The sequence below is a fragment of the Eptesicus fuscus genome, chromosome 3, assembly GCF_027574615.1.
Source record: "Eptesicus fuscus isolate TK198812 chromosome 3, DD_ASM_mEF_20220401, whole genome shotgun sequence".
In the NCBI taxonomy this organism is placed as follows: domain Eukaryota; kingdom Metazoa; phylum Chordata; class Mammalia; order Chiroptera; family Vespertilionidae; genus Eptesicus; species Eptesicus fuscus.
In genome coordinates this window covers 105,995,318-106,105,249 of record NC_072475.1, presented here as the reverse complement: position 1 = coordinate 106,105,249, position 109,932 = coordinate 105,995,318, and the positions used below count along the sequence as shown (strand labels likewise).

Genomic DNA, 109,932 nt, shown 5'->3' with positions numbered 1-109,932 from the left:
CTAAAATAAAAACTGTTCTTGGCTGAAACTTTTTCTCCCACACTGATTTTCAGAGAGAGTGGAAGACAAGTGGGGGGTGAGGGTGGGGGAGAGAGAGAGAGAGAGAGAGAGAGAGAGAGAGAGAGAGACTGACTCCTGAGCATGCTCCCCAACCAGGGCTGGAGAATTGAACGTGCAAGCCAGGTACATGCTCTTGACAAACCTGCAACCCTTCAGTGTACAGGCCTACGCTCTAACCACTGAAACAAGCTAGCCAGGGCACAACCGAAGCTTTTACAGACTACTAGAGGCCCAGTGCACCCTGCACCGGGAGGGTCCCTCAGCCTGGCCTGCGCCCTCTCACAATCCGGGGCCCCTTGGGGGATGTCAGACTGCCAGTTTTGGCACCATCTGGCCTGCGGGGATTGGGCCGAAACCGGCAGTCCAACATCCCCCGAGGGATGTAGTAGTGCACAACGCGGCAGATGGCGGGGAGGAGCCCGAGCCCAGGCTGGGTGCTGCGCTGCTCCCACTCATCCTGGCCCCACTGTGCCTGCTGCCACTGCCGCCTGGTAGGCTTGCTGAGCAGCACTCCAGCTGTGGGAGCACACTGACCACCAGGGAGCAGCTCCTGTGTTGAATGTCTGCCCCCTCGTGGTCAGTGTGTGTCATAGTGACTGGCCAGTTGTCCAGTGGCTTACTAGTAAGCTTTTATATATATGGACTAGGGGCCCAGTGCATGAATTCATGCACCTTGAAAGGAACTGTGGGCCACAAGGCTGCAGTGGGCACAGGGGTGGGTCTCGGTCCATCTTCCACACCCCCACTCCGGCCCCTCCACCACGGCCCCCTGTCCCCTGTCTGCTGGCAGCCCCGCTCCCAATGCTGCCACTCCCACGCGCTGATGGCACCAGTCCCGCTTGCACCCGCTGATGGCATGGAGCAATTGGGGCTGGTGCCAGCAGCGGGTGCGAGCAGCGGCTGCAGCACCAGTTGCTGCTCAGGAGCAGGGGGAGGTAGAGAAACCCTCAGGGGCAATTGGGGTCGGCGCAAGGCACCAGCAGTGGGTGTGAGTGGCAATTCCAGTGCCTGCAGTTGGTGTGAGTGCCTGCTGGTGGGACCACGGCACGTGGGAGCAAAGAATTTTCAGTAACCACCAGAGGCTTGCCCCGATGACAGCAACCAGTGCCCTGCCTTAGTCTGGAGCCTCTGCTCACCTGCTTCACCATACTGCCACGGCCGATGCCTGCCATGTTCCGCACGTGCCCCCTGGTGGTCAGTGCACGTCATAGCGACTGGTTGTTCGGTTGTTCTGCTGTTCCGTCTATTTGCATCTTAGCCTTTTATTATATAGGATTAGTTTGCACAGAGCTTTTGTATATGTTACCTTATTTCTCTTATTTAATACTAGAGGCCCAGTGCATGAATTCATGCACAGGTGGGGTCCCTCGGCTTGGCCTGCTATCAGGCCTGATCGGGGCCATTTGGGCCTGCTGGCCAGGGGGAGGGACCATGGGAGGTGGGCTGGCCACGGGAGGTTGGCTATGGTAGGGCACTGCATTGAACCTCTGTCCCCTGGTGGTCAGTGAATGTCATAGCGACCGGTCGACCTGTCGTTCAGTTGACCGGTCGTAATGGTCTCTTAGGCTTTTATATATATAGATAGATGTTCAATAGCCCTTAACTTGTTCTTACAGATGAAGAATCAAAGCTCCCAAATTACATATTAAGCTAGTGACAGCGGGAAGGAGAGGATCAGATGTCTTGACCACTTGTTCCAAAGCCCATCATTCTACACAGGAGGATGAATGCTAAAGGTTTGTAACAAGTTGTGTGAGTGATTATAAATTAGGATAAAGAAGATTTATCTTGTAGAGCTCAGAGCAATTTATTTTTATGTGTTGAATATGGTGTGAAAATTCAGTTCCTTTCCCAGCTGTCCCTCTCACCTGCTGTGGTTCAAATATAAGAGTATACAATTGCTCATTGGTAGGAATATGACTCTCCAAATCTCACCCTCTTTGTGTTTTGTTGGGAGAAATGTAGAGAGAGAGAGAGAGAGGGAGTTCTTATTTATCTTATAGCATCTAGGGATGGAGATAACTCTTTCCATAGTATGAATCTCCTGGGCAAAAATGAAAATTAAAAGTTTCTTTCTTTTTTAAAAAAAATTAAAATTAATTAAAAGGCATTATTTTTAAAAGTAAAAATATAAATTGAAAATTGGGAGAAGATATTGCAACATAAATAACTGATACTGGATTAGCAAGCAGAATATATAGGAACTGCAAATCAACTTAGAAGAGAAAAACAACCCAAAAGCAAAATGGGCAAAGACATGAATAGATACTAACAAAAGATGAAGTTGTTGCAGAAGACCAAAGAAAACCAAGTGCAGCCTTAAAGAAGAGGAGGGACACTGTTTAATACACTGGTGGACTCAGGGAACAGCCTTCCAAATCTGAGTGAAGGAACATGCATGGGGCTTTCCTTTATATCTCCCTGTGGTCTTTGTCCCGCAAACATGGATTATGCTTCCGGTCCTTTTCGTGGGCCTTGCAAGAAGGCCCCCAGGTGTTGGGGATCTCCAGGCCATATCTGATGGTCTGGCCTGGCGCCAGCATTAATAACCCTCCCTCCGGGGCAGTGCACTGTTCACAGTAACAGGTTCTGCAAGACCAGTATCTGGGAAGGAGGTAGTGACTGAATTATAGGTTATCAAGAATGTACACTGAGCTTGCTGACATGGATTCAGATTACTATCCCCTAAATATCAGGGTTACATTGGAATTAGCCCCTTTTAGCCTTCTCAAAGTAAAATATCAATAAACAAAAAATCTTCTCAACCTAATAAATTGGTCAGAAAAGCAAACTACAATTTACAAGATACAATTTTTGTGGGCCAATTTGTCAACTATATAAAATTCCAACAAAATCAAGTACTTAGAAAAGATAGGATTGATAGGATTTCTTATATTCTACTCACATTGCAAACAATTTTATTCTCTTTTAGAAAATAATTTTGCATTGTCTAGTAACATTAAAAATTGTGCATGATCTCCTTCAGCAATGTCAACCTTAAATATACATGTGCTTTAAAAAAAATGCTTTATTATTTAAAGCATTATCTTATGTCTCCTTTTTCCCCCATTGACCTCTTCCCGGCCACTCCCACCCCCCAGCACATGCCATCACCCACCTAGTGTCTGTGTCCATTGGTTATGCTTATATGTATGCATACAAGTCCTTTGGTTGCTCTCTTACACCCCACCACCCCTGCCTTCCCTCTGAGGTTTGACGGTCTCTTTGATGCTTCTCTGTCTCTGGATTTATTTTTGTTCATCACTTTATGCTGTTGATTATATTCCACAAATGAGTGAGATCATGTGAGACTTGTCTTTCTCTGACTGGCTGATTTTGCTTAGCATAATGCTCTCCATGTCCATCCATGCTGTTGCGAATGGTAAGAGTTCTTCCTTTTTTACAGCAGCGTAGTATTCCATTGTGTAGATGTACCACAGTTTTCTAATCCACTCATCTGCTGATGGGCACTTAGGCTGTTTCCAAATCTTCACTATTGTAAATTGTGCTGCTGTGAACATTTGGATGCATATGTTCCTTCTGATTGGTGTTTCTGATTCTTGGGGATATATTCCTAGAAGTGGGATTACTTGGTCAAATGGGAGTTCTATTTTTAATTTCTTGAGGAAACTCCATGTTGTTTTCCACAGTGGCTGCACCAGTCTGTAGTCCTGCCAGCAGTGTACGAGGGTTCCCTTTTCTCCTTTTCTCCACATCCTTGCCAGCACTTGTTGTTTGTTGATTTGTTCATGATAGCCATTCTGACAGGTGTGAGATGGTAACTTATTGTCGTTTTAATTTGCATCTCTTGGATGATTAGTGTCTGAGCATTTTTTCATTTGTCCCTTGTCCTTCTATATCCTCTTTCCCTATAAATTTTGGAGATTAAACCCTTATCAGATGTCACATTGGCAAATATGTTCTCCCAAGCAGTGGGTTTTCTTATTGTTTTGTTGATGGTTTCTTTTGCTGTGCAGAAGCTTTTTATTTTGATGTAGTCCCATTTGTTTATTTTCTCCTTCGTTTCCATTGACCTAGGAGATGTGTTAGTAAACATATTTCTACGAGCTATCTATATATATGAAAAGCCAGCGACAAGAACGCCGTAACGACCATAATGACTGGTTGCTATGACGCCCACTGTGGCCAACAAACTAGACCGATCAGGGGGTGGGGCCGGCCGGCCAACCTCCCGCAGCCCCTCCTCCTGGCTGGCCCCACCTCCAATCAGCCCCCACCACCCCGATCAGCCTGCGGCCCCTCTCCCCAGCCAGCTCTGCCCCTGATTGCCCCTCACCCCACACCAATCATGGGTGGGGCTGGCAGGCCAACCTCCCACAGCCCCTCCCCCAGCCACTGACCCCAAATCAGCCCTACCACCCAGTCAGGGACGGGGCCCACTGGCCAATCGCCCGTGGCCCCTCACCCCAGCTGGCCCAGCCCTGATCGAGCCCCGATTGGGCGGGCCGGCCAGCCAACCTCCTGCCAACTCCTCCTCCTGACAGACCTGGCCCCAATCTGCCCCGATTGGGGCTGGGCCAGCCAGACCCCACCCATGCACGAATTTGTGTACTGGGCCTCTAGTATCTGATATTTTGCTGCCTATGTATTCTTCTAAGATTTTTATGGTTTCCTGTCTTATGATTAAGTCTTTTATCCAGTTTAAGTTTATTTTTGTGAATGAAGTAAGTTGGTGATCAAGTTCCTTTTTTTTGCTTGTATCTGTCCAATTTTCCCAACACCATTTATTGAAGAGACTGTCTTGACTTCATTGTATATTCTTGCCTCCTTTGTTAAATATTAATTGAGCATAATGGTTTGGGTCGATTTCTGGGTTCTCTGTTCTGTTCCATTGGTCTATGTGTCTGTTCTTGTGCCAGTACCATGCTGTTTTGAGAACAGTGGCTTTGTAATATAATTTTATGTCTGGTATTGTGATCCCTCCAACTTTATTCTTTTTTTCTCAGGATTGCTGCAGCTATTTGGGGACTTTTAAAAAAATATATGTATATTTTTTATTATTTCAGAGAGGAAGGGAGAGGGAGACAGAAATATTAATGATCAGAGAGAATCATTGATCCGCTGCTTCCTGCACACCCCCTACTGGGGACCAAGCCCGCAACCTAGGCCTGTGCCCTTGACTGGAATCCAACTCAGAATCCTTCAGTCCACAGGCTGATGCTCTATCCACTGAGCCAAGCTGGTTAGGACTTAGGTTTTTTTTTTTTTATTCCATATACATTTTTGGAGAGTTTGTTCCAGGGTTATGAAATATGCCATTGGTATTTTAGTGGGGATTGCGTTGAATCTATAGATTGCTTTTGGTAGTATGGACATTTTAATGATGTTGATTCTACCAATCCATGAACATGGTATATTCTTCCACTTGTTTATATCTTCTTCTATCTCTTTTTTCAACGTCCCATAGTTTTCAGAGTACAGGTCTTTTGTCTCCTTAGTTAAGTTTATTCATAGGTACCTTAATTTTGTTATTGCAATGGTAAATGGTATTTTTTTTTTTAGTTTCTCTTTCTGTGAGTTCATTATCCTATATAATAAAAGGCTAATATGCAAATCGACCAAATAGTGGAACAACCGGTTGCTATGATGTGCACTGACCCCCAGGGGGCAGATGCTCAATTCAGAAGCTGCCCCCTGGCAGGCAGACATCCCCTGAGGGGTCCCAGATTGTGCAAGGGTGCAGGCCAGCTGAGGGACCCCTCTGCCCCCCAGTGCATGAATGTCGTGCACCGGGCCTTTAGTTAGTGTATAAAAATGCCATAGATTTCTGGTTGTTAATTTTGTATCCTGGTATTTTGCTAAATTCATTTATTAAATCAAGTAGTTTTTTGATGGAGTATTCAGGGTTTTCTATGCACAATATCATGTCAGCTGAAAATAATTATGGTTTTACTTCTTCTTTTCCAATTAGGATGCCTTTTATGTCTTCTTCTTCTCTGATCACTATGGCTAGCACTTCCAGTACTATGTCGAACATGAGTGGTAAAAGTGGACATCCCTGTCTTTTCCTGGTCTTAGGGGAAATGGTTTAAGGTTTTGCCCATTGAGTATGATGTTGACTGTAGGTTTGTCATATAAGGTTTTTATTATGTTGAGGTATGATCCCTCTATTCCTACGCTGCTGAGAGTTTTTATCAAGAAAGGGTGTTGAATTTTGTTGAATGCTTTTTCTGCATCAATTGAAATGACCATGTGATTTTTGTCTTTCAGTTTGTTTATGTGATGTATAATGTTTATTGATTTGTGGGTATCGTACCAGCCTTGCATTCCTGGAATAAATCTCACTTGGTTATGGTGTATGATCTTTCTAATGTAATGCTAGATCCGACTTGCTAGAATTTTGTTGAGGATTTTTAGCATCTATGTTCATCAGGGATATTGGCCTGTATTTCTCTTTCTTTTTAGTGTCTTTATGTGATTTTGGGATTAGGGTAATGCTGGCCTCATAAACAGAGCTTGAAAGTATTTCTTCCTCTTGAATATTTTGAGGAGGTTAGGTTTTAGTTCTTCTTTGAATGTTTGGTAAAACTTCCCTGTGAAGCTGTTTGGACCAGGGCCTTTGTTTGCTGGAAGTTTTTTTTTTTTTTTAATTACTGCTTCAATTTCATCCATAGTTATCAGGCTATTTAGATTTTTTTTATTCTTCTTGATTGAGTTTTGGAAGATTGTATTTTTCTAGGAATATGTTCATTTCATCTACGTTGTCTAGTTTGTTGAAATAGAGTTGTTCATAGTTTTCTTTGTGTTGTTTTTTTTTTTTACAATCCTTTGTATTTCTGTGGGGTCAGTTGTTACTTCACCTCTTTCATTTCTGATTTTGTTTATTTGGGTCCTTGGTAAGCCTGGCTAAAGGTTTATCAATCTTGTTTATCCATTCAAAGAAACAGCTCTTGGTTCTATTGATTTTTTTTTATTGTTTTGATTTTTTTTTAAATCTCTATGTCATTTATTTCCGCTCTGATCTTTATTATTTCTTTCCTTCTACTTACCCTGGGCTTTTCTTGTTGCTCTCTTTCTAATTCTTTAAGTTGTAGGGTTCGATAATTTATTTCCAGTTTTTCTTGTTTTTTGAGGTAGGCCTGTAGTCTTATGAATTTCCCTCTCAGAACTGCTTTCACTGTGTCCCATAGATATTGGATGTTGTGTTTTCATTGTCATTTGTTTCCAGGATTTTTAAAATTTCTTCTTTGATCTCTTTGGTAACCCAGTCATTGTTTAATAGCATGCTATTTAGCCTCCATGTGTTTGATTTTTTTAAATTGTCTTTTTCTGTTTTTTTATTGTAGTTGATTTCTAATTTTATGCCATTGTGATCTGAGAAGATACTTGATATGATTTTAATCTTCTTAAATTTGAAGAGACTTTGCCTGTGTCCTAATATGTGGTCTATCTGTAAAAATGTCCCATGAGCACTTGAGAAGAATGTAATGTTCTGAAGATCAGTTCCATCTGATCTAGTGAGTCGTTTAGGCTTGTTTCTTTGTTGATTTTTTTGTCTATAAGATTTATCTAGTGATGTCAGTGGGGTATTAAAATCCCCTACTATGATTGTATTGCTGTCAATCTCACTCTTGATATCTCCCAGAAGTTTGTTTGTTTTTTTTTAATGTATTTGGGTGTTCCTGTATTGGGTGCATATATGTTTACGAGAGTTATATCCTCTTGTTGTATCGATCTGTTTAGTATTATAAAGTGGCCTTCCTTATCTCTTATTATGGCCTTCACTTTGAGGTCTATTTTGTCACATATGATTTTTGCAACCCCAGCTTTTTTTTTCCATTTCCATTTGCCTGAAAAATATTTTTCCAACCCTTCATTTTCAGTCTGTGTGAGTCCTTTGTTATGAGGTGGGTCTCTTGTAGACAGCATATATATGGATCATGTTTTCTTATCCATTCAGCCATCCTATGTCTTTTTATTGGATCATTTTATCCATTTATATTTAAGTTTATTATTGATAGGTACTTATTTATTGCCATTTTAATTCTATATGCCTAGGTTTCTCTCTCTGTGTTTCTTCTTGTCATTTCAGCAGGCCCTTTAGCATTTCTTGCAGTGCTAGTTTGGTGGTGATGAACTCCTTTAGTCTTTTTTTGTTTCTGGGAAGCTCTTTATTTGACCATCTATTTTGAATGATAGCCTTGCTTGATATAGTAATCTTGGTTTCAGATCCTTGTTTTCCATTACCTTGAGTACTTCATGCCATTCCCTTCTGGCCTGTAGAGTTTCTGTTTATAAATCAGCTGATAGCCTTTTGGGAGCTCCTTTGTAGGTATTTTCTTTTCTCTTGCTGTCTTTAAGATTCTCTCTTTGTCTTTAATTTTTGGCATTTTAATTATGATTAAATGTGTGGGTCTGAGTGTGGGTCTGTTTGGGTTCTTCTTGCGTGGGACTCTCTGTGCCTCCTGAACTTGTATGACTTTTTCCTTTACCAGGCTAGGGAAGTTTTCTGCCATTATTTCTTCAAACATGTTCTCTATTCCTTTCCCTCTTTCTTTCCCTTCTGGCACACATATTATGTGAATATTGTTATATTTCATGTTGTCCCACAGCTCCTTTAAGCTGTCCTCCTGTTTTTTTAATTGTTTTTTTTGTTTGTTTGTTTGTTTCTCTGATGGAGTGATTTTTTTACCCTGTCTTTTAATTCACTGATCCAATCCCTAACTTCCCCTAATGTAGTGTGTGTTCCTTCCAATGTGTTCTTTATTAGTGCTATGTCATTCTTTATTTCTGACTGTTCTTTTTTCACAATTACTATATCTTTTCTAATGCTGTAGAGCATTTTTTCCATCATTATTCTGAACTCGATATCAGATAAGTTTCTTATCTCCATTTCATTTATCTCTTCTTCTGGAGAATTCCCTTGTTCTTTCATTTGGGGGTTGTTTGTTTGTTTTTTTTTTTTCTCTCCCAATTTTGGCTTCCTGTTTGGGTTTGTGTCTATGTATTAGGTAGATCTGCTAGGTCTCCCAATCTCTAGTGCAGGACAATGTCAGATGTTGTTTCTGAATTGCCCTGAGTACCCTGCTTGGGGATTTCAGCAATCCACAGCTTGTGGCTCCCTCTGCTGAGGCTGGATGCCTTTGAAAAGAATCTAGATGTGCAACAGGGTCTGCTTTTCCTAATACCAAGCCCAGAAGGAAGTCATGCAAAGCCTCAAAGACCCCAGAGATCTTCCTCTGCCTTCAGTCTGATTGTTATCAGTCTTGATTTGCCTTAGTCTATGGACCATAAGGTGGGGAGAGAGTTCTTTCACCAGGGTGTGGCGACTGCCTTTCCCCCAGGCCAAAACCACCTGGATAGTAAAGATCAGTAGGAGAAAGATGTCCTCTGCAGCATGAGGAATGATTCAGCACAGGATACCAGGGTGGATGCCTTCAGAGCCCGCAATCCTAGACTCTCATCACACAGGTCCATTCTGTCTTACCTCTGGTAGAGCCCAAGGTGAATGCCTGCACTAAAAATTTTGTGTGTTGGCCCTTTAAGATGGTGTGTGCATTTCCATTTGTTTTTGGCTGGCAGATAGCAACCCTGGTGTTTTTCATAGCCAGGTGTTATGTGAACACCTTTCTCAGTTCTGTTACTCTGGGCTGGGGATCCCAGCTTGGGGTTTAGAGCCCAGAGCTCTCATGGGAACCCCCCACAGCTGAGATGTCCCTCTGGACCTTCAGCTGCTGTCTGTGGGAGCCTGGCTATCCTTTTCTTGTCTTCCACAGTTTCTACCAGTCTCTATGTGGTCTCCACTTTCCATCCTTGGTTATCAGGGTTCTCTTCACCTAACCTTCAGTGGATTTTTCAGGATGGTTTTTCTGTATTGTATTTATATTTCTAGTTTGGTCCTGGGAGAGTGTCAGTGTAGCTTCCACTTACTCTGTCGCCATTTTTTTTTTTTTAGGGGTCAGAACAGATGTTTATTGTCAGAGAAAACAGATGCCAACAGGCCCAGGACAGAAGACATGGTGACGAGTGTGGGGGGCAGTGGAAGTAACCAGGAACCAGTGCGGCACCGTCTGTTGGGAGACTAGGTGGACACTAGGCCATAGGAGACACAGAGAGTAGAGAACATCCTCTGAGGATGTGAAGGAATCACAAAGTAAAAGTCAACAACTCTCACTAGTTAGAGTTAAATTTCTGGACAATAAATTAACAGTGGGAAGCACCAGATTGGTGTCTGCACCACCACAGGCCCAAGGCCACCAGCCATGTGTGAGAGAATTTACGGCCATGGCCACCTTGAGCCCAGGATACATGGTCATGGATGCTCTACCCAGGGGATGGAAGGAGAGGCCAATGCACTGAGTGCCCAATCTCGCTAGGAAACAGACACCAAGAAGTACAGACACAGAGAACAGAGAACCAGAATGCCCTGTGGGTAAGGCTACAGTGACCCGGGGCACACGTGGAGCAGTGTGTGTAACCCACGTGGGCATTCCCAGTGCCAAGACCCAGGCATTCACTGGAGCTGAGGCACCCTGGGTGCTTGCCCGGAGGGATGGTGACTTCAGGCCTCAGAATCTGTCGCCATTTTTAATCCTTTTAAGTAAGCTATCTTCCTAACCTATCTTAATTTGGGGACTAAAGTAAATAAAGAATAAATACTCAGTATTTTTTTAGTTGATTCTGTCAGAGAACATTGTTTCATATTAATTGCCCTCCATATTATCTCCTCATACTTTCCCCCCCTCTATCTTATCCACCTTCCTTTTCCCTTTATTTCCCCATATTCCTTTCTCCTTCTTAAGCATTTCAGCTCCAGAATTTTTGCACCAGGTATTTGCTTGTCTGTGTTTCAGTGATATATAAAATATTATCATCCCTGCAAGGACTCACAGTTCAGTTCAGCAGACTGTCAAGGGCCTGAGATTTTTTTTAAAAAATTTAGTTCACTTTTTAAATTGGATTACAAAATGCATATAAAAGGGTACAGATAAAAAACACTTCTTGTTGAATTTTCTCAAATTGAACACATTTATTAACTCTGATGAAAAAAAAAATTAAATGTTATTAGTACCTCAGAAACTCTCCTGTGCCTTCTTTCCATCACTAGCTCCTCTTATGGTCTCTACATTGAATTTTCATGTACCGGTATACACATGCTGCCTTACAATATCTCTTTAGCATCACCCTAGTATTTTCTTTTGTATTAACCTTATATGTGCCCCAACCTCATAATATTTAACTAGGAACTTAAAGGTATTTTTAAATTTTATTTTTTAAAATATGTTTTTATTGATTTTTAGAGAGAGAGGAAGAGGGATAGATAGAAACATTGATGAGAAACATCGATTGGCTGCCTCCTGCTGCCCCCTACTGGGGGGTCAAGCCCAAAACCCAGGCATGTACCGTGACGGAATTGAACTGGTGACCTCTTGGTTCATGAGTTGATGCTCAACCACTGAGCCACACCAGCCAGGCAAAGGTATTCTTTAAAAAATAATTTTTAATTAATTGATTAGAGAGGAAGAGAGAAACATTGATTTGTTGTTCCACTTAGTTATGCATTCATTGGTTGATTCTTTTTTCCATTTTTTTATTAAGGTATTATATGTGTACATATCTTCCCATTGCCCCACCCACCCACTCCCATACATGCCCTCACCATTCAGTGTCTTGCGTCCATTGGTTATGCTTATATGCATGCATACAAGTCCTTTGGTTGATCTCTTATCTCCCCCACCTCTCCCTAATCTTCCCGCTGTAATTTGACAGTCTGTTTGATGCTTTACTGCCTTTGTATCTATCTTTTCATTCATCAGTTTATAATATTCTTTATTATCCATAAATGAGTGAGATCATGTGGTATTTTTCTTTCATTGACTGGCTTATTTCACTTAGCATAATGCTCTCCAGTTCTATCCAGGTTGCTGCAAATGGTAAGAACTTCTTCTTTTTTATGGCAGCATAGTATTCCATTGTGTAGATGTACCATAGTTTTCTGATCCAGTCATCTGCTGATGGGCACCTAGGCTGTTTCCAAATCTTAGCTATTATAAATTGTGCTGCTATGAACATAGGGGTGCATATATCCTTTCTGATTGGTATTTCTGTTTTCTTGGGATATATTCCTAGGGGTGGGATTACTGGATCAAATGGGAGTTCCATTTTTATTTTTTTGAGGAAACTCCATACTGTTCTCCACAGTGGCTGCACCAGTGTGCATTCCCACCAGTAGAGCACGAGGGTTCCTTTTTCTCCGCATCCTCACCAGCACTTGTTGTTTGTTGATTTGTTTATGATAGCCATTCTGACAGGTGTGAGATGGTACCGCATTGTTGTTTTGATTTGCATCTCTCGGATAATTAGTGACTTTGAGCATGTTTTCATATGTCTCTTGGCCTTCCTTCTGTCTTCTTTTGAAAATATTCTATTTAGATCTGTTACCCATTTTTTTATTGGATCATTTATCTTCCTTTTATTAAGTTGTATAAGTTCCCTGTAGATGTTAGAGATTAAATCTTTATCAGTGGTAACATTTGCAAATATGCTCTCCCATAGAGTGGGCTTTCTTGTTGTTTTGTTGATGGTTTCTTTTGCTGTGCAAAAGCTTTTTATTTGGATGTAGTCCCATTTGTTTATTTTCTCTTTAGTTTCCATTGCCCTAGGAGTGGTATCAGTGAAGCATTTGCTTTGGCATATGTCTGAGATTTCTCTGCCTGTGGATTGTTCTAGTATTTTTATGGTTTCCCATCTTATGTTTAAGTCCTTTATCCATTTTGAGTTTATTTTTGTGTATGGTGTAAGTTGGTGGTCTAGTTTCATTTTTTTTGCATGTACCTGTCCAATTTTCCCAACACCATTTATTGAAGAGACTGTCTTGACTCCATTGTATGCTCTTGCCTCCTTTGTCAAATATTAATTGAGCATAGTGGTTTGGGTCAATTTCTGGGTTCTCTATTCTATTCCATTGGTCTATATGCCTGTTCTTATGCCAGTACCAGGCTGTTTTGAGAACAGTGGCTTTGTAATACAGCTTGAAATCTGGTAGTGAGATCCCTCCTACTTTATTCTTCTTTCTCAGGATTGCTGAGGCTATTCGGGATCTTTTTTTATTCCAGATGAATTTTTGGAGAATTCTTTCTAGGTCTGTGAAATATGCCGTTGGTATTTTAATGGGGAGTGCATTGAATCTATAGATTGCTTTGGGTAGTATGGACATTTTAATGATGTTGATTCTACCAATCCATGAACACAGTATGCTCTCCATCTATTTATGTCTTCCTTTATCTCTTTTTTCAATGTCTTGTAGTTTTCTGAGTAGAGGTCTTTTACCTCCTTGGTTAAGTTTCTTCCTAGGTATCTTAATTTTTTTTGGTGCGATGGTAAATGGGATTGCTTTCTTAGTCTCTCTTTCTGTAAGTTCACTGTTGGTGTATAGAAATGCCATAAATTTCTTGGCATTAATTTTGTATTCTGCTACATTGCCAAATTCATTTATTAAGTCTAATAATTTTTTTATGGAGTCTTTAGGGTTTTCTATGTACAGTATCATGTCATCTGCGAATAAGGACAGTTTTACTTCTTCTTTTCCAATTTGGATGCCTTTTATTTCTTCTTCTTGTCTAATCGCAATGGCTAGTACTTTTAGTACTATGTTGAACAGGAATGGTTAAAGTGGGCATCCCTGTCTTATTCCTGTTCTTAGGGGAAATGGTTTTAGATTTTGCCCATTGAGTATGATGTTGGCTGTCGGTTTGTCATATATGGCTTTTATTATGTTGAGGTATGATTCTTTTATTCCCACCTTGCTGAGAGTTTTTATCAAAAATGGGTGTTGGAATTTGTCAAATGCTTTTTCTGCATCAATTGATATGACTATGTGGTTTTTAACTCTCAATTTGTTTATGTGATGTATCACGTTTATTGATTTGCGGATATTGTACCATCCTTGCATTCCTGGGATAAATACTACTTGGTTATGGTGTATGATCTTTCTGATGTATTGCTGGATCCAATTTGCTAGAATTTTGTTGAGGATTTTGGCATCTATGTTCATGAGGAATATTGGCCTGTAATTCTCTTTCATTGTATTGTCTTTATCTGGTTTTGGTATTAGGGTGATGCTGTCTTCATAGAAGGAGCTTGGAAGTGTTCCTTCCTCTTGAATTTTTTGGAGTAGTCTGAGGAGGATAGGTTTTAGTTCTTCCTTGAATGTTTGATAAAACTCCCCTGTGTAGCCGTCTGACCCTGGGCTTTTATTTGCTGGAAGCTTTTTAATGACTGCTTCAATTTCTTCCATAGTTATTGGCCTATTGAGGTTTTTGGATTCTTCCTGATTGAGTTTTGGAAGGTTGTATTTTTCTAGGAATATGTCCATTTAATCCAGTTTGTCTGGTTTGTTGGAGTAGAGTTGTTCATAATATTTTTTAACAATCCTTTGTATTTCTGTGGGGTCTGTTGTTATTTCTCCTCTTTTATTTCTGATTTTGTTGATTTGGGTTCTCTCTCTTAGCTTCTTGGTGAGCCTGGCTAGAGGTTCATCAATCTTGATTATCCTTTCAAAGAACGAGCTCTTGGTTTTGTTGATCTTTTGTATTGTTTCTTTGGTCTCTATGTCGTTTATCTCCGCTCTGATCTTTATTATTTCCTTCCTTCTGCTTACACTGGGCTTTTCTTGTTGCTCTCATTCTAACTCTTTGAGTTGTAGGGTTAGATAATTTATTACCATTGTTACTTGTTTTTTTGCAGTAGGCTTGTAGAGCTATGAACTTCCCTCTCAAGACTGCTTTCACTGTGTCCTATAGATTTTGGATTGTTGTGTTGTTATTGTCATTTGTTGCCATGAGGTTTTTTATTTCTTCTTTGATCTCTCTGGTAACCCAGTTATTGTTTAATAGCATGCTATTTAGTCTCCAAGTGTTTGATTTTTTTAGATTGTTTTTATTGTAGTTGATTTCCAGTTTTATGCCATTGTGATCTGAGAAGGTGCTTGATATGATTTCTGTCTTCTTGAATTTGAATAGACTTTGCCTGTGTCCTAAAATGTGGTTTATCCTTGAAAATGTTCCATGTGCACTGGAGAAGAATGTATATTCTGTAGCTTTGGGGTGGAATGTTCTAAAGATGTCAATTAAGTCCATCTGATCTAGTGTGTCATTTAGGATTGCTGTTTCTTTGCTGATTTTTTGTTTAGTTGATTTATCCAGTGGTGTCAGTGGGGTATTAAAGTCCCCTACTATGACTGCATTGTTATCAATCTCTCCCTTGATATCTTCCAGAAGTTGTTTTATGTATTTGGGTGCTCCTGTATTGGGTGCATATATGTTTACCAGAGTTATATCTTCTTGTTGAATTGCTCCCTTTAGTATTATGATGGGGCCTTCCTTATCTCTTGTTATGGCCTTTTCTTTGAGGTCTATTTTTATCAGATATAAGTATCGCAATCCCAGCTTTTTTCTCATTTCCATTGGCCTGAAAAATGTTTTTCCATCCCTTCACTCTCAGTTTGTGTGAATCCTTTGTTCTGAGCTGGGTCTCTTGCAGTCAGCAAATATATGGGTCATGTTTTCTTATCCATTCAGCCACCCTATGTCTTTTGATTGGTGCATTTAATCCATTTATGTTTAATGTTATTATTGACAAGTACATGTTTGTTGTCATATTTTTCCTTAACGTTTGTGTTTCTTCTTGCCTTTCTCTTTCTTCTTTTTACAGCAGTCCCTTTAGCATTTCTTGTATTGCTGGCTTGGTAGTGATAAACTCTCTTAGCCCTTTTTTGTCTGTGAAGCTCCTGATTCCACCTTCAATTTTGAATGATAGCCTTGCTGGGTATAGTATTCTTGGGTTCAGTCCCTTGCTTTGCATCACTTTGTAAATTTCATTCCATTCCCTTCTGGCCTGGTGTGTTTCTGTCGAGAAATCCGTTGGTATTCTAATAGGAGAACCTTTGTAGGTAACTTTGTCTCTCTCTGGCAGCCTTTAAGATTCTTACTTTGTCGTTGGTGTTTGCCAATTTAATTATGATATGTCTTGGTGTCGGTCTTTTAGGGTTCATCTTGTTTGGGACTCTATGTGCTTCTTGGACTTGCATGGTTTTTTTTTCTATTCCTTGCTTCTCTTCCTCCTCTTCCTCTCCTTCTGGTACCCCTATTATGCGAATATTGTTTTGTGTTGTCCCAAAGCTCCCTTTGGCTCTCCTCTTGCTTTTTAAGTCTTCTTTCCAGTTGCTGCTGTGTTTGTGTGGTTTTCCCTACCTTGTCTTCTAATTCACTGATGTGGTCCTCAGCCACTTCTAGTCTACTGTTTAAGCCTTCCATTGTGTTCTTTATTGCAGCTATGTTGTTCTTCATCTCCTCTTGGTTCTTTTTCATGTTGGCGACATTCTCATTCAGCTCCTCATAATTCTCATTGAGTTGCGTGTGTTTGTCATCCAGCCTTTTAAACATCCTTATAACCATTACTCTGAATTGTTTCTCTGTTAAGCTGCTAGCCTCAATTTCATTTAACTCCCTTTCTGGTGATTTCTCTTTTTCTTTCCTTTGGGGGTTGCTTTTTTGTCTTCCCATGTCTTCCTGTAATGTTTTAATTGTAGATCCAATTGCTTTGCTACCCGGGTTCTTTTGGGGATGGTGCTACTGGTGTAATCTCTCAGTTCTCCTGGGCTTGGTAATCTAGTGTAGCTCCCTACTTGAGCTATTTGGGTTCTCTTGATGTAGGCCTGCGAGCTTGAGAGGCACAACTGCGGTGTCTAGAAGTCAGCAGCTGTGGAGGGGAGTGTCCCAATTTTTGCTGTATGCAACCTTAGTTGAAATCACACATGTCGGCCCTGGGTCGGGGAGAGGCCAAGCGTCCCTGGGTCCGGGTGAGACCATGCGTCCCTGGATCCGGGTGAGGCCTCGTGCACCTAGGCCCGGGTGAGCCCAAGTGGCCCTGGGTCTGGGAGAGGCCAAGCATCCCTGGGTCTGGGTGAGACCATGCGTCCCTGGATCCGGATGAGGCCTCGTGCACCTAGGCCCGGGTGAGCCCAAGTGGCCCTGGGTCTGGGAGAGGCCAAGCGTCCCTGGGTCCGGGAGAGACCATGTGTCCCTGGATCCAGGTGAGGCCTTGTGCAACTAAGCCCGGGTGAGCCCAAGTGGCCCTGGGTCTGGGAGAGGCCAAGCGTCCCTGGGTATGGGTGAAGCCAGATCCCGGGTCCGGGTGAGGCCGTGCGCCCCTGGATCCATCCGGGTGAGGCTGGGTCCCAGGCCCGGGTGAAACCACGTGCCCCTTGGGTATGGGTGAGGCCACGTGCCCCTTAGTCTGGGTGACGCCGTGCCCCTGGGTTCGGCCGAGACCAAACCAGAGGGAGTCGGACCTCCGTTACCACCATTTGTCCACCATCCAGAGCTGAGGGGTCAGTGCTGACATGTACACATAAGGAACTACTGGACATCGAAATTGGGTCTCAAAAGAACTGTTGGTCCAGGGGGAAGCTCGCTACAGATTGATTCATTTGCCTGTCAGCATAAATATTATTGCTCGTCTCACATTCAGTTCTTATTAGTATATATCTAGTGACATATGATCTCGTTCATCTAGAGGAAATGATGAACAACATAGACTGAGGAACAAGAACAGAACCAGAAGCAAGGAGGCATCGATCGGACTATCGGGCCTCAGAGAGAGGATAGAAGAGGGTAGGGGGAGGGTGGGGGGAGGGGGAGAGTTCAACCAAAGGACCTGTATGCATGCATATAAGCCTATCCAACGGTTAAGTTCAACAGGGGATTGGGGCATGCATGGGGAGAGGGGTGGGATGGGAATGGGGGGATGAGGACAAATATGTGACACCTTAATCAATAAAGAAATTAAAAAAAAAAAAAAAAAAAAAAAAAAAAAGAAATCACACATGTCCAGTGGGGACTCACAGTGGCACCCAGGAACCGTCTGTTGGGGTGATGGGGTTCTAGGGTTCACCACAGTCATGCACTCTGGAAAGGCATGACTGTGGTGTCCAGAGTTCTGTAGTTGTGGGGTGGGCAGACTCAGCTTTTGCTGCTGCACCTGTGGTGGATAGGCGCTCACTCCCAGTGGCGGCTCACAGGGGCACCCACAGTATGTTTGCCTGTGAGGCACACTGAAGCACTCTGAAGGGCCCTGGCAGTGTAGCCGCATAATTGAGGCGCCTGTGGGCAGGTCTCCAGGATGAGTGAATTCAGAATTTCTACTGCCGGCGGGGAGGGTGCCACTGTTTGTCCAAGATCACACCCAGGGAGAGCTCACAGTGGCTCCCACTAGCACCCTGTGGGTAGATGGGCTCAGGGTGCCTGCCTGTTGGAAATTAGCATCTGTGGAGGTGTGTTTGCCGGTGCAGAGCTCTTACGCACTCTGAGGGGTCCTGGCACTGAGGTTGAGCAGCTGGGGTGAATGTGGGCAGTTATTCAGGAAGAGGGAGTTCAGAATTTCTACTGCGGGGCAGCGTGTCCTTGTCTGTACAGAATCACACCCAACAGGGGCTCAAAGCAGCTCCCCAGAGGACCCTGTGGATATATGGGCTCAGGGTGCCTTCCCTTGTCTGTGGTGGTGAGTTTGCCTGCGCAGAGCTCTGACACACTCTGAGGGGTCCTGGCACTGAAGTTGCACAGCTGGGGTGTCCGTGGGCGGTTATTCAGGAAGAGGGAGTTCAGAATTTCTTCTGCAGGGCCGTGCACCCTTGTCTGTACAAAATCACACCTGCACGGGGGTTCCCAGTGGCTCCCAGGTGCTGCCTACAGAGTGGTGTACCCTGGCTGCCTGAGCTGCGCGAATGTTTTGTCCAGAGTTCTGCCGCTGGGGAGAGGGAGGTTGCACTTACTGCTGCCGAGCAGTCCACCTGTGGAGGTGGAGGTCCCAGGGTCTGCGGGTCTGTGGGTGGGGCAGCAGGATTTTGGCTGGAGTGGCTGCTGGGTCGCAGGGCAGTTCCAAGGCCTGTCTGGTTGGTGGTGTTGAAGATTTCCTAAAAAAGTCCGTTCTCCCCTTCAAGATGGCGTGGGCTCTGTGCTGGAGTCCTGCAGTCTGGGGAGTGCCCACAGCGGTGGTAGTCTCTCCTTGTCCAAGAGAGCCTGTCTGCCAGCCCCTGCTGCTCCTGCAAGATTTAACTGTCCCTCACTCACTCACACACACACACCACACACATCCACACACTCTCCTTTCATCCCCTCACTCACTCACTTCCTCTCCCTCACCTCCGTCCTGCCAGCCGCCATCTTCTGCAGTGGGTTGATTCTTGTATATGCCCTAACTGGGGATCGAACCCACCTTGGTGTATCAGGATGATGCTCTAAACAACTGAACTACCCAGCCAGGGCCCAAAGGTATTTTTTTAAAGTGAGCTTTAACTTTTAGGTGCTTCAGACTGTTATAAGAGAATCTATTTTTAAAATCTTCCTAGTGTATAAAAGAAAACACAAAATATTAAGAAAAAATTAACAAAAGCTTTGTAAGACCTTGGCACCAAAATTTAAAAAAAAAAACATTGATGAGAGAAATTAAGAAAGACTTAAATGGGGACATATAGCATAAATAGAGAAATATATCATGGGTTGTTGTAAGATTCATTATTATTAAGATGTCAGTTATGCCTAATCAAGATCCCAGCAGCCTTTTTTTTTTAAATAGAGAATGACAAGACTATTTAAAAATTTATATGGAAATGCAAAGAACTGAGAAAAGCTAAAACAACTCAAAAGAGAACAAAGTTGGAGTATTTATACTATGTGATTTCAAGATCCACTCTAAAACTACAATAATTAAGACAGTGTGGTATTAGTATAAGGATCTATAAATAGATCTATGGAACAAAATAGAGAACCCAGAAATTTATCCATACATATATTACTAATTGATTTTTGACAAAAGTGCCAAGGTAATTCAATGGAGGAAAGGAAAGTCTGTTCAACAACTAGTTTTAGAACAATTTGAAAAACTGTTAAATGGGAAAAAATGAGTACTGGTCCTCATTTCACATCACATCACACACACACACACACACACACACACACACACACACAAATAATTTGAGATAAATTATAGACCTAACATAAAAACTAAAATTATGAAACTTCTAGAAGAAAACATATGAAGATATCTTCATGATTTTGAAGTAGGCAGAAAGTTTTCAGCAAGCATGAATCATAAAATGAAAAGGTGATAAATTCTATTTCATCAAAATTAAAAACTTTTATTCATCAGACACTATTAATAAAATAAAAAACTGAGCCACAGATTGGTAAAAAAGTTAGCAACACATATATCTGATGAATTTGTATCATGAACATATAAAAATCTTCAATTAACAAATGGTTCAAAGATGAAAAATCCAATACTTCAAGTTTTTAAAAAGTGTCCATTTACACTTCAGAAAAGAAGATATACAAACGGCCAATAAGCACATGAAAAAGCACTCAATATCATTAGACATCAGGGAAATGCACATTAAAATCACAATGAACCCTGCCTGATGTTTTTCAGTGGTTAGAGTGTGGGCCATGCACCTTTTGGTTCATATGCCTGGGTTGCAGGTTCCATTCCATCCAATCAGGGTGGGGCGCAACCAATCGATGTTATTTATCTCTTTCTCTCCCTCTCTCTCCTTCCCCCTCCTTCCTTCCATCCCTCCATCCCTTCAACTCTCTCTAAAAAAATCAATGGAAAAATATCCTTGGGTGAAGATTAACAAAAAAACAATAGTTGTCATTTCTTTTTTTTCCCCAGTGGAGGATTTATTGGCGTAGATGTAACCATATAAAAAATGTTATAAAAAACACAGTCACGATGTGCCCTCCCCCCAACCTCCCACCCTGGACTCAGGCCCCTAAAACCCCCTTCTGAGGAAGGGCAAGGAAGGGGAGACCTGAAACCCCCCAAGAATGCCGCAGCCTCTGGGCCTGTGCAGGGCTGGCCCTGCTGGGGTGGGAGAAAGAGGGTATTGTCTCAGCACATTCTGTAGTCAGTGGAGCAGAACAGCTCCACACAGCTGGCTCTTGAAGTCTGGGTCAATAGTGAAGTTCAGGTAGCGATTATTCTTAGCATTGGGCCGCATGCTAGTGGTGCCAAAGATCTCCTCGCCTGTCTTCACCATTAGGAGAAGTGTAGAACACTGTCTGCTTCCAGTGCATATATGGTGTCTCAGGGCTGGGGGAGAAGCCGGTCCTCTTGTGGCAGTGGGTGAACTCGATGTTGATGTAGGCCACCAGGGCATGCACGTAGTTGTGCTGCTTCACTTGTAGGCCGCAGGGAGGAGTGAAGGTGAAGTCTTCCACCTTTGCAGTGTAGATGTCCATCTCCGTTATGAGGAAGGTGTTGATGACTAGCTGCTTGGGGTCCACCACATCCACCAAGGACTCCTTGAAGGCCAGGTATTTCATGCAAGACATGTCAAAGCCATACACGTTCTCCCACCAGTGGATCTTGTAGTCTTTATACTGCCAGTCCTCCAGGGCTGTCATGTTCAGCGTGGCTGGGCCTGAGAAAATGAGGCCATTGGGTGCCACCACATCTTGAGCATAGAGCACAGTGTTGAGCATTGACTGACAGAAGAGACAGTAGCCCATCCACTCATTGATTATGTCAATCTTCTCCACTGGAAGCTCCACCTTCTCTACCTTTCCCTTGATGATGGTCACCACACAGTCTAACCTGTTGGCTTTGATGATCTTCACTGCATCATCAGAGATACATACTGGAACACTCAGTTTCCATGACCTTGCGGGCCTAGCCTTGGCAGCAAACATACAGAGAATCCCGTGCCTGACCCCTGTGCAGCACCATCTTGGCCTTGAAGAGGAGCTGGTTGTGAAACATGGAGGTGCACATCTCCTCTTTTAGCATCTCCTCATGGCTGCCAAAGTGAGCGCAGGAGTCAAAGTAGTAATCTTTGGAGGTCATGTCCAGATCATTGGGCTTCTCACTGTTTTCTGCTTGGCCACAGGGAACTCCAGCTGCCTTGGCTGTTGCCATCTTCCAGAGATGTCATTTCAAACCCATTAGAATAATTAAAAGTAAAAAACACTGATGACACCAAATTTTGGCAAGTATGTGAAGCAACCAGAACAGTTGTACATTGTTAGTGGGAGTGTAAAATCATAAAACCACTGTGGAGAACTGTTAGACAGTTTCTTTTAATGTTAAATTTATATTTACTCTATCATCCAACAATTCCACTCCAGGTATTTGACCAAAAGCAATGAAAACATGTATCCAGAAAAAGGTATTTTACAACAATGTTCATAGCAGCTTTATTGGCAATGTCCCCTAACCTGAAGCAACCCAAATGTCCATGTAGTTGAATAGATAAATCATAATGCATCTATCCATACAATGGCATACTACTCAGCAATAAAAATAAAATGAATGCCATAATGAGACATGCAACAATGTAAATGAATCTTAAAATAATAAATTGAGAAAAACCTGGGCACACAAATGAGAACCTATATGATTCATTTGACTAGGAAAGTTTAGCTATGAAGATAGAAATAAGAATAGTAGTTGCCTATTGGGGATTGGGATAGGTTTGGAAAGAAGCTTAAAGAAACTTTGGGGTAATGGGATTATTCTACCTCTTGATTGGAATACTGGTTACATAGATGTGTATATTTGTCAAAGTCATTGAGTCTTACATGTAAGATCTGTGTGACTCACTGGATGTAAACTTTACCTCAGTTAAGACAATTAATAGAAAGCAATATTTTAGTAGATGTTCAAAAGATGTCTGAGACCAGTACTAGACTTAGATTGTATTTTTAACTCTCCTTGGAACTGTCCTTATGTAGAATTTCTTAAATTTTATTTTTCACTATATACTGCATTCATATGGTTTAAAAAACAAAAACATTCAAACAAATCCTGGGGGTGGAGGGAGAAATAGTAAAAATTCTTATTTCTGTCCTTGTTTCTAATCCTCCCAGTTTCCTCCCTGGAGGCAACTACTATTCTCAGTTTCTTACGAATTCTTCCTCAGACTCTTTATGCAAAAACAAATGCCCTAAGTTTGTTAAGTCCAAGAAAATATGGTGCTTAACATGAAATATCTTATTGATCGATATGTAGCATTAGAACTGTGATTAGAAATTATAGCATTAGAATTGTTATTAGACATTTTAACATTAGAACTGGAGGTCCTATTTGACCAATTCTTCACCCAAACTAGGGTTATCATGACTTTTCAACGTGCAGTTTCCAGAGGATTTTCCCATGCTGTCAGTCCTCCTTGGGTAGTCAAGTTAGAAATGCTCTTTTTGGCTAAAACTTTTGCTATTTCTAACTGCTGAAGCCATCGTTTCTCTTTAAAAGCACTGTAAGAAAACAAGATTGATTTATTTATTTCACTGATGAAGTCCAAGCTTTTATTTTATTTTTAATTTTTATTGAATTTATTGGGGTGATATTGGTTAATAAAATTATATAGATTTCAGGTATACAATTCTATAATACATCATCTGTATATTGTATTATGTGTTCACCACCCCAGGTCAAGTCTCCTTCCATCACCACTTATCCCCTCCACCCCTACCCTCTTTTACGTCCCTGACCCCTTTTTCCCTCTGGTAATCACCATACCATTACACACCTGTGTCTGTGAGTTTGTTTGTTTTTCCTTTGCTTAATCTCTTCACCTTTTTCACCCAGCCTGGCTTGGGGTCAGGATCCCATGCTTATCAGGGGAATCTTTGCAGCTAAGATATCCCTCTGAAATCTTAGCCACCGCCGCCCATGGGAACAGGGCCAGCCCTTTTCATGCCCTGCCCTCCTGCCAGTCTTGATGTGGCTTCTTCTGTAATTCTTTCGTTATAAGACTTTTCTCCAGCTAGTCTTCAGTTGGTTTTTCAGGTTGATTTCTCTACATTTTAGTTGTAATTCCAGTTTGGTCCCGTGGGGAGGTTAGTAATATCCACCCACTCCAGCACCATCTTGGATCTCCAAGACATAATTTATAAGGAGGTCCAATCTTGTCTCATTTATAGCAAAAATTATGGAAATCTTTAGGTCGATTTTTGTAGCTGTGGCTAGTTTATCTTTCCACATGAGTTAAGATGTAAAACAGGAAAGAGGAATCTTTATATTTTTTTATTATTTTTTTAAATTTAATAAATCTTTATTGTTCTGATTATTACAATTGTTTCTCCTTTTCCCCCCCATAGCTCCCCTCCACCTGGTTCCCACCCCACCCTCTGCCCTTACCTCCCCCGCACTGTCCTCATCCATAGGTGTATGATTTTTGTCCAGTCTCTTCCCGTACCCCCCAAACACCTTTCCCCCTGAGAATTATCAATCCACTCCCATTCTATGCCCCTGATTCTATTATGTTCACTAGTTTATTCTGTTCCTCAGATTTTTAATTCACTTGATTTTTAGATTCACTTGTTGATAGATATGTATTTGTTGTTCATAATTTTTATCTTTACTTTTTTCTTCTTCTTCCTCTTCTTAAAGAATACCTTTCAGCATTTCATATAATACTGTTTTGGTGGTGATGAACTCCTTTAGCTTTTTCTTATCTGTGAAACTCTTTATCTGACCTTCAATTCTGAATGCTAACTTTGCTGGGTAGAGTAATCTTGGTTGTAGGTTCTTGCTATTCATCACTTTGAATATTTCTTGCCACTTTCGTCTGGCCTGCATAGTTTCTGTTGAGAAATCAGCTGACAATCATATGGGTGCTCCCTTGTAGGTAATTAACTGTTTTTCTCTTGCTGCTTTTAATATTCTCTCTTTGTCTTTTGCCCTTGACATTTTAATTATGATGTGTCTTGGTGTGGTCTTCTTTGGATTCCTTTTGTTTGGGGTTCTGTGCACTTCCTGGACTTGTAAGTCTATTTCTTTCACCAGGTGGGGGAAGTTTTCTGTCATTATTTATTCAAATAGGTTATCAATATCTTGCTCTCTCTCTTCTTCTGGCACCCCCATAATTCTGATGTTGGTACACTTGAAGTTGTCCCAGAGGCTTCTTACACTATCTTCAAATTTTTGGATTCTTTTTTCTTTTTGCATTCCTGGTTGAGTGTTTTTTTGCTTCTTTGTATTTCAAATCTTTGACTTGATTCTTGCGTTCCTCTAGTCTGCTGTTGGGTCTCTGTATAATATTTTTTATTTCAGTCAGTGTATGTTTAATTTCTAGTTGGTCCTTTTTCATATCCTCAAGGGTCTCATTAAATTTATCAGCCTTTTCTAAAAAATTCTTGGAAAACCTTATAACCATGGTTTTGAACTCTATATCCAGTCGTGTGTTTTCCTCCATTTCTTTCGTTTGTGATCTGTTTCTTTGTCTCTGCATTTTCACTGCTTCCCTGAGTTGGTAGAGTGGCTTTGTGTGCTAGGTGTCCTATATGGGCCAGTGGGTTGGCCTCCCAGTTACCTGAGGAGGACACTCTTGGTGCACCCCTTTGTGGACTGTGTGTACAGCCTTGTTGTAGTTAAGTCTTGATTGTTGTTGGTGTCACTGGGAGGAATTGACCTCCAAGCCAATTGGTTGTGAGGACCCGCTGTGTCTATAATGGAAGAACTGCTGCTCTGGAGACACACTTATGGGACAGGACTTGCTTCAGTGGGGCTTTGGTGCTCACTGAGTCTGCCTCTTGAATGTGTCACTTATGGATGTGAGTAGTTGAAATCTGGTGTCATTTCACACTGACAACTAGATACACTAGTTTCTGGATCTCCAATAGGGTGCAGGTCAGCTACTGTCTGAGGCCACCCAGCAGGAGCTACAGTGAGAACTACAGTTTTCTCCTCTTTGCTTGGGGTTTGGAGGTTTTGGAGCTGTCTGATCAGAGCTGCAGTTTGTTAGGTTAAGCTGCGATAGGGCAGGCCATTTATATGCAAAAGCCGCTGCATGGAGCTTGGGTGGGTTTGCAGATTGTGTGGGGCGGGGTCTCAGGGAGTCACTAGGCTAGGGCATGGCAAACAGTGATGGCTGCCAGTCAGCCGTCTCTGCATCTCTGCGTTTCCAAGTCCCTGCGTCCCGTGCCCCAGCACAGTAAACAATGATTGCTGGACGCACCTCTGCAAGAAAGTCACCCTCACTTTCCGACCCGATGGCAGACAGTCCAGCTTCTCCCCATAGGAGTTTGGGCCCTCAGCGTCTCCCCAGAAACTGGAGTTCAGAGTAATCGGGAGCTTGTCTCCCTTCGGGTTGAAAAAAGCAGGGCACCCAGTCGCCTGCTGCCAGCCCGATTCACGCCGATTCGCGCGCCTCCGTACCTCAGCTTTTCAGCGCTTGTGCACATCTCAATGCTCTTTTCTTTTTCCTTCTAGTTGTAGAACTTTCACTCAGCAAGCTTTCCTGTGGTTCTGGGTGATAGATGTTTTGTCTTTTAGTAGTAGTTTTGAAATTGTTGTGCGAGGCAGCAGTTTAGGTGTATACCTATGCCGCCATCTTGGTTTTCTCTTGGAAAGAGGAATCTTTCTAAAACCAGTTCGTTCTGAAGCCACGGGAATGGTATTTCTCAAGTCAATACGTACCATAAACTTAGAACCCACAACTAGAAACAGAAAGCCACTCAATGTCATATAGAAAGCCACTCAAAAAGTTGAAACTTTTTCTATCTGTTCCTCCTAGGCATTCCTATACATAAAATATTCCCTAACCTATTCTCCCTTCTGCTTCTTCTCACCCACCACAAGCACACAGTTTGCACTGGTAAGGTAGTAAATATTCTGATAGACTTTAACTGAAATGCAATGAAAGTTAATATTTTATGATAGCTATGAGGATACCAGTTACTGTGTCATCTTTTCTTATAAATTTGAAAGTGATTGCTCCTACTTTGTAGGATGCAAATAATATTTACTACAGAAGGGTTTTATATTCCCTTGAACATTGGGGTCCTCCAAGATTCTATCTTTTGTCTTTCGCTCTTTCTTCCTGCACCTTCATCATGGGAGGCCTCATTTACTAATTGCCCATACCCATGACTTCTAAATCCTGGGCTTTCTTAAAAGTACATATCTCCAATTAGTAAAAAACTAGAGGCCTGGTGCGCAAAATTCATTCATGGGGGGCGGTTCCCCTCAGCCCAGTCTGCACCCTCTCCAATCCAGGACCCCTCAGGGGATGTCTGACTGCTGGTTCAGTTGGACATCCCTCTCACAATCTGAGACTGCTGGCTCCTAACTGCTCACCTGCCTGTCTGCCTGATTGCCCCTAACTGCCCTCCCCTGCCAGCCTAATCACCCCTTACTGCTTCTGCCTGCTGGCCTGGTCACCCCCAACTGCCCCCTCACTGGCCTAGTTGCCCCCAATTGCCCCCCACACTGGCTTGGTCGCCCTTTACTGCCTCCCCTGCCAGCCTAGTTGCCCCCAACTACCCTCCTCTGCTGTCCTGGTCACCCTCAACTGCCCCCCCACACACTGACTTGGTCACCTAGTTGCCCCCCAACTACCCTCCTCTGCTGTCCTGGTCATCCTCAACTGCCCCCCCACTGGGTTGCCCCCAACTCCCCACCACCACCAGCCTGGTTGCCATTTACTGCCTCCCCTGCCAGCCTGGTTGCCCCCAACTTCCCCCCTCTGCTGGCCTGGTCACCCCCAACTGCCCCCTCCCCCCCCCCCGCCAACCTGGTCACCCTTTACTGCCACCCCTGCCGGCCTGGTTACCCCCAGCTGCCCCCCTCCCAGCCTGGTCACCCCCAACTGCCCCCCTCCCTGCCTGGTCACCCCACGCAGCCTGCTGTTCAGTCATTTGGTTGTCCCTCACTAACCCCCCTGCTGGCCTCATCACCCCACACAGCCTGCTGTTTGGTTGTTACTGTTACTGTGATGGCATCCCAGACAATTTGCATATCCCTCTATTATTAGTATACATAGCATTTGGTAATTGGACACCCACAAATGCTTCCAATTTATATGTCTTATATCTTCTTCCTAAATCTGTTCCCCTTCAGTATTCTTGTTGACACAGTGATTTTGCTACCCCCACCATCTCCAAAGCTATGAATAAAACTCAGTTCCTCCTTAGCTGTCCATTCCTACACCCAGTTAGTAACAAATTTTGTAGCTTATTCATTAGAAATATGCCACATTTTGCCTTTCTTCTCTTTACTAACTACTTCTGTTTTAGTCCAGATCTTTGTTGCCTCTTGCTTCTCTTATTGCAAAGTCTCCTAACTTTAGTCCTTTCATACCCGCAATATTACTTCTTTCTAGCAAGTCTTCCACATATCTTCACCAGATTTATCTTAAAAAATAAACAAAAACTGATTATCTGACTTGCCTGATAAAAAATATCTTCTGTGAGCTCCTACTTACTTCCTACCCCATGGAAAAGAAATAAGAAGCAAACTCTCCACTTGGACACACAAGATGCTTCTCAATATAGGTATAATCTATCTTGCCAGTTTCATCTCATGCATTTTCCTCCCTATCCTTTAAAATGCCTTGTGTAAATACACTTACTTTCTTGAAAAATATATATTTTTTGCTTCTTTACAGAGCAGTCAATACCTTTGACCATGTTTCCACCTCTACTTGGCTCCTTTTCCATACCACCACCACTTTTATCTGGCAAAGTCCTGTAAATTTAAAGGGCTTTCACTCAATCTATCAGGAACAACCTTGCATGAAAGTAACTTATTATTTCAAACATTTGAATTAGATCCAAGTTTGCCTGATTCATCATATCTATCTATCTATCTATCTATCTATCTATCTATCTATCTATATTTCAGAGAGGAAGGGAGAGGGAGAGACGTGTAGAAACATCAATGATGAGAGAGAATTATTGATTAGCTTCCTCTTGCACACCCCCTACTGGGGATTGAGCCCACAACCCAGGTATGTGCCCTTGACTAGAATTAAACCCAGGACCTTCAGTCCGCAGGCTGATGCTCTATCACTGAGTCAAATCGGCTAGGGCCTGCTTTATCTTTAATATTCTGTATCAACTACTTGCTTTACCACAATGGTGATGACTTCTTGGGCCCTCTAAATGGGATTAACCCATAAATGCTGCCCATAAAATCAAGTCCTTAGCCTTAAGGAAATCACCTTTAGCCATTCCCCATATACCACCTGACTTGATTTGAAGTCCTTTCACCTTTTTCATGTATGCCTTAGTTCTTCCTAGGCTCAGTGCTTACCTTGGCATTTGAACTCTAGCTTTTCTGTATTCATTCAAAAATGATTCATTGAACACATTACATGCCAAGCAGTATTCCATGTACTAAAGAAACAAAAAGTGAACAAAACACACATGCCCTCATGGAATGTACATTCTAGTGAGGAGGCAAATACACAAAATAAAGGGCTGGTATAATATCAGACTATGAGAGATCCAAGATGATGGCAGAGTAGGTGGATGTTACACTCAACTCCTCCCAAGATCAAACTGGAATTACAACTAAAATATAGAGCAATCAACCTGAGTAAACAACAGAAGAGCTGAACAGAAGTCTTATAACCAAGGATTTACAAAAGAAGACACATTGCAACTGGTAACAAGGATAGAAATGCAAAAAGGACTGGCTCCGCTTTTTACCAGTGGAGGCTGAGCTTCTGAAGAAATATTTCAGCTGTGGAGGTTTCTCCTGAGAAGTGTAGGGTCTCAACCCCAAGCCGAGCTCCCCAGCCCAGAGCACTAAAGCCAGGAAGTCACCCACAACATCTGGTGGTGAAAATCAGCAGGAATTCTGTCCACCAGGGTGAGACAGGAGTCTGTTAGAGACACAGGCAACCCGTTAAAGGGCCAACACACAAAATCTCATTCATAGTCACTGACCCTGAGATCTGGAGGAGGGGGAGGGAGCAGAGTGGACTAGAGTGCAACTGGGGTTTGTGGCTTTGGAGAGAGAGCTGAAGGAACAGCTGCTAAGATACCTGTGCTGAGTCAGTCTCCCATACCACACACACCATCTTTCTTGGGTGGAGCACATCCCTCCATATGGCATCAGCCTGGGGGAATGCAATGGCCCCACACTCTGAACTCCATATAGCCCTACCCTGCAGAGCTTGCACCCTGTTGAGAACTCAGCTGTCTGGACCAGGGTGTAGAGGTCTGAGAAGACTCAAGGGTTGTCAGTGACTGAGTTGTGTGGCTCTGGATTGGGGTCATTACACCCACTTTCCAGTGAGCTTGACTGATGTCTCCCCTCATGGGAGATCTGCTAGCTCTAATCTCCAGGCTCTTGAAAGCTTCATTCCACTGACTCCTGGTGGCTCTGCCGTACTGAGATCTGGTCAGAATCCAGGACAGACTGGGTTATGTGGCTCTAGGACAAGGGCCATTTTTCCCTCACATGCCTATGTGGTGCAGAGTCCTCCCTTCACAGGGCCAAATCTTGATCTGTTTGGGCCTGATAAACTCTGCTGGTCTCATCCTGATGACTCCTTGAGACCCTTGCCCACCATACAGGTGTACAAGCAGTTAGTTACCCCGGACATTTGCTGAGTGGCCTCAGACCTAGTACTGGCACATATTGAACCTGTATCAATCTGCTGAACGTCACTCACCCCTACCTGGTGACTCACTAAGAACCTACCTCATGCAGCTTGTTCAGTGAATGAGCCTAACAGGCAACCAGCAGGCAGAGGCAGGCAAGGTGGATCTCAGAGTGCCTTGGGACTTTTGCTGATCTGCCCTCAGGCCCAGTACTGGTAAAAGTCAGCCTTGGTGTGTAGCTTGGTCCTTCCCATGCACACACAGGCTCAATAGAGACAGCCACAAACTATAGGTAGCTTTGTAGAACCAAAAAGTAGCCCAGGGCCAGTCACAGACAGTGTCTTATATTGGCCAGCACCAGAGTCTTCCCCAAGAAGCCCTAGACACAACACACATAATGGCCAGATCCAGACAATATCAGAGTAGAATCCAATTACCTTTACTAGTGGCATATCCAAAGGGAGACAGGAAGTAGACAATACTGAGGTGAATTCTGCTTCATGTGGTCAACATCTGTACAACAGCTTGTGCACTGAGATTGGAGTTGATTCTCACAGTCAGCCAGCCTGAAGGTCAACCTCATGCATGAATGAGCCAATAGCAATCAAAACTCAAATACAACAGGAGGGTTCACATAACCCACAGAAGGGACATGCTGGAGTATTTAGTTCAGGTGATCAAGGAGATTGCACGACTGGTTCCCATAGGACAACTACTACATAAGGCCACCCTACCAAGACTGGGAGTCATAGCAGATCTACCTAATACATGGAAACAAACAAAAAGAGGCAGCCAAAATGGGGAGACAAAGAAATATGTTCCAAATGAAAGAACAGAAGAAATCTTAAAAAAATAAAAAGCTAAATGAAATGGAGACAAGCAATTTATCAGATATAAAGTAAAAAAAAAAAATGATTATAAGGATACCAAAAAAACTTAGTGAAGCCCGGCCAGTGTGGCTCAATGGTTGACTGTCAACCTATGAACCAGGAGGTCACGGTTCAATTTCTGGTTGGGGCACATGCCTGGGTTGTGGGCTCAGTCCCTGGTGCAGGAGGCAGCTGATTAGTGATTCTCTCTCATCATCAATGTTTCTATTTCACCCTCTCCTTCCCTCTCTGAAATCAATAAAAATATACATTAAAAAAAAAAACCTTAGTGAGAATTACAACAGCATGAAAAAGGACACAGACACCATAAAAAAAGAACCAGTCAAAAATGGATAATACAATATCTGAAGTGAAGAATAAACTAGAAGGAATACAGTATGTTGGATGAGCAGAGGATTGAATAAGCAATTTGGAAGACAAGGTAGCAGGGAATACTCAATCAGAGCAGCAAAAAAAATTCTTAAAATGAGGATAGCTTAAGAGACATTTGGGAAAACATGAAGCATAACAGCATCTGCTTCATAGGGGTACCAGAAGGAAAAGAGAGACAGCAAGGGATCAAGAACCTATTTTTAGGGAGAGGAGGAAGATGGAAGTGTAGGTAAACACAGTTCTCACCTCTGCTCACAACCATATCAAAATTACAAAGCTTTGGTTCTACAAAGCTATCTACAGTTTGTGGCTGCCTCTACTGGGCCTGGGTGTGCATGGGAAGGACCAAGCTACACAACAAACTATGGGACAATCATCATTCAGAAAAGCCAGAATGGAAGTCCTACAACTAGAGAATTAAAGAAGAAACTATATTGAGATTGGTAGGAGGGGCAGAGGCACAGAATGGGCTGGTCCAATACCCATATGTGGCGTTTTATTAATCCAGAGGGATATCTTGGCTGTGAGGCCTACGTTAGGAGCAAGGGGTCTCAGCCCCACACCAGACCTCTCAGCCAGGGTTCCAGTGCCAGAGAGAGAAGTCCCCATAACTTCTAGCTGTAAAATCCAGTGGGGATGGTGCCTGAGTGAGTGGCACAGGGGCTGCTGGAGTCCTCTTAAAGGGCCATTGCATAGACTTACTCAGACTCATGCTCTCTGAACTCCAGCGCTAAGGCAGTAGCTTGAAAAGATCCAGGTAAGTATGGGAAGAGCTAAATTGTCAGGCATCAGGGTAAGAACTGGCAGGCAGCTTTCTCCCAAACAAGAGTGCTGGCAAAGGTCATTGTTCCTATGTTGAGACTTCCCCTGCCAAAGAATATTCTGACAGGTGCCATATATGAGTTTCCATCAACCTGGATCACACTGTTCAATCTGCCCTGGTGATTCCCTGAGATGCCACCCAATTTGCAGCCCCACCCAAACTGTTTGAGGTGGTCTTTCCATATAAACAGCCTGTCCTGGCTCAGGCTTCAGACTTTTCTAAAATTCCTCAAACAAGCAACAGCTGCCTCAGCATGCCCATACCTCTCAATAAGAAGCCCCAGGCCCAACACTAGCAGCACCTTGCCAAGGTTCACAGCTTGGCCTTTCCTGGGCACCTCCATGCCCAAAACAAGTAGCAGACATCTGCAGATCACTCTGTAGTTTGTGCCAGGTGGCCCCAGAACACAGGCAGTAGCTGACTTTCTACCTCCTGGGAGGCTCCAGAACCAGTACACCTGGTGGTCAGTTTTAGCCATACAAGATTATAACCTTACTACATCTATGAGTGACACACTTATGGGGCAGACTCAGTGAACACCACCAAGGCCCCACTTAAGCACGTCCTGCTCCATAGGGGCATCTCCTGCACAGCAGCTCTTCCACTCTAGTTGCAGCTAGTCCGTGAAACCAATCATTAGCCTGAGGTCAATCCAGTGATGCCAACAGCAAGCGAGGCTCAACTACAACAGGACAGTGCACACAGCCCACACAAGGGCACACTTAGAGTGCCCAGGTCAGGTGACTGGCAAGGCTGAGCCACTGAGCCCTACATGACACCTAATACACAAGGCCACTCTACCAATTCTAGAAAACATAGAAGCTCTAACTAATACATAAAAACAAACACAGGGAAACAGCCAAAATGCAGAGACAATTAAACATGTCACAAATGAAAGAACAGAAGAAATCTGCAGATAAAGAACTAAATGAAATAGAAGCAAGCAAACTATGAGATACAGAGTTCAAAACAATGGTTATAAGGATTCTCAATAAATTTAATGAGATCTTCAAGGAACTTAGAGAGAACATCAATGACATAAAAAAAGACCAGTCAGAAGTGAAGCATACACTAACTGAAATGAAAAATAATTTATAGCCCTAGCTGGTTTGGCTCAGTGAATAGAGCGATGGCCTGAAAACTGAAGGGTCCTGGGTTCAATTCCAGTCAAGGGCACATTCTCAGGTTGCAGTCTCAATCCCCAGTAGGGGGTATGCAGGAGGCAGCCAATCAATGATTCTCTCTCATCATTGATGTTGATGAGAAATCTCTCCCTCTCCCTTCCTCTCTAAAATCAATAAAAATATATTTAAAAAAACAATAACTTATAGGAATTCAATAGTAGAATAGAGGACACTGAAAATCAAATCAGTGATTTGAAATATGAGGGAGCAAAAAACACCCAATCAGAAGAGCAAAAAGATCAAAGAATCCCAAAATATGAAGAGACTATAAGGAGTCTCTGGGACATCTTTAAGTATACCAACATTCACATCATAGGAGTGCCAGAAGGAGAATAGAGGGAGCAAAAAAAATTGAAAACCTATTTGAAGAAATAATGACAGAAAACTTTCCCTACCTGGTGAAAGAAATAGACTTATGAGTGCAGGAAGAGCAGAGAGTATGAAACAACAGGAACCCAAAGAGGCCCACACCAAGACATAACATAATTAAAATGCCAAAGGTTAAAGACAAATAGAGAATCTGAAAAGCAAGAGAAAAACAGTTAATTACCTACAAGGGAGCACCCATACAATGGTCAGCTGATTTCTCAACAGAAACCTTGCAGGCCAGAAGGGAGTGGCAAGAAATATTTAAAGTGATGAAAAGCAAGGAACTATAACCAAGATTACTCATCAAAGCTATTATTGATAATTGAAGGTTAGATAAAGAGCTTCACAGATAAGAAAAAGCTAAAGGAGTTCATCAAGACCAAACCAGTATTACATGAAATACTAAAGGGTCTTCTTTAAGAAAAATAAGAAGTAAAAGAAAAAAGATAAAATATGAACAGTAAGTCCAGCTAGCATGGCTCAGTCATTGAGTGTCGACCTATGAACCAGGAGGTCACAGTTTGATTCTGGGTCAGGACTATCATTCAAAATTGAAGGGGAAATAAGGGGCTTCACACACACAAAAAGGCTAAGGCAGTTTATCACTACCAATCCAGCAATGCAAGAAATGCTAAAGGGACTGGTGTAAAAAGAAGAAACAAAAAGGTAAGAAAGAACAGAGGCACAAAAAATAAAAATGACTACCAACAAGTACCTTTCAATAATAACTTTAAACATAAATGGACTAAATGCTCCAATCAAAAGACATCGAGTGGCTGAATGGGTAAAAAAAACATGACCCATATATATGCTGTCTACAAGAGTCCCACCTCACAACAAGGGACTCACACAGACTGAAAGTGAGGGGATGGAAAAGTATCTTTCAGGCAAATGGAAAGAAAAAAAAAAAAAAGCTGGGGTAGCAATACTTATATCTGACAAAATAGACCTCAAATTGAAGGCCATAACAAGAGATAAGGAAGGCCCCCATCATAATACTAAAGAGATCAATACAACAAGAGGATATAACTCTTATAAACATATATGCACCCAATGCAGGAGCACCCAAATACATAAAAAAAAACTCCTGGAAGATATCAAGGGAGAGATCGACAACAATGCAATCATAGTAGGGGACTTTAATACACCACTGACATCACTGGATAAATCCTCTAGATAAAATATCAGCAAAGAAACAGCAATCTTAAATGACTCACTAGATCAGATGGACTTAATTGACATCTTCAGAACCTTTCACCCCAAAGCCACGGAATATATGTTCTTTTCAAGTGCACATGGGACATTTTCAAAAATAGACCACATATTAGGTCACAATCAAAGTTTCCCCAAATTCAAGAAGATTGAAATCATATCAAGCATTTTCTCAGACCACAATGGCATACTATTAGAAATAAACTACAAAAAAAATCCAAATAATTCAAACATTGGAAGCTGAATAGCATGCTATTAAACAATGACTGGGTTACTAAAGAGATCAAAGAAGAAATTAAAAACATCCTGGAAACTAATGACAATAAAAACACAACAATCCAAAATCTATAGGACACAATGAAAGCAGTCCTGAGAGGGAACTTTATATCTCTACAGGCCTACCTCAAAAAACAAGAAAAAATGGTAATAAATCATCTAACTCTACAACTCAAAGAATTAGAAAGATAGCAACAAGAAAAGCCCAGAGTGAGCAGAAGGAAAGAGATAATAAAGATCACAGGAAAAATGAATGACATCGACAAAAAAAAAAAAAAAATTGCAAAAGATCCATGAAACCAAGAGCTGGTTCTTTGAAAGGATAAACAAGATTGATGAACCTCTACCCAGGCTCACCAAGAAGCAAAGAGAGAGGACCCAAGTAAACAAAATCAGAAATGAAAGAGGAGAAATAACAACAGACTCCACAGAAATATAAAGGATTGTTTAAAATAATACGATGGACAACTCTATTCTAACAAACTAGACAACCTGGAGAAAATGAACATATTCCTAGAAAAATACAACCTTCCAAAACTCAGTCAGGAAGATTCTAAAAATCTCAATAGGCCGATAACTATGGAAGAAATTGAAGCAGTCATCAAAAATCTACCAGCAAACAAAAGCCCGGGGCCAGGCGGCTTCACAGGGGAGTTTTACCAAACATTCAAGGAAGAACTAAAACCTATCCTCCTCAGACTACTCCAAAAAATTCAAGAGGAAGGAACACTTCCAAGCTCCTTCTATGAAGCCAGAATCACCCTAATACCAAAACCAGATAAAGACAATACAATGAAAGAGAATTACAGGCCAATATTCCTCATGAACATAGATGCCAAAATCCTCAACAAAATTCTAGCAAATCAGATCCAGCAGTACATCAGAAAGATCATACACCATGACCAAGTGGGATTTATTCCGGGGATGGAAGGATGATACAATATCTGCAAATCAATAAACGTGATACATCACATAAACAAACTGAGAGATAAAAACCATATAATCATAGCCATTGATGCAGAAAAATCATTTGACAAAATCCAACACCCATTTTTGATAAAAACTCTCAGCAAGTTGGGAATAGAAGGATCATACCTCAACATAATAAAAGCCATATATGACAAACCCACAGCTAACATCATACTCAATGGGCAAAAACTAAAACCATTTCCCCTAAGAACAGGATCAACACTCCTGTTCGACATAGTACTGGAAGTACTAGCCATAGCGATCAGACAAGAAGAAGAAATAAAAAGCATCTAAATTGGAAAAGAAGAAGTAAAACTGTCATTATTTGCAGATGACATGATACTGTACATAGAAAATCCTAAAGACTCCATAAAAAATTATTAGACTTAATAAATGAATTTGGCAATGTAGCAGGATACAAAATTAATGCCAAAAAATATATGGAATTTTTATACACCAATAATGAACTTACAGAAAGAGAGACTAAAAAAGCAATCCCATTTACCATCGCACCAAAAAAATTAAGATACGTAGGAATAAACTTAACTAAGGAGGTAAAAGACCTCTGCTCAGAAAACTACAGTATACTGAAAAAAGTGATAGAGGAAGACATAAACAGATGGAAGAACATACTGTGTTCATGGATTGGTAGAATCAACATCATCAAAATGTCAAGACTACCCAAAGCAATCTGTAGTTTCAATGCACTCCCCATTAAAATAGCAATGGCATATTTCACAGACCTAGAAGGAACTTTCCAAAAATTCATCTGGACTAAAAAAAGACACCGAATATCTGCAGCAATTCTGAGAAAGAAGAACAAAGTGGGTGGGATCTCACTACCAGATATCAAGCTTTATTACAAAGCCACAGTTCTCAAAACTGCCTGGCACTGGCACAAGAACAGACATATAGATCAATGGAATAGAATAGAGAACCCAGAAATCGACCAAACTACTATGCTCAATTAACCCTTTGCACTCGCTTGCTTTTTTTAGATTCCTTTATTCTAATGCTAACCGTGTCGAGTCACACTCGACATCCGAGTGCAAAAGGTTAATATTCCACAAAAAAAGGCAAGAACATACAAAGGAGTCAAGACAGTCTCTTTAAGAGATGCAAATCAAAACAACAATGAGATACCATCTCACACCTGTCAGAATGGCTATCATCAACAAATCAACAAATGACAAGTGCTGGCGAGGATGCGGAGAAAAAGGAACCCTTGTGCACTGCTGGTGGGAATTGCAGACTGGTGCAGCCACTGTGGAGAACAGTATGGAGTTTCCTCAAAAAACTAAAAATGGAACTCCCATTTGACCCAGTGATCCCACTTCTAGGAATATATCCCAAGAAACTAGAAACACCAATCAGAAAGGATATATGTACCTCTATGTTCATAGCAGCACAATTTACAATAGCTAAGATTTGGAAACAGCCTAGGTGCCCATCAGCAGATGAGTGGATTAGAAAACTGTGGTACATCTACACAATGGAATACTATGTTGACGTAAAAAAGAAGGAGTTCCTACCATTTGCAAAAGCATGGATGGACCTGGAGAGCATTAGGCTAAGTGAAATAAGCCAGTCAGAGAAAGATAAATATCACATGATCTCACTCATTTATGGGATATAATGAATAACATAAACTGATGAACAAAAACAGATCCTGAGACACAGAAACATCAATCTGACTGTCAAATCTTAGAGAGAAGGTAGGGGAGGGTGGGGTAAGGGGTAGAGGTCAACCAAAGGACTTGTATGCATGCATATAAGCCTAACCAATGGACACAGACAACAGGGGGGTGAGGGCATGAGTGGGGGGGATGGGGGGTAATAGGGGGATAAGGACACATATGTAATACCTTAATCAATAAAGAAATTTAATAAAAACATAAGTAGACCAACAAGTGGATAAGTGGATCTCTCTCTCTCTCTCTCTCTCTCTCTCTCTCTCTCTTCTCTCTCTCTATCTCTATCTCTCTATTTCTCTCCCTCTCTCTATAAATAATAAAATAAAATGGAATTGAAGGTGAAATAAAGAGCTTCCCAGGCAAGAAAAAGCTAAAGGAATTTGTTAGCAACAAACCAGCATTATCACAAATGTTAACAGGTCTTCTTAAAGAGAAGAAGGAAAAACAAAACAGAGGAACATAGTTAAAAGAATAAAATGGCAATAAACATACTTATCAATAATCACTTTAAATGTAAATGGCTTAAATGTTCCAATCAAAAGACATAAGATAGCAAAATGAATAAGAAAACAAGACCCATATATATGTTCTCTAAAAGAGACCCACCTCATATCAAAAGGTACACACAGACTAAAAGGGATGGAAAATATATTTCATGCAAATGGAAATGAATAATAAGCTGGAGTAGCAATACTTATATATTTCAAAATAGACTTTAAATCTAAGGCTATAGTAAGAGACAAAGAAGGACATTACATAATGATAAGGGTGTAATCCAACAAGAGAATATAACCCTTGTAAACATTTATGCACCCATTATAGGAGCACCTAAATATATAAAGCAAATCTTGATGGACATAAAGGGAGAGATGGACAGTAATATGTTCATAGTTGGGGATTTTAACACCACTGACATCAATGGAAAGATCTTCCAGACAGAAAAATCAACAAGGAAACAGTGGCCTTAAATGACACACTAGGTCAGATGTATTTAATTGACATCTTCAGAGCATCAGAATATACATTCTTTTCAATTGACATGGAACATTTTCTAGGATAGACCACATGTGAGGACACAAATAAGACTCAATAAATTTTAAAAGATTGAGCAAAATAGAGACAGACTCATAGAGAGCAGGCAGACAGCGTTTGGGGGTGCGGTATAAGAGGACTGGAGGGATTGAGCAAAAAAATAAGAAAAAACTCACAGACATGGAAAACAGTGTAGTAATTGCAGGAGTGAAAGGGGATGTGTGGAGGTGGTAGAGGGCATAGAGTGGATAAAAGGTGATACAAAATAAAATAAAAATTGAAAAAGTAATAAAATAAATTTGATAAGATTGAAATCATATCAGGCATTTTCTCTGACCCTAATGGTATGAAACTAGAAATTAATCATAAGAACAAAATAGAAAAACACATACAAAAAAGAAGGCTAAATAACACATTACTAAATAATGAATGGGTAACAATGAGATCAAGGTAGAAATCAAAAGATACCTTAAAACAAATGAAAATGAGAACTCAGTGATCCAAAATCTATGCGACCCAGTGAAAGCAATCCTAAGGGGCATTCATAACATAGCAGGCCTAACTCAAGAAACAAATAAACAAAACATTTCAAATAAGCTAACTTTACACTGAAAAGAACTAGAAAAAGAACAACAGACAAAGCGCAAAGTGAATAGAAAGAAAAAATAATAAAGATCAGAGTAGAAATAAATAAAATAAAGTCTAAAAGAAAACTACAAAAGATTAATGAAACCAAGATCTGGTTCTTTAAAAAGATAAGATTGGCAAACCTTTAACCAGACTCATCAAGAAAAAATTGAGAGGACCCAAATAAATAAAATCAGAAATGAAAGAGAAATAAGAAATGACACCAAAGAAATACAAAAGATTGTAAGAAAACATTAGGAACAACTATATGCCAACAAATTGGACAATCTGGACTAAGAGGATAAATTCCTAGAAGCATATAATCTTCTAAAACTGAATCAGGAAGAATCAGAAAATATGAATAGACTGATTGCAACTAATGAAAATGAAGCAGTAGTCACAACACTCCCAAGAAACAAAAGTCCTGTACCAGAAGGCTTCAAAGGTTTTTTTTCAAATATTTAAAGAAGGACTAACACCTTATAAAACTATTCAAAATAATTCAAGAGGAGGAAGACTCCAAAGCTCATTTTACGAGGTGAGCATTATCCTAATTCCAATACCAGATAAAGACAATACAAAGAAAGAAAATTATAGCCCCATATCCCTGATGAACATAGATGCTAAAATCATCAACCAAATATTAGCAAATCAGATCCAGCAATATACTAAAAATATCACATACCATGATCCAATGAAATTTATTTCGGGGATGCAAGGTTGCTATAATATCTGTAAATCAATAAATGTGATACACCACCGAAACAAAATGAAGGATAAAAATCATATGATAATATCAATAGATGCAAAAAAGCATTTGATAAAATTGAGCACCCATCCTATCTAATAAAGATGAAATATGCTAATTGACCATCATGCCCTCACAAAGATGGCGGTGCCCACAGCCAATAAGGAGGAAATATGCTAATTGACTGCCACTCCCTCCAAGATGGCAGCGCCCACAGCCACAAGATGGTGGCACCCAGTCCCCTCAGCCCTGCCCGTGCAGCAGGCACACAGTATGGCCGGGCCCACCCCCAGGCGGGCCTGGCCGCTCCACGCACCTGCCTCCAGAGTCCACCAGTCCCCTCAGCCTCCCAGCCCCCCAGGGCTGGCCAGAGGCTCAGGCAAGCCTCAGATGTTGGCTTCTCAGCCACCCAGGGCCGGCCCGAGGGATGACCAAACGACTGAACAAGCAGGCTGCATGGGGCAACCAGGCCGGCAGAGGGGTTAGTGAGGGTCGACCAAAGGACTGAATAAAAGCAGGCTGTGTGGGGTGACCAGGCCGGCATGGGGGACAGTAAGATGAGGCCAGGTCGGTGGGGGTGGAAGTTGGGGGTGACCAGGCCAGCAGGGGGGGAAGTTAGGGGTGACCAGGCCAGTGGGGAGGGGGGACAGTTAGGAGCGACCAGGCTGGCAGGGAGGGGGAATTTGGGGGTGACCTGGCCAGCAGCAGGGGGCAGTTAGGGGCGATCAGGCCAGCACACAGAGGCAGAGGGGCAATCAGGCTGGTGAGGGGGCCAGTTAGGGGCAACCAGGCAGGCAGGCAGGTGAGCAATTAGGAGCCAGCGGTCCAGGATTGTGAGAGGGATGTCCGACTGCAGGTCTAGACTGGCAGTTGGACATCCTCCAAGAGGTCCCGGATTGGAGAGGGTGCAGGCTGGGCTGAGGGGACCCCCTGTGCATGAATTTCGTGCACAGGGCCTCTAGTTTATAATAAAAACTCTCAGCAAAGTGGGAATAGAAGGATCATATCTCAACATAATAAAGGCCATATATAACAAATCCATAGTCAGCGTCATACTCAATGGGCAAAACCTAAAACCATTTCCTATAAGAACAGGAACAAGACAGGGATGTCTGCTTTCACCACTCTTATTCAACACTAGAGGCCCAGTGCACTAAGATTCGTACATGGGGCGGGGCAGGGGGGTCCCTCAGCCCTACCTGCACCCTCTCCAATCTGGGAGCTCTCAGGGGAACCCTCTCCAATCCAGGAGTTTCTGTCTGTCTTTGCAATCATATGAGCGAATTGTCTGAGACCCCAACCCAGTTTGGTTTGTTGCTCACAGAATAATAGAGACATTTTGTTTTTCTTTGCTTCATTGGTAGAGATTTCCTGGAAGTTTTAGGATATCTTCCCTTTAATTTTTCCTAGACACTCTGATTTTACTTATGTCTCTCACCTTTGCTTTCCCTCCATCCTCCACCGCAAGAATAACTTGCTCCAGGCACACTTTGCTCTAGTGTCTAGGACTGTAGTCAGCAAACTGCAGCTCACGAGCCACATGCGGCTCTTTGGCCCCTTGAGTGTGGCTCTTCCACAAAATACCACGGCTTGGGCGAGTCTATTTTGAAGAAGTGGCATTAGAAGAAGTTTAAGTTTAAAAAATTTGGCTCTCAAAAGAAATTTCAATCATTGTACTGTTGATATCTGGCTCTGTTGACTAATGAGTTTGCCAACCACTGGTCTAGGAGATCTGTCTGCCACTAGAACTACGATTCCCAGCATTCCTGGTGCTCCCCGTGCTCTTGGTTTTCCCTTCCTGCTCTGTCTCTGTCCCACTGCCTCCCACTCTGCCAAGTCCTCCAAGCCACCAGCTCTTCCTCTGTGCTCTCCTCTGGTGGCTTGGAGAACCAAGTTCCCCAAACCGCTCCACTCTCCGCTGGCTCTACTGCTCTGCTCTCCACCCAGCACCTGTGTATGCAAATTAACCCTCCATCGTTGTTGGGTTAATTTGCATACTCACTCCTGATTGGCTGGTGGGCGTCATGGAGGTACAGTCAATTTACATGTTTCTCTTTTATTATATAGGATAGTACTGGCAGTCCTAGCAACAGCAATCAGATGAGAAGAAGAAATAAAAGGAATCCAAATTGGAAAGGAGGAAGTAAAACTGTCATTATTTGCAGATGACATGATACTGCATATAGAGAGCCCTAAGGAGGCCACCAAAAAACTACTAGAACTGATCAAGGAATTCAGTGAGGTTTATAAAATAAATATCCGGAAATCAGTTGCATTTTTATGCACCAATAATGATCTATCAGAAAGGGAAACTAAGAAGACAATCCCATTTACAGTTGCATAAAAGAATACTTAGGAATAAATTTAACCAAGGAGGTAAAAGTTTTGTAGTTGGAAACTTATAAGTCACTAAAGAAAGAAATTGAAGAAGATTCAAATAAGTGGAAGCATACACCGTGTTCGTGGATAGGAAGAATTGACATCATTAAAATGTACATACTACCTAAAGCAATCTATAGAATCGATCTATACTACTCAAAGCAATCTATAGAATCAATCTATATTACCATATGATTTCACTTATGTGGAACCAAATGAACAAACAAAATAGAAACAGGCTCATAGATACAGAGACTAGCCTGACAGCTGTCAGAAGGGAGGGATTTGGGGGGCTGGGTGAAAACTGTGAGGGATAGACACAGACAGTTACCAGAGGAGAAAGGGAGTGGGGTGAAGCAGAAGAAGGTAAAGGGGGGATAAAGTGTAATGTAAAGAAATTTGACTTGGGAGGCTGAACACAAAATACAGATGCTGTACTGTAGAATTGTACCCCTGAAACCCATATCATTTTGTTAACCAATGTCACCAACAATAAATTCAATACAAATTTTAAAATATCAGACTGTGATAGCACTATGAATAAAAACAAAGCAGGGCTGGAGGGTAGGGGTACAGGCTGGCACCTCTCAGGTCAGTTTCTTCTCTAATAGCCCCTGCCTCTTTGTCAGGTTCAGACCCCGCTCTGTGTGTGTGGAACTGGGCTAATTTTGGCATTTTGTCCTCCAGTCATCATTGTCTGGGTTTCTGGCATTTACCCAAGAGAGGCAAATGTAGTCACTGCCACTCTGGCAGGCCAGAACAGTACACACACTCATTAATAGGGCTGCCTTGCTATGTAGCATTATTTGCCTTCACCAACTGGGCCCTTGCTTGGGATTTCTGAACACTGGGACCTACTCAAAATATATCTGTAAGCTCCAGAGAAGAACTAGGAATTCCAATACCTGCTCATGTCTTTCTAGAGGCGGGAGCAGAGCATTGTGGGCCATGCTGTTGAAGCAGTGTCTGGGTGTGTCTGTGTACCCAGACCTCACTCTTGCTTCTATTAGCTCAAAAGACAAGAGTAATCCATCCACCCTGGCCTTCATTTATTATCGTATGCAATCTACCACCAAGTCCTATCAATTTCTTTCTTACATCTGTCTTAAATGTATCTACTTTCCATTACTCATGTCACTCATGTAGTGCACTCACTGTCTCTCCCCAGGACCCCTGTATTGCCTCCTATCTGGACTTCAGAATCCTTTCTAGTTCTCCTGCATGGTAGCCAAGTGGTCTTTAAAAAGTGTGAAGCTGATCAGGTCAAACTTTTCCCTCATTGTTTTAAGGCTAAAACTGCCCAGCCTTTCATAGGGACCCCAGCCTGCCTCTCCATGTTTGTCTCATACCTCTCTTCTCTCTCTTTGCTCTAGCTAGAGTTTAGTATATCTTTCTATTTCACAAATGCTCCATGAGCTCCAGCCACAAGGCTTTTGAACAAGCCATTTCTTCTACCTGGATCATTCTCTCTCCACTCTTTCTTCACCTGGTTAACCCCCACTCATCCTTCAGAATTCAGCTCAGACATTTTCTTAGGGAGATCAAGGTCCATGTCAGGCTTCTATAGAACCTCTTGCTTCAAGTTCCTCCCCTTTATAGCACTTTCCTCAGCTTGTGTGATAATGCCCACCACACCAGACTAAGCAGTTTGCTTCACCGTACAGGACCATATCTGTGTTTGCTCTTGATTGTATAGGATGAACAACTGCCCTGGTGTGCCAAGAACTGAGGGATTTCCCAGAAAGCAGGACTTTCAGTGATAAAACTAGGAAAATCACCCTATTACTATATCACCAGCTCAATAAATGTTTGTTGAGTGAATAATCTATAATAATAAAAGCATAATATGCTCATTAGACCAGACATCCTTCTGGACGACCTTCCAGACAAAGCCGGGGCTGCAAAGTTCGAAGCAAGCCACTGTGGCTGCAAGGGCTGAGCCCCTTGCACGAATTTCATGCATCGGGCCTCTAGTAGTTAATAATCACTAATTGGGCCATCAGCCCAACAACCTCACTGAATCTGTTTCTTTTCAGCATAGGAGTCCAAGTTCAAGGAGGAAAGGGTAGCATAACTATGTCCACCTCTCCCTGATTGACTGGCAGTTTCAAGTAGACATAGGTGCTTTCATGACTCTTATGAGGGGCATACACCAGAGAAAAAGAGCTGTGCAGGTGTGTGGGAACCATGCCAGGTCCCCAGATAGTCAAGGCCGGTGGGAGCACAGAGGCCTTGTTATCAATACACCAGAATGGCCAAAGGCTGCTCTGGGTATGTACCTAAATGGGATGTTCAAGGACTCTGAACCTGGGAATCCTAATCAGGCCAAGATAGCTTGAGTGGGTGCAAAGACACGGTACACTGTGCCCTTCAGTAGCCAATATGATTGGTGTAACTATTGGCACAAATCCTTCTTTGTCTAAGTGGTATAAAAGTAGGTTACTGACCAGTCTAGTCGGCTGAGGCGGGAGTGAGAAGTCTGCTGGAGTATGGAGAGAGAGCAGCTAGGATGGAGTGTGTGAAGAAGTCTGCTAGAGAGAGCAGCTGGGCAGGAGAGACAGGAGAAGCTTCTGAACCTGAGAGCTCAGATACCACTACGATGTGAGGCGGTGAGTCTAGGAGGCAGTGTGTGGCTGCTCAGATAATAGCTGTGGGTGCAGAGACTGATGCTGCTTTATGGGAAAGATCTATGTTCACCAGCCAGTGTCCAGCTGCCTGCCTGTATGGACTTTGCTGTGAGGACTGTTCTTGTCTGATGGCTACATGGCCACTGGCTTCAGTTCTTTCTTGTATACCCACAACCTCTCATGGCTTCTCCGTCTAAGACCTGGCATCCTAGGAGGTCCATCCCCAGGCAGAGGGGCTCAGACCCAACATCTGTTACTAGTGAGCAGAGGATAAAAGAGGAACTTGGACTAAGGAGAATTTAGAAGAATACATGGACTCACAGACACTCAGAGATACTCAGAGCACCAGAGCTTAGCAGGGCTCTGGCCCTACCCTGACAAGGGGCATGAAAACTACAGGTTCTCCCCCAGGGAAAGATGCGATGGAAAGAGAAAACAGATGGAAAGGAAGTAGAGAGTGCAAATAGAGGGAAGTGCAAATACTGGGGAAAAAGAAACAGTAAAGTTGGAAAGATTTGCTGGAAGCACTGTACAAAATCAAACTAACCATCCCTCCTTCCATGCCTCCCTTATTCGCTAAAGAATAATAGTGAATGCAATGTTTTCCCCAGAAATTCCTATCTCAACCTTGAAGTTGTTTTCCCTGATAACTACAATTTTATAAGATGCTAGAGGCCTGATGCACAAATTTCATGCAAGAGTAGGCCTTCTTCTCCCCGGCTGCCGGCACTGGCTTCCCTCTGGCACTTGGGACTTGGGCTTCCCTCACAGCCCCGGCTTCATCTGGAAGGACGTCCAGAAGGACGTCCAGTCTAATTAGCATGTTACCCTTTTATTATTATAAACTAGTGGCCTGGTGCATGAAATTCGTGCATGGGGGGGGGTTCCCTCAGCCCACCCTGCACCCTCTCCAATCGGGGACACCTTGGGGGATGTCCGACTGCCTAAACTGACAGTCAGACATCCCTCTTGCAATCTGGGACCGCTGGCTTCTAACCGCTCACCTGCCTGCCTGCCTGCCTGCTCCTAACTGCCTCTGCCTGCCTGCCTGATTGCCCCTAACCTCTCTGCCTGCCTGATTGCCCCTAACTGCCTCTGCTTGCCTGCCTCCAGTCTGATCTCGCCCCAAACTACCCTCCCCTGTCAGCCTGGTTGCCCCCAACTGCCTTCCCCTGCTGGCCTGATCTGACCTCCAACTGCCCTCCCCTGATGGCCTGATCTCACCCCAAACTGCTCTCACCTGCCGGCCTGATCACTGCTAACTGCCTCTGCCTGCCTGATCTCGCCCCCAACTGCCCTCCATACCTGCTTGATCTTGCTCCCAACTGCCCTCCCCTGCTGGCCAATTTGGTTCTGATTGGTCGGTTTCTGTGCCAGTCAGCATCAAACGCTCTGCCTCCTAGGCAGCCATTGGCTCCTCACAGTTCACCCAGATCTGGTTCTGATTGGTTGGTTTCTATGCCAGTCAGCATCTCCGGTCCTATCTCTGGGCCTGATCAGAGAGGCGGGGCTGATCAGCAGCCCCCACAGAGGCCCAGGGAGAAACAGAGGCATAGCTGCTGGTGAAGCCAGGAGAGAAAGAGAGAGGCAACGGCTGATCAATAGCTGGCATGGAGGCTGCAGATCAGACCCTGCCTCTCTCTCCGGACCTCTTTCTGGGCCTGATCTGCAGCCCCCTCGGCAGTCAGTGCTGGGTCGCTGTGCCCGCACCGGCAGCAGTCAGTGCTGGGTCGCCACGGCAACCCAGCACTGACTGCAGGATTGACTTCCAGTGTTCGTTCAAGCCTTCAGTCAGTTGTTACGGACCCTGGGTTTTTATATATTAGGATACCTACAAAAACAGCATGCTAGTACAACTTCTTTTGGAAACTGTTTGGAAGTGTTTACTAAAAATAAATTTAAACTTACCCTGTGACCTAGTAATTCCATTTCTAGGTATATAGTCAAGTGCAATGAATGCAAATGTCCACAAAATATCATATACACAAGTAACTATAGAGTTTTATTCAAAATAGCACCAGATAAGAAACAACCCAAATGCCCATCAATATGAGAACAGATAACTAAAGGTATGGAATACTACACAGAAAAGGAATACTATATAGAAGTAAAAAAAATATCAATATGTGAAAAAACATGGGTGAATCTCAGAGGCAATATGTTGAGCAAAACAAGCCACACATAGAAGGCAGATACCACATGATGCCCTTTATGAAATTCAAGAACAGGCAGAAGTAATCTTATCACTAGAGATCAGGATAATGGTCATATCTGGGAGGAGTTATTGACTGGCAAGAGGCATAAGGGAACTTTTTTGGGTGCTGGAAATATTTTGCAACTGATATGAGTGACAATTACATGTATGTATGCAAAATGATCCATATGTGTGGGATTAACACTTCTTATGCATTTTGCTATATATTTCACAACCCATTTCCTCCCCAAGAAAGCACTACAAACAACAGAGTAGCCTTTCTTCCCCCCAAAGCACACACATGCCTACCTTAAACACAGATGTGGTTGCACATTCCCATCCTGCATAGCATTGCACTGGGCCATAGTAATCACTTATTGGATACTTGAACAATTAACTCATTTTTAGCATGCATCTGTTGATAAAACTAGCCAGTATTTCCTTTCTTATGTTTACAGCCTGATTTTAAGATGGGCTATATAATTTTTAATTAATAATTTGCTAGTCTTTTTCTAGACTTTTAGATGATCTCTTTTTTTACATTCTAGTCAGAGACAACTCACAAATTACAAGGATTGAAGATATTAAGCAGTTTCTTCTTTTACTGTACTATCAACTTCATTGTCCTGAGTTGTGTCCATGTTATAACCCAGATCACTCTCACCACTAGGTGGCAATAACTTCACTAAAATAAAATAGAGCTGAAATAAAGACCAATACAGAAGGGCAACTAAAACAATTTAGCCTTGTTTTTTCTTTCCTTCTCATAAATTCAGTAAGGAAAAAAGCCACTCACAAATCTGTATTTCTGCTATAGTACTGGCACCCAATAACACCTCATCTATATATATATATATATGACCCTAATATGCAAATAGACCAAACAGCAGAACAACCGAACAACCGGTAACTATGACGTGTGCTGACCACCAGGGGGCGTGCATGGAACATGGTGGGTGTCAGTAGCAGGAGGCAGAGTGTGGAAAATGACAGCATCGGCTGTGGTGGGATGGTGAAGCAGGTGAGCAGGGGCACCAGACCAAGGCAGGGCACTGGTTGCTGTCATCGGGGCAAGCCTCTGATGGTTACTGAAAATTCTTTACTCCCGTGTGCCACAGTCCCACCCAGCGCTTGCACCCAGCTGAAGCTGCTGCTTGCACCCACTGCCGGTGCCCAGCGCCAGCCCTGATCACTCGGTGCTATCAGCGGATGCCAGCGGTGGCTGCCGGTGCCTATCGCCCCTGGGGGCTTCTCCACCTCCCCCTGCTCCTGAGGGGCAATTGGGGCAGCAGCCGCTGCTCGCACCCGCTGCTGGCACTGGTCCCAAATCACTCCGCACCATCAGAAGGTGCGAGTGGGGCCGGTGCCATCAGTGCATGGGAGCAGTGGCAGCGGGACTGCTGGCAGACAGGGGACCAGGAGCTATGGCAGGAGGGGCTGGGCAGGGGTGTGGAGGATGGGCCAAGACCCACCCCTGTGCCCACCACAGCCTCACGCCCCACTGTTCCTTTCAAGGTGCACAAATTTTTGCTCTGGGCCCCTAGTAACAAATAAATGGGACTTGAGACTTGGTCAGAGTTGTGTTTTCAGTGAAATCTGATAACAATATATAAAAATTTTATCTTATGAAATGAATGTGCCTGAAAAATTCATTCAGCTACACTTAGTTATGTCTTTAAATATGATAATGCATAACTTTTAAAAACTTACCTTAAACATAAATGCCAATTCTATCATCCTATCCAATATAGATCTCCCCCCACCTTCAGTTGCCCAGTAAGTCAACTGAAGTCTTTGTGGTTTGGTTGGTCATTAAATTGTTTCTTTTTTTCCTTTCACTTTCATCATTACCAACCAATCTTCCAATACACTTTTGATGTCTCCCTCCCACATTTTAGTTTCCTCTTCTCCATTTAATTATAATGAACATTTCTTATTAGTTTTTAAAATTGATTTTAGAGAGAGGACTGGAGAGAGTGAGAGAGAAACATTGATCAGTTGCTTCCCACACATACCCTGACTAGGGATGCAGCCTGTGACCCAGGCATGTGCTCCGACCGGGAAATGAACCAGCGACTTCTTGGTTCATAGGTCAATGCTCAACTACTGAACCACACTGACCAGGCTGAAACAACTCTTTTAACTGTGTCTCTTTTCTTCCTGAAAGCTTATGGAGTAAAGCACTACACAGATTGGACTGGTCAATAAAATCCGTTGGTTTTGTCCTAGACATGAGGCTAAGGTGAGGTCCCTGAAGCCAGGTGCATTGGAACATCCTGCATAAACTCTATGGCATGATAAGACTTCATAGACCAATCCCTGCCCCTAGCCCTGCCCTATTAAAAGTTTACCCTTGTATTTTTAAAGACGAAACATTACCTGGCCACAGCTAAGCAGTAGATGGCGTTTTCCCTTGGAGTTCTCCCACTGTGCTCAGAGAAGGATTTGAAGGAGGATCTGATTATTAAGTCAGTACGGGATGTTGCATAATAAAAAGACGGGTGTGAATGGCCCACGCTTGAAACTGGAGGGAGGGAAATTGGGGGGAGATATGTATTTTTTATGAGCTTTTCTTTTTTCCTAACTGTGGCAATCATATTTTTCCGATTTTGTTGTCGATGTCTTTGTAATTCAGAAAATGTATTTGTATCTACCAGCTGAGGACATTTGAGGGTTTGTTCTCTTGTGTCCTGCTGTGAAATTGCCAAAGGATTGATGGGTTTCCTGCTTGTAATCTGTTCCCTGAGAGGTGGTAGCTGGCACACAGTGTTCTGTGAGTCTTCGTTCCCAGCTTTGTGCCAGCTCTTTGAGGTCATTTTTGGTTTGGTGAAACCATCCACCATCACAGGGTCTCCAATTTTCGCCCCAAAGACCCTCGCTCCACAAAGCTGGTTTTTGTAAAGATTGTGACTCTGAGCTCTGAGGACCCACTGTTTTATTTTAATATAGATCCTCATGGGGACTGAAATCTTCAGAAAAGAAACTGTGGACCACATTTTACTAAGTAAATATAATACACAGTCTTTATGCTTGTGTTTGGATGCGATGGTCAGGGGAATTTGACCCGCTGCATTTTTGCATTCCAGGCACAGCACACTGTAGTTGACAAAGGCCTTCAGAATCAACAGCTGGCCCGCTTCTGCAGCTGCATGAATGGGACATTTAGAGACATCTGCATGCAGAGCTTCGTGGCACCATGCTCGGTAGGGGTGGACGCCAACTGCCTCGTTGGGCCGCACACCCTGCTTCAGGGCCCATTCAGTGAGCTCAATGTAGCCATAAAAGGCGGCAATGTACAGGGCCACCCTTTTCTGATACCTGAATGAGTGAAACAAGTAGGAGTGGGGTGTTTAGTAAGTCAGAAAACAGACAGATGTAATTACACTAAATACCCATGAAACATTCTAGTTAAATGTTTGTTTCTTCCTAACTTATACCCAAACAATTTTCAGAAAAGGTATACAGTAACATACAAGTTAAACTAGAATTTCTGCTTATACACATTATCCTACTACGCACATGTACATAGTTCAAACCACTTTCCTTGAAGAAGCTTTCTTTTTATGAAAATTAAATGCTCAGGAAGAATACAAAGCTTTATATCAACTGGGAAAGTACCGGAAGAAATTCAACACATTTTAGAAATTTGAAAGTTGTGTATGCTTGTTCTCTCTTTTCTATCATTCCTTATTTTTTGGCTTCTGAGACACTATTGCTATCTGATCACCACTAGATGGCCCCTACCTACACCATCCCCAGTACCATCATCTCCTCTCCCACCTCCATTTACCCCTCTCTAGGCTTTGCCTCACCCTGTACTCAATGAACATTTTATTCCTTAAATAGAGGCTCGATGCATGAAATTCGTGCAAATAGACCTTCCTTCCCCAGCTGCCAGCACCGGCTTCCCTCTGGCACCCGGGACCCAGGCTTCCCTCACAGCCCTGGCTTTGTCTGGAAGGATGTCCAGTCTAATTAGCATATTATGCTTTCATTATTATAGATTGGTGGCTGTCCTCTGTTCCAACAATTGAAGTTCTAACTCCTCACCTAAGGCCCTTCATCATGTGGCCCCTGCTCCTTTCTCCTGCCCCACTTTGTACCAGTCCCCTTCTATTTCACTGAACTGGAGCTACACTGGCCTTTTCACTGTCCTTCCAACACTCCATAAGGCATAAGCTAAAAGATCGGGGAAGGCTGTTCAGAGAAAGAAGAATTAGGGAGGGAAACCGAGACAGGGTCCCCCGAGGTATTGTCCAGGATACATTTGGGCAAAGCTATCTGACCCCTCTGTAGAGATGGAGACAAGCTAGCCTGATACCATCCAAAATACATGATGTGTAACTAACTCTGCAATGTCTGATTGCATGCTCCTCACATCACCTTTGGATGTGGTATGTGACTTCCCATATAATTTTCTTGTATGAGGTAAGTGGCTTGCCCAGAACATATGAGTCTCTAGAAGCCTCTGGCAGTTAGATTATAACTAATTAGAGTTATAGGTTAATGTAGGGAGCGGCTATAGGGTTAAGCCTCAGATTGACCTGTGGCAGAGCCACAAACAAGTCCCAGCTTAGAGGGCACAGCCTTCTTAGCATAATTAAGCTTGACCTTATGATGCCCCCTAGATCCTATCTGGGTAGCTAATGGTCTGTGGGAGGTGCAGCAAGTGCTGCCAAAACAAGTGAAACTCGCAAGAACACTGTAACTATGTTGACCACAAACTTGTTTATCTCTGACTATAAAATAAAGCCTCAGCTTGCCGTCTGAATCTGTTCTGTGGCCTCATCCAGGCACAGGAGATCCACCTAGACCCAGCTTATTCTCTTTGTCTGTCTTTTCTTCAATCCTTCACCACCGCCCTCCTCAGGCTCACCAAACCCTTGGCTGTGCTGGCACAGCACAGGTTAATATGCTGGCACTTTGGTTCACACATCAATTTCTTTTGAAATTCATTAATGCACATCAGCATCTCTGAACTTGATCAGTGTTCTTGATTTGGGAGCAAAGCCTCTCCTGGATGGACTAACTGGCCTCTGTTTTCATCTTTATCACCCACGTTGTGGGAACTGGAAGCACTCTTGTTACCAAGGTTAATTGATCCTGCCTCCTAAATGTATCTTTTCAGAGTCTGTCCTCTTAGTCCTAAACAATAATAATCTCTTGACTGTCTCCCTGTCTTCCTGCCTTCCTCTATTCCCCACACTGAAGCCAGCCAGCCTTCTAAAATGCCTTTCTCTACCTTCAGAACACTTCCTTTACATTTCTGTGGGTCCTGTGTGAACTGGCCTCTTCATAGCTTTTGAGCCTCGGGCCATTAGCTCCCTCTCACTCTGACCTATCATGTGAAACTTCTTTCAGTACCTTGAACATCTATTCTCTTGCCCTAATCTTTGTACATGTGGTTCCATCTGCTTTGGAACATGTGTTTCTTTTCTCCCTATCATTTATCTGAGTACCAACTTTTCAGGCCTCAATTTCAATTCTCTTTCTCAAGATGATACCCTGAGTCTGTTAATTCGTCATATTATGCATTCCCATATCATCTTGCATGGTGCCCATGTCATAACACTTTTCACATTGACTAACAACAGTATTTAACATTTGTATCCTGCTTGCCACCTGCCAGAGAGCTCTCTAATTCCTTAATCTCTAAAACAGTTCTGTGAGATAGGTATTATTATCATCTCCATGTTACACAAGCGGACACTGAGGTACGGGATGATGGAGTAACTTGCCCAAGTTTACACACCTGAACACTGAGGGAGTGGGGCTTTGGACCTAGCAGATGGGCACTGCATTTGGTAATCTCAAACATTTTGCAGTTCTGCTTCTTCAGGAATTGGTTACTGGTTTTCTCTTTCCCTTACTGGACTGTAAGCTTGCTGAGAGAATGGACCATGTCTTGTGAATTGCTATATTCACAGGATCTAGCATAATACCAATACATAGCAAATGCTCAATAGATATTTGGTAATTGGGTAGAGAAATAAAAGGAGCTTTTCAATGTGATCATTTATAGTCACCAAGCTCTTACATTTTATTTAAATACTAGAGGCCCAGTGCATGAAATTCGTGCACAGGGAGGGGGTGTGTGTGTCCCTCAGCCCAGCCTGCACCCTCTCCAATCTGGGACCCCCTGAAGGATGTCCGACTGCCCGTTTAGGCCAGATCCTGGTGGGATCGGGCCTAAATGGGCAGTCAGACATCCCTCTCACAATCCAGGACTGCTGGCTCCCAACTGCTCACCTGCCTCTGCCTGATTTCCTAACCGCTTCTGCCTGCCAGCCTGATCACCCCCTAACCACTCCCCTGCCAGCCTGATCGACACCTAACTTCTCCCTGGCCAGCCCAATTGCCCCTAACTGCCCTCCCCTGCCAGTCTGGTCACACCTAACTGTCCTCCCCTGCAGGCCTGGCCCTGCCCAACTGCCCTCCCCTGTAGGCCTGGTCCCCCTCAACTGCCCTCTCCTGCAGGCTTGGGTCCCCCCCTCCAACTGTCGTCTCCTGCAGGGCTGGTCCCCCCCCAACTGCCCTCCTCTGCTGGCCCAGTCACCCCTAACTGCCCTCCCTGCTGGCCTGATTACCCACAACTGCCCTCCCCTGCAGATCTGTTCTCCCCCAACTGCCCTCCTCTGCTGGCCCAGTCACCCCTAATTGCCCTCCCTGCAGGCCTGATCACCCACAACTGCCCTCCCTGCAGGCCTGGTTGTCCCCAACTGCCCTCTCCTGCTGGCCTGGTTTCTCCCAACTGCCCTCCTCTGCAGGCCTGGTTTCCACAAACTGCCCTCCCCTGCAGGTCTGGTCCCCCCCAACTGCCCTCCCCTGCTGACCTGGTCTCCCCCAACTGCCCTCCTCTGCCAGCCTGATCACCCCCAACTCCCTCCCTGCTTGCCTGATCGCCCACAACTGCCCTCCCCTGCAGGCCTGGTTGTCCCCAACTGCCCTCTCCTGCAGGCCTGGTTTCCCCAAACTGCTCTCCCCTGCAGGCCTGGTCCCCCTCAACTGCCCTCCCCTGCTGGTCTGGTCACTCCCAACTGCCCTCCCTTGCTGGCCTGGTCTCCCCCAACTGCCCTCCCCTGCAGGCCTGGTCCCCCTCAACTGCCCTCCCCTGCTGGTCTGGTCACTCCCAACTGCCCTCCCTTGCTGGCCTGGTCTCCCCCAACTGCCCTCCTCTGCTGGCCTGGTCACCCCCAACTGCCCTCCTCTGCTGGCCTGGCCACCCCTAACTGCCCACAACTGCCCTCCCGTGCAGGCCATCTTGTGGTGGCCATCTTGTGTCCGCATAGGGGCAGCCATCTTTGACCACATGGGGGCTGCCATCTTGTGTCTTGGAGTGATCGTTAATTTGCGTATTACTCTTTTATTAGATAGGATTAAGTCAAATGGAGATGGTTAAGCACATGAGCACTAGATTTTAATTGTCAGGATCCAACAACCAGTCATGTCCTTGCTAGCTGTGTGAAAATGGGCACATTTTTTATAGATTTCCTCTTCTATAAAACAAGATAAAATAGTATCTACCTCATAAAATTGTTAAGTATAAAGTTAGGTAATAAATATAACACAGTGTCTGCTACAAAGTACTGAGTAAATATGCACTATGTGTAACAATGTAGCACAACTATTTCTTTGGATTTAGAGCATGAAAAATTAATGTAAAATAGTTGGATATTTTGTAAAATTGCAAATGGTGGCTTTCCAATCTGTCACCTCACAGAGACCTTGGAGCTCCTGGTGGGTATGTGGGCTTCTGTACAGTATAATTAAATCACCCACAAGAGGGCACTGTTCTAAAGTACTACAATACCACTGAATTGAAAACAAAAGGGTAATGTAGCGTTTGGGAAGCTGAAGAGATACATTAACTTTTCTGAGCCTACCCACCTCCACGGCCAGGCCACACACGCTCCACTTCATGTACTACAAAAGTATGAATGTTGTATTAAATACAGCTTGAAAAATTACATGGGAGCTTAGGAAGAGGCAGCCAATGTTTCAGCCAATCAATTAGCAAATGTGTTGTATTTTTTAAAGAATAATTGAATGTGAGAGTGACAAGATACTTATTCTGATGGCTTTAAAAAGAGATGTTAAAAGTCTGATACCCAACCCAAACTGGTCACCCATTTAAATAGTGTTTCTTGAGGAATGTGTACCCAAAGTGCAATCCTTCCCCAAAGGCTGTTAGCCCTGGTGGCATCCCTGCTGCCTCATTCTACAAATCTCTCCATAATGGGGTCTGGTTGAGACATGCTAAGTGGGACTGGCATGGAGCAGCACACCAGCCATGGAGTGAATTGTAGGCTCAAGGTCCTATGGAAATTTAGGGTTACTTTAAAAAATTACTTCATTTAGCATTTGCTTTATCTCCGTACTTAAGTACCGGTTTTTCATTTGATAAATAGCGTTGGACTTTAAGTTTTTGTCCGAGGAGACAACCCATCAGAAATTCCTTCCATCCATCCCAGACGTCCAAGCGAAGCGTTGTGCCTGTGGATCAAGAGAGGCAGTTTACAGTCCAGTCCATCATGTGGCTTGGCAATCCATAAAACTTCTAAAGATAGCTTCCCCCACAGAGGCATGGACTAGATGCAAAAGTAACCTTGGAGTAAGTTGACAGAGATGTTATTCTTAGCTGAGGCCTGCACTGTGATTGCATATGATGCTGAAGTATTTTTTGCAGCTATCTGAAAACAGTGCTGTGGAAACTGATTCCATGATGATGTACATCTCTGTAGAGGGCGCCTGGGAAGGCACATGAGCAATTTTCCTTAATTATCATCAGCTGAACTCAGGGCGTAGGCAGAGTCACGCCCTGGGAACATGCTTCCCCAATAAGGCTGGACATGTTAATCAGTTCTGACTTCACAGCAGCCCAGGTGTTGGCAGGGGCGGGACTAGATATGTAAATCTAGGCCTACAAAAATAAACGTGCTGCGTGGCTCGGGTCATCATCGTCTTCCTGTCTCTCCATTCAGAGAGAATGGTGGCGTCCCACCCAGCTCCCAGCTTTAAACCTATCTCTGTCTCTTCTTTCTTTATTTCTATTATTTCTCAATCCCTGGCCGCCTCCATTTAGAACCAGTTCGTTCATCTCTCTTTCTGCGCGGGACGCGGAAAAGGGAGATCCCCACCATGTCTGGCCCCTGCCGCATCAGGCCCCCGCACATCTCACCATGTAAAACTAAAGCTATTTTGTTGGAAGAGGAAACTAAACAAAACATGACAGGACAAATGGGCTCCTTCTTGGGCCTTCAGCTTGTGAGTGGGCTGTGGGTGGAGCTGAAGGATCTTTTTGTTCTGTGCTTCACAAAACAGGAGCCATTCTGTGTTATGAAAGTTCATTGCTCCTGGAGGATTTATCACTTGCTCCTCAATAGATGACCCTCTCTTGATGCTGTGACACCACATTCCCTTTGCTCCTTGGGCAGGTGTTCTCCAGGAATCTTTCCTCAGCCTTTGGATCTACTCACTCTACACATCTCTCAGGATAAAACCCAACATGGCCTACCCTGACCTCTGCCATCTTCCTCCATCCAGCCTGCCTCACTTACTCTGTCCAGGGCACTCTGACCTTTCACCTGTCCTTGAGACATACCAATTCCACTCCCATCTCAGTAACTAAAAAAATTATAACTTATTTTGCTTCACAGGGTCTTTATCCAGATTTTCACAGGAGAGTATCCTTCTTACTCAGTTTCCAATTGAAGCATCATGTCCTCACAGAGGACCTTCTCAGAACCATAGCTAACTCGGTCTCTGCCACCACTGCCCCTCCCCTCTAATACTCTTTATCCCATGACCTTATTTTACTTATTCATATCCCCTGCCATCAGTACTTGAAATAATTTTACTTGTGTAAAGATTTTTTTTTCATGCCCCCATTAGACAGAAAGCTCCTTCAGGACTTGTCGCACTTGGTAAGTGCTCACTAAATACTTGTTGGTTGACTAACAGACAATCTCAGTGATGCTGATGGCTTCATTGACCACCCATGTGTCACTCCCTCTCCAGTCCACATCTCCAGCACAGCCTCTGCTGCAGCTCCAGATCCCCTTGCTGGGGATGCTGCCATACAAGGGACCACACTACCTTCACGTTGTTCTAGAAGACAACTTGTTAGCTTTTATCCCAACCTGCTTTTCCTCCTGCATTCATCTCAGAGTTGTTCTTCATCCATCTCTTTTTCTTTTCTTTTTAAAAAATTGATATCAGAGAGGAAGGGAGAGGGAGAGAAAGAAACATCAATGATGAGAGAGAATCATTGACCGGCTGCCTCCTGCATGCCCCGCATTGGGGATTGAGCTCACAACCCAGGCACGTGCCCTGACCAGGAACCAAACCGTGACCTCCTGGTTCATAGGTCAACACTCAACCACTGAGCCATGTTAGCTGGGTGCATCTCATGCTCTGCATCTATACAGTCACTGAGGCCTGACTAATTTATCTCAGAAATGTTAAAGAACTGTTTCTTCATCTTCATCTAAACCAGCTCTGCCCTGTTTCATGCCAAGATAATCTCTCTCCTGAATCTACTCTGAGAAGCTCCCAAGAAAGTTCCTCCTCCCTTTATCCAGGTCTCTGCTCAAATGTCATCTCCTTTGGCTGTGTAAAAATAGCCTTCCCCACTTTCCCACATCCTTATATCCTGCTTTCTTTTACCTCATAGTTCTTATTTCTGTTTAAAATTTGCTATTTTTCTGTTAACTTGACGGTACTTGCTTTCCCCATGGCAATACAGGCCCCCAGAGGGTGGGAGCCTTGCCACTCTCACTCACAGCTCTCGGCCTGCTTTCTCAGTGGTGCCTGCTCATGGGGAATGTTCAGTGAGTATTTGTTGAGTGACGTTCCACTCACTCCTCAAATCCATTCTGGGCATGTGCTGCCCTCCTTACACTTAGCAGCCCAGCAGGCTGGTCTGCCCTTCTGGATACACACCAGGCTATTTCTGGCTCTGGGCCTTCTTCTTTTGCTGCACTTCTGTCTGAATTCCTCTGATTCCTTCCCCACCCCCTCCTACCAGTAGTTTATGATGCAACATTGGCATCATCTTCTCCAGGAAGCCCTCCTTGACTACACCATTCTCTCACTTCGCCAAGGAGGTTCAAGTACTGCTCAACTGGTGGCCATAATACCATTGAGCATACATTCCTACTTTGGAATTGCTAGTTTGCAAACACTAACAGAGACCTCTCTGAGTCCAAGCATCATATATCATCCAGCCTGTGAGCTCTGTTTTAGTTATGCTCTTGGGTTGCAAGGAGGATCTCAAGAAAATGGGTTTATTATACTAAGATAATGACTGGAAATGGTGTGCATTAGGGACCAAGGCCCCAGAATCTCTGCTCTCTCTGTCTCTTTGTATATCTTCTTACTTTCTCCACCAACAGGCTGCCCTGCTCGCAGTTTCTATCTTATTTATCACAACTTTGGCTTTTATTCAACATTGGTTTACCACAACCCAAACTTATTTCATGGTACCTTTCATTTTCTATTCCTACTGATAACCAAGACTAATAATAATGAGAATAGTAATAATATATTGAATATGAGCAGCTAATATTCATTGAGTGCTTATTATATGTTCTGGCTTTGTTCTAAGTACTTTACATGAATAAGATAATTTAAAATTCACAATAGCCTTGAATGATAGGTTGTATTATTACTTCCATTTGACAGCTGGGGAAACTGAGGTATTATGAGATTAAGTAATTTGCTCAAGTTTTACATACCCAGTAAGCAGTGGAACCAGGAATTGGACCTGGATAATCTGGCTCCTATGCCCATGTTCCTGTCCTTTATGTCTAGTTTTCTATTTCTTATGTCATTTATTCATCTATTCATTTACTCCCTTGATGCTATACTGTGGTTCAACTACCAGGTCCCTGCTGGATCTCACTAAGGATTACCTTCTGCCTTTCTCAGTCTTACCAATTCTCAGTTGCAGACTGACTTGCCTACCCCAGGATCCCTACTAGCAGGACTTATTAGAAGCTAGATATCTACAGGTGGGATCTTCCTAGCCCATCTATCCTTCCCTAAGTGGTTGTCTCACCTCAAGATCTCAGCTCTCCATGTCCACTGCTGATGAGCCCTGATTCTGAAAAGGACTGTGAATGCTGTGAGCTTTAAATTCTCACCAACAATAGGGTGCTAGTACTTCCATCAAGCCTTGTTTTTATTATTACTCTGCTTTAATTCCCTATCTGGGAGAAAATGTTATAACTATCAATTTCAGTTCCTTGCAATAAAGCAGTCCTAATTTCTAAAAGAACTAAGATAAGAATGAATGTTTTTTCTGTTAATGCTCAACTTTTATTTATCCAGAGAATTTCTAAGCAAGTTAACCAGCACTATTTATTAGCTAGTCCTTCCATCCCAATCAATTTGCTGCCCATTAAACTTCTTCATAAGTTTAGGAATTCTGTAGGGAAATAAAAATTTACTTGAAAAATGCTATGTTGTTCCAGAAAATACAACTAAAATCTATACAACTAAAATCTATAACTGAAGTGAAAGCAAAACTAATGGGACTTAATCTTCAGGCCCTCTTATTCTATGAGCTTTATAATTCTCTACTAGAGGCCCGATGCAAAAAATTCTGCAAGGGGCTCAGCCCCTGCCGCTGCGGCTGCTTCCGGCCCCCTGCTGCCCTGGCTTCATCTGGGACATCTGGTCTAATTAGCATATTACACTTTTATTATTATAGGTTCTTAATTTTGGATTATTTTGTAAGGGATCCCCAAAATTGTATATATTTACAAAACCTGGATCCACCCACTTCCTGCTTGCAAACCTATGCATCTACCATGCCCAAACCATGCAGGAAAGCAGGTGCAAGCAGTAGTGCCTCTTCTAGGGAATTGGTATCCATGTGGTCCCTGTGTCCCAAGTTCCAGATTCCTCATCCATACTTTAAGGTCAATACCTGCCTATCTGACTTAGGCTCCTTCTTCTTGAATGTAGAAAACCTTTCTCTGGTTTGGGTTTCCCCTAACGAGAAATAAAACAAAACATTGATCAGAACTTAAAGAGCACCAATAAAAATAGATATACATAAAGTCATGCTGGATTGGCAATATAAATTGTTGGAAACAACCCAATATTGAGTGTGTGATTACCATTTATTAGCAGTATGTCCTTTAGCATGTCAGTTAACTTCCCTGAGCCTCATCTATAAAAGAAATTAAAATGGCACAGTAGGTCTCCAAGGGGCCTAAGAGAGCCTACTAGAGGGACCAACGAGAGACAGAGGAACCTGCAGCCAGCCCAGATTTCAGGGTCTGAGCTGACAGGAGCCTGCTCCTGGAACAGTCTCTCAGATGCAATGTGTTCAGCCTGGCCATGAAACCTGCCATTGGGCACTTACAGTGAAAAGTACCAATAGCATCACCCTGTAAAGGTAAGGCATTTGTTTGTTTATTCATTTATTTAGGCACACCTATTCCAGAAAGGATTAATGTCAGTTTATACGAATATATAAAATATAAACAGAAACAAGCAGACAAGCACACAGATAAGCAAGAGAAAAGTTAGGGCCAGGATAATCTTAGGAGCTAGAAATGGGCTTAAATGAACATCTATCCCTTATAGGTCAATACAAGAAAATGTGTGTGTGTGTATGTGTGTGTGTGTGTGTGTGTGTGTGTGTGCGCGCGCTCGCACTCCTATATAAGGTATTACTACCCTCAAGTCACAAATATTTTGGGATGTTTAGCTTTGATAAATTCTTGGTAAGTTAATCATTAAATATTCTACTACCAAAAAGTCCTTTAATCTCCTTATTATTTATCTTCTTTCTTTTTTTGTTTTTGTTTTTTGTTAATCCTCACCTGAGGATTTTTTTTTTCATTGATTAGAGAGAGAGTGGAAGAGCAGGGGAGAGACAGAGAGAGAAACATTGATGTGAGAGAGACACATTTACTGGTTGCCTCCCATATGTGCCCCAACTGAAGCCGGAGATTGAACCTGCAACCGAGGTACACGTCCTAGATTGGAATTGAACCTGCAACCCTTCAGTCCAAGGGCCAATGCTCCAACCACTGAGCCAACTGGCTAGGGCTACTTATCTTCCTAACTGCTGTAATCTTATTGTCTCTCTATCCACTTTATTGAAACTATTCTCTCTGTGTTTACCCGTGATCGTTAAGCCAAATCAAAAGTTATTACTTAGACATTGTTTTTGGCCTTTTCTGGCATCCTGAAAATTGGCTCTTCTTCATCATCTGTAACAATGCAAAGTCCAGTTCCCCTCTCGACTCTGACAGCTTTCTGTGTCTCATTTCCTGACTGTCTACTTGCCCTGACTTCACGGTTTCCTTAGCACTGGCCCTTGGCCCTTGACACATCCTGCTGTAATTGCTCTATAAGGAAAGCACCTCTCCTGGAGCTCAACCCACAGCTCCGTGGGCAGGACATGACAGCAGTATCTGCTAACTCCACTGTCACTCAAGCCCTAGCTCCAGGTTCATCATGGAGTTGTGCTTTCAGGTTGGCCACTAACTAGCTGAGTAACTTGCAGGGGGAAAAAAAACAACATGAAATTTCTGAGTTTCCTTATATCTAAAGTTTCGTACCCGAAGCATAAGTTCCTTTTCCCAAGTTCGCCACTGCTGTCCTAGTGACAGAACCCTGGTGCCCCCTCTTCTTTCATGTGATCCAGCATGACATTTTGTCTCTTCTTTCAGAATTTCTCAGACTTGTCTCATTCATTGCTAGTGAAATTAGTTCATACCGGAATTATCAAAAGTTCCAGTTAGCACCCGGCCAGTGTTGCTTAGTGGTTGAGCATCAACTTATGAATCAGGAAGTCACAGGTCGATTTTTAGTTGGGTCACATGCCTGGGTTGTGGGCTCTGTCCCAGGTTGGGGGGCGGGGGAGGGACGCAGGAGGCAGCAGATCAATGGTTCTCTCTCATCATTGACACTTCTGTCTCTCTCCCACTCCCCTTCTCTCTGAAATCAATAAAGATATATTTTTAAAAAGTTCTAGTTAGCTTCCAGTATTTCCTCATTCCTTTCTATGTTTCATGCTGCTTGTTATCAGATGTTACTTCTGTTAAAGCATGCCTGTTCCAGAAGGTACATGATTTCAGAGGCTGAGCACACATTAAGCCTGTGCTCTGTTGCCTCACCCCTAAGACCCTCCTTAATCTGACCCATTGGTCTCAGCAAGGCTCCACTCTTGCAGTCAGTCTCCTGCTTGCTGTTCCTCCTGGATTAAACTATGTTCATGAACCTGTGGCTCATGTTTTTCTCCTGGCCCAGAAGCCTGGAATGTCTTCCCATCCCCCTTGCTGATGATCCTGCCCCTTTGAGTGCTCAAGCCCCATATTCTTTCAAATGCCTTCCCTTGAGCCCTTGAGCCTATACTGAACTGTCTTATTGGATTATAACTGAGTATATGTGCATTTCTCATTCCCACCAAGTTACTGTAAATGCCCAGACGCAGAGGCAGTTTTGTATACTTCTGTATGAGCTAGTTTGTGCAATGACTAATTAAGCTACTTAAATCTTTTATTTTCATTCTGAATTTGACTGCTTCTCTAAAACCTTCTGATTTTCCACTGTCTTTGGAAGGTAATGAAGGTTCAACTCCAGAAAGGACCAGGAATGACTCACTGACTAGAAAGGAGGGAGGAAGAGAGGCTGATCAAGGGCACTTTTATCCGTTAGTTTAAAAAAGTGGGGTACTTAAGGAATGCTAGGGGTGCTTTTGGCGAAGGTGCTTCATGCAGGCCAAAGACGTCCTCCTTTCCCTGCGAGTTTCTTTTTTCCTTGCCTCCCCTCCCATGCCCTGTGTTCTCATAGTGGCCAAAGTAACCCACCCTGGTCATACTCGAGTCTCTAACCTTATATCTGAAAACATTTATTTCTACAGGGATGTTTTAATATGTTGATGTGTTGTTCTTGACACACCCTGAGCAAGTTGCTTAACCACTCGGAACCTTTTTGCTTTCTTTAAATCTTTAAAAATTTGGGTTGGGCCAAGCCATTTCTAAATTCTCTTCCAGATCTAAAACGTCACATCTTGATCTGAGCAACATAGGCTGGAAGAACAGTCACCCTATTTTTTCCATTTACCCTTTGGTATTTCATTAAATAACTAGAACATATGTTGCTTAGGGACAAATGACTCTGTGTGCCCTTACTCAAACAGCCCCACCATGTTCTGGGCAGAGCTGATCCCCAGCAAACACAGAGAGCACATGTGTGCTTTACAGTGAGGTACTCTGGGGACAAATCCTAGAACAGTGCTTCCTCTGATCAAAACAGGGATGATAGGTTTATAGTGGGGCTTCCAGACAAGATGGCGGTGTAGGTAAGTACAGTACTTGCATCCTCCCACAACCACATCAAAACTACAACTACAATACAGAACAACAATCATTCAGAACTGCCTGAAATATAGCTGAACAGAGGTCCTACAAATAGGAAATTAAAGAGGAAGCCACATTGTGAATGGTACGAGGGGCAGAGATACTGAGCCAGCTGGTCCCATATCAAAATGTGGCAGATAAAAATTGGGAGGGATATCTCGGTTGTAGAGGTTCCTCCTGAGGAGTGAAGGGTCCCAGACCCACACCAGGCTTCCTAGCCCAGGGTTCAAAGGAAAAGAAGTACCCATAACTTCTGGCTATAAAAACCAGTGGGGATTGAGGCCTAGAAAGGCAGAGGCTGCTGGAGTCCCAGGCAGTTACATTAAAAGGGCCCACACACAGACATTCTTGAACTCAATTGCTTTGAGTTCCAGCACGAGGGCAACAGTTAGAAAGGCACCAGGGACACATGGGGAGGAACTGAAGTGTCTGATAACAGGACAAGAGCTGGAGGGGCAGCTTTCTCCCAGACAGAAGAGCTAGCAGAGGCCATTGTTCCTTTTCTGCACCCTCACCCCACAGAGCCAGCAGGTGGACACCATATCTGAGTCTCCATCAACCTGGTTAACACTGTTTGTCCCACACTGATGATTCCCTGAGACCCTCCACCCCACCCAAGTTGTAGACCCACCCAAGCTATTTCCATCGGTTTTTCCATACAAACAGCCTGTCTTGACATATGCTTCAAACTTCCCTAAAACCTTTCAGACAAACAGTGTCTGGCCTCTGTGTGCCCCGTATCTCTTGCTAAGTGGCCACAGACCAGGCACTAGCAACAGCCAGCCTCGGTTTGCAGCTCCGCCTCTCCCGGGCACATCCAAACCCAGCATAATTAGCATCCATCTGCTGATCTTTTTTTTTTTTTCGTTATTGATTAAGGTATTACATATGTGTCCATAACTCCCAATTGCCCCCTCCACCCCACTCCCGTTCATGCCCTCACCCACTTGATTTCTATGTTCATTGGTTATGATTATATGCATGCATACAAGTCCTTTGGCTGACCTCTACCCCTTACCCCCACCCTTCCCTACCTTCCCTCTGAGGTTTGAGCATCTGATCGAGGCTTCTCTGTCTCTGGATCTGTTTTTGTTCATCAGTTTATGTTGTTCATTATAATCCACAAATGAGTGAGATCATGTGATATTTATCTTTCTCTAACTGGCTTATTTCACTTAGCATAATGTTCTCCAGCTCCATCCATGCTGTTGCAAATGGTAGGAGTTCCTTCCTTTTTACAGCAGCATAGTATTCCATTGTGTAGATGTACCACAGTTTTCTAATCCACTCATCTGCTGATGGGCACTTAGGCTGTTTCCAAATCTTAGCTATGGTGAATTGTGCTGCTATGAACATAGGGGTGCATATATCCTTTCTGATTGGTGTTTCTAGTTTCTTGGGATATATTCCTAGAAGTGGGATCACTGGGTCAAATGGGAGTTCCATTTTTAGTTTTTTGAGGAAACTCCATACTGTTCTCCACAGTGGCTGCACCAGTCCGCATTCCCACCAGCAGTGCACGAGGGTTCCTTTTTCTCCGCATCCTCGCCAGCACTTGTCATTTGTTGATTTGTTGATGATAGCCATTCTGACAGATGGTATCTCGTTGTTTTGATTTGCATCTCTTGGATAATTAGTGACTTTGAGCATGTTTTCATATGTCTTTTGGCCTTCCTTATGTCCTCTTTTGAAAAGTATCTATTTAGGTCCTTTGCCCATTTTTTGATTGGGTTGTTTACCTTCCTTTTGCTAAGTTGTATGAGTTCCCTGTAAATGTTGGAGATTAAACCCTTATCGGAAATATCATTGGCAAATATGTTCTCCCATACAATGGGCTTTCTTGTTGTTTTGTTGATGGTTTCTTTTGCTGTACAGAAGCTTCTTATTTTGATGTAGTCCCATTTATTTATTTTTACTTTAGTTTTCATTGCCCTAGGAGCTGTATCAGTGAAGATATTGTTTCGGCATATATCTGAGATTTTGTTGCCTGTGGATTCCTCTAGTATTTTTATGGTTTCCCATCTTACATTTAAGTCCTTCATCCATTTTGAGTTTATTTTTGTGTATGGTGTAAGTTGATGGTCTAGTTTCATTTTTTGCATGTGTCTGACAAAATTTCCCAGCACCCTTTATTGAAAAGACTGTCTTGACTCCATTGTATGTTCTTGCCTCCTTTGTAAAATATTAATTGAGTATAGTGGTTTGGGTTGATTTCTAGGTTCTCTATTCTATTCCATTGATCTATATGTCTGTTCTTGTGCCAGTACCAGGCTGTTTTAAGAACAGTGGCTTTGTAATACATCTCGATATCTGGTATTGAGATCCCACCTACTTTGTTCTTCTTTCTCAGGATCGCTGCAGCTATTCGAGGACTTTTTTTTTTATTCCAGATGAACTTTTGGAGAGTTCTTTCTAGATCTGTAAAATATGCTGTTGGTGTTTTAATGGGGAGTGCATTGGATCTATAAATTTCTTTGGGTATTATGGGCATTTTAATGATGTTGATACTACCAATCCATGAACATGGTATGTTCTTCCATCTGTTTATGTCATCCTCTATCTCTTTTTTCAACACCCTGTAGTTTTCTGAGTAGAGGTCTTTTACCTCCTTAGTTAAGTTTATTCCTAGGTATGTTAATTGTTTGTGTACAATAGTAAATGTGATTGTTTTTTTTAATCTCTCTTTCTTTAAGTTCACTATTGGTGTATAAAAATGCCATAGATTTCTTGGTGTTAATTTTGTATCCTGCTACATTGCCAAATTCATTTATTAAGTCTAATAATTTTTTATGGAGTCTTTAGGGTTTTCTATGTACAGTATCATGCCATCTGCAAATAATGACAGTTTTACTTCTGCTTTTCCAATTTGGATGCCTTTTATTCCATCTTCTTGTCAGATCACTTTGGCTAGCACTTCCAGTACTATATTGAACAGGAGTGGTGAAAGTGGGCATCCCTGTCTTGTTCCTGTTCTTAAGGGAAATGGTTTTAGTTTTTGCCCACTGAGTATGATGTTGACTTGCAGGTTTGTCATATAAGTCTTTTATTATGTTGAGGTATGATCCTTCTATTCCCTCCTTGCTGAGCATTTTTATCAGAAAAGGTTGTTGGACTTTGTCAAATGCATTTTCTGCATCAATTGATATGACTATGTGATTTTTGTCTCTCAATTTGTCTATGTGATGTATCATGTTTATTGATTTGCGGATATTGTACCAGCCTTGATTCCCTGGAATAAATCCCACTTGGTCATAGTGTATGATCTTCCTAATGTAATGCTGGATCTGGTTTGCTAGAATTTTGTTGAGGATTTTAGCATCTATGTTTGTCAGGGATATTGGCCTGTAATTCTCTTTCTTTCTGGTGTCTTTATCTGGTTTTCGCATTAAGTTAATGCTGGCTTCATAGAAGGAGCTTGGAAGTGAGTCTTTCTCTTGAATTTTTTGGAATAGTCTGAGAAGGATTGGTTTTAGTTCTTCTTTGAATGCTTGTTAAAACTCCCCTGTGAAGCTATCTGGCCCATGGCTTTTGTTTGCTGGAAGCTTTTTGATTACTGTTTCAATTTAATCAGTAGTTATCAGCCTATTCAGGTTTTTTTATTCTTTCTGATTGAGTTTTGGAAGCTTGTATTTTTCTAGGAATGTGTCCATTTCGTTGAGGTTGTCCAGTTTGTTGTAGTAGAGTTATTCATAGTATTTTTTTTTTTTTACAATCCTTTGTATATCAGTGGGGTCAGTTGTTACTTCGCCTCTTTCATTTCTGATTTTGTTTATTTGGGTCCTCTCTCTTTGCTTCTTGGTGAGCCTGCCTAGAGGTTCATCAATCTTGATTATCCTTTCAAAGAACCAGCTCTTGGTTTCATTAATCTTTTGTATTGTGTTTTTTTGTTTTTTGTTTTTTTCTCTATGTTGTTTATTTCTGCTCTGATCTTTATTATCTTCTTCCTTCTGGATACTGTGGGCTTTTCTTGTTGCTCTCTTTCTAATTCTTTAAGTTGCAAGGTTAGATAATTTATTACCAGTTTTTCTTGTTTTTTTGAGGTAGGCCTGTAGAGCTATGAACTTCCCTCTTAAGATTGCATTCATTGTGTCCCATAGATTTTGGATTGTTGTGTTTTCATTGTCATTTGTTTCCAGTATGTTTTTTATTTCTTCTTTGATCTCTTGGTAACCCGGTCATTTGCTATTTAGCCAGCAAATGTTTGATTTTTTTTCATTGTTTTCATTGTATTCGATTTCTAGTTTTATGCCATTGTGATCTGAGAAGATGCTTGTTATGATTTCTATCCTCTTGAATTTGAAGATACTTTGCCTGTGTCCTAATATGTGGTCTATCTTTGGAAATTTCCCATGTGCACTGGAGAAGAATGTATATTCTATAGTTTTGGGGTGAAATATTCTGAAGATGTCAATTAAATCCATCTGATCTAGTGAGTCATTTAGGATTGATGTTTCTTTGCTGATTTCTTGTTTAGAGAATTTATCCAGTGATGACAGTGGGGTATTAAAGTCCCTTACTATGACTGTATTGCTGTTGATCTCTCCCTTGATATCTTCCAGAAGTTATTTTATGTATTTGGGTGCTCCTGTATTGGGTGCATATATATTTACCAGAGTTATATCTTCTTGTTGAATTGCTCCCTTTAGTATTATGTAGTAGCCTTCCTTATCTCTTGTTATGGCCTTCACTTTGAGGTCTATTTTGTCAGATATAAGTATTGCAACCCCAGCTTTTTTCTCATTTCCATTTGCCTGAAAATTTTTTTCCATCCTTTCACGATCAGTCTGTGTGAATCCTTTGTTCTGAGATGGGTCTCTTGCAGACAGAAAATATATGGGTCATGTTTTCTTATCCATTCAGCTAGCCTATGTCTTTTGATTGGAGCATTTAATCCATTTACATTTAATGTTATTATTGATAAGTACTTGTTTGTCATCATTTTTATTCTTAGTGTTTGTGTTTCTTCTTCTTGCCTTTCTGTTTCTTCTTTTTACAGCAGTCCCTTTAGCATTTCTTGCATTGCTGGCTTGGTGGTAATAAACTCTCTTAGCCCCCCCCCCCTTTTTTTTTTTGTCATGTGAAGCTCCTGATTCCACCTTCAATTTTGAATGATAGTCTTGCTGGGTATACTATTCTTGGATTTAGTTCCTTGCTTTGCATCATTTTGTATATTTCATTCCATTCCCTTCTGGCCTGGTGTGTTCCTGTTGAGAAATCAGTTGATATTCTAATAGGAGATCCCTTGTAGGTAACTTTCTGTCTCTCTCCGACAGCCTTTAAAATTCTTACTTTGTTGTTGGTGTTTGCCAATTTAATTATGATGTGTCCTGGTGTCGGGCTTTTGGGGTTCATTTTGTTTGGGACTCTATGTGCTTCTTGGACTTGTGTAGTTTTTTTCTTGCCAATATCAGGGAAGTTTTCTGTCATTATTTCTTCAAACAGGCCTTCTAATCCTTGCTTCTCTTCCTCTCCTCTGGTACCCCTATTATGTGGATGTTGTTTTGTTTTTTGTTGATCCAAAGCTTTCTTAGGCTCTTATCTTGCTTTGTAAATTTTCTTTACACTTGCTGCTGAGTTTGTGTCTTTTTTTTCCTACCTTGTTTTCTAATTTGCTGATGCTGTCCTCAGCCTCTTCTAGTTTACTGTTGATGCTTTCTATTGTGTTCTTTATTGCAGCTATGTCCTTCTTCATTTCCTCTTGGTCCCTTTTCATATTGGTGACATTCTCATTCAGCTCCTTATAATTCTTGTTGAATTGTGTGTATTTGTCATTGAGTTGTGTGTATTAATCATCCATTTGTTTGAGCATCCTTACTCTGAATTCTTTCTCTGACATGCTACTTGCCTCCATTTCATTTAACTCCCTTTCTGGTGATTCCTCTTTTTCTTTTCTTTGTGGATTGCTTTTTTGTCTTCCCATGTTTTTCTGTAATGTTTTCATTGTTTCTGTGTCCTAGAGCCGACTGCTTTGCTACCCAGGTTCTTTTGGGAATGGTGCTACTGGTGTGATCTCTCAGGTCTCCTGGGCTTGGTAATCTAGTGTAGCTGCCTACTTGAGCTATCTGAGTTCTCTAGATGTAGGCCTGTGAGCTGGAAAGGAGAAACTGCAGTGTCTAGAATTCAGCAGCAGTGGAGGGCGGTGTCCCAATTTTTGCTGCCTTGCGCCCTTGTTTAAAATTTCACATGCCCAGCGGGGACTCACAGTGGCACCCAGGAGCTATCTGTTGTGTTGGTTGGTCTCAGGAGTCCTGCACTCTGGAAAGGCACAACTGTGGTGTCCAGAGTTCTGTAGCTGTGGGGTGGGCAGACTCAGCTTTTGCTGCTGCTTTCATGGTTGGATACACGTGCCCCCAGTGGCAGTTCACAGGGGCACCTGTGGTGCATTAGCCAGCACGGTGTACTGACACACTCTGAAGGTACCTGGCGCTGAAGCCACATGGTTGAGGTGTCTGTGGGCAGGTATTCAGGTAGAGGAAATTCAGAATTTTTACTGCCCAGCAGTGCACCCCTGTTTGTATAAGTGTGTGCCCAGCAGGGGCTCATAGCAGCACTCAAGAGCTGCCTGTGCAGCAGTGGGCTTGGGAGGCGTGCACGCTGGAAAAGCGTGACTGTAGTGTCCAGAGTTCTGCAGCTGTGGGGAGGAAAGACTAAGTTTTTGCTGCTGCACCTGTGGTTGGATACCCACTCCTAGTGGCGGCTCATAGGGACACCCGTGGTCCATTTGCCAGTGTGGTGCACTGACATACTGAAGAGCCCTGGCCCTGAAGCCGCGTGATCAAGGTGTCTGTGGGCAGATATCCAGGATGAGTGAATTCAGAATTTCTACTGCTGGGGGAGTGTGTTCCTGTTTGTACAATATTGCACCCAGTGCGGCCTCACAGCAGCTCCCAAGAGCGGCCTGTGCATCGATGGGCTCAGGGGGCCTGCATGCTGGAAATGTGCAACTGTGGCAGTGTGTTTGCCAGCGCAGAGCTCTGATGCACTCTGAGGGGCCCTGGCATTGAAATTTCACAGCTGGGGTGTCTGTGGGCAGTTATTCAGGAATAGAGAATTCAGAATTTCTACTACGGGGCAGTGCACCCTTGTCTGTGCAAAATCACACCCAATGGGGGCTCAGAGCAGCATCCAAGAGCTGCCTGTTGAGTGGTGTTCCCAGGAGGCCTGCACACTGGAAACATGCAATTGTGGTCGTGCATTTGCCGGCACAGAGCTCTGGAGCACTCTGAAGGGTCCTGGCGCTGAAGTTGCGCAGCTGGAGTGTCTGTGGGGAGTTATTCAGGAAGAGGGAATTCAGAATTTCTACTGCGGGGCAGCACGCCCTCATCTGTACAAAATCACACGTAGCAGGGGCTCACAGTGTCTCCCAAGAGCAGCCTGTGGAGTGGTGTGCCCTGGAGGCCTGCGCACTAGAAACACATGACTGTGGTGTCCTGAGGTCTGCTGCTGGGGAGGGAGAAAGTTGCACTTACCGCTGCGGGAGCAGTGCACCTTTGGAGGTGGAGGTCCCAGGGTCCACAGGTCTGTGGGTAGGGCAGCAGGATTTTGGCTGAATTGGCTGCTGGGTCATGGGCAGTGTCTAAGGGCTGTCTGAGTGGTGGTGTTGATGAGTTCCTAGAAAGGGCCACTCTCCCCTTCAAGATGGCGTGGGCTCTGTGCCCGAGTCCCGCAGTCTGGGAAGTGTCCACAGTGGTAGTCTCTCCCTGTCCAAGAGAGCCTTGTCTGCCTTCTGATTACTTTGTAGCTCATGCCGGGTGGCCCTAGGCAGGACACAGGAGGTGGCTAACCATGGCCTGCATCTCCCAGAAGGCCCCAGAGCCAGTGCACCTAGTAGACAGCTTCAGACCACCTCAAAGCACCACTCAACCACCTCCACAAGTGACACACTCAAGGGAAGACTCAGTGGGCATCAGAACCCCGCTGAAGTAAGTCCTTCTCCATGGAGTGGGCCTTGGCACACCTGATCCTCCAAGTGGTTGCAGCCAGTCCTTGTAGCTGATCAGCCATGGGGCAAATTCCTTCCATTTCTGTGCCAACAGAAATCAAGGTTCAACTACAACAAGAGGGTGTATACAACCCACAGACACATGAGGGCACACCTGGAGTGCCCAGCTTGGGTGATCAGGGAGGCTGTGCCATTGAGACCTACAGGACACCTATTACATTAGGCCACTCTACCAAGCCTAGGAGATGTAGCAGTTCTACCTAATACATTAGAAACAAACACTGAGAGGCTGCCAAAATGAGGAGATAAATAAACATGGCCCAAATGAAAGAACAGAACAACATTCCAGAAAAGAACTAAACAAAATGGAGACAAGCAATCTACTAGACACAGAGTTCAAAATACTGGTTTAGCCCAGTCAGCATGGCTCAGTGTTTGAGCATTGACCTATGAACCAGGAGATCACATTTTTAATACAGGTCAGGGCACATCCCCAGGTTGAAGGCTCAATCCCCAGTGTGGGCATGCAGAAGGCAGCCAATCAATGATTCTCTCTCATCATTAATGTTCCTATCTCTCCCTCCTTCTCCCTTCCTCTATAAAATCAATTAAAGCATATTTAAAAAAAACACCAACTGGTTATAAGGATGCTCAATGAACTTGGGGGAAGAGTAGATGAACTTCGTGAGAATTCAACAAAGAGATCAGAAATATAAAAATGGAAATAGAAAACATGAAAAAGAACCAGTCAGAAATTAAGAATACACTAACTGAAATGAAGAATACATTACAGGGAATCAACAATGGAGTAGATGAAGCAGAGGATCAAGTCAGAGATTTGGAAGATAAGAAATAAAAAACCCAATCAGAATAACAAAAAGAAAAAAGAATTTAAAAAACCACTGAGGATAGTAAAAGAAGCCTCTGAGACAGCATCAAGCATACCAATATTTGCATCATGAGGGTGTCAGAAGAAGAGAGAAAGCAAGGAATTTAAAACCTATGTGAAAAAATGATGGTGGAAAATTTCCCTCACCTGGTGAAGGATCTAAACATACAAGTCCAGGAAGCACAGAGAGTCCCAAACAAGATGAACACAAAGAGGTCCACACCAAGACACATCATAATGAAAATGACAAAGATTAAAGAGAGAGAATCTTAAAAGCAGAAAGAGAAAAGCAGTTAGTGATGACAAGGGAGCTCCATAAGACTGTTAGCTTATTTCTCAACAGAAATTTTGCAGGCCAGAAAGTATTGGCAAGAAATATTTAATGGCCTGGCTGGTGTGGCTCAGTGGATTGAGCGTCACCCCATGCACCAAGAGGTTGCTAGTTCAGTTCCCAGTCAGGGCACATGCCCAGGTTATGGGCTCAATCCCCAATAGGGGGTGTGCAGGAAGAAGTCGATTGATGTTTAGCTCGTTGATATTTTTATCTCTATCTCCCTCTTCCTTCCACTCTTTCTGAAATCAATAAAAGCATTTATTTTTTATTTTTTTTTAATGAATCTTTATTGTTCAGATTACAATTGTTTCTCCTTTTTCCCCTCATATCTCCCCACCACCCAGTTCCCACCCCCCCTCTACCCTTACCTCCCCTCCCGCTGTCCTTATCCATAGGTGTATGATTTTTGTCCAGTCTCTTCCCATACTCCCCACACAGACACCCCTTTCCCCCTGAGAATTATCAATCCACTCCCATTCTAGGCCTCTGATTCTATTAAGTTCACCAGTTTATTCTGTTCCTCAGATTTTTAATTCACTTGACTTTTAGATTCACTTGTTGATAGATATGTATTTGTTGTTCATAATTTTTATCTTTCTTCTTCTTTTTCCTCTTTTTAAAGAATACCTTTCAGCATTTCATATAATGCTGGTTTGGTGGTGATGAACTCCTTTAGCTTTTTCTTATCTGTGAAGCTCTTTATCTGCCCTTCAATTCTGAATGATAACTTTGCTGGGTAGAGTAGTCTTGGTTGTAGGTTCCTGCTGTTCATCACTTTGAATATTTCTTGCCACTCCCGTCTGGCCTGCATGGTTTCTGTTGAGAAATTAGCTGATAATCGTATGGGAGCTCCCCTGTAGGTAACTAACTGTTTTTCTCTTGCTGCTTGTAAGAGTCTCTCTTTGTCTTTTGCTCTTGGCATTTTAATTATGATGTGTCTTGGTGTGGTCCTCTTTGGATTCCTTTTGTTTGGGGTTCTGTGCGCTTCCTGGACTTGTAAGTCTATTTCTTTCATCAGGTGGGGGAAGTTTTCAGTCATTATTTCTTCAAATAGGTTTTCAGCATCTTGCTCTCTCTCTTCTTCTGGTACTCCCATAATTCTGATGTTGGTTCGCTTGAAGTTGTCCCAGAGGCTTCTTACACTATCTTCAACTTTCTGAATTCTCTTCTCTTCATGCTTCTCTGGAGGAGTGTCCTTGGCCTCTTTGTATTCCAAATCTTTGAGTTGATTCTTGCAATCCTCTAGTCTGCTTTTGGATCTCTGTATAATATTTTTTATCTCAGTCAGTGTATGTTTAATTTCTAGTTGGTCCTCATTGAATTTATCGGCCTTTTCCATGAAATTCTTGAAAAACCTTATAACCGTGGCTTTGAACTCTATGTCCAGTCGCTTGTTCTCCTCCATTTCTTTGGTTTGTGATCTGTTTCCTTGCCTTCTCATATTCTCTGCTTCCCTAAGTTGGTAGGGTAGTTTTGTGTACTAGGTGTCCTATTGGTTCAACGGGTCAGCCTCCCAGTTACTTGAGGTGGACACTCTTGGTGTACCCTTGTGTACTGTGTGTCCCCCAGCAGGAGCTACAGCAAGGGCTAGTTTTCTCCTCCTTTGCTTGGGTGGTTTTGGAGCAGTCTGACTGGAGCTGCAGTTGGTTAAGCTGCCACAGAACAGGCCATTTATATACAAAAGCCGCTGTGTGGAGCCTGGGCGGGTTTGTAGAATGCGCGGGGCGGGGTCTCAGGGCGTCACTAGGCTGGGGCGTGGCCAACGGCGATGGCTGCCGTCAGCTGTCTCTGCCTTTCCCGTTTCCAAGTCCCTGCGCCCCGCGCTCCAGCGCAGTAAACAATGATTGCTGGGCGCACCACCGCAAAAAAGTCACTCTCACTTTCTGACCCGATGGCCGAGAGTCCAGCTTCTCCCCGTAGGTGTCTGGGTCCCCCGAGTGTCCCCAGAAACTGGATTTCAGAGTGATCGGGAGCTTGTCTCCCTGCGGGTTGAAGAAAAGCCGCGCACCCAGCCGCCCGCTGCCGGCCCGATTCGCGTGCCTCCGTACCTCAGCTTTTCAGCGATTGTGCTACTTTCTCTTCTTAGTTGTAAATCTTCCACTCAGCCAGCTTTCCCGTGGTTCTGGGTGGTAGACGTTTTTGTCTTTTAGTTGTATTTTTGAAATTGTTGTGTGAGGCAGCAGATTAGTTGTTTAACTATGCCGCCATCTTGGTTCCTCCTCAATAAAAGCATTTAAAAAGAAAGAAATATTCAAAGTGATGAAAAGCAAGGACCTATAACCAAGGTTAGTCCACCCAGCAAAGCTATTCGTTAGAATCAAAGAACCTATAAAGAGCATCCCAGACAAGAAAAAACTAGAGTTCATCACCACCAAACCAGTACTACATAAAATGTTTATGAAGAAGAAGGAAAAAGGAGTAAAAATATGATTAATAAAATATTAATAAATGCATATCTATCAACCATTGAATCTAAAAAACAAACAAACAAGCAGAACAGAAACAGATTCATAGATACAGAGAACATTTTGGTATTTCCATTTGGGAGGGGGGTTTGAGGAGATGGGTGAAAAAGGTGAAAGTATTAGGAAGGACAAATTGGTAGTAACAGAATAGTCATGAGGATACAAATTATAGCATGGGGAATATAGTCAATAATATTGTAGTAACTATGTACGGTGTCAGATGGATAATAGATTTATTGTGATGATTCCTTACTAAGTTATATAATGTCTAATCACTGGGGTGTACACCTGAAACTAATATAATATTGTATGTCAACTGCAATTGAAAAATAAAAAAATATTTTTTTTTTAAAAAAGAAAGAAATTGTTGATATGAAAAAGCATGCTCTGACCCAAGAGTGAATTTGGTTGGAAATGTGAAGAGTTAACTTGGGAAAAACAGGTTTTCATTTTGGATAATAATGGACTTCAGCAAGCAAATTTTATTTACTGATATTCAGAGTATATTGAGTTGTAAATTTTGAAAAAGTCAAATAAACACTATACTAAATTAAAGCAATAATAAATAAGAAAAAAAACAGGAATGATCATTGATGTCAAACTTTTGAGAGCCTCAATTAAAAATAACATAAAAGAATAAGTAAATATGATAGGAGAAGTAACAATGAAGGCAAATTTATAAAGAGCAAAACTGCTTAACTCAAGAATGTCTACAAAGAGCTATTATAAGTTGGAAGAACTCAAATTCCATTGCAAAAATGTTACAGCATGGCGCCACTTAAAAATGTGCTAATTGTCAGCAAAGATCTATATGCTTTAAGCAAGAATCTTTATAAGGTTTGAAACATTTCCAATGTGGTTAAAACAAACCTGGAAGTTTTACTGGTGTATAGCTAGCAGTACAGGACTAAAAAGGAGGTTGTATCTGCTGTGAAGAATGAATGCCAGCTCACCAAGGCAGTTCAGCCTGCATAGTAGTGGCTTCACCCTGTTTAAAAGTTTAATATAACCAACATTTTAAAATGAGATTGCATAAAGCAAGGCTCAGAACAGTGTGTATCATATGCTACCACTGTGTTAAAAAGAGGAAAAAGAATATGTACTTGAACTTGCTTTTATATATGCTGCAAACATATTTGAAAGAGAACTCGATAAGACTCTGAGACCTTTCTTATGTCTTAGTCTACAGAACCAGATACCAGAGAGGAGTTTTGATTAATTATAACCATATAGTGCTTACAGAAGTTTTAGTTTAGAAACAACTTCTCCATTTGTTAAGAATCTGGTATTAAAGAACCCTAGTGCTGAGTAGTAGCTGGTATCAAGTGTAGAGGGCAGTACCGATGTCAGTCTGATAGTCCCTGAGGGTGTTGCAGTCGAACATCTCCAGTCCCCTTGGGGTCCGGAGGCAGAAGACACTCACAGGGAAGCCACATCTCAAAGATAACAGTGTTCTCAGCTCAGACACTTTTTTACCAAGAAGGGAAATGCTCTCCATTATCAACATTTTCTCTTGGGTAACAGCATTGAACACATAGAGAGTGGGCTTATCTTCTTCCTATGGGGAGAGAAAAGGAGAGAACTCAGGAATAAGCACCACCTGGAGGTTGGGACAGACAAATATTTTGAAGGTTGGCTCTAAGTGCCTCTCGCTAAGGATGAAAGCAAAGGTCAGTTACATCCCCTGACATCTGTTCTGAATCTTGCTCTTTGCTCCTGCTTTGAGTAAAGTAAAGGAGACTAGGCAGGGCTTTAAGATCCTTCTTACTTCTTAGTCTACAGGCCCAGCTGCAGTGTTGATCATTTATATCCACACTGAACTTAAGGAGGTTAGTTTCAAAACAACTCCTCCATCGTGCTGCACTTTAATTTGGAAATGCTATGGATTCTATACCTTCACTTAAAAAAAAAAAGTGCTTTCTGTGAGGTTATCTCTAGGAAGTGGAATTGAGTTCAGGTTGGAATGGGAGTTTTGCTTATCACTTTATGCTCTTCATTGTCTGTATCACTTGACCTTAAAAAAATAACCATGTGCATTTATTTTTTTTATTTTTTTTGCCTGCAACCAAGGTACATGCCCTTGACCGGAATCGAACCTGGGACACTTGAGTCCGCAGGCCGACGCTCTATCCACTGAGCCAAATCGGTTAGGGCACCATGTGCATTTATGTTTGTTATTTTAAAAAGGAAATAATAAATATGAATGAAAAAAGTTTTCTTTGTCCCTTTTACTTTGTAATCTTAATAGGAAAGCAAGTGGAATGGAAATATCGGAAATAGAGTTAGGAATGAAAATTGGGGGAAAGTATTAATCCTTCTGTTAGCAAGAGTTAAGTCAAGCAGAACCAAAACTAAAACCACAGGAAATGAGAAAAATGGAAAAGTGGTAGGGAGGGAAAATTTATTAACATTTCCACTTTTCTAACAAAACAAAAAAAAAATGAAACTGGCTTTACTTCCTCTTTAGAGGATTTAGGCCAATCACAGGTTTTCTTCAGTGCCCTGTTGCTGGCTTGGCAGATGGGAGTGCACAGAGTTGACATGTAGTGTGCCCTGGTAACCCACCTCCTCTCCAAGCAGGGCCTTGAGCAAAACCTAGAAGCTGAAAATAGCCTCCAGTTTCCTCAAGGCGGCTCCAGCCAGTCACTGCCCTCCTGGACCCCTTCCTGTTTCCCTCCCCCTTTCTCCCATCAAAATTCATCTCTAGTTTCTCCACGAGCTCTCCTTGCTTCAGGCTTATAATGCATTAAATGTATTCCCCACCTCCCATATAACACATTGCCATAACATAATCAGTATGAAAATCTATTTGAAAGAGCTTTTGAGGAGTAATGTTGATGAAAGTTTAGGCTGCAATGTTTTAATCTAGGGTCCATTTTCATAACTCAAATCACTGAGGCTTAGTCATCCAGCAAGCTGAGCTTCTCCCTGAGTCTAAAGTGCTTGGAACAGGATTAAAAATGATGGTAGAGTAAGTGGATGCCACACAGACCAGTCCCAGAACAAAACTGGAACTACAACTAAAATACAAAAAAATAAATAAATTTATGAATAATTCAACTGAAGACTAGCTGGAGAAAACTCTGATAACCAAGGATGGAAAGTGGAGACCACATAGAGACTGGTAAGAAGGGTGGAGGCTCAGAGGGCTTGCTGGACTCCCACAGACAGCAGCTGAAGTTCTGGAGATATATCTCAGATGTGAGGGGGTGAGGGGGAGGCGAGGGGTTGAAACTGAGAACTCTGGAATCTAGTCCCCAAGTTGAGTCCCAAAGTCCACAGCAGCAGAACTGAGAAAGGTGCCCACATAACATCTGGCTATGAAAAGCAGCAGGGTTGCTGTCTGCCAGGGAGAGATGGCTGGAAATGCAGGCACCCTCTTCAAGGGCAAAAATTTCATGTGCAGCCACTCATTTTGTGGTCTGGCAGAAGTAGGGCAGAGTGGAAGCAGAAGCCAGGGTTGGATGCTCTGGGGTTAGAGCTCAGAAGGCAGACACCCCAGTCTCCTGTGCTGAGTCATTCCTTCACATTGTAGAAGACACTTTGTTCAGCAAAACTTTACTATTCAGGCAGATTTACTTTGGGGGAAAACAGTTGACATCCTATTGGAAAACACATTGCCCCATGGTGTAGAGTTTCTGAGGTCCATTAAGAGACAAAGAATAACAATTTGCCTCCAGGAATAAGCAATTGCCCCACCATGTTGGAAAAACTCTCACCTCATGTGTGGATGATTGCCTCAGGGCTATTCAAGACTGAATCAAATCACTCTGCAGGCAGAGGTGGGTCTCTGGAAACTTTGAGTCTTTGCCTGATGTAATTAGTCAGAAACAGCATTTGACACTGTCCATAACTAGAGATTGAGAGGTATAGCAGATCTACCTAATTCATAATCACAAACCCAAACTGACAGTCAAGATGTGGAGACAAAAAAATAACCCCCAAATGAAAGAATAAGAGAATTCTCCAGAAGAAGAGATAAATGAAATGGAGATAAGAAATTTATCTGAGACTAGAAAGATGGTGACCGGCAAGACGGCAGGGAGAGAGAGAGAGTGTGAGAGAGTGAGGGAGCAAAAGAGGAGTGTGTGGATGTGTGGGGTGTGTGTGTGTGAGCTAGGGACAGTTAGATCCTGCAGGACATTCGGGGGCTGGTGGACCAGACAATCTTAGACTGTGAGACCATGCTTCCCCTGCAAACACTGCCAGCCAGCTGGAGCTGGCACAGAAACCACACCATATTGAAGGGCAGAACTGCTGTGACTAGGATCCTAGTCTTACCACCACCCAGACTGGCCTCAAATGCAAACTGGGACACTAAAGACACTCTGGACAAAGACCTGCTACCACAGCTGCAGGCCCGTGAACACTGAGACTCCAGACATCTCGGCCACAGATTTCTGTGAGTCACAGAATGCATGCCTCTCCCTGCTGGCCTACTGCAGTGGCATAGGACCTGCCCGATCTATGGCGCACAAGCGGGCCGCCTGCCAACACAGGGTGGCTGTGCAACCTGGCCCCCCTAGCAGGCTGGGAACTCTGATTATTGGTGCACGTGCACGGACTGATTCTCAGCACTAAGCATCAGTGACTTTGATTCTTGGCACACACCCTCAGGGACTCTATTTCTCATTACACATGCCCACAGGAACCCTGATTCTCAGCGTGCACACACCGAGGGCCAGTGACTCCGATTCTCAGCACGCACATGAACAGGGACACTGATCCTTGTCAAGAGCACAAGGCCACATGGAACACCAGAGACTCAGACTCTTGATTCTCAGCGCATGCACACAGGGACTCTGATTCCTGGTGCATGCTTGTGGAATCTGATTTTAGTTGCACGCTTGCAAGGACTGTTTCTCGGTGCACGCTTGCAGGGACTGTTTCTCAGCGCACACATGCAGGGACCCTGATTTTCAGTGCACACGTGGGGACCATGATTCTCAGCATGCACACAAGGCTGCGCTGAGTGTTGGTGACTCTGAGTCTTGGGACACGTGGCTCCTGCTGACCCACGGCAGCCACACATCTCTGTCTGAGCACTTCAGTGATGCTCAGGTGGTGCGACACTCCCACCTCAGGTGGAACAGGCCCCCGCAACTCGGCACTTGGACCTTCTGATGATAGCTAGAATAGGGAGACAATGAAACAATCCACAAGGGAAAGAAAAAGAGGAATTGCCAAGAAATGAACTAAATGAAATGGAGGCATGCAATATGTCAGAAAAATAATTCAGCATAATGGTCATACAGTTCATAAACTGGATGGACAAGAAAATCAACAGCCTATGCAAAAATCAGGAAGAAATAAAAAAAAATAAGATGGAAGATTTCAACAGTAGACTAGGAGAAGTGGAGGACTGAATTAGTGAGTTAGAAGATAAGGTACAGAAACAAACCCAATCTGAACAGCAACTGGAGAAAAAAAATTAAAAAGCAGGAGGAGAGCCTAAGGGAGCTCTGGGACATCATGAAATGAAGTAACATACATATAATAGGGGTGCCAGAAGGACAAGAAAAGCCAGCAAGGATTAGAGCACCTATTTGAAGAAATAGTGACAGAAAACTTCCCTGATATGGGGAAGAAAAAAGTCACACAAGTAAAGAGGTTCCCAAACAACATGAACCCCAAAAGACCCACACCAAGAAACATCATAATTATAATGGCAAACGTTAATGAAAAAGAGAGAATCTTAAAGGCTGCAAGAGAGAGACAGAGAGTTACCTACAAAGGATCCCTCATCAGATTATCAAATGATTTCTCAACAGAAACACATCAGGCCAGAAGGGAATTGAATGAAGTATACAAAGTGATGCAAAGCAAAGGTCTGAATCCAAGAATACTCTATCCAGCAAGGCTATCACTCAAAATCGAAGGGGAAATAATAAGCTTCACAGACAAAAAAGGCTAAGGGAGTTTATCACTACCAAGCCAGCAATGCAAGAAATACTAAAGGGAATGCAGTAAAAAGAAGAAATAGGAAGGGAGGAAGGAGCACAGACATAAAGAATTGAAATCGATACGAACAAGTACCTATCAATAATAACATTAAACGTGAATGGATTAAATGCTCCAATCAAAAGACATAGAGTGACTGATTGGATAAGAAAACATGACCCATATATATGCTGTCTACAGGAGACCCACCTCACAACAAGGGACTCACGCAGACTGATTGTAAAGGGATGGAAAAATATCTTTCAGGCAAATGGACATGAAAAAAAGGCTAGGGTAGAAATACTTATATCTGAAAAATTTTACCTCAAAATGAGGGCCATAACAAGACACAAGGCAGGCCACTTCATAATTCTAAAGGAATCGATACAACAAGAGGATATAACTCTGGTAAACATATATGCACCCAATGCAGGAGCACCCAAAGACATAAAAAAGAAAAATTCTGGAAGATATCAAGGTTGAGATTGACAGCAATACTATCATAGTAGGAAACTTTAATACCCAATTAACATCCCTGGATAAACCCTCTAGACAAAAATAAATAAATAAATAAATAAATAAATAAATAAATAAATAAGCAAAAAAAAAGAGCAATCCTAAATGATTCATTAGACCATATGTACTTAATCGACATCTTCAGAACATTCCACCCCAAAGCTACAGAATATACATTCTTCTCAAGCGCACATGGGACATTTTCAAAGATAGACCACATATTGGGACACAGGCAAAGTCTATCCAAATTCAAGAAGATTGAAATCATATCAAGCATCTTCTCAGAACACAATGGCAAAATATTGGAAATAAACTAAAATAAAAGCAATCACAAAAATTCAAACACTTGGAGGATGAATAGCATGCTATTCAACAATGACTGGGTTACCAAAGAGATCAAAGAAGAAATAAAAAGCATACTGGAAACATATGACAATGAAAACACAACAATCCAAAATCTATGGGACACAGTAAAAGCAGTCCTGAGAGGGAAGTTAATAGCATTACAGGCCTACCTCAAAAAACTAGAAAAATTGGTAATAAATCATCTAACAATGCAACTTGAAGAATTAGAAAGACAGCAACAAGAAAAGCCCAGAGTGAGCAGAAGGAAGGAGATAATATATATCAGAATGGAAATAAATGACAAAGAGACCAAAAATATAATACAAAAGAACAATGAAACCAAGAGCTGGTTCTTTGAAAGGATAAACAAGATTGATGAACCTCTAGGCAGGCTCACCAAGAAGCAAAGAGAGAGGACCCATATAAACAAAATCAGAAATGAAAGAGGTGAAATAACAACAGACCCCACAGAAATATGAAGAATCATTTAAAAAAAAAATACTATGAACAACTATTCCAACAAACTGGTCAACCAAGAAGAAATGTTCCTAGGAAAATACAACCTTCCAAAACTCAATCAGGAAGAATAAAAAATCTGAATAGGCTGATAACTATGGAGGAAATTGAAGCAGTAATCAACAAACTTTCAACAAACAAAAGTCCTCCACCAGATGGCTACAAAGGGGAGTTTTATCAAACATTCAAAGAAGTAAAACCTATCTTCCTCAGACTATTCCAAAAAAATTCAAGAGGAGGGAACACTTCCAAGCTCTTTGCTATCTCCAAAGAAATTACCCTACTCCCCAAACCACATAACGACAATACAAAGAAAGAAAATTACAGGCCAATATCCCTCATGAACATAGATGACAAAATTCTCAACAAAATTCTAGCAAATCAAATCCAGAATTAATTTAGAAAGATCCGACACCATAACCAGGTGGGATTTATTCTAGGGATGCAAGGATGGTACAATATCCACAGATCAATAAGCGTGATACACCACATAAACAAACTGAGAGATAAAAATGATATAATCATATCCATTGATGCAGAAAAAGCATTTCACAAAATCCAACACACGTTCTTGATAAAAACTCTCAGCAAGGAGGGACTAGGGGGATCATACCTCAACATAATAAAAGACTTATATGACAAACCTACTGCCAACATCATACTCAATGGACAAAAGCTAAAACCATTTCCCCTAAGAAGAGGAATAAGACATGGATGCCCACTTTTACCACTCCTGTTCAATATAGTACTGGAAGTACTAGCCATGGTGATCAGACAAGAAAAAGAAATACAAAGTATACAAATTGAAAAAGAAGTAAAGCTGTCATTATTTGCAGATGACATGATATTGTACATAGAAAACCTTGAAGACTCCATAAAAAAAACTACTAGACTTAATAAATGAATTCAGCAATGTAGCAGGATACAAAATTAACACCCAGAAATCTATGGCTTTTTTATACACCAATAATGAACTCACAGAAAGAGACCCTAAAAAAAAATAATCCCATCTACCATTGCAAAAAAAAAAAAAATTAAGATACCTAGGAATAAATATAACCAAGGAGGTAAAGGACCTGTACTCAGAAAATTACAGGTCCCTGAAAAAAATTCATAGAGGAAGACATAAACAAATGGAAGCATATACTGTGTTCATGAATTGGTAGAATCAATATCATTAAAATGCCCATACTACCCAAAGAAATCTGTAAATTCAATGCAATCCCCATTAAGATACCAATGGCATATTTCACAGACCTAGAACAAACTCTCCAAAGATTCATCTGGAATTTTTTTAAAAAGACCCCATTAGCTGCAACAATTTTGAGAAAAAAGAACAAAGTTGGAGGGATCACAGTACCAGATATCAAGCTATAATACAAAACCTCTGTTCTCAAAACTTCCTGGTACTGGCACAAGAACAGACATATAGACCAATGGAATACAACAGAGAACCCAGAAATTGACATGAGCCATTATGCACAATTAATATTTGACAAAGGAGGCAAGAGCATACAGTGAAGTCAAGACAGTCTCTTCAATAAATGCAGTGGGGAAAATTGGTCAGATACATGCAAAAAAAATGAAACTAGATCACCAACTAACACCATACACAAAAAATAAACTCAAAATGGATAAAGAACTTAAACGTAAGATGGGAAACCATAAAAATCTTAGAAGAAGTCATAGGCAGCAAAATAGCAGGCATATGTTACAGGAATATCTTTACCGATACAGCTCCTAGGGCAATGGAAACTAAGGAGAAAATAAATGGGATTAAATCAAAATAAAAGCTACTGCACAGCAAAAGAAATTATTAACAAAACAACAAGAAAGCCCACTGCATGGGAAAACATATTTGCCAATGTTATCACTGGTAAGGATTTAATCTCCAACATTTACAGGTAACTCATACTACTTAAAAAAAAAAAAAAAGATAAACAATCCAATCAAAAAATGGGCAAAGGACCTAAATCAACACTTTTCAAAAGAGGACATACAGAAGGACAAGAGACATATGAAAACATGCTCAAAGTCACTAATCATCTGAGAGATGCAAATCAAAACAACAATGAGGTACCATCTTATACCTGTCAGAATGCTATCATCAACAAATCAACAAATGGCAAGTGCTTGAGAGGATGCGGAGAAAAAGGAACCTTCGTGCAATGCTGGTGGAAATGCAGACTGGTGCAGCCACTATAGAAGACAGTATGGAGTTTCCTCAAAAAGTTAAAAATGGAGCTCCCATTTGACCCAGTAATCCCACTTCTAGGACTATATCCCAATAAACCAGAGACACCAATCAGAAAGGATATATGCACCCCTATGTTCATAGCTGCACAATTTACAATAGCTAAGATTTGGAAACTGCCTAAGTGCCCATCAGCAGATGAGTGGATTAGAAAACTGTGGTACATCTACACAATGGAATACTATGCTGCTGTGAAAAAGAAGGAATTCTTACCATTTGCAACAGCATGGATGGAACTGGAGAGCATTATGCTAAGTGAAATAAGCCAGTCAGAGAAAGATAAATATCACATGATCTCACTCATTTGTGGAATAAAAGAACATCATAAACTGATGAACAAAAATTGATCATCAAATAGAAACAAGGAAGCATAGAACAGACTGTCAAACTACAATGGGAAGGCAGGGGAGTGTTGAGGGAGTGGTAAGAGATCAACAGAAGGACTAGTATGCATGTACCAGGTGTACCAGTTAATAATGAGGATTTTGTGATCCAAGAAAACATGATAATTTCAAGAGAAACATCAAAAGTGCTTTATTCAAAGTAATGTCCATTGCTAGCTACACATTTACCCCATCTTTCAGGTAATTTATGGATACTGTCCCAATAGAACTTTTCTTGTTTTGAGGCAAACCATTCAGAGACCCAATTTTCCACTTTTTCGTACATTTTGAAGTGCTGCTTAGAAAGTGTGTGTGCCATTGATTGAAACAAGTGGTAATCTAAGGAGCAAGGTCTGGTGAATACAGTGGGTGGGTTAATACTTCTCAGGCAACATCTTTTAACGTGTCTTTAACTGGTTTTGAAGTGTGTGCTGGTGGGTTATCATGAAGCATAACTTTGCTGTGTCTTCTGGCACATTCTGGTCATTTTACAATCAAAGCGTGGTTCAAATTGATTATTTTGTTGTCAGTAGCCATCAGTATTAATGGTTTCAACTGGTTTTAGAAGCTCATAATACACAACACCTTCCTAATCCCACCAAACACAAAGCATTGTCTTCTTTCCAAAGCAATTTGGCCTTGCCATCGATGTTCATGATTGACCTAGGTCAACCCATGGTTTTGTTGTGTTTGGGATTCTCAAAATAAATCCACTTTTCATCATCAGTCACAATTCGATGCAAAAAAAGACTTTCTTTTGTGCCATTGAAGCAACATTTTACTGATGACCTTTTGTTTTCCATTTGTCTTTCATTCAGTTGATGTGGCACCCATTTTCCTTCCTTTACAATCTTTCCCATTGCTTGTAAAAGATCGGAAATGGTTTGCTGAGCAACGTTTAATCTTTCTGCAAGTTGTTTTTGAGTTTGACATGCATCTTCATCCAATAATGCTTGTAATTGTTGGCCTTTAAACTTTTTTGGTTGACTTGGACGTTCTGTCTTTCACATCGAAATTATCCCTTTTAAAGCATTTAAACCAGCATTCATAAGTATCTTGAGATGGAGCATGTTCACCATAAACTTATTCATCAGCACTTCTCTTCAAAGTAAAGTAATGAATTAAATCTCCCCGCAAATGTTCTTTTTTTGCCACGAAATATTTTTTAAAATATCTATGATGTTAACACTTTCAGAGAAATTGACATATAAAGTTTTGAAGCTTGTTGTCAATACAACAAAATAGCATACATATCAAATCACATATATGTCAACATATGTGTAACTCCATCTATTGAAAAAAATCCACATTATTAACTGATACACCTGGTATATAAGCATAAGCAATGGATACAGACACTGGGGGAGGGAGGGGAAGGCATGTGCTGGGAGGCCAGGGGGACGTCAATGGGGGGAAAAGGAGACATATGTACTACTATTTGTAATACTTTAAACAATATAAAAATGAAAAATAAATTTATCTGATATAGATTTCAGAATAATGATGGTAAAGTAGCTCAACAGCATGAGAAAAGATATAGTAACTATGAAAAAAATAGTCAGAAGTAAAGAATGACATAGCACTAATAAAGAGCACCTTGGAAGGAATATACAGCAGATTAGGGTAAGCTGATATTGGACCAGTGAATTAGAAGACAGGGTAGAAAAAAAATCACTCAATCAGAGAACCAAAAAGAATAAAACAATTGAAAAACAGGGGGACAGCTTAAGGGAGCTGTGGGAAAACCTGAAATGTAATAATATTTGCATAATGGGTGTGCCAGAAGAGGAAGAAAAAGAGAAAGGTATAGAGAATGTGTTTGAAGAAATAATGGTAGAAAACTTCCCTAACCTGGTGAAGGAAAAAGTCGCACAAGTTCAGGAGGCACAGAGTCTCAAGCAAGAAGAACCCAATGAGACCCATGCCAAGAAAAATCATAATTAAAATGCCAAAAATTAAAGACAAAGAGAGAATCTTAAGGGCAGCAAGAGAAAAGCAAACTGTTACCTACAAAGAGCTCTCATAAGGCTGTCAGCTATTTTCTCACCAGAAACTCTACAGAACAGGAGGGAATGGCATGATGTATTGAAGGTAGAGGAATGCCAGTGTCTGAAACGAAGATTACTATATCCAGCAAGGCTATCATTCAAAATATATGGTGAAATAAAGAGCTTCCCAGACCAAAAAAAAAAAGGGGGGGGGTATGGGGGGCTAAAGGAGTACATCACCAGCAAGCCATCATTATAAGAAATGCTGAAAGGACTGCTGTAATGAAAAGAAATAGAGAGAGAAATCTAGGCATACAGAAATAAAATGGCAATAAATAAGTACCTATCAATAATAATCTTAAATGTAAATCGATTAAATTCTCTAATCAAAAGTTATAGGATAGCTGAATGGATACAAAAACATGACCCAATTATATGCTGTCTACAAGAGATCCACATTAGAACAAGAGACTCACAACTGGGGTAGCAATACTCATATCTGACAAAATAGACCTCAAAGTGAAGGCCATAATAAGAGATAAGGAAGGCCACTTCATAATACTAAAGGGATCTATACAACAAAAGGATATAATCCTAGTAAACATATATGCATCCCATATAGGAGCACCTAAATATATATTTAAAAAAAAAAAAACTTCTAGAGAACTTTAAGGGAGAGATCGACAACAATACAGTCATAGTAGGGGACTTTAACATCCTGCTAACTTCACTGGAGAGATCCTGCAGACAAAAAGTTATCAAGGAAACAGTGACTCTAAAGGACACACTGAATCAGATAGATTTAATTGACTTTATAGAACATTTCAAAAGCTGCAAAATGTACATTCTTCTCAAGTGCACATGGGTCATTCTCAAACATGGACCACATGTTAGGACATGAGACAAGTCTCTACAAGTTCAAGAACATTGAAATCATATCAAGCATCTTCTCAAATCACAGTGGAATAAAATTAGAAATCAACTACAGTAAAAACACCCCAAAACATTCAAGCACATGGAAGCCAAGTAGTATGTTATTAAATAACTAGAGACCCGGCGCATAAAATTTGTGGGTGGGTACGGTCCCTAGGCCTGGCCTGTAATCAGGGCCATCTCCCCTGGCTGCCCACAGCCGGCCCCGCCCCCCACTGCCACTCACCCCCAGTTCCCTGTTCGCCAGCAGGCAATCGGGCTGACATCTATGAGGAGAGACCAAGGGGTTGGCCATTCTGCTCGGTCGCTGGACCTGCCCCCTGCCACCACCCACCCCAGTTCCCCATTTGCCATTGGGCGATTGGAGCCTGACAGCTGGGGGAAGGGACCATGAGGTTGGCCATTTCCGCCCACTCACCAACCCTGCCCCACCTCAGGTCGCCCTCTGTGTGTGTGGTGACTGATGGGGCAGGGGTCTTGGCTGGGCACCACCCTCACCCCCCACCACCCACCCCCAGTTCCCCATTTGCCACAGGGTGATTGGAGCCTGCCAGCCGGGGAAAGGGACCTAGAGGTGGACAGTGCACCTCATAGTGACTGATTGAGCCATCGTTCTGGTGGTTCAGCTGTTAGGGTCAATTTGCATATTACCCTTTTATTATATGGGATAGAGGCTCAGTGCATGGGTGGGGGCCGGCTGGCCTGCCCTGATGGGGGCCCCAGATTGGAGTGGGTGTTCCCGCTGGGGGGCGGGGTCAGCCGGGCCACAGTTGTTCTGGTCTCTGGTCGTTCTGGTCATTCTGGTCGTTCTGCTGTTGTGGTTACTGGGCTTTTATTATATAGGATGAATTGATAATCAATGAGATCAAGAAAGAAATAAAACATTTCTGGAAACAAATGAATGTGAACACACAACAACTAAAATCTCTTGGACACAGGAAAAGCAGTCCTTAGGGGGAAGGTCATAGCACTACAGGCCTACCTCAAAAAAACAAGAAAAATTAATAATAGATTCAGCAAGATGGCAGCCAACAGGATGGCAGTTAGGGAAATAGTGTGAGTGAGTGAGGGAGCAAAAGGGGAGGTCATGGATGTGTGGGGCGTGTGTGTGTGTGTGTGTGTGTGTGTGTGTGTGTGTGTGACAGTTATATTCTGCAGGACTGTTGGGGCTGGTGGACAAGGGTCCCCTAGCCAGACAGCCTCTGCTACCACTGCATTCTCTCCCGGGGCAGCCAACTCTGATTCAGAGACCACGCCATCTTCGCCATCTTGAAGAGGAGAGCAGCTGTGACTGGGAGCCCAGCCTCAACTCCACCAGGGGAGACCTCTGACACCACCCAGGACCCTATAGCCACAGTGACCAGGGACCTGCTGCCTTGGCTGCAAACCCACAAATACCAAGACTCCAGCCTCACCGGCCATGGGCTCCTAAAAAGTTTGTCCAGGGGGAGACAAAATGGCGGCTGAATAGGTGGATGTGTCCTGTACCTTCTCACAGAGCAGATAGAATAAACAGCTGAATCAAATAACACTCACCTGGAATTGGCTAATTAAACGCAGCTGGTGGGATAATCTGTAGCCCCAAAGGACAGAGAACACCTGGAGAACAGTAGGGTCAGGGATATGGGCTGGAGAGAGAGACATACAACCGGGACTAGAGGGTCAGAAGGAAACTGCGCTGCACCAAGTCCGAATCCCTGGGGGACATGTGTAACACTCAACTGGGGAAGGAGGTCCACAGGGCTGCTGGCAGCTGCGACTCTAGATCTAAATCCACAACCATTGGAGACTGTGCCCAGAAAGTCAGCCTGAAGTTCTGCACCGGTCACGCAGTGCTTAGGGAAGAGAGACACGCAGTGGCAAGGTTGCTCTGTATTTATATTTTCCTTGCTTTTACTCACTAAACCCAGTGCATAAGATATTTCCATTACAAACACTCACCGACGCTGCGGTGCAGGGGAAGGTGGTTTTGTGGAGGCTGGGGAGCAAAATAGGGAGAGATGACCAGGAAGCCATCTCTGGGACAGTCCAGTCCCTCCAACCCTGAACAGCTATTTTTCTCCTGAAGACCAGCTCCTTCTAGCAGCTCAGCTGCACCCAGCCTTGAGCTCTGCATGGAAACAAAGATTCTGAATACCCACAGGGAAACTTTAGGGACTGGGTTGAGGGGCCATTTGGTCCCAGAATCTAAACAGCAACACCGTCACCTAGAGCCCATGTCAGAAATAGACCTTGTGTAAATAAGACTGAAAGCAGGCAGACAAATATAGTAGGCAGATGGATCCCACCTGCCTGAAACCAAGGCTGTGGAGTCTGTCACAGAGGAGCAGTGGATTGCTGGGAACTTCAACACGGTGGTGGCTACCTAACAGGAAACTGAGATGTGGCAGGCAGAACACTAGAGAGGGGTCTTAAACAATCCCCCATGGAATATTAAAACTCAGCTAAAGGGAACGAACTTCACTACTTCACTTTTTTTATTTTTTATGTTTTCTTTAAGAAATTAATTTTTTTATTTTTTCTTTATTTTTATTATTATTACTAGAGGCCCGGTGCATAAAAATTCATGCACTGGAGGGGGGTTCCCTCAGCCTGGCCTACCCCCTTTCACAGTCCAGGAGCCCTCAGAGGTGGGAGGTGACCTGGCAATCAGGGGAAGGTAACGCCCCATCACACCTCTACTGCTGTCACTGCCATCAGCACAAGCCTCGGCTGGCCCTGGTTACCTGAGCCTCGGGTGGCCCTGGGCATCTGGGCAGCCACCATCCAAGGCTTGCCTGCACCTCGAGCCGGCCCTGGGCTGCTGGGAAGCTAACATCTGAGGCTTGCCTTTGCCTCGGGTTTTGGCTGGGCAGCCGCGATCCAAGGCTTGCCTGCACCTCGGGCCGGTTCTGGGTGGCTGGGGGGCTGAGGGGACTGGGGACTCTGAAGGAAGGCGGTGGGGTTGAGGGGACTGTGTGCTGCCACCTTGTGGCTGTTGGCGCTGCCATCTTTGAGGGCAGGGCAGTCAATTAGCATATTCCCTCCTTATTGGCTGTGGATGCCGCCATCTTTGTGACGGCATGAGGGTCAATTAGCATATTCCCTCTTTATTAGATAGGATTATTTTAACCTTTTATTTTTGGGGGGTTAGTGTTCTACATTCTATTTTTTTTAATATATATATTTTTTTATTTCAGAGAGGAAGGGAGAGGGTAGAGAGAGATAGAAACATCAATGATGAGAGAGAATCATTGATTGACTGCCTTCTGCACGCCCCCTACTGGGGATCGAGCTGGCAACCCCGGACATGTGCCCTTGACCGGAATCAAACCTGGGACCCTTCAGTCCACAGGCTGACACTCTATCCACTGAGCCAAACCAGCTAGGGCCTATTTTTATTTTTTATCGTTATTTTACTTTAGCTCATATTTTCTTTTTGCCAATGTTTTCTTCCTTACTTCTCCCTTTTTCATCCTGTTTCTCTTCTCCTATTCATGCTTTAGTTTTAATCTCTCCTTTCTTTTTACTCCTTGTTAAAAATTCATTTTCTTTATCTGCTTTCTTGACACATTACTATTATAGTAGTCTCTGTTGGCTTACTCATATATCTAATTTCATCTCCCCAGCTGCAAGTCCAGGCACCCATCTCTTTTCTCTTTGGTTGTTGTTGTTTATTTGATTGTTTGTTTTTGTTATTATTTTATTTTTCCTTTCCTCACTTGTTCTCTTCTAGTAATAGCTTAATTAGTTTCACTCACCAAACTCAAGCCTATTTGCTCTCTACTCTATTGTCTTTTTCCAAAAATAGATTAATATATAGATAAAAGAAAGGGGAGGAAAAGAACAAAGATGATGGCGTAGGTAAACATTTTAACTGCTGCCGTCCACAACAATTTCATAACTACAACTAAGAGACAAAACGTTTATCACCCAGAACCACGGGAAAAGCTGGCTGACTGGAGGCTCTACAACTAGACAGAAAGAGAAAAGAGCATTCAGGGCACAAATGCTGAAAAACTGAGGTACGAGGGCGCACGTGGGATACGAGCTGGCGGTGGAGCCCGGTTGGCGAGCTGGCGGTGGAGCCTGGTTGGCAGCGGGCATTGCTTTCTTCGGCCCAAAGAGAGACAAGCTCCCGATCTCTCTGAAATCCAGTTTCTGGGGAGAAACTGGGCTGTCTGCCATCGGGTTGGAAAGTGAAGGTGGCTTGCTTGCAGAGCTGCACGCAAGAATAACCATTTGCTCTGCTGGGGCGCGAGACGCGGGGACGCGGTCGAGACAGCTCACTGCCAGCCATCACTGTTTGCCATGCCCCAGCCTAGTGACGCCCTGAGACTCCACCCCGCACAATCTACAAACACACCCAAGCTCCAAGCAGCAGCTTTTGCATATGAATGGCTTTCTCTATTGCAGTTTAAACTAGTAAACTTGCAACCCGGTACAGACAGCGCCAAAGCCTCCAAGCTCCAAGCAGGGAGGAGAGGACTGTGGTTCTCACTGTAGCACCTGCAGGGCAACCTCAGACAGTAGCTGACCTGCACCCCATTGGAGATCCAGAAGCCAATGCACCTAGTGGCCAGATTTCAACTCCGCACATCCATAAGTGACACATTCGGGAGGCGGACTCAGTGAGCACCAAAGCCCCACTGAAACAAGCCCTGTACCACAAGCATGTCTCCAGCGCAGCAGTTATCCCATTATAGACACAGCGGGTCCTCACAGCCAATTGGCCTAGAGGTCAATTCCTCCCAGTGTACCAACAGCAATCAAGACTTAACTACACCAAGACTTTGCACTCAGCCCACAAAAGGGTGTACTAAGAGCGACCACTTTGGGTGATTGGGGAAGCTGAGCTACTGGCCCCTATAGGTCACTGACCACACAAAGCCACTCTATCAACACAGGGAGGCAGCCAAAATGCGAAGACACCGGAGCATGTCACGAATAGGAGAGATGGAGGATAGTAAACTACTGGACGACACAGTGTTCAGAACCACATTTATAAGGTTACTCAAGAATCTTCTAAAAACTGCTGAGAAACTTAAAGAGACCTTCAAGGACTTTAATGAGAATACCAAAAAAATGGAAAAGGACCAGTCAGAAATTAAGCATACACTGTCTGCAATAAAGAATATACAGAAACTCAACTGTAGATCAACATACCCCAAAAGTCAAACCAAAGATCTGGAATATGAGGAAGCAAAAAACACCCAACCAAAGAGGTGGAAAGAAAGAAGAATCCAAAAGTGTGAGGATAGTGTAAGGGGCCTCTGGGACGGCTTTAAGCGTACCAACATCCAAATTTTGTGGGTGCCAGAAGAAGAGAGAGAGCAGGATATTGAAGGCCTATTGGAAGAAATAATGTCAGAAAACTTTCCCTACCTGGTGAAACAAATAGACTTACAAGTTCAGGAAACACACAGAACCCCAAACAAGAGGAATCCAAAGAGGACCACACCAAGACACATCATAATTAAAATGTCAAGGGCAAAAGACAAAGAGAGAATATTAAAAGCAGCAATAGAAAAACAGTTAGTTACCTACAAGGGAGCACCCATACGACTGTCAGCTGATTTCTCAATAGAAACTATGCAGGCCAGAAGGGAGTGGCAAGAAATATTCAAAGTGATGAACAGCAAGAACCTACAACCAAGATTATTCTACCCAGCAAAGCTATCATTCAGAATTGAAGATCAGACAAAGAGCTTCACAGATAAGAAAAAAGCTAATGGAGTTCATCCCCACCAAACCAGGATTACATGAAATGCTGAGGGGTATTCTTTAAGAAGAGGAAGAAGAAGAAAAAAGTAAAGGTAAAAATTATGAACAACAAAAAGACATCAAATATATACATACCAACAAGTGAATCTAAAAATCAAGTGAATAAAAATTCTGAAGAACAGAATGGACTGGTGAATATAATAGAATCAGGGACATAGAAAGGGAGTGGACTGACAATTTTCAGGGAGAAGGGGTTCTGAGGGGTACGGGAAGAGATTGGACAAAAATCTTACACCTATGGATGAAGATAGTGGCGGGGGGTAAGGGCATGGGGTGGGGTGGAGAATCAGGAGGAGGGGAGCTATGAGGGGGGGAAAAAGAGGAACACCTATAATAATCTGAACAATAAAGATTTATTATAAAAAAAAGAAAGGGGAAATTATATATATATTAATATATTTTTTAATTATATTTTTAATTTAGTATTTTGTTTTTTACTCTTCTTCTTTTACACTCATTCTCTTTCTACCTCCTCTATACTGAATTGTGGCCATTCCCCCATTCATTCGATTCCTTTATCTTACCGTCTGGAAATAAGCTCTGTCCCTTCAAATTCAGTTCCCCCTTTTTTTCTGGGTGTTTATTGTTTGCATTTTTTGGTTTATTTGTTGGTTTTCTGGAGTTTTCTCCTCATATATGGATATTTCCCTCCCCCCCTTTTTTCTTCTTTTTCTTTTCTCTCTTAATATTTTTCCTTTTCTCAATATCATTTTTGCGCTCTTTTATCTTCCCTAATTCTATTTTCTCTGGTGGTCACCTTTATTTGGGGTTATTGGTTTCATGAATACATTCATGTGTTTTCCCTCTGTTCCATGTCTTGTTAAGTTGTATTTTATGCCTTTTTGTTATTTAGAGAGTGAGCCACATAACCAGACATACTGAGAGGAGCAAAAATGGGGAGACAAAGAAACACCAGAAAAGGAGGAATCACCAGAAAAGGAAGTAAACGAAATGGAGGCAAGCAATTTGTCAGAAAAGAATTCAGAGCAATGGTCATAATGGTGCTGAAAAGGATAGAAGACAAATTCAACAATATGTGTAAGAAACAAGAGGAAATGAAGAATAACCAAGAAGAAATGAAGAATAACATAGCTGCAATAAACAACACAATAGAAAGCATCAATGGTAAACTAAAAGAGGCTAAGGACTGCATCAGCAAATTAGAAGACAAGGTAGGAAAAAACACACAAACCTAGCAGCAACTGTAAAGAAAATTTAAAAAGCAAGACAAGAGCCTAAGAGAGCTTTGGATCAACACAAAACAAAACAACATCCGTATAATAAGGGTACCAGAGGAGAGGAAGAGAAGCAAGGAATAGAAAGCCTGTTTGAAGAAATAATGACAGAAAACTTCCCTGATACTGGAAAGAAAAAAACTACACAAGTCCAAGAAGCACATAGAGTCCCAAACAAAATGAACTCCAAAAGCCCGACACCAGGACACATCATAATTAAATTGGCAAACACCAACAACAAAGTAAGAATTTTAAAGGCTGTCGGAGAGAGACAGAAAGTTACCTACAAGGGATCTCCTATTAGAATATCAACTGATTTCTCAACAGGAACACACCAGGCCAGAAGGGAATGGAATGAAATATACCAAATGATTCAAAGGGACTGAATCTAAGAATACTATACCCAGCAGGGCTATCATTCAAAATTGAAGGTGGAATCAGGAGCTTCGCAGACCAAAAAAATATGGCTAAGAGAGTTTATTATCACCAAGCCAGCAATGCAAGAAATGCTAAAGGGTCTGCTGTAAAAAGAAGAAACAGAAAGGAAAGAAGAAACATAAACATTAAGAATAAAAATGACGACAAACAAGTACTTATCAATAATAACATTAAATGTAAATGGATTAAATGCTCCAATCAGAAGACATAGGGTAGAAGAGAGAGAGAAAATGGTGGCAGAATAAACAGACGTGTTCCGAGCCTTGTCCCGGAGCAGAAAGAAAGAATAGCTGAGGGTTGCATGGGGAGTGTTTGTTGGCAAGTTAAGGGACAGCTAAACTCCAGGAAAAGTTCGGGGACTGCTGGATGGGGTTCCCCTGACCTGGCAGCCCCCACTGCTGCTGGGTCCCCTCCCAGAGCTACAGGCTCGGACACGGAGACCGCGCCATCTTGAAGGGGAAAGTGGATCTTATCGGAAGCCTGAAAATCCACAACTGCAGCAACCACCGAACAGCTGGGAGCCCCAGAACACTGGTCCCCAATTGGCGCAAACACGCAGATCCAAAGGAGCTCTTCACTCCACCACGGAGAGGTCAGATTTTGCCTGGGATAAGGTGAGGTCTCTGGTCCTGGCGTGAGAGAGAAACGTGAGCTTTGTGGGAGCTGGAGGACTGGGGAAGTCTTTGCCTAGAAAAATTCATGGCTGTTGGGGCTGGCATGTTCCATGAATTTGAAAGGGGGACCTCAAAGCTGCTGACAGAAGGGATCTCTAAAAAGCAACCCATTTTGATCTGATGCGGAGGGACAGCCTAAGAATTTGAAAGGTGTGCCGGCTGCTTAGACTTGTGTGCAGACCCATTGTTCGCACACTTGGGCTTTTTCCTCTTCAAATCCTTGCTTCTGATTACTAAGCCCAATACATAGGATCACCCAAGTTGGGGACACCCTGGGAGACTGCAGAGGGAAGTTGTTTTTCTGGAACCTGGGGATAGGAGCGGGGAGTGACCATCAGAGAGCCAGCTCTGAGGCAGCCCACTCCAACAAACCGGTATTGAGTGCCACAGGAAAGAAGTATCACAACACAGGCTAGAAAGGCCAAATAGATCCGGAAGTCAATCCAGAAACACTGCCACTCAGGGGCTGAATCACAAATTGACTCTTGTGTAATCAAAAATAAAGGAATACGAGAAATTAAGACACCGCCTGCTTAAAAATCAGGACTGGCTTACAACACTGAGGAGCAGTGGAACGAAGGGAACTGCAATACTGTCCGGACTGGGAAACAGGCATGCCACACAGAACAATAGAGGAAGTGAAAAACCTTCACTAAAGCACATTTTATTTTTTATTTTTTATTTTTTATTTATTTATTTATTTATTTATTTATTATTTTTTTATTTTCATTTTTTGCATCTTTTACTTAAGAAACTATTTTTTTCTTTTTTCCTCACTTGATTTTACCTTTTTAATTATTACATTTTTATTTTCAATCAGTATTATTACTACTATTTTACCTTTTTTTAAAAAGTGTCATTTTATTTTCTCTTTATTTTACTTTGGGATTAGTGTTCTACATTCTATTTTCATCTTTCCTTTAGCATCATTTTACTCTATATCAATTCTACCTTTATGCCATCACTCTCTTCCTAATCTTTCCCCTTTTGGTGTCCTGTTTCAATTACCCTTTTCCTGCTTTAGATTTTCCCTATTCTTTCTGTTTTCCCCCCTATTTAAATTTCACCCTACTTATATATCTAATTTCCAATCCCCTGCTCCAAGTCCATACACACTTCTCTCTTCGCTGTCTTAACTATACAAAAAATTGTTTTTCTCTCTGTCATTTTGTTGTTGTTTTCTTGAATGTTGATTATATCAAATTTTTATGCTTTTTTGTGAGATTGTTTTGCTTATTCTTTTTTTGCTTCTTTTTTTCTTTGATTTGTTTTTGTTTGTTTGTTGCTTTTGTTTTCCCTCGCCTCGCTTGATATTAGTTGGTGTTGTAGTTTGTATTAATCTCCAGGTACTTGTTGCTGGCATTTGCTGGGATTAGTGGTTGTTCTATTGGAGTTTTCTCCCCATACATATAATTTGTTCCCCTTTTCTTTCTTAGTTTCTTTCTTGTCTCCCTGACTTTTTTTTCCCATTTCCCAATTTCATTTTGGCACTCCTTTTTTTTCTCTTTCTTTTTCGTCTTCTTCTTTATCTCCTATGCCCTAATTTCCCTTTCTCTGGTGGTCACCTTTATTGTAGGTTATTAATATCGTGAATACATTTCTGTTAAGTGCCTTGTGTGTTGTGCCTTCTTGTGTTGTATTTTGTGCCTTTAAATCAATGCAGGAGAGAGAGAACTACATAACCAGACATCTGAGAAGAGAGACCATAGGGAGACAAAGAAACAGGCCACATATGAAAGAAAAGTAGGCATCACCAGAAAAGGAAGTAAACAAAATAGAGGCAAGCAACCTATCAGAGAAAGAATTCAGAGAAATGGTCATAAGGTGGCTGAAAAGAATGGAAGACAAATTTGACAATATGAGTAAGAATCAAGAGGAAATGAAGAAGAACAAAGAAGAAATGAAAAATGACATCACTGATGTAAAGAACTCAATAGAAAGCATCAAGAGTAGACTAGAAGAAGCAGACGACCGAATCAGTGAGCTAGAAGACAAAATGAAGAAAAATACCCAATTAAAGCAGCTTCTAGAAAAAAAATTAAAAAGTAGGAGGAGAGCCTAAGGGAACTTTGGGACAACATGAAACAAAACAACATCTGCATAATACGGGTGCCAGAAGGAGAGGAAACTGAGCAAGAAATAGAAAACCTGTCTGAAGAAATAATGACAGAAAACTTCCCTGATATAGGGAAGAAAAAACTCACACAAATCCAAGAAGCTCACAGAGTCCCAAGCAAAATGAACCCCAAAAGAGCGATGCCAAGGGACATTATAATTAAATTGGCAAACACCAACGACAAAGTAAGAATCTTAAAAGTGGCCAGAGAAAGACAGAAAGTTACATACCAAGGAACCCCCATCAGATTAGCAACTAATTTCTCAACAGAAACTCATCAGGCCAGAAGGGAATGGAATGAAATATACAAAATCATGCAAAGGAAGGGTCTGAAGCCAAAAATACTGTACCCAGCAAGGCTATCAATCAAAGTTGAAGGTGAAATCAGGACCTTCACAGACAAAAAAGACTAAGGGAATTTATTACCACTAAACCAGCAATGCAAGAAATGCTAAAGAGTCTGCTGTAAAAAAAAAAGAAGAAGAAGAAGAAATAAGAAGCGAAGAAAGAACACAGGGGTAAAGAATAAAAATGGCGACAAATAAGTACCTATCAATAATAACTTTAAATGTAAATGGATTCAATGTCCCAATCAAAAGACATAGGGTAAAGGATTGGATAAGAAAACAAGACCCATATATCTGCTGTCTACAAGAAACCCACCTCAGAAAAAAAGACACACACAGACTGAGGGTGAAGGGATGGAATAAGGTCTTCCAGACGAATGGAAATGAAAAAAAAAAAGCTGAGGTAGCAATACTTATATCTTACAAATTTGATGTCAAAGTGAAGGACATAACAAGAGATAAGGAAGGCCACTTCATAATACCAAAGGGAGAAATCCAACAACAAGAAATAACTCTGGTAAACATATATACACCCAATACAGGAGCACCCAAATACATCAAAAAACTACTGGAGGATATCAAGGGAGAGATTAACAGCAATACAACCATAGTAGGAGACTTTAATACCCCACTATCACCATTGGACAAATCCTCTAAACAAAAATCAGCAAAGAAACATCAATCCTAAATGACTCACAAGACCAGATGGAATTATTTGACATCTTTAGAACATTTCACCCCAAAGCCACAGAATATACATTCTTCTCAAGTGCACATGGGTCATTTTCAAAGATAGACCATATATTGGGTCACAGGCAAAGTCTCTACAAATTCAAGAAGATAGAAATCATATCAAGCATCTTCTCAGACCACAGTGGCATAAAACTGAAAATCAACTACAATAAAAACAATACAAAAAATCAAACAAATGGAGACTAAACAGTATGCTATTAAACAATGACTGGGTTACCAGAGAGATCAAGGAGGAAATAAAAAACATCATGGCAACAAATGACAATGAAAACACAACAATCCAAAATCTATGGGACACATTGAAAGCAGTCTTGAGAGGGAAGTTCATAGCTCTACAAGCCTCCTGCAAAAAACAAGAAACAATAGTAATAAATTACCTAACCCTACAATTCAAAGAGTTAGAAAAAGAGAAACAAGAAAAGCCCAGTGTAAGCAGAAGGAAAGAAATAATAAAGATCAGAGTGGAGATAAACGACATAGAGACCAAAGAAACAATACAAAAGATCAACAAAACCAAGAGCTGGTTCTTTGAAAGGATAAACAAGATTGATGAACCTCTAGCCAGGCTCACCAAGAAGCAAAGAGAGAGGACCCAAATAAACAAAATCAGAAATGAAAGAGGAGAAATAACAACAGACCCCACAGAAATACAAAGGATTGTTAAAAAATACTACCAACATCTCTATTCCAGCAAACTGGACAATCTGGAGGAAATGGACATATTCCTAGAAAAATACAACCTTCCAAAACTCAATCAGGAAGAATCCAAAAACCTCAATAGGCCAGTAACTATGGAAGAAATTGAAGCAGTCATCAAAAAGCTTTCGGCTAAAAAAGCCCAGGGCCAGATGGCTTCACAGGAGAATTTTACCAAACATTCAAGGAAGAACTAAAACCTATCCTCCTCAGACTATTCCAGAAAATTCAAGAGGAAGGAACACTTCCAAGCTCCTTCTATGAAGCCAGCATCACCCTAACACTAAAACCAGATAAAGACAACACAATGAAAGAGAATTACAGGCCAATATCCCTCATGAATATAGATGCCAAAATCCTCAACAAAATTTTAGCAAGTCAGATCCAGCAATACATCAGAAAGATCATATACCATGACCAAGTAGGATTTATCCCAGGAATGCAAGGATGATACAATATCCGCAAATCAATAAACGTGATACATCACATAAACAAGTTGAGAGATAAAAATCACATAGTCATATCAATTGATGCAGAAAAAGCATTTGAGGCCGAAACCGGTTTGGCTCAGTGGATAGAGCGTCGGCCTGCGGACTCAAGGGTCCCAGGTTCGATTCCGGTCAAGGGCATATACCTTGGTTGCGGGCACATCCCCAGTGGGGGGTGTGCAAGAGGCAGCTGATCGATGTTTCTCTCTCATCGATGTTTCTAACTCTCTATCCCTCTCTCTTCCTCTCTGTAAAAAATCAATAAAATATATTTTAAAAAAAAGAAAAAAGAAAAAGCATTTGACAAAATCCAACACCCTTTCTTGATAAAAACCCTCAACAAGGTGGGAATAGAAGGCTCATACCTCAACATAAGAAAAGCTATATATGATAAACCCACAGTTAACATTATACTCAATGGGCAAAAACTAAAACCATTTCCCCTAAGAACAGGAACAAGACAGGGATGCCCACTCTCACCACTCCTGTTTAACATAGTACTGGAAGTGTTAGCCATTGCAATTAGACAAGAAGAAGAAATAAAGGGCATCCAAATTGGAAAAGAAGAAGTAAAGCTGTCCTTATTTGCAGATGACATAATATTGTACATAAAAAACCCAAAAGACTCCATCAAAAAACTAATAGACTTAATGAATGAATTTGGCAATGTATCAGGATACAAAATTAACACCAAGAAATCTATGGCATTTCTATTCACCAATAGTGAACTTACAGAGAGACTAAAAAGGCAATCTCATTTACCATCGCACCAAAAAAATTAAGATACCTAGGAATAAACTTAACTAAGGAGGTCAAAGACCTATACGCAGAAAACTACACAACACTGAAAAAAGAGATAGAGGAAGACGTAAACAGGTGGGAGAACATACTAATTAAAATGTCCATACTCCCCAAAGCAATCTATAGATTCAATGCACTCCCCATTAAAATACCAACAGCATATTTCACAGACCTAGAAAGAACTCTCCAAAAATTAATCTGGAATAAAAAAAGACCCTGAATAGCCACAGCAATCCTGAGAAAGAAGAATAAAGTAGAAGGGATCTCAATACCATATTTCAAGCTGTATTACAAGGCCACTGTCCTCAAAACAGCCTGGTACTGGCACAAGAACAGACATACAGATCAATGGAACAGAATAGAGAATCCAGATATCGACCCAAGCCACTATGCTCAATTAATATTTGACAAAGGAGACATGAACATACAATGGAGTCAAGACAGTCTCTTCAATAAATGGTGTTGGGAAAGTTGGACAGATACAAGAAAAAAAATGAAACTAGACCACCAACTTACACCATACACAAAAATAAACTCAAAATGGATACAGGACTTAAACATAAGACGGGAAATCATAAAAATACTAGAGGAATCCACAGGCAGCAAAATCTCAGACATATGCCGAAGCAATTTCTTCCCCAATACAGCTCCTAGGGCAATGGAAACTAAGGAGAAAATAAATAAATGGGCCTAAATCAAAATAAAAAGCTTCTGCAGAGAAAAAACAAACAAACATACACACACACACACAAAAAAAAACCATCAACAAAACAAGAAAGCCCACTGCATGGGAGAACATATTTGCCAATGCTATCTCAGATAAGGGTTTAATCTCCAACATTTACAGAGAACTCATACAACTTAACAAAAGAAAGATAAACAACCCAATCAAAAAATGGGCAAAGGACCTAAATCAACACTTTTCAAAAGAGGACATACAGAAGGACAAGAGACATATGAAAACATGCTCAAAGTCACTAATCATCTGAGAGATGCAAATCAAAACACCGAGGTACCATCTTATACCTGTCAGAATGGCTATCATCAACAAATCAACAAACTGCAAGTGCTTGAGAGGATGCAGATAAAAAGGAACCTTTGTGCACTGCTGGTTGGAATTCAGACTGATGCAGCCACTGTAGAAGACAGTATGGAGTTTCCTCAAAAAGTTAAAAATGGAGCTCCCATTTGACCTAATAATCCCACTTCTAGGACTATATCCCAATAAACCAGAAACACCAATCAGAAAGGATATATGCACCCCTATGTTCATAGCAGCACAATTTACAACAGCTAAGATTTGGAAACAGCCTAAGTGCCCATCAGCAGATGAGTGGATTATAAAACTGTGGTACATCTACACAATGGAATACTATGCTCCTATAAAAATGAAGAAACTTTTGCCATTTGCAACAGCATGGATGGAACTGGAGAGCATTATGCTAAGCAAAATAAGCCAGTCATAGAAATATAAATATCACATGTTCTCACTCATATGTGGGATATAATGAACAACATAAATTGATGAACAAAAATAGATCCAGAGACAAGGTAACATTGAACAGACCATCCAACCTCAGAGACAAGGCAGGGGAGGAAGGGGTATTAGAGATCAACCAAAGGACTTGTATTCATGCATATTAGTATAACCAATGGACACAGACCCTGCGGTGGTGGTGGCTTGTCCCTGGGGGGTGGGAGTTGTTGGGTGGAGGGCCAATCGGGGAAAAAGGAGTCATATGTAAAGGAGTCATATGTTTGTTTGTAACAAAGAAAAAATTAATAATAAACTATTTAACCCTACCACTGAAAGAATTAGAAAGAGAACAACAAGAAATGCCCAGAGTAAGGAGAAGTAAATAATAAAGATCACAGCAGAAATAAATGACATATAGACTAAAAAATGAATACAAAAAATCAATAAAACCAAGAGTTGGTTTTTTGAAAAGATAAGTAAGATTGATGTGATCGGGACTAAACCGGCAGTCGGACATCCCCCGAGGGGTCCCAGATTGGAGAGGGTGCAGGTCGGGCTGAGGGACACACACCCCATGCATGAATTTCATGCACGGGGCCACTAGTTACTTAATAATAATATTTTAGAATATTCCTTTTATATAGTCTTCCCACTTAGTCAATCAGTAAAAATGTTAAAACAAAGAGTTAGCTTTATTGATCAGACCGTCAACCATCAGAGGGAAGGCAGGGGAGGGTGGGGGGGGGGGGGAAAGGGGAGAGATCAATCAAAGGACTTGTGTGCATACATATAAGCATAACCAATGGACACAGACACTAGTGGGGTGAGGGCATGAGCGGGGTTCAGGTAGGGGGCAGTGGGGAGATAAGGACACATATGTAATCAATAAAGAAAAGGAAAAAAAATAGTAATGGTAGACCAATGGACACAGACCATTGGGGGGTGAAGGCATGTGCTGGGGGGTGTGAGCAGCTGGAGAGAGGTCAATGGGGGGAAAGGAGAATTATACAATACTTTAAACAATGAAGAATTTAAATAAAAAACAAGAGTTAGCTTTGTTTACCATGAAATTTTTTTAATGCTAAATGTGAGAAAATTAGTGTCTCACGTAGCAGAGAATATGCATTTTACTAGGTTCCCTGAGGCTCATGTTTTCATATGGGGCAAATAGCTGGTACTGAATAATACTTCTGCCCTAGAGAATAACTCTTAAACTCTGTAGGGCCCAGGTGATGTGGCTCAGTGGTTGAGCATCAACCTATGAACCAGGAGATCATGGTTCTATTCCCATTCAGCACATGCTCAGTTCCTTGCTCAGTCCCCAGTAGGGGGCATGCAGGAGGCAGCCAATCAATGATTCTCTCGTCATTTCTATCTCTCCCTCTTCCTTCTTCTCTGGAATCAATAAAAATATATTAAAAATAAAATAAAATAAACTTTGTAGGCCACCTGTTTCTTTAATAAATTGCCAAAAGTTAAAAGTCCTTCACCCGCCCTAACTGGTTTGGCTCAGTGGATAGAATGTCGGCCTGCGGACTGGGGGGTTCCAGGTTCGATTCCGGTCAAGGGCATGTACCTTGGTTGTGGGCACATCCCCAGTGGGGGGTGTGCAGGAGGCAGCTGATCGATGTTTCTCTCTCATCGATGTTTCTAACTCTCTATCCTCTCCCTTCCTCTCTGTAAAAAATCAATAAAAATATATATATTTAAAAAAAAGTCCTTCACCCCAAAAATCTCCAAGTAAAATAATTTTGCATATATTGCAATTTTAGGGTTTTGTCAAGTTCTTAAAGCCCATCCAGGGCCCCCAAATTAAGCACCACAGATTAAAGGCGCTATAAATGGAAAACGCTATCTGCATTGCATATGTACCTAATTCATGAATGGCTGCTCTGCTGGATTTGATTATGGAACCCGCCCCTTCATGCTTGTTGTTGCTAAGAAGTGCTTCCCTTTCCTCACCATAGTGCCCCTAATCCGTTATGGACCCATGGAAGTGCTCGACCTGCATCAATATTTCAGATCCTCCCTTTGGCCTTGTTTCAATATTGGTTTGTAGGTTGCTCTGTGGTGACTGTTTGGGGCAGGCAACAAGTTAGAGAGGGAGGGAGGGGAGAGAAGGAGTGAACAAGGAGAACTCTGTAGTCTCCATGCCCTATTGCGCTTTACAGCATAAATTGAAAAAGGAAGAGGGCAAGAAAAGAAAACCTCTTCCTAAGCTGTGAAATTTCTTTCATTGAATTATCCACAATGTTATTAAAAATGAAATAGACATCTTGGACAAATGTTATTTTGATCATCAAACCTTAACAAAGCATTTGAGAGTTGAAAAAAAAGATATTCCAACATCAGCAAGACTCCAGCTGTTCTCCAGGGCTGCTCCAGCATACATCAGCTCCAGATACTGTCTGCCTTGTTCATCTTCAGAGAGAGGAATGTAGAAATAATCCTTTAAAATCAATAGCATTTTTTTCTCCATTAAATGATCTTACTTTATTAACAGAGAATTCTCACAGGTACATCCAAGTTAAGAAAAAAAAATGCTTACACAAACCGAAATACAAATGCTTCTAATATTGCAGTTACCACCATTTCTATTCCATTAACATAGATAATAAAGAGCTAGCCTGTATAGAGCAATTAAAATATAATCATTCCAGTGTATTGCTGATGAGTAATTTTCTGCATTAACATTAATGGTCCAAAATTTATTCTGTTCTTTGTTTAAATTAAAATGTTCTTTGCCATTTGATAACTTTGCCACCCATTAGACTCATGAAGCAACACATATAGGCCAGGAAAAAACATGTATCAATGCACATAAAAATTGTGAAATGCATACTTTGTCAGAATTCCTTTCAGGTACCATGAAATGTGCCTGGTACATAAAACTTGATATGCTTATGAAGTACAAATTATGCAGAAAAAATGAAAATTTTAGATGGACAAAACCTAACAAGCTAAGCAAGATAGTTTGGCAGTTACAAGCCTTCTGCTCTAGCTTGACAACAGAGTGAGAGAGCTTTTTGAAGTCACAATAATTGAATTATTTCTGAATACAGCAAACAAAAAACAGGTATTGAGAAGTTTACAGCTATTCTGGGTTGTATAAATTATCACCAATATCATATTCCAACGTATGCAGGTATTTGGCATTTGGATTAATTTTATTTATTTATTTTTGGTAAATCATTTTTACAGTTATTTGTTTCTTTGGTACCTAAACTTCCTTGAATGGAGTTTAATATGGTTCTAAAATAAAAAAGTATATCACCCAATTTTTATTATCTTAGGTTTATCGTTTGTTTTACTTTTACATTTATTTTTCCTTAGGTTGATCAGTTAAATGAAACATCTTCAGTTACAGAAATCATATCCCTTATCCTAAGAATTATAAGCACACTTTTAGCTGTAGATATCTAGTCTGGTACTTCAAATTAATTTCACCCAACTTTTATTCTGCAATTCTTTGATGTGACACAAAAGTCTTTTTCTCTTTTTAACTGAAGACAAATGAATCTCAGTTAGAAGGTCAACTATTAAATCCAGAAGACAAATAATTATGTGTAGCAATTCAAACTGGTAGGCCAGTCAACAAAATCCAGGTCTGTAAGCCCAGCTTTTACTAAGAAACTTGAGTTCTTGAGCCTAATGACAGTTATCTTAAATGAAAGATAATGCTTCATCTCGACTAGGGAATTTTAACCATTAGAAATTCTAGGTTTGTCTACACATTGTACAAGCATTAAGTGCCCAAGGTTTTATCTCTACCAACCACCAAAAAGGATGAGTTTTTTATTCTATATACATATCCAGATCTCACTAATTTTACATGTATATATATATTTTTTTCAGTGTGAGATGGTACAGCAAATGTTTAAAATAGTCGAAAAGCCAGGTTAAAAAAATTTTAATGGCTGTGCTGGTGATTCACAAGGACCTAACTCAAGGCATTTCTGGTCACTTCCGGTTGTTTGCCAGATGCTGTAATAGTTGATTCTCTCGTGACCCGGCTGTTGGCGCCCTGGTTCCCTCCCAGCCTGTAGCTGTAGGCGAGATGACTGTATGGGTTGTAGCCCACAAACCCTGATGTGCTAGGCATTTGTGTTGCATGAATTGTGGGGCATAAGATCGTCTTTTTGACATTTTGGAAGATTAAGTTCTCAGTTCCTTAAGAATGAATCTGAGACACTGCAGGCAGAAAAAGAGCCTGCAGCTCCAGCCTCACTTCCCTTTGTCCTGCGCATGCCCCGCCCCTCCCAATAGCATATTATGAAAACAGTACTCCTTTACATTGCTGGACCAACAATGTAATTTCTTTTTGTTTACATTTTCTACTGAGCATTATAAAAGTGTTTAGTACAGAGGAAAGAAGTATTAGACGGGGTTTTTAACTTGGAGTCTATAGACCTCCCCAAAGTTTATGGATACAATTTATATGGGAAAAACTATAATTTATTTATTTATTTTTTTTTAATTTTTTTATTTTTTAAATTGATTTCAGAGAGAAGAAGGGAGACAGAGAGAGAGAGACAGAGAGATAGAGAGAGAGAGAGAGAGAGAGACATCCATGATGAGAGAGAATCATGGACCGGCCGCCTCCTGCACGCCCCCGACTGGGGATGGAGCCTGCAACCCGGGCATGTGCCCTTGACCGGGAATCGAACCCGGGACCCTTCCGTCCACAGGCCGACGCTCTATCCACTGAGCCACACCGGCCAGGGCTATAATTTACTTTTATTAATTCTAAATTAAATTGAGATTTTTAAAAAATTATGCATGTAGGACACATACTATGTGACTGTTACCAATAGGAATCACTGATATTTTCATATCACCTTACAGTTGCTGTAGATATCTCAAAATACGTTGATTACTACTTTGAAATTACAATAGTTATTAGATATACTGCTAGAACTTGTTAATGTGTTTATAATGAAGTCCACAAGTCACTATATCACAAATTTGTTTTTTAATGTTTGCAAGTTGTATTTTAATATAACGGTTACTTTTCCTTTGTACGTATTTTAATTTTTTATGCATTTAAAGGTATTCTGAGGAGTCCAGAGGCTTGCCAGATGCCAAAGGGATCTACAACCCATAAAGGTTAAGAGCCTCTGTGTTAAAAGATCTAGCTTGCAGTGATCATAGTAATCCACTAAATAACTTGATTCTCTATATGCTCCTTAGCAAATGGAAATTATCATCTCCAAGTTAAATGCCATTGAATGATCAAGACTTAAATATTTATCTTAATTTCCCATTTTTGAGTGAATATAAGAAGTTTACAAGAAAATATTGCACCCAAATTATTTCCTATTCTAAGATGCCTTCCTTCCTCCAGCTGCCAGCACCAGATTCCCTCTAGCACCCGGGACCCGGGCTTCCCTCCTCTGGCTGCCAGCAGGCACCCAGGACCCAGGACCAGGGCTGGCTTTCCTCCCGCCCTGGCTTTGTCAGGAAGGATGTCCAGAATGATATCTAGAAGGCGGTCTAATTAGGATATTACCCTTTTATTATTATAGACTAGAGGCCCAGTGCATGAAATTCGTGCATGGGGGGTGTCCCACAGCCAGGCCTGCACCCTCTCCAATTCAGGACCCCTCAGGGGATGTCCTACTGCAGGATGTCACCTGCCTGACTGCCCCTAACCACTCTGCCTGCCGGCCTGATCTCCCGTAACCGCTCTCTCCTGCTGGCCTGATCGCCCCTAACCGCCTCTGCCTCAGCCCCCACCACTGTGGCTTTGTCCAGGAGGACGTCCAGAAGATGTCCAGTCTATCTGGTCTAAATAGCATATTATCCTTTTATTAGTATAGATTGTGTAAGCAAACAAAGATATTTTGAAATAGTTTTAGTTCCCTGTTTGCTGCAAATGTATCCAGTAGCAAAATCTCTGCCCTGTGTGCAGTTTAAACTTCACTGCATAGTTAAAATTAATATACATCTTAGTGGCTCAGTTACAAAGTACATACATACCTTTATCATCCGCTTGACAGCTTCCACGGTTTCATCTGCTGAAACTTCAAATGGTTCAAAAGATTCCTCAAAGGCTATGAAAATCCTCATTTCCTCAAAAACAGAACACACACACATAAAACAAACCCCCACAACTTAAAAAAAATATCCTGTTGGATAGCTGAAAAAAATCCAATTTTCAATTAAGGACAAAAATGGTGGGCAGAGGCTACTATTGCAGTTTAGACTCAAAGGTGAGCTGAGAGAATGTGAAGAGACAAGTCCCACAGTATCACAGTATTGGCAACACAGCAGCTATGTTTGGGGAAACGTTTCTCAGCCGATGGCAGCAGTCAATAGCCACCTTGTTCCTATATGGTGGAAACTAGCAAACTTGACAATAGTTTAGGCAAATGTGAACAACAGTCAAGCATGTAATATAAAACGCCAGATATAAATCACTCTTTTGTAATGTGACCACCATCCACTGACA

The 109,932-nt window shown here is 42.1% G+C and overlaps 1 protein-coding gene and 1 pseudogene across 1 annotated transcript; both read right to left on the bottom strand.

The window, feature by feature from the left end:
* Positions 1 to 20,967: 20,967 nt before the first annotated feature.
* On the bottom strand, positions 20,968 to 21,993 carry LOC103303865 (protein arginine N-methyltransferase 1-like; annotated as a pseudogene).
* Positions 21,994 to 50,181: 28,188 nt separating this feature from the next.
* On the bottom strand, positions 50,182 to 109,550 carry ANKUB1 (ankyrin repeat and ubiquitin domain containing 1). The gene is made up of 5 exons (XM_028138074.2): positions 109,461 to 109,550; positions 105,787 to 105,930; positions 77,160 to 77,376; positions 56,185 to 56,299; positions 50,182 to 51,124 (listed from the first exon to the last, which is right to left on the bottom strand). The coding sequence occupies exons 1-5, from the start codon at positions 109,548 to 109,550 to the stop codon at positions 50,182 to 50,184; spliced, it is 1,509 nt and encodes a 502-aa protein (XP_027993875.2).
* Positions 109,551 to 109,932: the final 382 nt, after the last annotated feature.

Excerpts from the sequence above, each read along its gene's own strand:
- ANKUB1 (XM_028138074.2), bottom strand. The coding sequence starts at position 109,550 with ATGAGGATTTTCATAGCCTTTGAGGAATCTTTTGAACCATTTGAAGTT. Across the intron at positions 105,931-109,460 it reads CTGTCAAGCGGATGATAAAG|GATTATTTCTACATTCCTCT; the intron begins GTATGTATGTAC and ends TTGATTTTAAAG. Across the intron at positions 56,300-77,159 it reads GGACTATCAGACTGACATCG|GCACAACGCTTCGCTTGGAC; the intron begins GTACTGCCCTCT and ends CTTGATCCACAG.